The sequence below is a fragment of the Diplotaxodon limnothrissa genome, linkage group LG8 (genome assembly GCF_057381915.1).
Source record: "Diplotaxodon limnothrissa isolate DT_005_m linkage group LG8, D_limnothrissa_male_GT1.1, whole genome shotgun sequence".
NCBI classification, from domain to species: Eukaryota; Metazoa; Chordata; class Actinopteri; order Cichliformes; family Cichlidae; genus Diplotaxodon; species Diplotaxodon limnothrissa.
In genome coordinates, this window is record NC_140603.1 from 15,928,647 (window position 1) to 16,069,866 (window position 141,220).

The 141,220-nt window shown below is 38.0% G+C and overlaps 4 protein-coding genes across 5 annotated transcripts; all 4 read right to left on the reverse strand.

The window, feature by feature from the left end:
• Nucleotides 1–9,536: 9,536 nt before the first annotated feature.
• Nucleotides 9,537–26,496, reverse strand: LOC146626603 (integrin alpha-M-like). The gene is made up of 30 exons (XM_085361818.1): nt 26,460–26,496; nt 24,911–25,013; nt 24,616–24,719; nt 24,115–24,185; nt 23,453–23,567; nt 20,718–20,845; nt 20,478–20,623; nt 20,020–20,170; nt 19,401–19,548; nt 19,102–19,175; nt 18,818–18,938; nt 17,784–17,923; nt 17,195–17,341; nt 16,887–17,099; nt 16,655–16,788; nt 15,119–15,261; nt 14,859–15,022; nt 14,641–14,766; nt 12,664–12,737; nt 11,960–12,101; nt 11,774–11,872; nt 11,577–11,656; nt 11,399–11,485; nt 10,849–10,918; nt 10,651–10,749; nt 10,456–10,536; nt 10,235–10,345; nt 9,956–10,069; nt 9,770–9,880; nt 9,537–9,635 (listed from the first exon to the last, which is right to left on the reverse strand). Exons 1-30 carry the CDS (start codon nt 26,494–26,496, stop codon nt 9,537–9,539), a joined length of 3,432 nt encoding a protein of 1,143 aa, XP_085217944.1.
• Nucleotides 26,497–35,810: 9,314 nt separating this feature from the next.
• On the reverse strand, nt 35,811–78,327 carry LOC146626604 (integrin alpha-M-like). Of its 2 annotated transcripts, none has more exons than XM_085361377.1 (30): nt 78,291–78,327; nt 76,243–76,345; nt 76,015–76,118; nt 75,793–75,863; nt 75,594–75,708; nt 74,212–74,339; nt 73,917–74,062; nt 73,463–73,613; nt 72,717–72,864; nt 71,972–72,045; nt 71,733–71,850; nt 70,834–71,000; nt 70,579–70,725; nt 70,261–70,470; nt 70,019–70,152; nt 69,642–69,784; nt 69,377–69,531; nt 69,127–69,252; nt 68,698–68,771; nt 68,481–68,622; nt 68,293–68,391; nt 68,119–68,198; nt 67,953–68,039; nt 67,711–67,780; nt 67,513–67,611; nt 67,323–67,403; nt 67,096–67,206; nt 64,263–64,373; nt 36,671–36,781; nt 35,811–35,903 (listed from the first exon to the last, which is right to left on the reverse strand). In XM_085361377.1, the coding sequence occupies exons 1-30, from the start codon at nt 78,325–78,327 to the stop codon at nt 35,811–35,813; spliced, it is 3,435 nt and encodes a 1,144-aa protein (XP_085217503.1). The 2 variants fall into 2 exon arrangements, with proteins under 2 accessions (XP_085217503.1, XP_085217502.1); XM_085361376.1 differs by lacking the exon at nt 36,671–36,781 and adding an exon at nt 64,079–64,189.
• Nucleotides 78,328–82,944: 4,617 nt separating this feature from the next.
• On the reverse strand, nt 82,945–104,955 carry LOC146626605 (integrin alpha-M-like). The gene is made up of 30 exons (XM_085361375.1): nt 104,917–104,955; nt 101,433–101,535; nt 101,167–101,270; nt 100,740–100,810; nt 100,222–100,336; nt 96,666–96,793; nt 96,399–96,544; nt 95,833–95,983; nt 94,915–95,059; nt 94,261–94,334; nt 93,971–94,091; nt 93,068–93,207; nt 92,808–92,948; nt 92,487–92,699; nt 92,229–92,362; nt 91,442–91,584; nt 91,186–91,340; nt 90,979–91,104; nt 86,315–86,388; nt 86,005–86,146; nt 85,817–85,915; nt 85,635–85,714; nt 85,477–85,563; nt 85,291–85,360; nt 84,093–84,191; nt 83,880–83,960; nt 83,662–83,772; nt 83,411–83,524; nt 83,225–83,335; nt 82,945–83,046 (listed from the first exon to the last, which is right to left on the reverse strand). The coding sequence occupies exons 1-30, from the start codon at nt 104,951–104,953 to the stop codon at nt 82,945–82,947; spliced, it is 3,417 nt and encodes a 1,138-aa protein (XP_085217501.1). The 5' UTR covers nt 104,954–104,955.
• A 4,928-nt stretch (nt 104,956–109,883) lies between these two features.
• Nucleotides 109,884–124,914, reverse strand: LOC146626606 (integrin alpha-X-like). The gene is made up of 29 exons (XM_085360680.1): nt 124,833–124,914; nt 124,551–124,654; nt 124,084–124,154; nt 123,754–123,868; nt 123,294–123,421; nt 123,051–123,196; nt 122,471–122,621; nt 121,511–121,661; nt 120,687–120,760; nt 120,396–120,516; nt 120,168–120,307; nt 119,929–120,075; nt 119,626–119,838; nt 119,399–119,532; nt 118,601–118,743; nt 118,344–118,498; nt 118,105–118,230; nt 116,996–117,069; nt 112,657–112,798; nt 112,470–112,568; nt 112,284–112,363; nt 112,113–112,199; nt 111,949–112,018; nt 111,014–111,112; nt 110,821–110,901; nt 110,590–110,700; nt 110,399–110,512; nt 110,213–110,323; nt 109,884–110,045 (listed from the first exon to the last, which is right to left on the reverse strand). The coding sequence occupies exons 3-29, from the start codon at nt 124,132–124,134 to the stop codon at nt 109,947–109,949; spliced, it is 3,162 nt and encodes a 1,053-aa protein (XP_085216806.1). The 5' UTR covers nt 124,135–124,154; nt 124,551–124,654; nt 124,833–124,914; the 3' UTR covers nt 109,884–109,946.
• Nucleotides 124,915–141,220: the final 16,306 nt, after the last annotated feature.

Below are 141,220 nucleotides of genomic sequence, written 5' to 3' on the forward strand. Positions count from 1 at the left end.
CTGCTCCCAACAAACATAGATGTTCACATCAGCGCTGTAACTTGGCACTATTTTATCAACCGATTCACACTATAACCTGGGTTTGCCTCTTATCTGTATTTAATTTTATTTAATTTTAATAACTGTACAGTACTCTATTTTTGGTAACCATCGTCCTTGATGTAAATATGTAAAAATTGCGTATTTCTGTTTTGTGTCTTGTGTACTGTTTGTTTGTATATGTGTCTTTCTTGCTGCTGTTACAACCAAATTTCCCCTTGTGGGACAATTAAAGGATTATTCTATTCTATTAAAACTACTGAATTAAGTGCAAACTGTATGTCACATTGTCATTATTATTTTACTATTTTATTTTGTGTTATGTACAGATTTTTAATAACCACATTATCATCATCATATGACCTGAGTGTATGGAGATAGTGTGGTGTCAATTTAGACAAGAACAGCTTCAGTAAGAGGAAGAGAGCTGTCACTGGTAGGTCAGTGAGCTGGGACAGAGGGGTGCCACCTTGTGTCTGTTAGCTTAAAAGTACAAGAGTACAAGAGAACACACAGAAACTCAGCCCTAGAGGCATTTGAAAGGAAAAAGTTAGCAGAATTTATAAGTGTTAACAAAATTACAGTGGACATGTTGTTGTGTCTGACTGGAGTATGTGGCACTCATAGGGATCACTTTTTGCAGAAGAAGAGTCATAAGACCCATTAACTGTGAGTGTGCACAGAGCCTGAAGCAAAAAGCCAACAGAGAAAGTTGTAAACCACTACAATGATATCCTATTATCTCCAACTGAGATAATAAAAAAAAACTGGCTGTGTTGAACTTCATTCATTGAAGAGGAAAAAATGCAAATGAGGAAATTACATCAAAAGTATTTTAGATTATATGGGTTGACCTACTAATCACTGATCCCTACTGATTTTGTACTGTATTTTTTTTTAATCAAAAATGTCTGTGTGCTCTGTGTATTTAGAAGACAGGTTTCAGGTCATACCAGACATTCATCAGATTGATCAGAAAGCACAAATTTATTTTGCTTTACAAGAATGATGAAGCACTAATGATGGATTTCATTGTGTTACATCCATTAAAACTACAAGTTTTTTTTTAATTGGGCAGAAGAGTGAGGTATTTCTTCTGCAGAAAGAAGAAGAAGTCAGAGGAGGTGCACAGGGTTACAGCTCAAAGCTAAGACAGTCATTTAGAGAGCTCTTGTGTAGGAGGAGTTATAATGCTGAAATTGGATTTACTCAAAAACATTTAATCACTTTAAATTGAAAAATAAATGTTTCCCTTAACAGTTTATATACAAACAAAGACGCCAATTTAAAAAATGTCAGCTTTTCTATTCCTACTGATACAAGAAAAATGTCAAAAACACTTTTGTTATCTTTCAGATAAGCCTCTTGATGAAAGCGAAAGCTGAAAATTACATTTTTATTTTTTCCCCTCACTCTGCACTCACCCAATCCCTGCTAGAACATTTAATAAAAAAAATTAAAAGATTAAAAAATTTATTGTACTTTTAACATTTAAAAATACATTGCTTGTCGATGACTAACTAGTTGACTATATGTGTTTTTCCCTGTCACATCTGTGCATACTTATTTTTTCACACTACAACATCTTGTCAGGAAGTCACCCTCTATTTCACAACCACTGACAAAGTGCATTTTTGCCACCACAACCTTACACCTGATGCTGTGAGCGTATCAGAGGCGCGAAGTTTCACTTTTTTTTAAAGTCTTTTTTATGCTATGAGCCATCTGAGTGAGAGAAACAGATGCAAAGTGTAGTTCAACCTGACTATGTGAATGTGAAGTCTTTTGCTAAAGGCTTAGTAGCTGACCCCATTTGAGTAACACAGAAATAAATTCTGGGTGTTGTCATTCGGTGCCTGCATGAGATTTAAGTGTTTGATAAAAGTTGCATCCTGCTGAGACAATTTAATTTGAAGAGTTTTCAGGTCCTGAAGATTAGAATCTGAGGGAGAGAAACTGAAAAATAACAGAGCTCAGGACTAACTGAAACATACTTAATACATGACGTAAAAATAACCATGAACCTAAGAATCACAGAGTATTCAAAAACAATCAGCATAATGTCAAACTTTCACTTGGTCACAGATCACTACCATGGCAAAGACACACTATATCATGAAAGCATTACTTAATTTTCAACCAGTATTTCAAGAACTTATTACTTATTAATTAACAATAATAACACTTATAGTAAACAGACTGTATGTTCTATTAGTTTCTGGGCAACCAGATTAAATTGTTTTACTCATAAGTATTAATACAAATAAAAATAACCAAATAAAAGTTTCTAATATTTTCTTGTTAGCAGCTGTGAAACTAAATTCTTTAAGCTTTACTAAGATAAAGATGTTTATCACTTTCACGGGTAATTAGGAAAAATGTTTACTGAGGACACAGATTACAGAGAGTAACTGCATCCTTGTGGCACTGATTCAGGATGGTCAGGATTGCCCAGGATGGATGATGGTATTTATTTGTTGTGTTGGTGTCAGCAGCTCTAATACTGCTCCACCAGCAAGCCGCACAATCTACGCTGTGCTTGCCACGGTGACAGAAAATCTCCATCATTTTGCTGCGTGTATTGGAGGATCTAAGCTTTCTCAGTAAATACAGCTTGCTCGTCCCCAGCTTCTTTGTTGAGGCGGCTAGACGTGAAAGCTTTCTTATACAGAAACTTGACACTTGGAATACAACAACATGAACAATAAACTATATCAGGTGCTTTCAACTATGAACAGGAAATGGGCAAAGGAGTCGTGGTTTGGGGCCGGTGAATAGAATCACTAAAACGGAGAGAAGGAAACGTCAGTAGGTTCACTGGGGAGATGGCCAGCAAGAGTTTTATCTTGTCTTGTCCGCAGGCAGGTTGTGACATGGGGGCAAGGCAGATGGTGAGTTCTGGGTGAGTGCTCATTGATGGTAAATGGCCTGTATTTGTATAGCGCTTTACTAGGACCCCAAAGCGCTTTACACATCCAGTCATCCACCCATTCACACACTGGTGATGGCAGCTACATTGTAGCCACAACCACGCTGGGGCGCACTGACAGAGGCAGGGCTGCCGGACACTGGCACCACCGGGCCCTCTGACCACCACCAGTAGGCAACGGGTGAAGTGTCACAACAAGGACACAACAACCGAGACTGTCCAAGGCGGGGCTCGAACTGGCAACCTTCCGATTACAAGGCGAACTCTCAATTCTTGAGCCACGATCGCCCCATGTGGGTTGATGTGAGTCCAAAAAGAGTACAATGGGTGAATGCAGGGAGGCAGGCAATCGAAGCAGAGGACCAGAATACCGGGGATGGTGGCTGTACACGGTGTGAGAGACCAGCCTCCAGGTGAGTGGGGTGGAAGGATGATCCAAGAGTACGAAATCACAGACACACAGTCAATAAAACAAGAATACTATCGCTCAGCAAGAACTGCACTTAGCGGCCTGGCACTAAAGAGGGTTAATAGATATTCTGGCAAAGAGTCAATGAGAGCACTGGACTTAAATACAGCAACGGGGATTAGCAACAGGTGTGTATATTCAGACGGGTTGCTGAGGCACACACCCACTCACCTGGACCATGAGATTCTTCTTTCAATCTTCTTCCAATTCTGTTGTCAATGTGGATTTTCAGGCTACCTGTACAGTACATGCGACCATTTCAGAACAGTCAGAATGTTTCTGCAGGTGGCATGACTGAATGTACTGAAGAGATTAAGAGATGCACTGAATGTCTGACGTGCACAAAGTGAACATGAATGCAAACAGAGCAGTCACCTGTACTGCACATCATTAAATCAGACAGAGCCCTGTCCCAAACTACTGTGTAGCTGTTTTTATTGAGTTTAAAAACATGGTATCCAGTATTACTTTGTACATCTAAAAATAATTTCTGGGAAAAAACACAGTGTTTCTTACTTCATTTCATATTGATCTTTGAATTTTGAGGTTTTGGATTTTCCTTGTTAATTGGAAAATGAGTTTGGGCCCTCGCAACATTGCTGAGACCTGAATATCTTATTTCTTGTAATAAATTGTTGCTATTTTTTTATCCTGTTATTTCTCACTGTTTGGTTCATGTTTCCATTACTACTGTGTTAAACGCGTTCTATTTCCAGTCTAGTTTTATGAAGTTTTAGATGCCTATATCTGGCATAGGTTATTTTTGTTCTTTTTTTAGTAAAAAAAAAAAAAATCTTGATTTGTATTTAGTTTCAGTTCCTTCTTTGATTTATTTGTGTTTGATTCCCACAGTGTTTGTCTAATTGTTCCTTCTTCTGTTTCATCCTTCAGGTCTTTGCGTATTGTCTTCATGTTACTGCAATGTCTTCTCTTCCTCTAGAGTGTTAAAACAGAGTTTACCTATATGTGATTTTGAAAATAATCCTTAATTCTAATCAGAATATAATATACAAGTCTAATCAATATGATGAATAAGAAAATACAACCTGATGAATGAAATTATTCTAACATTTGATCTCTCATTGAGATTCTGTGTGGAGTGGCATGTTTATGTTATTGGCGTCGAATACAGCCCACGGTCGCCTGTGTTACTGGTCATAGTAAACAGCCAGTAAACAGAATACTTCTGTCGGATGAACGAAACAATAATTATATTCAGAAATATTCCCATGAAAAATGGTGATAAAAATCGAACACAACATCAAAAATTCTGACATAACATTTAAAAAAAAAAAAAAGAAAACTGTAAACAGCAAAATGCTACACTGTTGCAAATCAAACAACAAATCACAATTTATGCTAGTTTGTGATACTACAAATTCTGGCATTAGTATGTTACCAAGTAAATACAGGTTTACTTCTATTTATATATATTAAAAGAGCTGCTGATACTCAGGTCAAACCGAGGAAAAACTTCATATCAGCATTTTTTTATAGGGAATTTAAAGCAATAAGACTATAATGTGAATATACAGATTTGCAACACAAAGCTGAATAATTACATGTGCTGTTATTTATTCCTTAATAAAGCAAGTCACATTTCACAGTTTTTTTCTTTGTTATTTTAGGCAAGTGCTTGTAGTATATATTGAATTCCATACATGTTGCAGTACATAATGGTAAAAAAAAAGAAGCTTCTTTTCACCATACAACAAATTCTTTAAAAAATATGTTTGCAGAAATTTAAACACAAAAAAGGGTCTCATTGTACAGAAGCAGTCTTCAAATGATAAAAAACTCATTTTACAAAGACAAAGTTTCTACCATAATGCTTCAAAGAACATCTGCTCAAGTAGTTCACTATATTTAATTTTGTGTGATTTATTTAAGTATACAGACGTTTTGTCTGCTTGTAATCAGAATCAGAATCAGAATCAGAATGGGGTTTATTGCCAAATGTTGAGCAGGTTTACAACATTAGGAAATTGCTGCGGTGCTTCAGTGCAAACATGGTGTCATAAATAACACTTAAATAGACATGGAAAAAATAAAAGTAGGGATAAGAATTAAAAGTGCTACGTGGAAAGATATGTGCATGAGATATACATGAGATATATACATGAGAGTAAGAATTAAGAGTGCTACGTTGAAAGATATATACATGAGTGCAGGTGGTGATCAGTGCCAAACATGGAATGATACAGTGAACACAGCGTAGGGTCATGTGTTAGTGGCGGGGACAGTCATATGGTTATTGTTCATGTGTCCAACAGCAGAGGGGAAGAAACTGTTCTTATGGCGAGAGGTTCTGGTGCGGATGGACCGGAGCCTCCTGCCTGAGGGGAGCAGGTCAAACAGACTGTGTCCAGGGTGAGAAGGGTCAGCTGAGATCCGAGCTGCACGCCGCAATGTCCTGGAGGTGTACAGGTCCTGCAAAGATGGGAGTCTGCAGCCAATCACCTTCTCAGCAGAGCGCACAACACGCTGCAGTCTCTGTTTGTCCCTGATAGTGGCTCCAGCGTACCACACGGTGATGGAGGAGGTGAGGATGGACTCAATGATTGCAGTGTAGAACTGCATCATCGTCCGTGTTGGCAGGTTGAATTTCTTCAGCTGCCTCAGGAAGTACATCCTCTGCTGGGCTTTCTTGATGACGGAGGTGATGGTGGGCTCCCACTTCAGGTCCTGGGTGATGGTGGTACCCAGGAAGCGGAATGAGTCCACAGAGGTGATGGGGGTGTCAGTCAGGATGATGGGGGGGAGTGGGGCTGTGTGCTTCCTGAAGTCCACAATAATCTCCACTGTCTTCTGGGCATTCAGCACCAGGTTGTTGTGGCTGCACCAGGTCACCAGACGTTCAACCTCCCTCCTGTAGGCAGACTCGTCCCCGTCCGAGATGAGTCCAATAATGGTGGTGTCATCTGCAAACTTGATTAGCTTGACAGACTGGTGGGTGGAGGTGCAGCAGTTGGTGTACAGGGAGAAGAGCAGAGGAGAAAGAACACAGCCCTGAGGGGAGCCGGTGCTGATGGTCCGGGAGTCCGAGACATTCTTTCCCAGCCTCACATGCTGCTTCCTGTCCGTCAGGAAGTCAGTGATCCACCGGCAGATGGGATCAGGCACATTCATCTGGGAAAGCTTGTCTCGGAGATGGTCTGGAAGGATGGTGTTGAAGGCAGAGCTGAAGTCCACAAACAGGATCCTGGCGTAGGTTCCTGGGGAGTCCAGATGCTGCAGGATGAAGTGTAGGGCCATGTTGATGGCGTCGTCTACAGACCTGTTGGCTCTATATGCAAACTGCAGGGGGTCCAGGAGGGGGGCCGTGAGGGTCCTGAGATGGGAGAGAACTAGGCGCTCAAAGGACTTCATGACCACAGATGTCAGAGCCACGGGTCTGTAGTCATTTAGTCCAGTGATCCTAGGTTTCTTGGGGACAGGGATTATGGTGGAGGACTTGAAGCAGGCAGGCACATGACATGCCTGCAGTGAGGAGTTGAAAATGCCAGAAAACACTGGGGCCAGCTCGTTTGCACAGTGTCTGAGGGTGGCAGGAGACACGCCGTCTGGGCCGGGAGCTTTCCGAGCATTCAGGTTCTTAAACTGCTTCCTCACATCTGCTTCATGAATATGAAGAGTTGTGGTGGGAGGAGGTGGTGTGAAATCCTCTTTTGTGTGGGGTGAGGAGGGGGGTGTTGTAGGTGAACGGTTTGAAGGTGGTGATGGCTCTATGGAGGGGGGAGAGGTGGGGGAATTAGTGTCCAAAGTGTCTCTATTGTTGGGGCCGTTGGAGGTGTGAAGGCTGCCTGATGGCTCGTCAAAACGACAGTAGAAGTTGTTAAGGGTGTTGGCCAAGAGCAAGTCATCAGTGGAGTGGGGGGTTTTAGGCTTGTAGTTTGTGATATTCCTAAAACCTTTCCACACAGAGGCCGAGTCATTCTCTGAGATCTGCTGCTGCATCTTCTCAGAGTGCTGATGTTTAGCAATGTCCACTTCTTTAGTGAACCTGTACTTGGCCTCTCTGTAGCAGTCCCTGTCTCCGCTTCTGAACGCCTTTCTCTTTTCCAGCCACAGCTTTTTGAGTTTAGGAGTAAACCAGGGTTTGTCATTGTTATAACTCACCCTGGTGCGTGATGGCACAATGCTGTCCTCACAGAAGTGGATATAGGAGGTGACAGTGTCCGTAAACTCGTCCAAGCTGTTAGAAGCAGCCTTCATTGTGTCCCAGTCTGTAGACTCCAAACACGTGCGAAGCTCCTCCACAGCCTCGTTGCTCCACAGTTTTTTAGTCCTCACAACAGGTTTGGAGAGCTTCAGCCTCTGTCTGTACGCGGGGATTAGGTGGATCATGACGTGGTCAGAAAGTCCGAGTGAAGCGCGGGGCACCGCGCGATAGGCCCCGCTGATCGTGCTGTAACAGTGGTCCAATGTCCTCTCCTCTCTGGTCGGGCATTTAATATACTGCTTGTATTTTGGAAGCTCATGGCTCAGATTGGCTTTGTTAAAGTCCCCAAGAGCAATGATGAGAGAGTCCGGGAATGTCCGCTCCGTGTGGAGAATCTGCTCCGCGAGTGCGCACTGAGCTGCCTGCGCATCTGCGTCTGGCGGGATGTAAACAGCGGCCAGGATGAATGAAGCAAACTCCCGCGGAGAATAAAACGGTTTGCAGTGGATAAAAAGATATTCCAGAGAGGAAGAGCAGTGCTGAGCAATCACTGTCACATCTGTGCACCAGCCACTATTGATGTAGAAGCAGAGACCTCCACCTTTGGACTTACCGGAGAGAGCGGCCTGCCGGTCCGCGCGCAGAAGATGGAAGCCCTCCAGTTTGAGCGCGCAGTCTGGGATGTTCTCACTGAGCCACGACTCCGTAAAACATAAGACACAGGAGGAGGCAAAGTCTCTGTTCATGCTTCTCATCAGGGCCAGTTCGTCAATCTTATTTCCGAGTGAGCGTACATTAGAAAGGAAGATCCCAGGAAGAGCGGTTCGCAGTCCGCGTCTCCTCAAACACACGAGTGCGCCGGCTCGCTTCCCTCTCTTTCGGCGTCTCGCTTTCCTGGTCAGAGTCAGCAGTAAATCTGCCGCAGATAATAATAATAATAATGGATACTTTATTGATCCCCATGGGGAAATTACTTGTTTTTCTCTGCATTTGACCCATTCACTCAGTGAAGCAGTGGGCAGCCCACTAAGCAGGCGCCCGGGGAGCAGTGTGTAGGGACGGTACCTTGCTCAGGGGTACCTCAGGGTAGCCGTTAAGTGGATTCGAACCGCCGACCTTCCGATCATGGGGCGACCACTTTACCTACTGAGCTATCCCTGCCCCTGCGACACATATTGGAAATAAATCCACAGGCGTTGTAGTCCTGTAGTTAAGGAGCTCTTCTCTGGTGTACGAATATCCAGAGGAGTGCCCAGACACAGAAGAAATGCACAAAAACAAAACAAAAGTAACGCACTGAAGCACCAGGGCGACCATCCGCGGCGCCATCTTGGATGCTTTGCCTTCATGTGCATGTCTGGGATTTAAGCAGTGGATTGACAATTGCATATTTCTGTTTAGTTTTACATTGCCAAGTGCAATGTAAAGCATCAGATCCAATGGTATACAGCAAACCACCACTGAATTCTAAAGCAATGGAGATGTGTGCTCTGGAGTGACAAGTCATGATTGTCCATCCGGTAACCTGATGGATTGGCGGTCACCAGGTGAATAGTATTTGTCTGACTGCATTGGGCCAAGTTTAAAGTTTGAATGGTCAAAAAAATTCCCCTAACACACTTCTAAACCTTCAAAGTCTTCCCAAAAGAGTTAAAGCCGTTACAGCTGCAGAGGGTTGATCAACATCATATAAAACTCAATGGATTAAGAATGGGATTTTACTCAAGTTCATATGTGTGTGAAGGCAGATCAGTGAATACTTTTGGCAATAGTGTGATAATACATAATTGAGGGGGTAATTTTAGACACAGCCAGCTGGTTTTTCTTTCATGAATCAAATGTTCTAGCATCAACATCTCTACACACCATGTTCACTCCTAAAAATATCAGGAGGGTCTATAGCTTTCATATAGATGCAACTACCAGTGTGATCTTTATTATTCTGTTAGGAGTGCTCCTGCATCCATCTCTGGAACTGGTACCTCTTGTGGATTTTCACTTATCATCTGTTTGTATTTACTCTTGAAAAATCCACCCTGGGAATGGAAGGAAAAACAAAATCAGTATTGGATATAGTAATCTCTAAAAAATTTTTTTTAACTGGACATGGTCACCAAAAACATTTTAAAGCTGTGTAATTAATTGAAAAAGCGTAAAAAGACTCTTTCACCTTATACAGGCCAGCAGTGATTAAAGCCAGAAAAGCCAGCCCTCCCAGGGCTCCTCCAACGATCGCTTTCGTGAAATCTGGCTGAGGATACACTTCTACTTCTGCCTCAATCTGAGAGATGAGGTGACAGAATGTGGATAAAATGTAAGATCCTAAATAACTGAAACAAGTTAAATATGTACTCACCTTGCGTACAGGAGAATTGTTATCAGACCCCGTTGAAAAGTAGATGTACTGGTTTTTGTCATACACCAGACTGGCTGTGCTGATCAAAAGGAATCTGGCAGACTGAAGTCCAATCTAAGAAAAAGCATTTAAAAATGGAATGTGTTGAGCCTAAATTAGGCATCGTTTGATATAAGAGGAACATTCTGTCTAAAGATTTAACCACATTACTAGTGCATATTCAGAAAAAGTTGCAAAATATATTGATAAAGCATTTAACCCAGACTTCCCATCAATTACCTGCTCTATCCATCCTGAACTGAGGTTGGCAGAAATTTCATATGTCCTACTCTGCAGTCTTCCCATAAATGTGTTGCACTTAAACACCCTGCACATGGCTACAGAGCAGTCCTGTGGGTGATTTGAAGAAAAACAAATGCAGCATAAGCTGTGATCCAGTGTAATGTGAATTTTTAATCTACAGTTAGGTTGAACGTAGACAGCTTAAATGCAAAGCTTACCACAGCTTTATTTTTTTGTATGTTTTCAACAAAATTTCTGACACTTGGTTCTTCATCATCTCCTCTCTGACAGTCTGAAATCTGAAACATATTTGATTTATTTTAGCTTCCATGGTCCCAATTTTGTCATACGGGTCCGTCCATACCAAAGCCATTTTTGGAGTTGGTAGAAAAATCTTCTGACATATATATTACCTGCAGGCCGCTCAAATTCACCCAAATGTCTTTTTCACCAAGCTTCACTGGAACCTTAATCACCACAGTGAAATTAAGGGTTCTGATATCATTTGTAACCTAAACGAGAAAGCAAAAGTATAACCAAGTATCATAGTTACGTCTAAATAATATAGTTAGCTTTTAAAAATACCAGTATATGCAGAAATTATAGCTGACCTTGACTGATTGTTGGACTGGTTTCTGCAAATCATTCATCCCAAATGTGAAATTGTTGTAACTGTGGGAGCTAAATATTAAATAAATATAAGTAAACATTTTGTCCATTTCTAAATGATCTATACACCACACACACACACACACACACACACACATATATATATATATATATATATATCAGGGGTGCTAGGATACTCGTATCGATATTGAACCGTTCTATACAGTGCTTTCGGTTCAGTACGCATATGTATTGAACAATACAATTTTTTTTTATTCCTTTGTTGTTTCAGCAACATTAAATTTAAAAACTGTACATTTGAGTTAAAATATATATTTATAATTTTAATAAATGACAAATTAAAAAAGCATGAACATTTTTTTGTATCGAAAAAACATCGAACCGTGACACCAAAGTATCGAACCGAACCGAACCGTGAATTTTGTGTATCGTTGCACCCCTAATATACATATATATATATATATATATATATATATATATATATATATATATATATATATATATATATATGTATATTGGAAGAACACGTACCTTTCAAATGTCATAAAAATGCTGTATTTCACATCAATTGATTTCTTTTTGTAGAGGTCACTTGTAGGGGCATGATCCTGATTTCCGCTAAAAAGAATAACTGTTATTATTTATAATGTATTTGTAGGCTATTGCATAAATGAGGGGTACCTGGGCCAAAGGAACCGTACAACAGTACCTGGTGGCATTTGCAGTTACAAAGATCTCCCTCTCAAGTTGACTGTTGGTGTCAATCCCATAGGAGACCGTGAAGAAAGCCTTAATTGAATGAAAGAGATTAGAATGAATCCTCTTTGTCTTTAAGCTGTGCAAAACTGAGGGGGAAAAAGACATGAAAAAGATCTTCTGCACAAAAAAATAAAACAGAAATGAAACCTTAGTTTTGCTTTTGAAAATTGGCTTGTCAATAGTGCAGTCTGTCCTTCCTTGTGATAAACCATCTTCACTGTCCAAGGAGTTGCACTCAATTCTTCCCTTTATTAAGAACAAAATAACTGGTAGATACAATGGGAGAGCAGCAGATCAGTGGTGACTAACACAGACTTGTTGCTGATGCTTTACCTGCTGAATCGTAAACTTCCTGTAGGAGAGTCCAGCTGGGTACGTGAGAATAACACGACTGTTGTAGGAGTTTTCTCCTCTGTTCTCCACTGTGACTGTGACATTCAAAAGCTCATCAATGCCCACTTTAACCTCTGAGGATCTGTAAGAGGATGAGGAAGCAGAAGAATAAAAAGGGAAGAAATTAAGGCAACTCCATCCATCCATCCATCCATCTTCTTCTGCTTATCTGGGGCCGGGTAGCGGGGGCAGCAGCAGCCCAAGCAGAGAAGCCCAGACCTCCCTCTCCCCAGCCACCTCCTCCAACTTGTCCGGGGGAACACCACGGCGTTCCCAGACCAGCCGAAAGACATGATCTCTCCAGTGTGAGATATAATCAATATAGATAGATAGATCAGATATACTTAAGGCTACTATCATTATAATATGCCTAATTAATATGTTAACATTTGCAGATGAGCACAAAATTTCAAACCACAACTGACCTATTAAGGAAACAAATTTGAAGATGTTTTTTAAGATTCATTTTTATTATCAGGATTTATTGCAAAGAATTGAAATTTGAAAGACTAGTTAATATAGAATAAATAATAAGCATTTTTTCCTCTGTAGTCAGTTTTAGCATGCTTTTCTTTTTTAGACATGGGACGTGATGATGATACCAGACATACAAGCAAAGCATACATGTTGTAACTGGGCCTCACCTGGTAAAGTTGAAATCCACTTTCAGGTGATCAACACATTTGTTGTCAGAGCCACAGCTGATCTCAAACTCTAACTGTGGAATAGGGCAAACTTTATATTATACATTATTTACAGACTAAATGAAACTTGTTATAGGTTGAAAGAAATGATGTACAGAGATGGCTCATAATTCCATTACATGATAAAAGTGCTGGTAAATAGTGCGTGACAATGCGTGGCAAATATATTTGTTTTGACAGATGATCAAAATACTTCCTAAAAATGCAATAATGACCAGAGATGACAACATCTACAAGATTTGTAACTGTGATAGCAAGTCCTATGGAAAAAATGAGATCACGCATTTGGCCTTTTGTATGGATGGGTCCAACTACATGTTTAAAATGAAAACATTTGAATAAACTGATGAACTATTTCATATCAAAAATTACAGCTGTTGTCAGTGTGAAATTGAATATTGACATGAGTAGAAATTATTATAACGTTCACAAGTTTCTTCCACAAAACTGTGTCTCAGTTTTCAACTCAGTTTTCAATCCTTTTCATCAAAAGGATGATGTATGATAAGGATTAATATAGCAGGAGAGGTAGAATTAATTATCAAACCTAAACATTCAAACCTCCTGCCAAGAGACACAAATTTGATATTCAAAACTATACTTAGTAGGTGATGTTTCAATCAGCTCTGTGTTACCAGTATTATCAAGCCAGGTTGCAATTAGAAGCATAAAACCCAGTTTTGTTGTTAATTAAATCGTTATTAGCACCAAACTCCTATTTGACAAAGATAGTGATTTATTGAGTCAAGTAGAGAGACATTCATCAGGAAGCAGAAGCAGAGAGATGTCCTTTTCATTATGAGCAACATACGGGACAGCCGTATTGCATGTTGTTGGAAATAATGGCCTACGCATCGGCTGAATGTCGATTGGTTGAAAAGTGAAATGGGAAGGGAGAAACAGTAAAGCTCACCAGGAAGGGAAGCAGCAGGAAAAAAACCAAACAAAAAAAACAAAACATCAGAAGTCAAAAATACAGCAGGAAAGGTTCAGACGGGGGCTGCTGTGGACACTTCTTTGTTTTTAATACTACATACAATACTATATTTCAGCTCTTTATTTTATAACTAAATTCTTTTGTGCATTTGGCTGATAGACTAAAAAAGTACATGCAAGAATAGACTATTCCCATGTGATCTGGTTTTAAGGCATTTCACAGCAGAGAATTGTCTGTCTTAAGAGTTTTTAATTATCTTTTTTTATTTACCAACTCTGGGGAATTTGTTATTTTAGATTTTAGATCTTTGATACTGTCAATCACAGTATTCTTATTTCTTGTCTCAAGCACTGTGTGGGGGTAAAAGTCGCAGCTTTAGAGTGGTTTAGGTCATACTAACTTCTCAGAAAGATGTTTTAAGGTCCTTTCTGGGGCTCAAATTCTCGTTCTGCACCACTCCTATGTGGAGTTCCACAAGATTCTGTTCTTGAGCCGATTCTTTTCTCTTTGTGTTTACTTCATCTAGGGTGAATTCTGAAAAGATTCGATATGTCTTTCCAGTTCTACGCTGAAGATTCCCAAACCCATTTGCCCCTGAAAGCAAATTACTGCTTCTCATTAAAATTTGTTTGAACATTTTGATGGCATCAAAACCTGATGGCCTCACTTTTTTTTTTAGTTTAATGAGAACACGATTAAGGTCCAGTTGTTCTGGTGTGGGAAAATGGACAGCAACTTAAAACTGGACAAACAGATTAATTCTATTTTAATACGTTTTTTTTTTTTTCAACTGAGGCTTGTTTCTATGGTCAAGACCTTCTTTGTTTTATGTGCAGCACTTTATAATTAATTTGGATTTGGAGGCACAACTGCAGTACAACGCTCTCCAGAGGTACTGGTTACTGGTTGTGTGTGCATTTCACAAAGACTAGGCTCAGCTGCCCAGTTAAAAAGTTAGCGTTCTTTTCAGGATTACTTACAGGATAAGTGGTTGTTGTTCGAGCCTGTGGTGCGAGACTTGGTCTGAGTTGTGTGTTTGAGGGTAAACCATCAAATGTAAATTTCAGCTCATTGGAAAGTGCATTGAGTGCATCTTCTGGACAGGCCTGCAAGAAGAGGGCAATAGTAGGATCTATGTTAGAGGATTCTTAAGTTGTAGTAGTTTTTTTTTTTTTTTACTGCTGGTATTTGGTTTTACCTCAATGACAAATGTGACAGTTGAGCACTGTTTGCCATTTAATTCAACAGTAAGTGAGCTGGACTCCTCTCGTTGTTTCCCATTGACGAAAGCTCGGTTGTTTGGAGGTTTACGAGTGGCATCCGGTGTTAAAGTATAATTAATCCTTGCTTGAGCATCAAAGTCTGGAAATCAAAGTTTGATATTAGAAATGTATACAACTAAAAAAATATCTGATAGCTTTGGCTTTCTGGTTTAGAAAACTGAAGAAAATGATGAACCTGTGTTGACTGTAGATATTGTACTCATAGTAAAGCAGATGTTAGCTGTGTTCTTCAATGGTTTTGAGCAGTCTACATTCTGTGTAGGGATCTGGATTGGGCTGAATGACACCTCAGCTTTCACCATTACTATGGGTCTTGATCTGGAATTTAGGAAAACAAAGAAGAACCACATTTAGGTTTTTAAAATTTGGTGTTCTGACCTGAATTAAGAAAAGACTTCCCCACAGTGTAAACTAGTTCTACCAACAACATTAGCTCTCAAAAGTCAGATATGATCAGATATGTTGTTATTGACAATTAATGATTTATGGAATGAGTCTTGGTAAATCATTCAATAGAATGCTTTTTTTAAATGGAATATCTATGTAGTTTTGCAGACACCCAATTTCCGTCAAAGGAAGGTGTTAACATATTTTTCGGACCATAAGGCACACCAGATTATAAGGCGCAAAAAAAATAAAACAGTCAGATAAGTCAAACTTTACTCAACTCATTCTTCTTGCTTCCCCCACCTCCGTACAATTGATTCATTAATGCTGTATTCTCTCGCAGCTGCTCTTGTTGTGGTCCTGGGTCAGTGACCCAGTGTTTTTGGAGTTTTGTACTTTTGGTTTTTGGTTTTTTCTCTTGGTGTCAAGTTCTTTAGTTTTTTAGTGTTTCTTGAGTTCTAGTTTTAGGGTTTGTTATGTGGCTTCCCTGTGTTCTGTGCTTTCTGTTTTATTGTGAAGGTCTATGTCTTATGCCAGTGTGTTCAGCTTGCATTTCCCCCATCTTGTCTTGTATTTATAGTGTGTGTTCTCTTGTGTTTGTCACTGGTTCGTCTGTGTCGTCTCCCCTGCATCTTCCTGCATCCCCGTCTAAGGCTTTTAGGTTTCAGGTTAGTTTTGTTAGTCATTCCCAGTTTAGGTTATATTTAGGTTTTGTTTTTGATTGCCGTGTTTCTGTTTGTGCCACCAATGTTTAAGCTCGCTCACATCCAAGCCTGTGCCAGCATTTGGGTCCTTTCTCACACACACCATACGACTGCTGGCACAGCCATGACAGCTCTGTTCCCTTGTTCTGGACCTGAAAACAGGGTTTGATCTTTGCTTTCATTCTATAATACTGGACTTATTTTTCTACAAAGATTTGAGCTTTGAGAGTGTTTAAACAAGAGAGAAAAGTGTGAAAATGTTCGTGCCTGCCTGAGAAAAGTGTATAAAGTGTGTAGTGAGGGGTTTTACAGCCTTAAAGCATCTATAATAATAGTAAAAAATAAAGCTGGCTTCTTCGTGGATTTCACCTATTTTTATTTTTAGAAAGTGTCTCCCGCGATAAACGAAGGACCACTGTATATGTATTCAATTGAACATCCTAAATCTCTTATCATGAATACTTCGATGGTTATATAAAACAAATGCGCTATTCATATAATAAGGAGTTTTCAACCAGTCCAAAACTTTTGCACACAAATACGATCATCAGGGTTGCACATTAAAAAAAACGGTAGAAATATGATGGACAACAATACTGACTAGACTATCTTGGACTTACCTCAGTAAAACAACTCTACCCTTTGAACCCACCGCTAAGTCAGGAAGTTTATCACCGCTCTGATCAAAAGACGACTGACTGATTGATAAACCAAAGAACTTCAGTCCTGACTGGACCTCAGAGCCAGTAATTCTCTGTGTACATGGAAATATTTTATTAATCACTCTGCATAGTGTGGCTTTGCATAATAGATGCATTTAATAATCTTTGTGAGTTCTTTGATGCTGTGTACCTGTGAGTAAGTAGGACTGATTCTTTCGCCCCCTTCACTGTGGAATATGTAGATGCTGCCTTCACCGTCATTCTCCAAAGGTGCTCCAACTGCCAAATCCCTGAATCCATCTGAGTTTAGATCAGGCAGCACAGCAAGAGAAGAGCCGAACCTTCCTTTGACAGCTGCATGTCCTCTTAGTATCAACGGATCATTAAAATTACACTCCACAAACTAAAAGGAGGAGAGTGAACATTTTAAGATCAGATGATTAAAACCTGGCAAATAAACTGATAAATTTAATTACAGTGAATAAAACTGTGACTTACCAAACCAATTAGTCTGCAAACATAAACTCTTCCCTCTCTATCAGGCTCCATGTACATTGGGGCTGATATGAAGATTAGATCAGTGATGTCATCGTTGTTTATGTCCATGGCACACACCTCTGCCCCGAAATATTCACCAGTCTGATACTGTGTAAGGAACAAATTATTAAATAAAAAAAATCACAAAGGAAATCTAAGGAGCTTGGAAAGAATGTTACTGAACTTTGTGAAGTTTTGTGAAGACTTTTCACCTCTCATCCAAGAGGTCTCTTCAGTTCTCAAACTAAAATGTGGAGAGCCCCAGGTATTTAAACCTTAATTGGGGTTGTCCTCTAAGAGGGTCATTGACTCATCACCTTTTGGTTTTAGAACTTAAGATGCCTCTTGAATGAGATGTGAAATGTTTTCACAAAACTAAAATAAGCCCTTTTTTCTTCCCAGGCCCCTAGTCTACCATGACCTGGATGAATGACAATCTAAACAGATATAAAGAAAAATGACAACAGTTTTAATTTCAGAAAATAATTTATATATAGTTCACTATTTTAATTTTCAAAACATTCAGATATGACAAGCTTTAGATACATACTTGTGATAACAAGGGCTCAATCTTTTGGTTTTCAAAGCTTTGTCTGTTAACAGCGACCACAACTCCTCTGTGTTTATATCTTGGAGCACCAACAACTGTCAGTGAACCAGTTTGGGTTTTAGCAGTGGCCATGGAGTAACCTAGAATTTAGGTAGTCAAAGAGAAAGACAGACTAAGAGACTTAGACTTAGAGCTTTTTATTGTCATTGTGCAGTTTCTTGCACAGCAAAATTGGGCAGCTGAACCACAAAGGTGCTAAAGTAAGAAGAAGAGAAACCAATATACAACGAAGGCGGAAAATAAATAAATAATTAAATAAATAGAATAAAATAAAAAACTGTATATGTATACATATGTGAGTGGAACTATATACATGGTGTATGTGTAGGAAACACTGAAACAGACTGGGACCAAAATAATTGCACATGAGCCAAAAATATTGCATTGAGATTCATTCAGATTCATCATCCGATTAAATTTTTGTCCATTTTGCAAAAGTATGCCTGAACAGATGTGTATGAGTTAGATTGATAATAATAATAATAATAATAATAATAATAATACATTTTATTTGAAAATGCCTTTCAAAACACTCAAGGACGCTGTACACAGCAGAATAATAAAAGCAACATAAAAGCAAGCAGTTTACACAATAACAAAAGCATAAGACATAAAGCAAATTTAAAATAGCAGAGTGGAGAGGTTATGTGGGATAAGCTATTTTGAATAAGTGAGCTTTGAGTCGGGACTTAAAGTGAGAGAAGGAAGTGATATTTCTTAAATCAGGAGGTAGGGAATTCCAGAGTCGAGGAGCAGAGCAGCTGAATGCCCTGCACCCCATGGCAAGACGGGGAGACGGGACAGAGAGAGAAAGAGAAGAAGATCTGAGATGGTGATCTGAACCAGATCAGAGAGATATAGAGGAGAGAGATGAATAGCCTTAAATGTATACAAGAGTATTTTGAAATTGATGCGATATTTGACCGGGAGCCAATGAAGCTGCTGCAGGACAGATAAAACTGTAATATTCTTACCAAGATAACTGTCAGGCTCCAAATACACGTCCTCGTATGTTTTCAGCTTCTGGCCTCCTGTTGTGTATTGCACGTAGCCTCCCTTCCACTGGTTTGCACCAACAATAGACATCTGAATTCCCTACAGTGCAGACAGGAAATACATTTTATATACAATTTATTAAACTGATTTAACTATATAATTGTATATTTGCTTTTAGATCATAAAAAGTGGCACAAAGGCACATGTGAGACTTTTTTTCAATGACTACACTGTCTGGTGAGTTTCAGGTAGTTTTAATTACCTCAGGCACATAAACTGCACTGAATCCTTCTTGAGACATTTCCATTTTCAGTGACTGTCCACTGGTTTGAGATCCTGTCAAAATAAGTGAGATGATAAAATATACAAGATACATCAAACTCCATTTCACTTCAAAAGTTATTCTTTGATTATACTTCAAGTAATAATAATAATAATCATCATAATAATTAAATTAATGAGGGAGCAGCTCAAAGGAGCATTTAATATAATGTAACCAATTTTAATTGTTGTAGCAATTACAGGAATTTTTCCAAATCATAATAATAAATATGTTTGTACCTTCAACTGAAATTTTGTCCTGCAGATTCTGTCTTATTATTTCAAGTGCATTAAAGTTCTTCACTTGAAACACATGTTTGTCTGAGGGAGACGATGCAATGGTGTCCAGTTCTCGTTTTGCTTTTTGCTCAGTAAATGCGTTCCCCACCTAGGGGTTGTTGGGAAAACATATGCTTGAGTTAATAATTTACATTTAACTTTTTCACCCCCTTATAATGAAATGTAGAAAGCGGTATCATATTCTGAACTTTGATTAGAACCCAAATCCATGTTAACATTTATGTCATGCTCTAAAAAGAACTTCCAGAACTGGCAATATTTGCATTTTCCACAGTATTTAAAATAATTTGTGAAAGAATGGGTCACTTTCTTCCTTTCTATATATTCCATGATTGACTGTATTATTTCAAAGTGGAGCATTTAGGAAGCAAAGTGGAGTAGTAGGAAGCTACTTCATTTAGCAATGAAGTAGCAGACCACATAAAATTACAGAGTGGGGTCACTGAGCTATTACTTTTCTCCAATTTGCATAGCATCATGTAACTTTAGACTGGCAACTGACCAAAACACATTATCAGTGTGCAACTCCACATTCTGCAAGTTGAAATAATGGACTTACCCCAATAGCAAATCGAACAATGTTTTTATTCTTTGCAAGCTGTACTGAACCTCCCAGATCACTCCTATCATTAGATTCTCCATCAGTAATTACTATCAAGACCTTCTTCACATCTGGTCTGGACCTTCTGTGTGATGTGAAAACATTTTCCCTGGAGAAGAAAAGAAGAAAAAGAAAAAACAAACAAAATAAATTTCAACACAAACCATCTTGCACTCAGGGGGTAAATTGCATGTGCTATTAGTATTTCACCATGTTTTTTTCTTGATGCAGCTCTGCTGGTATTGTAATTTAGCCTTCAAAGGATACATCTATGTACATTATCTCTTTTGAAGATCTTGCATTAGTCCACACAGTACTTAGTGTGTTCAGATTCACAGAAAGAAATCATCTGAACAGGAAGTCTTGACAATGAGTTAATTTTCATGTAATTTCAGTAATATCAGGACACCCCTTACACAAGATGTCTGATGGCCTTAGCAGTAAAAGTGGCTCCCCTGTGCTGAGATATTCCATCAATGTCAGTCGCAACTGATCCAGATGAGGAAAATTTCTTAAAATAAAAATGAACCTGTGGTGAACGTGAGAACTGGGAAACAGAAAACTGCAAAAAAGGGAAGAAATAATATTTAAAACATATGAAATTGTCATGAATTGTGAAGCCAAATTCAAATAAGAATGCAAATATTCTGTATCACCTGTGCATCAATTGAGAGAAATGACTGGATTAGACCTTTCACAAACTTCTTCATTGTTTGAAAGTCTCCACTAGAAACACTTCCTGAACCATCCAACAGAAAGGCAATGTCTACTTGCGGCGGGCACACTACCAAAGACATGGATTTAAAATGAAATTATTTTTATGGGTTTAATTTTTTATCATTTTTCCCCTCACACTTTAATCATGAAAACAAAATGATTTGGAGCCTTTCAGTAAATCTACTATGAATACTACATACTTAGACAAACCTCTCTTTGATGTCCTCTTGAAAAAATTGAGAGGGAATAAATATAATCATATTTAAAATCATAACACTCAGTCACTTTCAGATTAAATGATTAATTAAATGAGTTTGATCAAAAAAATGCTTATAGGGATTTTACTAAAGCCTTAATTTTTTTAAATGTATTTTTAGGTACTTGAGAGTGATTTTGTACATTTGCACATTTTGTACATGTAGTGTATATGAAATTGCTTCGTATTGCAGAAATATAACATGCTAAATTTTGTAACTCATCTGATTACTATATTAAATATATAATAATCACACTACAGTTACAGTTATGTTGTTACATGTGTCACAAAGGTTCTTAAAATATCTGCAAGATATGGGATTAGAAAAACAAAGCATCAGGTGGGATTTTTTCTTCCTGTACATTTGTGTTACAATCATAGGCAGCATTGAATCAGCTGATTTCAGTTGATTTGCAGGGAGGTGAAAAATGGTAGAGATGGCTACAAATTTCAATGTTGATGACATAAGGGGAGAGGTGGAAAGTAACAAAGTACAAATATTTCATAAATAAATATTCACAAATATTCATAACTTTATTTTCAGGTATCTTACCAACTTTAATTGAGCATTTATTTTTCTGACAAATTTTTAATCTTACAGCTGTTGGGATTAAATAATTTGCAGTGCCTCAATAATGTTATTCTTTTTTATTAATAATACGTGTTATAAAGTTATATAGTGTAGTACAAAGTGGACACAGCCCTGAAAAATAAAGGCATTAGTCCATGTGTCCTTGGGGAGTAGAAAGCTGCAGACTCTCACTCATGCTTGACTGGGAAAATGCAGATAAGAAGGGACCATCTTTAGTGGAAAGTTAGACACTGTTGTTTAGACTAGAATGAGAGAGCTTCTGTAATAAAACTGTTAGGGGCACATCACCATTTTGTCTGATCTTCTTTTCTGTGCATCTTTGCTGACTTTATAAATGCCCAATTAGGATAACCACATGTTTTAAGTGCTTCCTTTACATGTGTGTGTTCCTTCTTTTTCCCTTCAGGCTTAGAGGGAACATATTCTGCTCGGTGGTGTAGGGTCCTGATTAGGACCCTGATTCAATGTTGATTCTGTTCTTTGCAACAGAATCAACTTTTGGATTTACTTACCTGGATGATTGAGCATCAGAGATGGGCAGTAAAGCGTTACTGTAATCCGATTACTTTTTTCAAGTAACGAGTAAAGTAAGGGATTACTGTTGCAAAAACGGTAATTAGATTACATTCCCGTAGGAACGCTGCATTACTGCGTTACTAAAACCATGATTTTTTTTTGCGAGAATGTCTCATGACAGTGACGTAAGCAAGTGCGACGTTCTTGACAACAGCTGTGTGCAGATCAACAATGGGTAATATATCGAGTGCGGGAGAGAGTATGAGCATGCAGCGTTTAAGTACTAAGTGGAAGTACTGACCTTACTTTAAGTTTGATTCCATAAAAAGTGACAAAAACATTAGTGTCCGTTGAAAGAAAACTTCTTTTTACAGCGAAAAAACCCCCCTAAACTTCCAAGCAAGCACCGAGTGCGCTACGACGTAATGGGAAACTCACAGAGAAACTCACGGATTCTTCCACTGACCGCTGCGGCACACCTGCACCAGGGTCAACCTCCGCCTACCCTACTCCTGCTTTACAGGTGAAAATAGAGCAAAAGGACCGCTGAGTCTTTGACTTTATTTATTTTCTGCTGTGTTTTACTTGCATCTATTTGAAAGACTGAGTGTAAACACAAAAAATATATATATATTTTTTATGTGTTGGAATGTGCAGAAAATAGGTTTAAATGTTAAACAAATTTCTTCCAGTCAGAGAATGTTGCAGATAATTAAATTTTTGCTTGATGCATAAAGTTAAAAGATTAAAACTAATAAAACAAGTTTTAAAAAGGGACTTTTCCATTTGATTACATTTTGTATGATGGATTATGCAGAAAAAGTAGAATTGGGCTGAAAGATCTATCGCTTTATCACCTATTCAGGTTGTAAATCGTGTTTTTAAAAAGGAACTAAGTAACTAGGTAATTAATTACTTTTGAAAATAAGTAATCAGTAAAGTAACGGGATTACTTTTTGGGGAAGTAATCAGTAATTAGTTACTGATTACTTTTTTCAAGTAACTTGACCAACACACTGTTGAGCATGCATCGAGACTTATGAGGGGAAAAGAACCTTTACATCAAAGCTTTATTTTGCTGTGGCTTTGAATTATGTTAATATCACAATTATGTGATAATTATGTAATTATTGTAAATTATTTCTAATTAAGATTGAGAGATCATACAAGCACAGAGATTGTTATAACACTGCATTCAGGTATAAAATACACATGTTTTTTGGAGCTTGTTTTTTTTTTTTTTTTTATGAGGCACTAGGACTAACGATTATATGTACATAAAAATACATACAAATTAAATTTACCATTACCTTGAAGAGAAGAAGGTACAGGTGGTCCAAATCTATTAGAAGGGTCTATCTCAAAGCACACACCATTGTACATGGTGATACTTTTGCAGTCCTTTGGAATGGTTGGACCACACACCTGAAAGGAGACAAAGTCAAGTTATCATTCATGTCAGTGGTTCTTTCCATATATGATTAAACATCACAAAAAAATGTAAATAAAAAAAAAAACTGTTGTCAGAATCTGCTGATTTTTTTTTTAAACTTAATCTGTTTAAAGAAACCATGCCAATCTTACCGCATTACCATAAAATGTTCCATGTTAAAGGTCCTCAAAGTATAGAAAGTACAGAAATGTGTCCTTTTAATCCTTTTTTTTAAACTTAATTATTTTTCCAGCATTGAAGAGCCCCCTTAATTTCCTCAATACATTATACATCCATGTATTTGTCCTGTGTCTTATGTGAGTAGTTATAATTTAGGGGGAAAATTCAAAAGTATAAAGAATAAACATTTTCATGATTTAAATATGGCAAAGTTATTGTACCCAAAACATCAACTGAGTCTGTGGGGGGCAGCTGGGAGGCACACAGATTTGTCATGGAATGACTATGAATTTTCTCATTATAAGAAGATCTCTGAGACAAAAAGGAGACAGGATTATGATCCGCAGTTTGTAAACTCACCACAGTGTTTTGTGCTGTGGGATCACTTTTCATTGTCAAACCAAGAGACATGTTGACTGCAAAACCTGGTGCTGCATTGAAAGCATTCAATATTTGTTAAAATGATCATAAAAGAAGAAAGGAATAAAACAAGTGAAACTAATGACTGAAAAGCATCATAAGATAAAAATAAATAATTAATCAAACACTTCCCTATTTGCCATGATAACTATCAAAAGCTCCCTTAACTTTATATTGTAAACAAGAGATAAACACGATGGTGTTAACATTCCTTTGTCTGGCACATTTTCAACAAGAAGGGATGAAAAACAGAATTCAATTTCAGTATTACTTCATTTTAAAACTTTGAAAATTAGATTTTTTTTTTATTGGTTTAGTGAATATAAAATTTTAAGGCTGTGCCAGGACCTGTAGAAAACATTATTAATCACAAAATACTTACTGCAAGAGTTATACAGTAGGACATCCCATGAAAATGTTTAGAAATTAGTGGTTACCTACCTTGCAATTGTATATTTTGGCAGTTTTGGGCAGAGGTATTGCACCTAAATATTTCTCCTCTTCCATTTTGTGAATACTGTTCCAGTGGAGCACTGATGAGCAAACTAGGAAAATAAATACAAACAATGATGTTAGTCTAGAGAGCAAACTTTGGTTGCATAAACTACAAGTATTGTATGTTTACTTATTGCTATGTGGCATAACAGAGGTGGTAGTTCAAATAACAGCAGTAATCTTAAACAATCTTGTTGGTTAACATTCAATATTCAACACAACAGTGCAAGTTTTAGCTTACTCTGATTGGCTCTGCACCACCTGGTAGCCAAAACCAGCAGCAGAGTTACTCAGGGTCTTCCAAGCCACGGGATCAATATTGAAACAAAGTGCAGCTTTTAACACTGAGAATCAAAGAAGGAAGAGCATCAATAACATTTTTAGAGCCACTGTAAAGGATGATAATGCCATTATAGCATCTCTAATTATAATTGTTTATATGCAGTATAAGAGTAAGAAGCAACTAATTCAGTCGATGAGTTGGTTTAATTCTTTTCTTAACTGCAGATTTCTTTCATTAACACTAGGAAGCGCCAAAGTCACATATCAACACAGAAACTTAAACATTTTCTGATATGATTACTGTACAGTGAAAATCTCATACCACTGCAACCATGCATAACAAAGTCTTTGTTCAGTATAAGTTCTGTTAAACAAAGTCTTCCTTTTTTTAGATGTTAAAAGCAGTCAGTATGACACTGTATAATGCTAACTTTTTTTAATTTCCCGTTTTTCTGCATGCAGCAGTATTCAACAACAACAGCAGCAGCTTCATGATTTTGTAGTTTCCAGAATCTAAAAATATTTAATATTTATACCTCATCAGCATGAGACTCAACTTCTGTTTCTTGTTATGGCCTTAGAAGAGTTAAATAAAAGACTCTCATAGATTCCCCTCAGCATTTATTCTCTCTTGCATATGCTATTTACATTAAATATAAAATATAACCACAGTAGGAAAGTTGGGTGCAGTGTCAGAATACCATACAGTAAGTAAGCCTCACATTTTCTGTAGACCTCAACAAAACAGACAGGTCTATATAATGACTTCATAACTTCATACAATGATTATTTTGGATTATTTCAGCTTGTTTTAATCAAGTTTTACCATTTATTAATAATCAAGAATTTATTTTTTTATAATGATGACTTATGAAATACTTTTTCACTCAGTACACTTCTATAACAGAGAAACATCTTAGTAATGAACCAATTTTTACAGTCAGAAGTTACACATACAGTCACTGAGCTTATCACACATTTCAGAGGGTTTGGTTCACAGGGGATAAAATATAAGGAAATGGGCATTACAAACATATTTTGAGATGATATAGGTTCACTAACTAACAATCAATGTTAGATCTTAACCCTTTCACGCATAGTGAATTTCACTACAGTGGACAGCTATTCCAAGGCTGTTTTCTTGTATTTGTGTCAGTGTTGATGGTTTACTTGCGCATAAACCACTCTACTGGACACTGATGTGTCACTCCATACACATCAGTTGCTCATCTTAGTGAACATGTAAAAACCTCTTTGAAAAGTACATGTTTAAAAAATGAAGTTCAAAAATCTTTTTTTTTTCATGCCTAAAGATAAATTGACTGGACGATTGAAGTTGTCATGATTCATGCATGAAAAGGTTAATACTACTCATTGTACTTTTTTTAAATTTAAAATGTGTCTGTATTGTATTTACCAGAAACATGATTTTCATTCATTTCCACTGTTTGCAGACATTGATAATTAGAAAACGATAGAATAAATCTGAAGGCACCAGTTTGTCTTACCTGACAAGAATAATGTAGCACTTATTATCCAGTCCATTTTGTCACTGCCAAGGAACGAGGGTAATGATAGATGAACGTGAACCTACTTCTGCTGATAGTGTGAGCTGCAATCAAAAATGCAGAACTCATAAAGCAACCTCTCAAAGCTAAGACAGTCAGTTAGAGGAACTCTTACGTAGGAGTTGCTACAGTATTAATAACACTGTGTCTTTGATGCTACACAACACTGTGGTGGTGTCATTTACATTTTATTTAAAAAAATCATCAACTTGGTTTTAATCAAACAATAGAAACAGATATAATAAACAACATTGGAAGTTTATTACTTTTGGAGCCACAAGATGAAATTACTGTAATCATGAATAATAATTAAAATAATTAACAGCCAAAAAAACACAAGAGGAAACAAGGCACAAGAACTCGCAATTAAATAAACACAGAGACACAGAGGGAGACGGGGCAAAGACACAATGGGGAATCTAATAAACTTAATCTAACAACCTAGGAATCTTAGAATAAATCCTTTAAATAACAAATGAACTTTTAACAAATGAATCTTAAAATAAATTCTCGAACGTACTGGAAGCCAGTGTAAACGAGCCAAGACTGGAGAAATAGAGTCGCGTTTACATCTGCCTGTCAAGAGTTGGGCTGGAGCATGCTAAAAAAGCTGAAGACGAGAGTGCAGAGCCTGGCTGATACCAAAATAAAGACTGTTACAGTGGTCAACCTTGGATGAAATAAATGCATGAATATCTTTCTCGAATTCAGAAGATGACAAAATGTTCTTAATTTTTGCAAGGGCCCTGAGTGAAGCGAGTTAAGTGAGTGTAACCGAGCACAAGTGTGTCAAATAAAATGGCAAAGAAATAAATTTATAATGTATTTGTTACATCAATTAAACATACATTTTCCCGTTTATTTCCAGACAGGACTTACAACACATCCTACTAATACCCCCAGCTGCACATGAGACCTACCAAACCAAAGGTGTGAACAAATAACACTACACTGCAAACCGTCACACCCCGTTTAGAGACACTGCAATCACTTTACCTGCACGCAGCAGTTCGGGTCTCAGCACAGCTGAGAATCAGTGCTATGCATGACCTGGAATCTGGGTTGTAAAGGGAAGTGGCATAAACAAATAAAGAAACAAAAAAAAAAAGGGGGGGGGGGGGGGGGGGTTGCGGTTAGTCCGCCCTTACAAGACTCACACCAAATCATTAACAGCCTCTACGGCTGGACAAAATTACAAATCAACCAAAAGGACATAATAGGACAACAGAGACAGCACAAGTGTCATGGTCCTGGGTCGTTGACCCAGCGTTTTATGTTTATTCTGATTTGTATTAGTTTAGGGTTGAACCTGAAGTTGGTGTATATTCAGCCCTACCTGTGTCTGTCCTTGGTGCTCTGTTCATGTCCCCGTGTTGTGTTGTAAATCAGTCTGTGTTCCCTGCTTTACTTTGAAGGCTCGTGCCCTAGATTTCCTGTTCTATTCTGAAGGTCTGTGTCTGTTGTCATTGTGTTCAGCTTGTGTCCTCCAGTCATCATGTGTATTCAGATCAGCTGTTCTTCCCTCCTGTGTGCGATTACCCGATTACCTTGTGTGTGTGTATATATAGTGGGTGTCGGTCTGTGTTCGTTGTCGGCTCGTCTGTGTTTCTTGGTATCCTGTTCCTTAGTCTGCGTCTCTCTGCGCCGCTCTCCGTTTTGTAGATCTCAGGTTTGCTTTTTAGTTTCTCCCAGTTTAGGTTTCCGTTTGTAATTGCTCATGCTGCGTTGATTGTTTTTGCCACCACCACCTCTGTGAATAAACGTCACTCGTATCATCAGTTTGCTGCATCTTGGGTCCTCCTTTTCCTCCACACCACACGGCTCCCTCCGCCAGCTGTGACAACAAGAACAGGTGCAAAGCACAAAATTATCGAGGAAAATGTTACCCAATAAAATATCAGTTTCATTAAACCATTCAAAATCACAGATCTAAAACAAACAATATTGATCATTTTCCTTAGAGTCAATCTAGAGCTTGATCAATTTCCCCATTAAAACTCCTGGTCACACTAAAAAAAAAAGTCCAACAACACGCATTAAAAATGGGCAACCAAAATAATAATATATCCAAAGAAAATGGCAAAAGTCTCTTACCAAACAATGTACCCACTCGCACCATAGTGAGTTAACCTCCTCCGGAATTTCCCCCAGAAGACCGGACCTCACCCCACACATCCACTACCTTTTCAGAGCTCCACCGCCAATCACCTGGCAGTAGGCAGGGAACTGCCAGGTGACACTTATTACACAAGTCTGATTCTATATTTGTTACACATTCATTACGTTTGTAGAATTCTTTTTAATTCTTGCTCTCACATACAGCACGCTAAACAGCCAGGCTCCAGACTATTTATCCCAGCGTTTTACCAAGCACACTGCTACTCATAGACTTGGCTATGAGTCACAGGCTTAGAATCTGTTGATTGTTCCATGTATGAAATTAAAGACGAAGGGGGGCAAAGCTTTTCAGTCTGTGGCACCACAACTTTGGAACATTCTCACACTACAATTACATTTAGCTGACTCTGTGGACTACTGTAAAACCCAGCTGGAAATCTTATTGTTTAACCAGGCTTTTTGTTGATACTTTCATTAATTTAATTTATTTGTCTTTGTTATGACATTTACAGTGGTTTGCAAAAGTATTCAGCTCCCTTGAACTTTTCCACATTTTGCATTACAGCCACGAACATGAATCAATTTTATTGGAATTCCACGTGAAAGACCAATACAAAGTTGTGTACAGGTGAGAAGTGGAACGAAAATCATACATGATTCCAAACATTTTTTTACAAATAAATAACTGAAAAGTGGGGTGTGCGTAATTATTCAGCCCCCTGAGTCAATACTTTGTAGAACCACCTTTTGCTGCAATTACAGCTGCCAGTCTTTTAGGGTATGTCTCTACCAGCTTTGCACATCTAGAGACTGAAATCTTGCACATTCTTCTTTGCAAAACAGCTCCAGCTCAGTCAGATTAGATGGACAGCGTTTGTGAACAGCAGGTTTCAGATCTTGCCACAGATTCTCAATTGGATTTAGCTCTGGACTTTGACTGGGCCATTCTAACACATGGATATGTTTTGTGTTAAACCACGCCATTGTTGCCCTGGCTTTATGTTTAGGGTCGTTGTGAACCTCCGCCCCAGTCTCAAGTCTTTTGCAGACTCCAAGAGGTTTTCTTCCAAGATTGCCTCTATTTGGCTCCATCCATCTTCCCATCAACTCTGACCAGCTTCCCTGTCCCTGCTGAAGACAAGCACCCCCAGAGCATGATGCTGCCACCACCATACTTGACAGTGGGGATGGTGTGTTCAGAGTGATGTGCAGTGTTAGTTTTCCGCCACACATAACGTTTTGCATTTTGGCCAAAAAGTTCCTCTTGCCACTCTTCCATAAAGGCCAACTTTGTGCAGTGCACCACTAATAGTTGTCCTATGGACAGATTCCCCCACCTGAGCTGTAGATCTCTGGAGCTTGCCCAGAGTCACCATGGGCCTATTGGCTGTATTTCTGATCAGCGCTCTCCTTGTTCGGCCTGTGAGTTCAGGAGGACAGCCTTGTCTTGGTAGGTTTACAGTTGTGCCATACTCCTTCCATTTCTGAATGATCGCTTGAACAGTGCTCCATGGGATGTTCAAGGCTTGGGAAATCTTTTTGTAGTAAGTTTATCCCTGACCTGTCTGGTGTGTTCTTTGGACTTCATGGTGTTGTTGCTCCCAATATTCTCTTAGACAACCTCTGAGGCCGTCACAGAGCAGCTGCATTTGTACTGACATTAGATTACACGCAGTTGCACTCTATTTAGTCATTAGCACTCATCAGGGCAACTGACTGCACTCAGACCAAAGGGGGCTGAATAATTACGCACACCCCCACTTTTCAGTTATTTATTTGTAAAAAATGTTTGGAATCATGTATGATTTTCGTTCCACTAAAATTGATTCATGTTCGTGGCTTTAATGTGACAAACTGTGGGAAAGTTCAAGGGGGCCGAATACTTTTGCAAGCCACTGTACTTTGCTGATTTATTTTGTTTTGTGTACAACGCTTTGTGACTAGTTGTCTGTGAAAATAAATGTTAACTTATCGAACTGCTGGTTTGAATGGGGAGGAGGCCATTTTTGTGAAAAGAAGAAGAAGAAGCCTTGAAGTATATTTTTTCACATCTTACAATGCTGAGATTGCACCAAACTATCCAGTCAATTTTATTTGACAAACGAAGTGAGGTAATAATTCTGCTGACATAGAATAAAAATGCAGAAGTTATACAGTGACTTCTCAAAGCTAATTAAATGTTTCAATTAATGAACCATCTGACAGATGGCTGCCCCTCACTGAGCCTGTGTGAAGAGAGTGAGACTGGAAGAAAGCCAATCTGTGGAAGAGGGTCAAAGATTTATAACAACTACTGCTTATCTGTGGTGTATAAATGCATATAGTAAAAATAGGTGCATGAATAAAAACAATTCCATCGTGGGAAGCCCAGGCTATCCGATTTATCATTGAGAGCATCCTGTGCAACAACATCATGGTGTGGTACGGGAACTGCACAGTACAGCAACAGAAAGCCCTGCAGAGGGTTGTGCGCACAGCTGAACGCACTATGGGAACATCTTTACCAGCACTGCAGGACATCTATGCTGAAAGGTGCAGATCCAGGGCCATCAGGATCATTAGGGACTCCAGCCATCCCGCCCACAAACTGTTCAGGCTACTGAGGTCAGGAAAGCGCCTCTGTAGCCTGAAAACAAGAACAGAAAGGTTCAGGAGGAGTTTTTACCCACAAACAGTGAGACTCCTCAACCAAAACACAAACCGGATGACATGATGGACAATCTCACACACAGTACATAATTTGCATTTTACTTTTCTCTCTGAACCTTATCCGTACCTTATTATATATATATCTGTACTATGTAAATAATGTATATTTTTATAGTTTTTTCATTTAAATTATTACAGTACAATATCCTGCACGTCATGGATATATACTTATAAGCACAAACATATGGACTTTTACATTGTTTTTTATATTATTTTTTACTTTTTAACTTTTGTTTCTTTCCCCCCCCCTTTTTTTTAGTTTATGTAAAATCCTTTTTAGCATGTCTGCACAGTCGGGGGGAGTACTTTTTTAGCCAGGAAAAACATTTCACTGTATGTTGTACCAGCTATAACTACATGTGACAAATAAATAAAGAATTGAATTGAATTTATCTCTAAAACTATGTTGGATCAAAAAATAAAGTGTTATGCCTAGTCTTAAAAGTAGAGAGAGTGTCTGTCTTACAAATCCAAACTGGGAGGTGCAGAGCCTGGAAGCTGAAGATCATGGAGCTGCTTGTACTGTATTTCTGTACTTCCATCAATTGAATAAAGCAAATAAACCACTCCCCTGCAGAAGATCAGTTAGCCGTTTTACAACTACTTTTTGAAAATGTTTTAGACAAAAGGGAATTTGAGATTAACTAGACAGCTGGCTCAAGTGACTGTATTTTCAGTAATAGCACTGCCAGTCCAAGTGGTATGTACCTCATTAACAGTGATAGACTGATCCCATACATTTACACATATACAATCAGAGGAAGTCCTATGTAGGCTGAGAGTATTGACAGGTTTGTGTGTGTGTGTGTGTGTGGGGGGGGGGGGGGGAATCCAGTCCTTTTTTAAAAAAATAAACACTAATAGCACTTACAGCAAGTATTCCGGAGAGTTTTTTTTGCTCCCATATGAAGTTATTTTCAATTATAAATAATAATAATAAAAAAATAACTAACCAAATAACTTCAGTTCTTGTTGACTGTAGTGAAAATAAATTGATAGACGATTTTACTCAGATGATACTCAATTTTTGTCCCTTTCAGTTGTACATAAGAAATATGATTATAGAGAATCAATTTCCAGTTTATAGTATGCATATAAAAGAATTTGCATGGTTTTCATTTCATGCTTGTTTGATGAAATCAGCAGATGATCCTTTAAAGCAACCTCCTTACAAGAAGCCTAAAAATAAAAAGGGTAATTTTGCCTGACTTCCTTTGCACTCTCATCCAGTTCCTGTAAGTCAGAAAATCTGATAATTTGCTTATTCTTTATTATGCATGCAGCATGAGTTGGTCAAATAGGCCTATATTAGATATGTTGCTTTATCATCAACATTCTTTTTCTCAAGTCTAAACTAATTTTGTTAATTTTGGGTATGATATTCTCTGAAGTGGCAATGCATACCATAACTGTGTGTGTGTGTGTGTAAATTGGAAGATGACTCCTAGTCTTAACTTGATTTTATAAGATTTGAGCATTACAAAGCACATCATTGCACATCAGCAGTTTTGACTGAATAAAAATGTCAGTTTTTCAGGGTCCTAATAATAAATTATGATGGGGAATGCTATATTTAAAATCCCTTATGAAAGCAATTGGGAAATTTTTAACAAAACCATTAAAATTCATAGGGGGTGGGGGTAATGATTTTGTTTTCAACTGTATTTAATTTTCTCCTCCCCCCTTTTTTGTCCACCAAATGTGGATGAAAGTAACTGATATGCTAAAACTATATAGAATAAAGCAGTTCTTCCATTTCCCAGTCTTACAAAAATGCTTGCTCATAGGGGGTGATCTAATTGTTGTGGTTTTTTCTGTATTACTGTGGGGTCCTTACCTTACAGTATCATGTGCTTGAGGCAACTGTTGTTTTGAATTCATGATAAATAAATAAAACTGAAATGAAGACCGTGCATCCATTGGTTTATGGATGAACAGTCTGGAAATTAAAAAGCCTCTCATCAGTGGATGGAATACAGAACAAAGAGACACATACTTGGAATCATCAGTGTGCCAAGGTAATTTCCACTTCAGGGACTACCTTATACTTGTCCTTGCTGGATGAATCAATATTTATTTTCAGTGTGCGTGTCAGTACTGACATACTGACTTTACCTGACTCTGAGACATCCATCTAAAGGCCCATGTTCAGTCACTTTTGATTTGATACACAGTCTGAGACATAATTGAGGTGTCATACTTACTTAAATACTTCCTACTTATATCCAAGGATTCACTGACAAGTACGCAGTGAGAATGTTATACACTCACAAAACACAAATGTCTGTGACATACAAGAGAGCATTAGGACAGTCCTTTGTTCTCACAAAACTTGAAAAACTATAGAATAGCTGCTGCAATCGAATACTTACTCTATACCTCCAGAGTCACCAGAATTTAAGCATACTTATGAGGGGCTATGCTTGCCTTCTTCATGGTCTTGGAGCTAGAAACAGCATATATTTATCGACTATTTAAAGAAAGTACTAAAGACTGAGAGGGATAAGCTTGCAACTTTTCTACTATACACAACATTTTACAAAAAAAAAAAAAAGTTGATTTTTTGTTTTAATATATAAAGATGCTTTTAAAATAGATGCTTTTAGATATTATTAGTATTTCAGTTCACCGAATTCCAATCTTGTGGGACCATTGTACACAATATACAATACAATACATTCAAAGGACAAAAATCATATTTAATCAACATCAGAGGGAAAATGAAAGGCATGCAATGTGCAGTTTGACTTGGTGAGCCAAAGGTTATGTTCTGTTTCAATAGAACCAAGCTAATTTCTCTCTTTCTCTCCCTCTCTTTCTTTCATTCTTTCTCCCTGTCCTATCCCCCAGTCATGTCTGTCCCGTTTGTAGCAACTGAAAATAAAATAAATTCATAATTATAATAAAGGTCAATCAAATGGACCAATATGGCAAGGCCATGATGATCCACTTGGTAAAATAAATCCACTTGGCATCTTTCTTGGCCTTAAGACAACAATTCTGATGGCTAAAGATCCAAACGGGACACAAAAAAAAAAAAAAAAAAAAAAAAGAACCAAGCTAATTTACCTACTTGTTATACATGTTGCTAACAAATTCCAGGTATTGCAATATTCCACACACAGAGCTAAATCCTTTGTAAAATAAAAAAAAAAGAAAGAAAGAAAGAAAAGAAAGAGCATTTCTGTGGAAAATACAGCTCAGTGACTTTTGGGTAATAACATACTCTTCTTGGTTATTGTTTGTGATTGGTTTGATGTAGTTATTGGACTGAAATGTAAAACTGACAGCTGTCAACATTCTTCATAAACCTCCATTCATATTATTCAAAAAATTGTTCATACTAAAGTTAAACTGAAGAAAAACCTAATATCAGCACTTGCAAGGGACTGTATGCTTATGCTTATGAATATTCTATTCACATATTGCAAATAATAAAAGGATTTTTAAAATGCAAATTAAAAGCAGAAAGCTTAAAAAATCTATATCTTGTGATTTATTCTTGAATTTAGCAAGTCACATTAAACAAGTTTGGTTTTTTAAGCCAGCTAGGTGCTTTTAAACACATCTATTTAGTTAAGGTACATGAAAATTATTTTCACTATGAAATAAAAAAAGTACAATGTTTGCTGGAATTGCAGAGAAAGTGTAAGACAACTTTTGAAATATAATATAACTTTGCAAAGACAAAGTCACCAATATATTTGGAAGGTACAATGTGAAATTTATCTTGATTGTAAGGGAGAGAGTGATTTCAGATACAATTTGTTTAACCCTATAAAGCCTAACCTGTCACTGGCGTCGGGCAGGTGTTTTGCAATGTTTTTGTTTTTGTTTTTGTTTTTTTTAACATCTGTAACTCCCATAACTCTTGAATCATTTGCTCAATTGAAAGAATTCTAACGCTTCCTGAAAGCAGTGTTTTTCTGTGAGTTAGGGTAATTACAGTATTCAAGGGGGTGGGCAAGTCCAGGCCTCCAGGGTCGGTGTCCTGCAGGTTTTAGATCCCACCCTGGGTCAACACACCTGAATCACATGATTAGTTCATTACCAAGCCTCTGGAGAACTTCAGGACATGTTGAGGAGGTAATTTAGCCATTTGAATCAGCCGTGTTGGATCAAGGACACATTTAAAACCCGCCCTCGAGGCCTGGAGTTGGATGCTCCTGCAGTATTCGGTAAGTAAAGACAAAGGATGGTTGAGAGCAGAGAAAGTGAGTGAGTGTGATGGAGCTCTAGAGACATATAGATGTACAGAAAACAAACATTTTATTGGGTATTTGGGTTCTTGTCACTGTTTTGCTTTTTTCCCCCGCGCTGTTTACTGTCTGTCTTTGCCAAGATTTGCATGTGGCATCTTGTCTGGGTTTACCGTAGTGACGCTAATATCAGTGAAAAGCACCAAGTTGCTGCTTTCACAAACGGTTCCCACAAACACAACTACAACTACAAATATGATCTTTATTATTCTGCTGGGGCTGCACGGGCATCAGTCCCTGGATCATCTTCTGGATTTTCATTTATCATCTGTTTGTATTTACTCTTGAAAAACCCAGCCTAGGAGTGCAAAAAAAAAAAAAAAATACAAAAATTTACCAATTGTTGTCACGGTCGGACGGTCTTCCCGGACGACCTGCTTGTTTGTTTGTGATGTGTGTATGCCCTCCTCTCTTTCTCTCTCCCTCCCTACTCTGCGGGTCTGGCTGCCGAGGAACGGCGTCTCCGAGAGAGTGAGAAAGGCCGATCTCTGACCCGGAAGTGTAATCTTCGGCTCCAGCTGCCGCTAATCTTCCCTCACTAGACGGAGGTATTTAACGATGTGTCCAGACGGCAGTCGACGCTGGATTGTACTCGGAGCTCGGTAGCTAAGTGTGCGCGTGATCTTGTCACCCGCGTGGCCAGGCAAGCCTTCTCATCCATTGTTGTGTTTGCTCGACTTTCAGATTGGAGAAGTACGGGACGGAGGAGTGGAGTAAAGGATTCACTGGTGTTTTCGGGAGGAGGAGCTCACACGGAAGGAGCGCACACAGACCTCACGGGAAAACTCACCTTCACCACTTCTGGGAACTGAGAAAAAAAGGACAATTATTGGAGATATTGATGTTTAAGGACTATCTTTCACGCACTGTAAATAAACGCACTGTCTGCTTCAACCCAGAGCTCCGCGCTTGAGTCCATACCTTCCATCAGCCGTGACAATTGTTGTAACAAACATTACTGAAAATAAGTGACATGAGTGAATGTAATGACTTTTAAACTATTTCTTCACTGGACATGTTCTATAAAAAAAGTTTTAAAACTGTGGAATTCATTAAAAGGTTTACCTTATACAGGCCAGCAGTGAGTAAAGCGAGAAAAGCCAGCCCTCCCAGGGATCCTCCAATGATCACCTTTGTAGAATCTGGCTCAGGATACATTTCTACTTCTGCCTCAATCTGAAAGATGAGGAAGCAGAATGTGGATGACATTCAAGCTCTTTATGACCCAAAAAAGAGAAAGTAATGTGTAATCACCTTGCGAACAGGAGGATTGTTTTTAGACCCTGTTGAAAGGTAGCAGTGCTAGATTTCGTATGTCCTACTCTGCAGTCTTCCCATAAATGTGCTGCACTTGAACACTCTGCACATGGCTACAGAGCAGTCCTGTGGGTGATTTAAGAACTGAATGAAACAAGTTTCTCATCCACTTTAATGTTACTTTAAGAATCTATAACATGGTTCAGTTTAAACAGATAAGTAGCTAAAGTGCAGAAGCATACTTACCACCACTTTATCCTTTTGTATCTTTGGAACAAAATCTTTGACACTTGGTGCTTCATCATTTTCACTTTGACAGTCTGAAATCTGAAATACAGATTTCTGAAGTTTCATTGCTCCTAATTTAACACATATATCCATCCTTAGACATTTTTGAAGTAAATCTTCAGAAATATATTTTACCTGTAGGCTGCTCAAATCCACCCAAATGTCTTTTTCACCAAGCTTCACTGGAAGCCTGATCATGACAGTAAAATGAAGTGCCCTGATATCATTTGTAACCTAAACAGATAAAGAAAAGAGCAACCAAGCATTACAGTTACGTCTAAATCACACAATGAACTTTTAAAGATACAGATGGAAGTTCAATTTTACCTTGATTGATTGTTGGACTGGTTTCTGCAAATTATTTGTTCCAAATGTGAAATTGTTGTAGCTGAGGGAGCTAAACAGACATATTCAAAACATTATATAAATATTATTATTTTTGAAATTAGTTTTATTGTTTATGTAGGGCTATGGCATAAACGAGCAATACCTGGACTAAAGGAAGAGTACCTCGTGGCATTTTCAGTGACAAAGATCTTCCTCTCAAGTTGATTGGTGGTGTCAATCCCATAGGTGACAATGTAGGAAGCCTTAATTGAGAGATATGAGAATTTGTCCTCTTTGTCTTTAAACTATAAAAAAAAATTATAGACCAAAAATGATAAAAGATGTTCTGTACCAATGAGATAAAGAAGCAAACCTTAGTTTTGCTCTTGAAAATTGGCTTGTTAATAGTGCAGTCTGTCCTTCCTCGCGATAAACCATCTTCACTGTCCAAGGGGCTGCACTCAATTCTTCCCTTTATTATAAAATAAAATGACTGCTGGATGCACTGGGAGAGCGGCAGATCAATGATGAACTGATACAGACTTGATCCTGATACCTTACCTGTTGAATGGTGAACTTCCTGTATAAGAGTCCAGCTGGGTACGTGAGAATAACACGGCTGTTGTAGGAGTTTTCCCCGCTGTTCTCCACTGTGACTGTGACATTCAAAAGCTCATCAATGCCCACTTTAACCTCTGAGGATCTGTCAGCATATGAAGAAGGGCGAGAATAAAGTGCGTAACAAAGCAAGACTACTACCATTTAACTTACTACTAAGTGATCTCACAGTAATATAGTGTAGTATAGCTTTGAGCTCATTACTAGAATGGTAACAATGGTTATGTTATGTGGGGTGGCATTTTTATTATAGGAATTTACTAAGTTAATGTGCCAATTTGCTTATTAGCACAAAATCCAAAGAACAACTGAATGTTTCATCAGTTTTACTATTAGTGATGGTGTATTATTTAAATTTAAGTGAGAAGTAAATAAAACATGCCACTTACAACATGTTCTAAGAAAAGCTAGTTTTTTCTTTTTCTGTTCACGTCAAGGTTTATTTATCTTCAGGAATTGAAATTTGAAAGACAAGATAATATAGACTAATAAACTGTGCACACTGTAGTCAATTTTATTGTACTCTTTGACATAACAGCTCTAATTTTGTAACTGTGCCTCACCTGGTGAAGCCAAAATCTACTTTCAGCTTGTCAACACATTTGTTGTCAGTGCCACAGTTGATCTCAAACTCCAACTGTGAAAGAAAGCATGATGTAAAAGGTTTTTATATTATTTTCAGACTAAATAGCACAATATAGATAAAGCCACTGACACTTTTTCTAACTATGGTTTTTCCTCTCCAAAAGGTATTGGTCAATCGCACGGTAAGAATAAAATGGCCTGTATTTGTATAGCGCTTTACTAGTCCCTAAGGACCCCAAAGCGCTTTACACAACCAGTCATCCACCCATTCACACACACATTCACACACTGGTGATGGCAAGCTACATTGTAGCCACAGCCACCCTGGGGCGCACTGACAGAGGTGAGGCTGCCGGACACTGGCGCCACCGGGCCCTCTGACCACCACCAGTAGGCAACGGGTGAAGTGTCTTACCCAAGGACAAAGTAAGTAAGATCAAACTAAAGCCATCTCTTTACTTCAGTTAATAAGGTTACTTATAGGATAAATAGTTGTTGTTTGAGCCTGCGGGGCAAGACTTGGCCTAAGATTTGTGTTTGAGGGCAAACCATCAAGCATGAATTTAACCTCATTGGACAGTGCATTGAGAGCATCTTCTGGACAGGCCTGCGAGAAGAAAGCAATGTTAGGTTTGTAGTAGGACTCTTAAAAACTAAATGGAAATTGAACTTTACTGGTTGTATTATTTTTTTCTGTTGCTGTTATTGGGTTTTACCTCAATAAGGAATTTTACAGTTGAACACTTTTTCTTTCTTAAGTCAACAATGACTGATCCAGACTGTTCTTGTTGTTTCCTGCTGACAACACGGCAAATCTCCGTTAATGAGCAACCGCGGATCGCCCTGTGCGTGGGGCTGGACGGCCAACACGTTAACGAGCAAACTGCGGTAACGCACTAGTTCCCACCAATGTAACTGAGCATTGGGTGACACATCCAACGCACCATTTTACTTTTGTCCATGACGCGCTTACCTTCAGGGTCATACGTCACAAGAATACCAAAATGGTTCCAAACGCCATATCTGAATTAGGGTGGGGGAGGTTCAATTTGCCATGTTGCAAGCTTAACTTCTGTCTCGCTAGCTTGCCTTGCACTCAGTGAATCTGCGTTCGATTACTCCACCTAGGCTGCACTGTCGAGCGCAGATCCACTGAGCGCTCAACACAGACAGCATCGTCAGAAGAAAAGTTGATAAAATAAATTAAAAATTTTGTATTGTTCGATACATATGCGTACCGAACCGAAAGCACTGTATCGAACGGTTCAATATCGTATTGTTTCACCCCTAATATTTACTATACACATTCAGTAATATGCATACACTCTTATATTGTGCATATATTTATTCATATAATTCTCAGATTTAGCCATTCTTATATTTGTCATGGTCCTGGGTCGGTGACCCAGCGCTTTTAGTTTGTTATCATTTTCTAGATGATTGTTTAGGTTCTGTGTTATATTCGGTCTGCCTCTGAGTCTGCGTCTGTATCTGTCTGTCTATGGTGTCACCCCATCTGTTTGTGAATCTGTCTGTTTAGTTCAATGTCTTGTCTGGTTCCATGTGTCTGAGTTTCCTGTTTTATTGTGAAGGTCCGTGTCATATGTGAGTGTGATCAGTTTACGTTTCCCCTGTCCCGTCAGCCCAGATTCCTCCCAGCTGTGTTGCCCTCTTGTCTCTCATCCCCTGATTACTGGTGTGTGTATTTAAGCCCTGTGTGTTTTCCTGCCTGTTGCCGGTTCGTCTGTATTACTCAGTGTCAGTCTGTGTATCCACCGTGTCTTCCCCCTGCTGTTCATCGTCATCCTCCTCTGCTCGTTTTCATTCAGGTTTGTGCTCTGTAGTTTAGTTGTTTCCCAGTTTAGTTTAGTTCGAGCCCCGTTTGCTGTTTGTCCACATTCTTTTTGTGTTCAATAAATCACCTTCACTTCTCTACGACTGCCTGCGATTGGATCCTCATTTATTCCACGCGGCTCGCCTCGGCAGCCGTGACAATATTTTGCTTGTGTTATTGTACTTTGCACACCTCTGTTGCTTGTGAAGCTCGCACTCAAGAATTTCACTCACATGTACTGTACCAGTGTACCTGCACATGTGATGTGACAATAAAAGTGATTTGATTTGATTTGATAACTAGTCCATCATGTTAGCAGTGCTAAATTATACAGTGTGTTATGAAATCTCCAGCATTTGGGGTATTAAATGCATTTCCATTTCTCAATGGAAATTATTTGTTAGAATAAGGCTACTGTTATGCATTTCACATTTCATTTTGAGATCTGAACCAAACCCAGGCTGTTATTCGAGGTGTTTAACCAACTACATTTATTGCTTCTGTAATGAGAAGAGCATTTTAAATCAAGTGGTAAATTAACCAGAAAAAAATATTTTTCTAATGGTCAGCAAGAATTTTAACAAATAAACTATGGGTAATATAATTTGATAAATACCCTTTTTCTCTGTATATGTATTTATTTAAAAAAAACTTGAAACCTCTTATCATGAATTATTCCATAATTTATGATCAACTTGATGTTATGTCATATAAAAACGTGTGGTGTTCATCATGACCAAAGCTTTCACTAAGGTTGCATTTTTTTTTAAATTGTAGAATTGCCATAGACAAAAACAGTGCATGACTGGACAATGTTGGACTTACCTCAATAGGACAATTGTGCCCTTTGAACCCACCGCTAAGTCAGGAAGTTTATCACCGCTCTTTACTTTAAGTTTACATTTGTTCAGAAGCCTATTGAACAGCAGAAAATAGGCTTTCTTTCCGGAAGTAAGTAAAAGGAAAAAAAAACAGCGGCTGACAGCGCTGTAAACCAGCGGTCCCCAACCCCCGGGCCTTGGACCGGTACTGGTCCGTGAGTCGTTTGGTACCGGGCCACGAGAGTTGAGGCTCAAGCGTGAAATGTATATTTTTCAGGGTTTTTATCGGTTTTCAGCGTTATTTTGTTATCGTTTTTATTGTTTACTCGGTTTTCCTTGGTCTTTTCGTGTTATGAATAAATTTTCTTTTTTTCGGTACCGGTACTAGTTTTATTTTGTTGTATTTATCCGCGACACCTTAAAGGCCGGTCCATGAAAATATTGTCGGCCATAAACCAGTCCGTGGCGCAAAAAAGGTTGTTGTAAACAACGGTAGACTTGTGCGTAACAAGCAAGCGAATAATGCAGAAAACAGATTTTTAGACGGGAAACTGTTCTTGAAGTATACACAGAGAGAGCGAGAGCTGTGCATGAAGTGTGATTTTATTGTGGTGGAAGCAAAACAGCAGAAGTAAGAGTGAATTCATGACAATGTTTTTGTGAAGCGTAGTTTGGATCTTCTTTTGTTGCTGGTTCGGTCAATATTGTTTGGGGAGAGATAAAACTAACAGCTTTAGAATCAGCGCAAAAAGGAGGTGAACACAAAGCGCCGACCCGCCGAAACATCGGAATCAGCTGACGGTGCCGTCGTTTCTCACCCGACAGCACGGACACGGTGCCGTCAGGTGAGAAAGGCGACAACTCACTGATTCTGATCTGTCGGCGGGTCGCGCTTTGTGTTTACCTCTTTGTGCAGAATCTGTGTACCTTCTCTCATTTACCGTTTTAGCTGTTTGGTGGTTGTTGAAATTTTGTGAGGTTTAACCTGAGATTCTGGCATTTCGGGCAAGATAAATTAATATAAAAAAATTGACTCAGAATTTTAATGAATGGATATCACGTTATCCAAGTCAGAATTGATTTTAATCGATAAATTGATTATCAAAACCCACCCCTACTCTGCAATGTGCGTTGTGTCGAAACTGTCCATATCTGGCCTTGTAACATGTTTATTTCTTTGCAGAAAAAATGGCTGAGAAAACAAAACATCAAAGTTGAGGTAAGTGGTTACTGTTCACCACACCTAAACAGTATCATGTTTTTGTTTTTGTTTATCTGATATTAGTTTCCAAGGGTCAAATTTCTCTTTGGGTAAAAATTAAGCCAACGTCCAAGTGTCAAAGGCCTCCAAAGGTCGGTTCTAAAAAACACTTCAGTCCCTGAAGCTTATTTGTGCCACAGATGCAAATTCGGTGACAACTCAAGTCTGTGGGAATGTGTAAGGAATGTTTTAGGACTGGACCCCTGTCTGATCTTAAAAAACTAACTTTGTCGTTACATTACAGCAATATTGAGGAAACATTTAAGGGTTGATCATGGAGCAGGATGAAGGTCAAAGGGAAAGTCCCTGCCACGCTTCCGGTCATGCTTCCATCTGGCGTAGTCATCCGACCGGTCCATGCTATATAGCCTCTCCCGACCTGGAGTGGTATAACATGTTGTAGAAAAGTTTGATCGATTCACTCTCTCTTTCTCTCTCTCTTTTAAAAAAATAATAAGTTCTCTGGGGTTTTTCTCATACGCTTTTGGTACCTGACGGAGGAAGTTGAAGCATCCCAAGCTCTCGGAGGTAATTGACCGGGATGAACAGATCTTATTGACCCGCGGTGTGCGTAAAACAAGGCCATTTTCTGTCTATTGAGCATTGTCTGGTAATGAGAAAACCTGTTGTAAAATTACTTCTAAAAAATGAAGAAAAACTCTTTACCTCACAAAACCAAAATAACTCATCTGAGAGAGAAATTGTTTTAATTGTTTAAGTAGGACCGAGTTCTGAATATGATGCTTTTTTCCAGCCTGTATGAAATTCTTTGCTAGGTTACAAGCAATAGAAATACTAATATTGATTAGAGGGGTTGTTGACTCCTCCTTGGTGTGCGTAAAACAAGGCCGTTTTCTTTTAGGGTTTCTGTTTTTCTGTCTATTGAGCTTTTTCTGCTAATGAGAAAACCTGTTGTAAAAGTAGCTCAAAAAATGAAGAAAAACTCACAAAACCAAAATACCTCATCAGGGTGTTTGAATAAAATTATTTGGGACGCTAAATTTTTGAATACGGGCGCGATGCTTTTTTTCACTAAGGGTTATTTTTTTACACATACAAGGAGATGAGTGGGCGGCCTGTATGAAATTCTTTGCTAGGTTACTGTCACGGTCCTGGGTCTCCTGACCCAGCGTTTTTAGTTCTTTGTGATGTTTGTATTATTGTACTTGTGTGAGTTATTCTATGGTTTCTAGTTTCGATCCCTTGCCCTTCATGTTTCTCTGTGTCCCCTCTGTTCTGTGTAAGTCTGTGTCTGCATGTTTGAGTTCCCCTCTGTGTCTTTCGGTTCTTAGAGTCCTCTGCGATATGGTTTATGTCTATGTGTTTCTTAGTTGGTGTCTCCCCTAGTCTAGTTCGCGTCTCTGTGTCATACTTCCTGTTTTACGTTGAAGGTCCGTGTCTTATGCGAATGTGTTCAGTTTACGCTTCCTTGTCTCGTCAGTTCTTATTTCCCCCAGCTGTGCTCTCCTTCTGTGTCTCATTCCCCTCGTTACTTCCCAGTGTATTTAAACCCTGTGTTTCTCTGAGTCAGTGTTGCGTTGTCCCTCATGCTGTGTGGATCTCCCTGTGTCTCTCTGTGAGGTCTTAGTTTGTTGTTTCCCAGTTTAGTATGTATGTTTGTCCTACCAGCAAATAAAGCTGTGATTTTTGAGTTCATCCCCTGAGTCTGAGTCTTGCATTTTGGGTCCAACTCCTGCCTGCCGCACAGCGATTCATGACAGTTACAAGTAAATAGAAAGTCTTTCTTTTCATTACAAGCACTGCACTGTAAACCCCAACAGTCTACCTGACTTATAAAGTTTGTGGATATAACAATTGAAATTCCTCACAAAGTTGAAACAACTTAAAAAAAATTCTTTTCTGTTAACGATTCAAACAGTTATAATTGTACATGGCTTAGAAGTTAAGAGTAAATACTGCTTTCTTAATTATGATTTTTGTGAAAAAAAAATTTTTTTCCGAGCTCCCCATGTGTACGTCAACTACGTCATGACATTTAATCTCTAACCTAAACGACATTGACCGAAAATTTGTTCAATATGGCTGCCCTTCTCGAGCGACTGGAGAGCACATTTGGAGAAACTTGTAAGTAAAACGGAACCTTCGCTATGTTTATTTTTTCCATAAAAAAGCAAGTATATTAATATGTTGCAGCCAATAACTTCTTTTCGAATGCGCTGTTGTGTTAAAAAGCACAGACCCAGGTGGTGAATAGTTGTTTGCTGTTGTTCGCGCTCTTTTTTTCAAACTGTTTTACAGTTTTAACCAATTATAACACAGTTTTACTAAGAATCAAATGAATTTAAATGCCCCTGCTTTGTCACACTGAATCATGTTGAAAAGATATATTTTCATGGCTCCCCCCATTACCATTACCTTGTACAGGGAGTGCAGAATTATTAGGCAAGTTGTATTTTTGAGGAATAATGTTATTATTGAACAACAACCATGTTCTCAATGAACCCAAAAAACTCAATATCAAAGCTGAATGTTTTTGGAAGTAGTTTTTAGTTTGTTTTTAGTTTTAGCTATTTTAGGGGGATATCTGTGTGTGCAGGTGACTATTACTGTGCATAATTATTAGGCAACTTAACAAAAAACAAATATATACCCATTTCAAGTATTTATTTTTACCAGTGAAACCAATATAACATCTCCACATTCACAAATATACATTTCTGACATTCAAAAACAAAACAAAAACAAATCAGCGACCAGTATAGCCACCTTTCTTTGCAAGGTCAAAAGCCTGCCATCCATGGATTCTGTCAGTGTTTTGATCTGTTCACCATCAACATTGCGTGCAGCAGCAACTACAGCCTCCCAGACACTGTTCAGAGAGGTGTACTGTTTTCCCTCCTTGTAAATCTCACATTTGATGATGGACCACAGGTTCTCAATGGGGTTCAGATCAGGTGAACAAGGAGGCCATGTCATTAGTTTTTCTTCTCTTATACCCTTTCTTGCCAGCCACGCTGTGGAGTACTTGGACGCGTGTGATGGAGCATTGTCCTGCATGAAAATCATGTTTTCTTGAAGGATGCAGACTTCTTCCTGTACCACTGCTTGAAGAAGGTGTCTTCCAGAAACTGGCAGTAGGACTGGGAGTTGAGCTTGACTCCATCCTCAACCCGAAAAGGCCCCACAAGCTCATCTTTGATGATACCAGCCCAAACCAGTACTCCACCTCCACCTTGCTGGCGTCTGAGTCGGACTGGAGCTCTCTGCCCTTTACCAATCCAGCCACGGGCCCATCCATCTGGCCCATCAAGACTCACTCTCATTTCATCAGTCCATAAAACCTTAGAAAAACCAGTCTTGAGATATTTCTTGGCCCAGTCTTGACGTTTCAGCTTGTGTGTCTTGTTCAGTGGTGGTCGTCTTTCAGCCTTTCTTACCTTGGCCATGTCTCTGAGTATTGCACACCTTGTGCTTTTGGGCACTCCAGTGATGTTGCAGCTCTGAAATATGGCCAAACTGGTGGCAAGTGGCATCTTGGCAGCTGCACGCTTGACTTTTCTCAGTTCATGGGCAGTTATTTTGCGCCTTGGTTTTTCCACACGCTTCTTGCGACCCTGTTGACTATTTTGAATGAAACGCTTGGTTGTTCGATGATCACGCTTCAGAAGCTTTGCAATTTTGAGACTGCTGCATCCCTCTGCAAGATATCTCACTATTTTTGACTTTTCTGAGCCTGTCAAGTCCTTCTTTTGACCCACTTTGCCAAAGGAAAGGAAGTTGCCTAGTAATTATGCACACCTGATATAGGGTGTTGATGTCATTAGACCACACCCCTTCTCATTACAGAGATGCACATCACCTAATATGCTTAATTGGTAGTAGGCTTTCGAGCCTATACAGCTTGGAGTAAGACAACATGCATGAAGAGGATGATGTGGACAAAATACTCATTTGCCTAATAATTCTGCACTCCCTGTACTTTTTTCTACCAGTTTATTTTGTGACATTAACATCTTAAATGTACCCCACCAGTTTAATTATTAATAGCTGTGTTAGTATTTATAATGCATTTTTTTTTTTTTTTTATCGTGTGCAGATCTACCAAGGGTCAGTGGCACAGTTCACCTTTTGTGGTAAGTTATAACACTTCATATGTGGTCACATAAGTAAGTTGTTTCATCAGTTGTTCAGTTCTTATAAAATAATGTTGTATAATTGTACCAAATCACTGAGGATACATCCAATGTGTAAATTCCAATCAACAATTTTACTGTGATATTCGCTCGTGTTTAGAGAATCTCCATTATCTTGGTTACTGAGTTTCCATTTTTGTAGGGCCAAATTTGTATTAAAAATTAATATTTTCATATGATGTGAAATGACTCAAACATTTTTATTTTTTAGAAGAAACCATTCATTAAGTCCCTTAACTGTGGGACTTAATGTTAAGGTGCAGATTTCATATATTGATAATGATAAAATTAACACAAATTAAAAGTTTCATTGATAAACACTCAATTTTTCCTTGCTTTGAACCCCATTTTCTATATAGATTACAGCTCTATCTGGAGAACACCATTTTAAAATACTGTGTAGGATTTTTGTCAAATGATTAAGAAACAGGCTCTTTGTCAAAAGAGACAGAAAGGTTGTGTCTTAAAAGAAATGACTCCAAAATTTAGTAGAGTCTGATGTCATGCAGTTTCATAAACATGTATTCTCCCCAAAGAATGACACCTGAAAACTTTGTTAAATGAACTTTTCTTTTCCCTTTTTAGGAGGCGCCTGATATCAACGTGAAACGCACTGCAGTGCTTCGTGCCCTTCCTGTATACCTGCGGGAGGAGGACCCAGTATTCTTTAATGTAAGTGTATTTTTGCATCACTTAAATTCTGCCAGTGAGATAAAATGCCATGGATTTTTTTTAAAAATACAATTTATTACCGTAGCAGCTACCAAATTGTACAAGCAAAATACCCTCTCTTTAGAAAACCCTCACACACAAACACACACAGGTCAGGAGCAGGGCACAGGCGTATCACAGCATTATGGCTACGCTGCAGGTGGCCCCAAAACCAGGCTGAAGTCAAGATTTAGTTTCTTTTTGAGATAAAGTCATGAAATAAAAAATTACTTTTTTTAGAAAAATAACAAACATACAAATTATGTAATGCAAGAAGCTAACACGTTAATGTACATTTTTCAAAAAAGTAGAGTACCCTAACTTGTTACAAAGTAACCCACTACACTGCTGAATGTTTTGCTAGATTACAGGTCATGCTTGTCACATTCTCTCAAACCAACCTTACTTATTTAATTGGGGCGATCGTGGCTCAAGAGTTGGCAGTTTGTCTTGTAATCGGAAGGTTACCGGTTCGAGCCCCGGCTCCGACAGTCTCGGTCGTTGTGTCCTTGGGCAAGACACTTCACCCGTTGCCTACTGGTGGTGGTCAGAGGGCCCGGTGGCGCCAGTCTCCGGCAGCCTCGCCTCTGTCAGTGCGCCCCAGGGTGGCTGTGGCTAAAATGTAGCTGCCATCACCAGTGTGTGAATGTGTGTGAATGGGTGGATGACTGAATGTAGTGTAAAGCGCTATACAAATACAGGCCATTTACCATTGATACTGTGTCTATTCCAGGCAGACGCATTGGATGAGTCGACCCTCATTGACACTCCAGTTGTCCTTCTCACAGTGGTTGGTTACCGACAGCGCTTCCCAGTCCAGTCCATTTTACTTCCTCAAGCATGGCTGTTGTGGTGAAAGGCGACTAGGTGATGCGTGATATTCCCAGATTTGCAGATGCATTTGCTGTATTGTTTGGCTTGATCTATGCTCTGCATTAAGACTATCCCAGGATGCTCGTTCACACATTTACCTTTGTCCAAAATATCTTCATGGGGCTTGATGACAGCAAACCCCAAAACCCCTGCCTACATGCTCTTAAGGAATATAAGGCAATGTTTGTTAGGACATGCACTCTGTTACTGAGCACTTTGTTTGAAGCACTTTATTTAAAGCACTTTAAGTTTACTACAGGCTTTGGGTGGATTTAACTCCATCAGTTTATCTAATTTTCCTATACTTGACTGCCTGTTCTGGTTATTTGGAAGCTGATCGTCTTTCTTTGTACCCATTTTAAAAAATTGTTTTTCATTTCTCTTTCAAAAAAAAAGTGATTAGTATTTGACTTTTTGTTTTGCATTTTTGTGTATTTTGAGAAAGATGCAATTAGGACTGATGTCGTCCTTTGTGATTTTATAAAAAGATAAATGTTCTACACTGAATTTATGAAGCTCACTTTATGGTGCCGATGTCCATGTTAGGGGTTTTATAAAAACATTTGTGATGTTTTTAAATTTCCATGAACAAATGTTAAATAAACAAAATGTAAAGTAACTGAATTTCTGTACTTTTTTAGTAGTCTACACTAACACATTGAAACATAAATATCTTTTAATTAATAATCATATAATTTGAGTTTAGGTTGTAATATAATTGCATTGTGTTGCATCAAAATAATAAACTACAAGAAACACAAAAATATTGAAATTAAAGTATACAGTCTTTGAGTAAAGCTCAATTAATAAAATATAAAATATAATTTTAAATTTTTAGGTCAACAATAAAAACAAATTTTGAGTACCCCCATACTTAGAAGAGATGAGTTTGTGTACTTAAATCTTTTGAGGTAATCAGTTTCCACAAAAGTTTTAAGTTCAGTCAATTTATTTGGGTTTACAGTGTGGTGTAGCTTGCCTCCACCAGGTGCAATATAAATGCAATCCATTATTAGTCAGATAATCTTATTTTTATCTTTATTTTATTGCATCTGTAATAAGGTTAATATAAGAAAGTAAAATAAATCCGCTATTGTAAAAAGAAATAGCCCTCAGTCTTTACCAAGAAAATGGTTACATTTGTAGGTGAAAATGGTTATCAACATCTTTGTCATAATATTGATACTAATACTGAAACATTTACTTGGTGTGCTAAACAGAAGTCAAACTATGAGTTCAACTGTTGTCTGTGAAAAACTAACTGCCGCGATCCAGTGTTGGGTGTAACGCGTTTGTCATGGATCGCTGTGTGGCAGGCAGGAGGAGGACCCAAAATGCAAAACTCACAGACACGGGGATGAACTCAAAAATTACAGCTTTAATGCTGGAGAGGCAGAACGTAGGAAATACAAAACTAAACTGGGAAACTAAATACAAAGCTCGCCAAGAAACACAGGGAGGAACACACACAACATGAGGGAGAACGCGACGCCGAACAGAGGGAGACGCAGACAGAAATACACAGAGGGTTAACGAGGAAAGTGGGAACACACGGGGAACACAGCTGACACAGATAACCATAACGAGACAGGGCGGGGTGAACATAACACTGACGGGAGACGGGCAGAGTCAAACAGGAAGTACAGAGGTTCAGACAGGAAGAGAGAGAGCACGGGGAAAACACAGACATAACGGGCTGGGGAAACATGGAATAAACATAAGGAGAGACGAGGGCTCACAGATACACAGAGGGGCACACAGGGGGTAAAAGCCACGAAGGGAAAACACTTAGGGAACAACACAACAGGGCAACTCAGGAAACATGGCCTAAATAGGGAACAAAATACAAATATACAAGAAAACTAAGAACACTGGGCCAACATGGCCCAGGACCATGACAGCGTTACTGTAATTAAATTACTTTTCCACTGAAAAAGTACACTCAAAAAAATCTGTTGTTGGATGAACACAATTTAATCATGGCACCCTTTTTGCACACAATTTAACCAAGTACAATAAGCCCTTTTCGATCATGTCAAACCAACACATTTAGCATTTGGTGGTTTAATGTAATCAGATTACGTTGGATCAACATACTATACTTACATTGATTTGAAGTGATTTATTTAAGTATGTAGAGTGAAATTTGTTTTAATTCATTCTACACAATTTAAAAAGTTTAGGAAAACAGAATTAAATCTTGTTGTTTCAACAACTACTTTGTTAATCAAGGCAATGATTTCACTCATTTCAACCAAATTATTTCAATTAGATTTGTTTACATTTGTTACACATTTAGAAACCCACTACTTTACAAAAAAAAGTCACAATCAGATTATGATAACATTATCTTTATTAACTGGATTTAGTGGACAATATAAAAGCTTACCATTTTTGTACACCTGCAAGCATTATGCCACTTCAAAAGGTAAAACGTTAGAATACTTATTTACATAGGTAATATGTTGGAACCAAAGCTTCCACAACTAAAAACAGATGCAAAATTTGCTCAATATATCGACTGCATTTTAAAAAATTAAACTAAAAGATAAAAATACATCTCCCACTTGGCAAGTTAAAACATGTGACAAAATAGAAATGTGTGAATTTCGAAAAATAAAATAAAATAATTAGAAATAATTTGGGGGCAATACAACAACAACAAAAAATTCCATAGGTGATGAAAATCTATATTTGTTTGGTGTATCTCATTGAAATAATTATTAGTTTGACCAATTTTTATATTTCTGTATTTATTTTTTTAATTTTGGTTGCAGTCCTCCACAGCTAGCAATATAGTTTTGCTGTGTTTTAAAACATGCTAGCAAGCAAAATGGACACAATAATACAGTGAACTTAACAGGTGGCAGTGGTCTTAAACTTTACAGGCCCTTGATACATAAACACAACATAGTACTTCTGTCAGTACTTCTGATCCATTTGAGCCATCTATATAAGGACAAACAAAAATCATCTGCAGTGCTGTATAAAAGGTGAATTGCCCAACAGAGAGAATCCAAAAACTTTAAAAAAAAAAAAAAATTTAAATGAAAGAAAAAAATATAAACAACTCAAATATTAACATTATATATTGGAAATCACCATTGCACCAATGAACCATTCAAGACCTATCAGTCATTTTCAAGTGCTCTCACCCCATGAGCTTGTTTTTCAGAAACTGTACCTTTGAAGACAGCTTTTGTCCATCAAGATGTAAAAGTATCTTCTGGAGGACTTCAAAGGTGCATTTAAGTTCTGGTGGGTAGCTCAGGTTCAAACAGTATATGAGTCCAAACAACAGAGCACATGCTTGTGCAATGTTACCCAAATCAGTGTTAGCCTCCACACGCTCAATCAGGACACCAACGTCCTCTGGGTCATCTTCAGGTTCAGCACCCTCCTTCTGGATGACGTACACCCCCATCACAGTTTGCTCCATGCAGCTTTTTGCCTCACTGTCCGTATCCTACATGAAAAAGTATAAGACAACAAAGTAAAATTTAAGAGATTGTTTAAACAACTGTTTCTATGCTGTTCATAAAATCCAAGTAGTCAAAGTAATAAACAGAAAATTACACCACTAAAGTAGTTGTTAGTAATTACTCCAATACATAAATTATGAAATACACCTCTCATGTCAAAAGAGGTGGCATAATTGACCTCTCACCGGCCCCTCCCCCGAAAGGGCCATTGTCCAATTACACATTATAGCAACCGTTACTGTGTCTGACAAACATTAACCTCAAGCAAGATGGAGAAGCGGTGTGCCCACCGATACGCCGAGAGATTGTGTCTGGAGGAGTTGTGTTCTTTCCATTCACAAAGTCAAAAACAACGTGAATGGATTAAACAGTGTGTATGGCCCCACTCCCAGGTAAATGTACCGAACATTATGAAGCATGTCTGCTTGCACATTTGGGTACCCGTTGGTGCGCAGAGGAAACCATTTGTTTGTCGGACGTAGCAAGAGTAACTTAGGGGGACAGGACTCGAGAAAAGGCTAACTCAGCTGCTAAAATAAAACAGGTATAGAAGTGTTAGTACTAAACAGCTCAAAGTTCATAGACATTTCTATTTACAAATACTGATGACCATAGCAATGAAAAAACAACAGGACTTGTTTTAATCCAAGTACAGATTCAAAAGCAATATTGTCTTGATGCATGTTAAATGCATTGTATGTTTGTGTATCAAGTTTAAGTAGGCATAAATTTCTTTCCTTCCAATACCAAATTCCAGAAATTCTTTATTGCAACGCTTAATACTGTTTGGTATTCAAGACATCCTTTCCCCAATACCAGGTGTCTTGTTGCTAATCTCAAAATTTTAATTTTAATGATTTGCATTTGAGGCAACGTCACAATTTGTATGAGAATGTTACAGACAACAGGCTGTCACAATGACTCACCAAGTACTCCTTTATTAACTTCTCATAGTCTTCGTTTAGGTGGATGCACAAAGACTTCAAGATGCATGCTCGTCTGGTATGGATGTTGTCATGCTGGAGAGGAGGAGGAGATAATATGAGCCAAAACCAGTCTGTTTTTCTTAAAGCTAGGGTAATCAGTTAACTTGCATAATTATTCTTTAGGTTAGAACCTGGCATGTACCACTTGTTAAGCCGAAACAAAATTGACAACTTCATCTCCAAATACACGCTTCTTTTGTGGTTTGGACTCCTTCTGACATTTGTTTGGAGGTGGAGGAAAACCAAAGTAATTGCTTAAAGGAGCTTTCTTCTTCGACATATTTAAGAGTTCTAAACAAATATGTCCTCCTCCAGAAAATCTTATGTATGCAAACACGTGTTGCAACTTCTTATCTTGTGCGCGTTTTTTATTTTGACAGCAAATACGCACCTGCGGACCACTTATGTGCAGCCCTGGTTATTTAGCTTGTCATATTGCAGCCACAGAAATTCTTTTGTCCATGAAACCATAAAGCTGCACTTTCTTTTTGCCTTATAGTCTGATTTGTCATAACTTTTCCGTTTTGTGGTGAGCTTTTCTTTGGCTGTCACTTCTTCACCCTGACCTGTCTTATTTGGCTCAGCAGAACTAAAATATATATCCTGCTGCTTTTACACACGCACTCACATAACGCTCAGCGATTCTCTGCGCGATCAACCTCTCACATGTTTAAGCTGCGGGAGATTTCACTTGTCATGTTTGCATAGTAAGCTAACGATTGATAAGACGATGTCAGAGGAATTGGTGCGCAAATTATCATCACTCACCAATCAGTGCTGTCGCTCTCTATACACAGTTCGCGCGATTGCAAAGTGAAAGCAAAAAACAAGCGCGAATTCAAACGCGATTTCAATATGTCACATATTGACAGTGGCTCACCGATGCCAATGACATAATTACCCAGCTACATTTCCGAAAGAATGCAAAAGCATTGACATATATTTTTCCTTCCTATGACAGCCCGACGGGCAGGGCAGAGATAGATTTTGGTAGCCCGACTGGAAAAATCGCTAGCCCTGGGACGTCGGGCTAGCGATTTTGCAAGCCCTGTACAGTGTTTCAATAATTTGTACCTACTACTCTCCCTGATGGAACAACGCTTGCACTGCCACATATAAGTCACTGAAAGAAAAAAAGAAAAGCAGTTTTAAGGATGGTTTTATTGGCACCTTTTTTTCACTTTGATTAAATCATAAAACTATCATAAAAAAATATATGATGGTAAAAGGCTTACCATGAGGAGGCACAAACAATCAGAAAAAGGGGTCAGCTTTCTTTGTGGTGTTACTATGGTAAAGAAAACAGACAAAATTATTTTATAAAAATTCCACAGTGGATTTTTTTTTACTTTGTTGCAAATGTATAAAAAAAATACAAATACATATAAATACCTCTTGCAATATAAAATTCACAGATAAATATCCAATCTGTTGCCAAATGTAATAGCAGTGTTTAACACTATGCAATAAAGATGCTGGTAGTTGCGGTAAAGGTCCGACAGGCAATTTTCATAACTATCCGCTATTGCCTTTTCCTCTGACCTCGTGTTTATGCTCTTTTTCCCATGCACTAGCGTTCAAGTCAATTCGAAGGATGCAGCCCCTGAATTTGGACACAGCTAATATTTAGCAACTCGCGCATGCTAGTTTAACTTGCATTACTGCGAGAGGCCAAATGCTTAAAATAAAAGGAGAGAGAAAGAAAGAAAGAAAAAATGCAAATGATAATAAAAAAAAGTGAACAAAGACCATGTCTTGCAATAACCATCATTTAAAACCAAAGTGAATGCTAACAGAGCTAGGTAGAAGTTCAATGAGACAACCATACTAGCTTTAGCTAACTTCATTTACTTTGAAAGTGAATTACAAACGTGTTAAATATTGAATTAAACATATCAATAACCGCTAAAAACACTATAAGACTAACTGCAAAAACGGGTAAAAAAAAAAAAAGAAAAACAATGAAGTGGAAATGCTAATAATAGTATAAATATACCCAGAGCGGATTAGAAATCAGGTATTAGACGGTACCGATTGGCACCGTCTAATACCAGATTTTCACTGTATTTGCTCCACTCCCGCTGTCTAATGACAACTTACACATTTGGAATTAAAAACATTGTTAAACAATTAATGGACAGAACAACTTCGTTTGACTAAGAAACGAAGCTGTAGGAGAAACACAAGTTAACTCAGAGACACAGACTGATGTGACAAAACCAGCCCAGGCCCAGGATCCTCCAGCAGCCACCAGGCCCAGGATCCTCCAGCAGCCACCAGGCCCAGGATCCTGCAGCAGCCACCAGGCCCAGGCTCTTCCAGCAGCCACCAGGCCCAGGATCCTCCAGCAGCCGCCAGGCCCAGGATCCTCCAGCAGCCACCAGGCCCAGGATCCTGCAGCAGCCACCAGGCCCAGGATCCTGCAGCAGCCACCAGGCCCAGGCTCTTCCAGCAGCCACCAGGCCCAGGATCCTCCAGCAGCCACCAGGCCCAGGATCCTCCAGCAGCCACCAGGCCCAGGATCCTGCAGCAGCCACCAGGCCCAGGCTCTTCCAGCAGCCACCAGGCCCAGGCTCTTCCAGCAGCCACCAGGCCCAGGATCCTCCAGCAGCCACTAGGCCCAGGATCCTCTAGCAAGGCACCAACAAGTAAATCAACAGTGACTTCAACGGGCCATCACAAGGAAATACCAATCTCATCATTTTCAAAATGCCACCTAAAAAAGCAAACCCAGGAGTTGAAGGCAATTAACCAGTGAGGTTAATTGCCAGGACAGGCCGGGTTTCGGCAACCCTCAAGGGTGCTTCGCAACCAGTGGGCCTTAACGCCGTTAAGATGCCGCCTAAGAGGAGCAACGTTAATGAGGAGGAACTGGAGGACATAAAGAAATCCCTAAACTTTATGTCTGAAGAAATAACAACAATTTCCAAACAACAAAAACTGATACTCAATTTAATGGATGATATTAAAGAACTAAGAAGGCAGAGCGAGGAAAAGGACAAGAAGATTGCTATGCTGGAAGGACGGGTGTCAGATCTGGAACAATATTCAAGAGTAAATGATGTGATAGTGACAGGACTGGAAACCAAGCATCAGACATACGCACGGGTAGCAGCATCAGAGATTGGGGAGCCACCCGAGCAAGAGCTACGCTCTTTGGAAGAGCAGGTAATGGCCTTCTTTAAAAGCAAAGGTATAGAAATGGACAGTAAAAATATTGAGGGATGCCATCCGCTTCCGAGAAAAAATCAAATACCTGCCATTATCATTCGTTTTGTTAATAGAAAACAGAAAAAAGAACTGCTCAAGCAAGGAAGAAAGCTAAAAGGTACAAATGTTTATTTAAATGAACACCTAATCAAAAAAAATGCAGACATTGCAAGACAAGCAAGAGTATTAAGAAAACAGAAGAAAATACAGTCAACTTGGACGTCAGACTGTAAAATATTCATTAAGTTAAATGGAACACCAGAGCAGGCTAAGGTTCTAGTCATCAAAGAGATGACTGAACTAGAAAAATATAACTGATAAATGCAAAGCAGTGCTAAATATGATGGGACCGTCCAAGTGCTCAACCAACGCAGATGTCTGACAATTTTCAACTAACAACTCATATAGATATTGAAAATAAGACATTGATGTATGACAGCAACATAGATCCTGATTGTAATTTCTTTAACAATAAGACAAATGAATGCAATTATTATACAAATGAGCAACTTAAAAAGGAATTCAAGGTAGAACAGGGTATAACAATGGTTCACTTTAATAGTCGAAGCTTATATGCAAACTTTCAATCCATCAAAGACTACATAACACAGTTTGAACAGCCATTCGATGTGATAGCCATATCAGAGACCTGGATAACTCCTGGAAAAGAAGAAGACTTTAAAATAAATGGATATGAATTCCTTCATGTAGACAGGATCAACAAGAAAGGAGGTGGGGTGGCACTTTACATTGATAAAAACCTAAAGTACAAAAGAATGGGAAGAATGGCGACTGTTATTGATGGAGTGATGGAATGTTTATCAGTGGAAATAAGTATAGAAAAAAGGAAAAACCTAATTGTCAGTTGTATATATAGAACACCAGGATCTAAGATTGAGATATTTAAGGATAATATGGAGGACTTATTTACAAATATAAATCAGAAAAGAATGTTCATTTGTGGGGACTTTAATATTGACTTATTGAATCCAAATCATAATAAGAGTACAGAAGAATTTATTGATTCCATGTACAGCATCGGTTTATTTCCACTGATAACAAGACCGACCAGAATAACATCTCATTGTGCAACTCTATTAGATAATATATTTACAAATATAATAGAAGGGAAAAAAAAAGTGGGCTGTTAATCAATGATATAAGTGACCATTTACCAGTCTTTGCATCTTATAATTGCCATTATAAAGTGAACAACGATGGACATAAGATTATTTACAAAAGAATAAGAACAGAGAAGACCTTAAATTGTCTTAGAAATGAACTTTTAAAGCAAGATTGGAATATTGTGTATGAACAAACAGAAGTTAATAAAGCTTACGAAGGATTTTTAAGAACATTTAACACATTACTTGATAAAAACTGCCCAGTAATTGAAATCAATAGGAAACACAATTATGCAGGAAGACCATGGATGACAAAAGGACTACAAAATGCCAGCAAAAAAAAGAATACCCTATATCGAGAATTCATAAAAAAGAGAACAATAGAAACTGAAATGAAGTATAAAACTTACAAAAATAAATTAACTAATATAATGAGATCCTGTAAAAGAGAGTATTACATTAAAAGGTTAGAACACAATAAAGATAACACAAGAGATATATGGAATGTATTAAACAGAATAATCAAAAATGAATCAAGGAATAATGATTATCCTGGGTACTTTATAGAAGGGACAAGAAGTATTAATAACATGGAAGAGATAGTAAATGGCTTTAATGAATTCTTCGTAAACATAGGGCCAAAACTGGCAGAAGAAATAAAGGTTGATGGAATAGAAAGGGACACTGGTGAAAATATTGAAAGGAATAGTAGCTCAATGTTTTTAAGAGCAGTGGAAGAGAAAGAGATTTATGACATAGTTAGAGGACTTAAGAACAAAACCAGTACAGACTGGAATGATATTGATATGGTAACGGTAAAGACAGTTATTGATGGTATCGTAAAACCATTAAAATATATATTCAACTTGTCGTTTCAAAAAGGAGTTTTTCCACAAAAAATGAAAGTTGCTAAAGTTATTCCCATTTACAAAACCGGTGAAAGACATCATTTTACAAACTATAGACCAGTGTCAATACTCTCCCAGTTCTCTAAGATACTGGAAAAACTCTTCATAAAAAGATTTGACAGTTTTGTGGAAAAATATGAATTAATGACAGATAGTCAGTATGGGTTCAGAAACAACAGATCAACAGCTTTGGCACTGATAGATTTAATGGAAAAGATAACGGAATGTATGGATAATAAGAGGTATGCGCTCGGAGTTTTCTTAGATCTAAAGAAGGCGTTTGATACTGTTAATCATGAAATTCTATTAAAAAAACTGGAAAAGTACGGGTTTAGGGGAGTGGTTTTGGAATGGTTAAAAAGCTATGTAGGGAATAGGCAACAATATGTACAAATAAATGAATATAAATCTAATTTGATGGATATAGCTTGTGGAGTACCTCAAGGTTCAGTACTGGGTCCAAAAATGTTTATTATGTACTTAAATGATATCTGCAGAGTATCGGAGATTTTAAAGTTTGTAATATTTGCAGATGACACAAATATACTGTGTTCAGGTGTGGAGTTGCCACAGGTTTTGGAAATGATCACACAGGAATTAACGATATTAAAGAAGTGGTTTGATATAAATAAATTATCATTGAATCTAGATAAAACCAAATTTATGTTGTTTGGAAACCAAAAGAAAAATATCGAAGTAGAAATATGTGTTGACAATGTATATTTAGAAAGAGTAAATGAAATAAAATTTCTTGGGGTGATCATTGACCACAAGCTCTGTTGGAAGCCACACATTACTTATGTTCGGGGGAAATTGGCACGGGGCATTGCCGTCCTGGGGAAAGCAAAGCATATGTTGGATCAGAAAGCACTGCACATTTTATACTGTGCTTTACTACTGCCATATATGAGCTACTGTGTAGAGGTCTGGGGAAACACATACAAAAGTAACACACAAACAATAACTGTAATACAGAAAAGGGCCATTAGATTAATAAATAATGTAGGGTAAAGGGACCATACAAATGCACTCTTTGTCAAAATGCAAGCTATCAAATTCCAAGACTTGGTGAAGCTTAAAACAGCGCAGATAATGTATAAAGTAAGAAATAAACTGCTTCCCAAAGAAATCTGTAAATTGTTCATAGAAAGAGAAGGTGGGTATAACTTAAGAGGGAAATGGAATTTAAAAATACAAAGTGCTAGAACAACTTTAAGAACTATGTCAATCTCAATTGCAGGAGTTAAATTATGGAACAGTCTAATACTTGAAATGTGCAATTCACTTGTATTTTTATTTTTATTCCTATTTATTATATTTATCCCCTTCGTATATTTTATTTATATTGTCTCTGTATTTATATATATGTGTGTCGGTAACTTCTGTCGGTGCTGTGCTTTTTTGGAAATCGAATTTCCCAGAGGAACCCACCCGAGGGATTAATAAAGTTCTATCTAATCTAATCTAATCTAAACAGAAGAAATAAAAGACAGTCAAAACATAAAACAGTTTAAAGTAAAATATAAAAACCTAATTTTAAATAAGTATAAGAATGAAGAAAACGGGGTTAACCCAGGACGGTAATGTTGCTGGAAATGGTGTTGCGGTTCTTTTTTGTTTTTTTGTGTTTTGTTTTGTTTTGTTGTTTTTCCATAACTTGTGTATCTGCAAATATACACATTCTGTATTTTTCATATGAAAGAAACTATACTGTGGTGGGGCTTGCTAATTTCTTGTTTTGATTTATGTATGTTATGTTTTGTTTTACTTCATATGTTTCATATGTTTCATATGTTGTTTGTTTAATTTAAGACAAAAAAAATTAAATGAATGAGAGGTAAAACTTGAGGGGGTAGGGACAAATAAGTAAATACTTCAGCCTACTCCTTTTCAAACAAATAATGGAATGATATTTTGTAATGATTGTGAAGGCACATGTTTGAAATGTTTGAAATAAAAATGAACTGAACTGAACTGAACTAAGATATTTTGAGTTATTTATTACTTACCTGTATTGTGGAAGATTCCGCAGAGGGAAATGGCAGTCCACTGAACACATATAACTTTCTCCGCGTTCCCGCCTCTTCACTTCTGGGAAGTTTGAGCATGCGCACTAGGCATCGGTTTTAGAGTTGTTGATTTAAAATAATTACATTTAATTGAACTGAAGAATGCAAATCTAGTTCATTAAACTTTTTGTTATTTTATGTTAAACCAACAACTGATAATGATTTAAAAACCTAAACTCAATATGTTCATGTTAAATAGACAAATGTCTATTGAATTAATCAAACAACTGCCTTAGTTGACTTTTTTGAGTGTAGAGTAACTGATTACTGTTCATTTTTAGGTATTTTAATAACAGTTACTTACAATGTACTTGCGTTACATTGTAATATAATTAAACTTGCTGAATATCATTATTTAATTTCAATAATTTATCTTCTAAAGGTAAAGGTAAACTCTGCTGCTTTAACATCATTGTGGTGCAGCTGCACGTCATTTCGCGCAAGTTTGCTGCATAGTCGTATTCTAAAACAGAAGATGTCAGACTCGGCTGAAACAAGTGGCTGTTTTATGAAATTGACATATTCCCGTCTCTCCACTTTTCTGAAACAAGCAGACAAGAACATTACAGCAATATTTAAGCTTTTTCCTGGGGAGAAAAAACTATCGGCCGTTGTTAATAGCACGAGTAATCTACTGAAGCGCCTGACACGAGAGCATAGACGAACACTTCTGAGTGATCCTTGTTCATCATCCATGGATAACACCGCAGCAACTCCTGCTAAGCAGGCAAAACTTGATTTTACTTCAGCAGCAGAGAAAGAATCTGAAGGTGAGCTTAAAAAAATGATTGCAGGCTACATTGTGGAAGACATGCTACCGCTGCGTAGAGTCTCTGTCTTTAAAAAAAAAAAAAGTATTTAAAGAGTTTAATTTCTGTTGTTTGTTCACTCAAGGTTTATAAGGATATTAAAAAGTATTTAGTTAACTTAACTTTCAGACACAGTAATTAGATAAGTATTTTAAATACAATATTGATTAAGTAATTAGTAATGAATTACTTTTTAAAAGGAACTTACCCAACACTGCCGCGATCATTCTGTCTCCCTATAGAACATGATCTCCGTTGACTCGACAGAAATCTGCTGTGTTATCCCCCTGAACTTTCCATGCCCCTGGAATTATCTCTGAACTTCCCCCCAGGAACGCCCCCCTCCCTCTCTGGACAAAACATATAATTTTTTTTTTCCCGTCGGATGCGATTAGTCACACATATGGATCATATTACTCACACATCTGGAATCGATTAGTCACTTACGGAGTACTTCCGATAAGGTCAGAAGGTCAAGACTAGGGTCATCAATCAAACTCACATACTTGAGTGACACAAGCTATACTGTTACTTTTTTGACATTCTTAAAAAATACCTCAAAATTCCCCCAAACTCAAAATTGGACTGCAGAAGTAAGATCAAATATTACACATTATTGTACTAAATTCAATAAGAGCATTACAGTTACAGTTCTGTATTTATTTATGTTAAAAAGATTCTACTGTTCTCTGCACACTGGTCACAGTCAGGCAAATTTTTGTACCTATTATTACATATTAATTCCAATCAGTGATACATCCCCCACACTGCACTAAATTCCTTACACACATGCATGCATGCATATGTATGTGCATGCATGTATTTCTGTGTGTGTTTGTGTGCTATTGTTGCATAAACACATTGGCCATGTCATGTGTGCTGTATGTCAAATTTTAAGGAGCTAAATGAACAGAAGTATGTAATAATTTTATATCTGTTCTATGATTTAACTGACAGAGGAAGTACAGCGTCTCATTGGTTAGCGGAGTCTACAAACAGTGGTTCCACAGAAATGTTCCAGAAAATAATTTATAACGTGAGTGGGGCGGTTTACTTAATTTGTCCTCAGAGTATGCTCAATGAGAGGTCACTGCTCTCTTTTGTGTTGGTGGGCAGAGTCATTGGAGGGTGAACAGGCAAGTGAGTTCATGCAGAGAATTCAGGAGTGAAGGATTTCAGGTGGAATTGACCAGCTCAACAGAAACAGAAAAGTTGACTGAGAAGTGAGCCACACTTGAACCACACAGGGAACATTGGGAAGCAGGGGAAAAAACACCATTAGACTTAAAAGTTTGCAGGAACACAGGATTAACTAAACCTCATTTTGCTGTGGAAAATGTAGCTCAATAGGGTAATGATTTATGCATTAATCTGACAAACAAAACGTTACAGGTTCAATTCCAGAAACCTTAGGAGAGGGGCATCTGACATAAAACTTTGTTAAACCTTGTGACAATGGAGTAGCTGATAGTATTTTATTTTATTTTTTTACAAAATAAGAGAGCTACCACAACCAGACAACACTTAGTGGTGCATTTGAACTTAGATACTTGAGGACACTTACAACGCAGACTGAGATCCTTTCCCACTGTATAGCTCAGGATTATAATAAATAAAATTTCACTTTAAACAACATTTCAGAAAATATGTTCATGTGATCATGGCATTATCATGTTTATTAAAGGACAAATGTATTCAGGTCTTTGTTTCTCACTAGTTATCAAGGGTAAATTCACTAAAACACTTCACTACTCAAATCTGAAGAAACAATCACAGCTGAGCAAACCTAAGAACCTGTGCTGATTGGTCCAACAAAATGGATTCAACACCACCAGGGACTCCAGTAGCTGTGTTTCAAAGCAGGGATATCTGGTGGTGACTAACTAGTTAAAATGCTTTAACAACTGATCTAAGAAGCTTTTTAAAACTGCATATGAAGAAGGTACAGGTGAGGTGAGAAGAGACGAACGAGCTCCTTCCTGTTTCTGGACATGAGAGGGCCACTGGCTCAGATACAAACTTAGGTTGGTAAATCAGAATCTCTTAGTCTCTTCTAAAGTGTTTACTGTTACATATTAGTGCTGCTTTTTTCATTTGTATTTTGAACAATTTCCTGGTTCTGAAAAAAGACTATGAAAGATGATAGGAAACTCTGTTATAGGTAATAGTTAGTAAGTGAGGGAGGGAGTGATTTCAGACTGTTAAAAACTCCAAATTCTTTTAATTTTTGGGCTGAAGGAAGGACAATACTCGGTGTATAAATGCTCAATCAACAATTCTTTATTTCCATACAAGCTGTCCATACCAGCTTCTTATAACCTCTAGTGGCCCCCACCTAGTCATAAAAGCCTAAACATTCACATTCTTTCTCTGGTACTAAGTTATGACCTCGGCTCCCTGTCTTTCTGCTCTCTGTAAAGGTGGGGGTATGGAATGTGGTCTGTCTCTTCTATTATCGGCACAAGGTCCTCTGCACACAACATTCTCTTCATGATTCAGCAGTATGAAATGTCAAGAAACGGTGTAACACATTCACAGCAGATCAAGGGTACAGGGTAATGCACACCTGTCTAACAAATCCAAAAATGGTCACATTATTTTAACCCAAAAATATAATGGAAACTAAGCTGCATACACAGCACACAATCTAGACTAAAGGATATTATATGACCTACAGCAGTTAACACAATTCAACTACTTTAACTACAGATATAAGATAACATATGATAACAGAATAATCTCACAAGACATAGCTGTTTGTGTTTAGCGAATCAAACGTGGTAGCACTGACATTTATACGCACAATATTCATTCCTAAAAATATCAGGAGGGTATATTCACAGATATTCATCCTATTAATTTAGTTTACACCTACAACTAAAAAATGTGATCTTTGTTATTCTGCTGTTGCATCAGTCCCTGGACCTGGAACATCTGCTGGATTTTCATTTATCATCTGTTTGTATTTGCTCTTGAAAAATCCAGCCTAGGAATGCAAGGGGAAAAAAAATCAAGCAATCATGAATTTCAGTGGCAGTAAAAATTTAAATAAATAACCAAGCTACATAACCTCTAAATTATTTTTTAACTGGAAATCTTCACTAAAATGTTTTAAACCTTTGTAATTATTGAAAAAATGTAAGAAGTGTCTTTCACCTTGTACAGGCCAGCAGTGAGTAAAGCCAGAAAAGCCAGTCCTCCCAGACATCCTCCAATAATTTCTTTGGTGAAATTTGGCTCAGGATACACTTCTACCACAACTTCAATCTGAGAGAAAACAGGATGTCGATGCCAAAGAAGCTCTTAATAACTCAAACAATAGACAAGAATGTGTACTCACCTTACGAACAGGAGGGTTGTCAGAACCTGTTGAAAAGTAGATGTACTGGTTTTTGTCGTACTCAAGACTGACTGTGCTGGTTAAGAGGAATTTGGCAGATTGAAGTCCAATCTAAGAAAAAAAATAGAATGAGCTGGCCATAAATTAGATTATTTCATTTACCAAGTTACTCATACATATACAGGAACAATGTGTGTTCACCTCTCGCCTCTGTGGACAGTCTTTATCCTTCAAGCTCGGGTCTGCTACCAGAGACCTGGGAGCTTGAGGGTCCTGCTGGTCCCTTTGCTGTTCAGAGAACTGCATTCTTCTGCACAGATATTTCCTGGGATCGGCTGGAGCCATTCACCTAGCTTGGGGGTCACTGTAAAGAGTGCTCCAATTACCACTTGGATCACTGTTACCTTCACCCTCCACATCTTCTCAAGCTCTTCTCTGAGCCCTTGGTACTTCTCCAGGTTCTCAATTTCCTTCTTCCTAATGTTGCTGTCATTTGGTATCACTACGTCTAGCACTACAGCCGTCTTCCTCTGCTTGTTGGTTAGCCATTACCATTTTGTCTGTCTGTACGTGGAAGTCCCACAGGATCTTCGCTCAGTCATTCTTGACCACCCTAGGGGGGTGTCTCCTATTTTGACCTCGGGACTTCCAGGCCATACTTGACACAGATGTTTCTGTATACCAGTGTCCCAAACTTCTTTTGCTAGGCACGCCAAGTCCAGCCTCAGGATGCTGAAACCCTCCATGCATGGTCAGGCGTTTCCTTGTCTTGATATCAGTGGCTTCTCCTCCTTTGGCAAGATTATTACCCCAGTAGGGTAGCCAGTGTTGGGGAGTAACAGAATAGATGTACCGCCGTTACGTATTTTAAAATACAAAATATGAGTAACTGTGACAATTAGAATGCCATTGTTACCATCTGACTACACTACTCAAATCTGAATGAGCTTTGAATTAGGTATGAGTTTAAAAAATAGATTTCCAGATTCAAATCAGTCTTAGTTTTAATAAGCCAATATCGATTCGTTAAATCCTGAATCGATTTTTAAATATAGATGTATTTTGCCAGAAACATCAGAATCTCAGGTTAAAGCTCACGAAACTATTTCAACAACAGCCAAACAGCAAAAAAACAAATGAGAGCAGGTAAACAGATTCCGCAAAAAGATATAAACACAAAGAGCTGATCATTAACCCGACAGCACATACATTTACACGCTGCGGGTGCTGGAAGCCGACACCTCACAAATTCTGAAGCTGCAGGTTTCATCACTCTGTGCCCAACAGTGCATATCCTTGGTAGATCCCCCACTTGATGGTGACTTGTGCGATGGGGTTGAAGTTAGCTTCTAGTGTTGTACGCCACATTCCCATTCAGTTCATGATAAAGGCTCCTAGAGTCATGTTGATCTTTTACAGTTCTGGACATTCCAGGATCCAGGTGTGGGGCATCGAGTCATAGGCCTTCTTGTAGTCAATCCAGGCAGCACACAGGTTGGTCACCCTAGTGTTGCAGTCTTGGCTGACTGCTCTGTCTAACAGTAGCTAGTGTTTTGGGCCTCTGGTATTCTTGCCAATTCCCTTCTGTGCCCTGCTCATATATTGAGCAATGTGCCTGTTCATTTTAGCCAGACAGGAGCTTCCATGTGGTACTGAGGGTGGTTATTGGCTGGTAGTTGGATGTGACTGGAATCTCTGGGAACTCTTTCAGTACTGTTGGAAAACCATTTCAGGTGACTACATCACAAAGCTCATCGAGAGAATGTCAAGAGTATGCAAAGCAGTAATCAAAGCAAAGGATGGCTGTTTTAAAGAATCTAAAATATATGTTTTGAGTTATTTCAAACATTTTTTTCTACATAATTCCATATGTGTTCATTCATAGTTTTGAAGTGTGTCCAAACATAATGCTAGGAAAGTACCTGCAGCGGGTCAGGGAAGTCCAGAGGGGTGAGCTGAACGGTAAGAACAACGGTAAGCTATCAACACCTACACCCTGCCCATGATCAGGTACCCTGCTGGAATAATAAGCTTGCCAAAGGAGGAGATAGAAGTCATTTAGATCAAGATGAGGAAGCTCCTGACCTTGCATGCATCCTGCGGCTGTATGTTAAGTGCAAGAAAGGAGGCCGGGGACTGGTGAGTGTCAGAACCACATTCCAGGATGAGACAAAGAACATCCATGAATGCATAATGAAAGTGGCCCCAACCAACCACTTGCTCAGTGAATACCCCAGGCAGCAGAAACCCAAGAATGAGGAGCAAGAGGAGGAACCATCATGGAAGGACAGGCCCCTGCACGGTATGTACCACTGTCAGATAGAGGAAGTGGCTGACATCCAGAAAGATCCTGTGGGACTTTCACATACAGATGGACAAAATGGTGATGGCTAACCAACCTGATACAGTAGTGGTAGAAAAGCAGAAGAAGATGGCTGTAGTGATAGATGTAGCAATCCTGAATGACAGCAACATCAGAAAGAAGGAACATGAGAAGCTGGAGAAGTACCAAGGGCTCAGAGAAGAGCTTGAGAAGATGCGGAGGGTGAAGGTAACAGTGGTAATCAGAGCACTAGATGCAGTGACTCCCAAGCTAGGCAAGAGGCTCCAGCAGATTCCAGGAACAACATCTGAGATCTCTGTCCAGAAGAGCGCAGTCCTGTGAACAGCAAGGATACTGCACAGGACCCTCAAGCTCCCAGGCCTATGGTAGAGGACAGTCGCTTGAAGGATAGACCGCCCGCAGGGGCGAGAGGGGAATTTTTTTTTTATATACAGTATATATACATATATATATTAATGAAACATGTAACACAAATTTCCCTTCAACTACCTGCTCTATCCATCCTGAACTGAGGTTGGCAGATATTTCATATGTCCTCTTCATCCGTCTTTCCAGGAATGTGTTGCACTTGAACACTCTGCACCTGGCTACAGAGCAGTCCTGTTGGTGATTTAAAGAAGACTGAATGGAACACTTGTCTTGACCCAGTGCAATTTGAATTTTAAAATCTACTGTGAATTTACATTTCAGTAGCTAATGTGCAGAGGTGTACTTACAACTACTTTATTTGTCAGTATTTGAGGAACAACATTTTTGAAAGGTGGTTCTTCATCATTTCCTCTCTGACAGTCTGTGATCTGGAATACATTTAAGTGCCAGTGTGATTGGTCCTCACATACATCTGTCCCACAGCTAAGCTTGAGCCATTTTGGGGTCAGCAGCTAAATCTTCTGGAATATAAATTACCTGTAGATTGCTCAAATCCACCCAAATGTCTTTTTCACCAAGCTTCACTGGAACCCTGATCACCACAGTGAAATTAAGCGCTCTGATATCATTTGTAATCTAAACAAGAAAAGAAAAGAATTACAAGCTTTATAGCTAGGTTTATATCACACAATACATTTAAAAAAAATAAAAATCTATGGAGAAGGTATATTTCACCGTGACTGACTGTTGAACTGGTTTCTGCAAACTATTCATCCCAAATGTGAAATTGTTGTAACTGAGGGAGCTAAACAGATATATTTTTAAGGTTAAACACAAAGAAAAACAATTAGATAGATAGATAGATAGATAGATAGATAGATAGATAGATAGATAGATAGATAGATAGATAGATAGATAGATAGATAGATAGATAGATAGATAGATAGATAGATAGATAGAAATAGAACAGCACATACTTTTCAAATGTCATGAAAATGCTGTATTTCACATCAATCCATTTCTTTTTGTAAAGTTCACTTGTAGTGGCATGCTCCTGATTTCCACTGAAAGAGAGAATTGAAAATATTTGTATTGTGTCTGGGATATTGCTTTAATGAGTACATGTACCAAAATGAACAGTACCTGCTGGCATTCACAGTGACAAAGATCTTCTTCTCAAGTAGACTGTTGTTGTCAATTCCATAGGAAACAATGAAGAAAACCTTAATTGAATGAGAGAGATAAGACTGAGTAATAATTTTTGCTAAATTATGCAGAACGTAGAATATACTTTATGTATAAAGAAAACAAACAAACCTTAGTTTTGCTCTTGAAAATTGGCTTGTCAATAGTGCAGTCTGTCCTTCCCCGGGATAAACCATCTTCACTGTCCAAGGGGCTGCACTCAATTCTTCGCTTTATTATAAAATAAAATGACTGCTAGGTGGATTGGAAGAGCAGCAGATCAGTGATGAATTGATACAGACTTGATCCTGATACCTTACCTGCTGACTCGTGAACTTCCTGTAGGAGAGTCCAGCTGGGTGCGTGAGAATAACACGACTGTTGTAGGAGTTTTCTCCTCTGTTCTCCACTGTGACTGTGACATTCAAAAGCTCATCAATGCCCACTTTAACCTCTGAGGATCTGGCAAAGTATAAAGGAGGATGAGAACAAAGGAAAAGGAAAGCAGCCAAGCAAAGTCTTGTAATTCTGCCACACCTGGTGAAGTTGAAATCCACTTTCAGGTTATCAACACACTTGTTGTCATTGCCACAGTTGATGTCAAACCCTAACTGTGGAAGAGAGCATGATGGAAAAAAGTATTTACATGACGTTTTATTTACGGATTGCAATTTGAACATTGTATAGCCAAATCCAATGACCAATTTTTGTGTGCTGCCATTTAGTGGAGGCTTTGTGTTGTTGTTAGAGGAAACAAAACAACTTGATCCATTTATGGAAGACATCTTGGTCCTCTGGACGCTCAGGGAAACAATTTAAAGTGTATAATCTAAGACAAAAACTATAATTTTAAGGTAAAGAACTATGTAGAGTAGGACTCATTTTTCCAAAAACTGATGCCTATGCGTGTAGACAAAAGAATTAGAAATCAGGGTGTGGAGGAAGTTGTTTTGTTAATAGACTTACAGGATGAATGGTTGTTGTTTTAGTCTGTGGGGACAGACTTGGTTTGGGATCTGTGTTGGAAGATAAACCATCAAATGTGAATTTGAGCTCATTGGAGAGCACATTGAGAGAGTCTTCAGGACAGGCCTGCAAGAAGAGGGATGAATGGTTTAGATTCAGTGTTAAAGGACTCTTTGCATTGAAATCGATTGATTGTATTGTATTGTTTATATTTTGTTTAGTTTTTTTTCCAGATATTGTTAGATTTTACCTTAATATAGAATTTTACAGTTGAACACTGTCTGTTTCTTAAGTCTATAGTAAATGATCCAGACTGCTCTTGTTGTTTCCCACTGATGTATGCTCGGTTGTTTGGAGGTTTCCGAGTGGCATCCACTGTTAAAGTATAATGAATCCTTGCTTGAGCTGGAATAAATCACAAATGGATTTCAATGCTATGAATTTATATAAATAAAAAACATTAAGCTGATGGGCAGTGACTTTGTAGTTTAGAAAGGGAGAGGAGAATGATGAACCTGTGTTGACTGTAGACACTCTGCTCATGGTAAAGCAGAGTTCAGCTGTGTTCTCGAGTGGTTTTGAGCAGTCTACATTCGTAGTAAGGATTTGCTTTGGGCTGAATGAAACATCAGTTTTCACGATTACTATGGGCCTTGATCTGGAAAGTAGTAATATACATGTGAACTACTTTTACCTTCATAATTAATAACATACTAACATATGGTATCATTAGTGGTGTTCTCACCAGAATTAGTAACACGATTTCACAAAAGTAAGCACAACACATTTTATAAACCACTACTGCTTAAAGGTTTTTGGTCACTTAATAATATTTTTAAGATGGCAGAAACATTGCCAACAATAACACATGATTGGACTGTCTTGGACTTACCTCAATAAAACAACTGTGCCCTTTGAACCCACCGCTAAGTCAGGCAGTCCATCACCACTCTGGTCAAAAGATGACTGACTGATTGACACGCCAAAGAACTTCAGTCCTGACTCGACCTCAGAGCCAGTAATTCTCTGTGTACATGGAAATATTTTATCTAATCAAGTTGCAGATTTTGTCAATATTGAGATTACATGATAGATGAGTTTAGACATCATTGTGAGCTCTCTGATGCTGTGCACCTGTGAGTAAGTAGGACTGATTCGTCCTCCTTCACTGTGGAATATGTAGATGCTGCCTTCACCATTATTCTCCAAAGGTGCTCCAACTGCCAAATCCCTGAATCCATCTGAGTTTAGATCAGGCAGCACAGCAAGAGAAGAGCCGAACCTTCCTTTGACAGCTGCACGTCCTCTTAGTACTAATGGATCATCAAAATTACACTCCACAAACTAAAAGGAAGAGAGTTAATATTTTATGATCATTAAGAAAGTTGGCAAATAAACTGATTAATTTAACTGTAGTACATAAAATATTATAAATATTCTAAATATATTTACCGAACCAGTTAATCTGCAAACATAAACTCTTCCCTCTCTATCAGGCTCCGTGTACATTGGGGCTGATATAAAGATTAGATCAGTGATGTCATCATTATTTATGTCCATGGCACACACCTCTGCCCCGAAATATTCACCAGTCTGATACTGTGTAAGGAACAAATTATTAAAGAAAAAAACATCAGATACATAAAAATGATACAGGTTTTGATTATAGTTTATTTTTCATGTCCGCCTTATACTGTAAAGCTGTACCTGCCACGGAAACGGCTCAATCGTTTGTTTCATAAAGCTTTGTCTGTTAGCTGTTGAGAACTGTAAACTCCATGTCACAGCAAGCACTGTTCCTCTGTGTTTGAACCGTGGAGCACCAATAACTGTCAGTGAGCCACGCTGGGTTTTAGCAATTGCCATGGAGTAACCTAGAATTTAACAGTCAAGCAGTCAAAGTCATTAGTTAAAAAAATCAAATGTGGCTAACATAGACAAATTGTATAGATTTTTCTAAAGTACCTCTGCAGGGAGCAAAGTTTGAAATTACATATTTCAACAACTGTCTAACATACCAGATTAAAACAAACAAAAAAACTTACTTGTATCCTATAATTCAGCCATCATTTGCAGTAAGAAGCCTTCTATTTCAACATACCCTTTTCTTGCCTTAAGCCTACTGCATGTTACAGATGTCTGCAGACCAAAAGAAGTCTTCACCTAATTTTATTCTGAATCTATTTGTTAAAGTGATTACAATTTCTATACTCTGAATCACAAAGGAACCCCCAACATACTTACTAGTGAGCATATCCATCCAACCATACATTCATCCATTTGTCTATCATCTTACTATTGAGGGCAGTTTTTGGTCATTTAATAAACCTAAATTTATTTGTTATTGTTGTCTTTTCTTATTCCAGTCTTCTGGGTTTTCCAGGTTTTTTTATTTATTGTTTTTATTATTTTAATTGTAGCCATTTGTTTCATATTTTATGTTAAGTAACAGACAATCAAAACAATGTGACTGATATTAAAATGTTTTTAGCATATACACCTTCAGCATTTTGAATATTTTTTTCAGTTTTTATATTTCATCCAATAATAATAATTACAGCATAGCTATGTTTACACTTAGTTTGTTGTCAGTGTAATATTCTCACCAAGATAACTGTCAGGCTCCAATGGCATCTCGTATGTTTTCACCCTGTCATACCCAGTTGTAAATTGAGTATAGCCTCCCGTCCACTGGTTGGCACCAACAATAGACATTTGAATTCCCTGCAGTGTAGATAGATATATATTGAATTCATAGAAATTAATTTAAAATCTGAAGTTTGTTTGGCTGCCCTTTTTTGTATATCACTTGACTGTCTGGTTAGTTTAAAGTGGTTTTAATTACCTCAGGCACATAAGCTACATTGAATCCCTCTTGAGCCATTTCCATTCTCAGTGACTCCCCACTGGTCTGAGATCCTGAAACACAAAAATAAACACAAATTTAAAAGACTGTAATAAATTCCGATTTGCTCATTCATGCTATTATTATGACTTAATGGTATAATTCTAAATAATGACTTGCTGTTTATTGAAAGCATGTCAGAGTGTATTTTGGTCATTTTACAAATGGACAAAGATAAAATTATCAACTTCAGATGGAAGAATTGCTATAAATTTTAAATACAGTTAGGACCACGAGTTTCTGGACAATGACTCAAGCTGTGCACATTTTCAGCTTTGATTCAAGTTGTTTGAAATAAAGACAATAACCATATTCATAAAAGTAAATAACAACTGAAACAGCAAAAAAAGCACAGACATGCGTAACAGACATGTCTGTAGACATGTAATAGAGGGGGGAAGACACAGCACCGAAACACTGATGAGAATACTACAGAGAGTATTAAAATTTAATCAAAACTGGAGATCTCAAGTACTAGGGATATCTGAGAAGCCAAAAACAAACAATGGAATAATGAAAACACAGGATTCCTAATATTATAAATTAATTTATTAATCAGAAACTTCCAAAAATAAAGTAATTTAGAAACAAATCCCACCAGTCACCAAATTCCTTTTTCTCCATTGTAATGCTCTACCAGGCCTTTACTCCAGAAAATGTCAACAAAGCAAGTTTATGTTTGTACCTTCGATAGAGATTTTTTTCTCTAAGTTCTGTCTTATTATTTCAAGTGCGTTGAAGTCTCTAACTTGAAACACGTGTTTGTCTGAGGGAAAAGATGCAATGGTGTCCAGTTCTTGTTTTGCCTCAGGTTTATTAAACGCATCCCCCACCTAGAGGGGAAATACATACACACACACACATTGAAGTTATTATATTGTGTGGATTTGTTTCCCTATTAAACCAAAGGGATCCAAGTATATTTGCATTTGCAATGAGTACTGAGTTTGTATACTGTACTCTCATAATTTCCCCAAAATAACAAAATGCTCTTATAGATGCTAACATCTAAATACATTATAATAGCCGTTTTTACATGTCTATCACCCATAGCAATCAGTTTCCTATCAATGTTTGTACTTTTTAAATTGCATAAGAAAATTAGTAAGTAAGTAAGTAAAATTTTATTTATATAGCACCTTTCAAGATAAAAGTGCTTCACAGAAGCTAAAACCTAAAAATAAAAGTCAACCAAAAGCAAGTTTTAAAAGATGAGTTTTTAGCTGTCTTTTAAAAGCGACCACGGAGTCCACAGATCTCAGGCTCAAAGGGAGAGAGTTCCACAATCTGGGGGCCACAGTTACAAAAGCTCTGTCGCCTTTTGTTTTCAGCCTTGCATGTTGGACGACCAGCCCTGGTCACGTGACCTCAGGAACTGCTGGGAATGTATAAATTAGGTTAACTTTACAGGCTCAATGAACAGGTACTTACCCCAATAGCAAATCGAACTATTTTTTTACTCTCAGCTAGCTGTGCTGCATATGGTAAGCGATTTGAGTCTTGAGATTCTCCATCAGTTATAACTATCAGCACCTTCTTTGCATTTGATCTGGATCCCCTTTGTGGTGTAAAAACATTTTGGCTGTTGAATGAAGAAAATAGAGTTTCAGTTCATCTTTCATCTTGTTGTCTTAGAGGTTAAGTAAAATAACCTCTTAAATAACAATCATACCCTGCTTTCTAACAGTATTTTCTTCTAACATAACAGGGAATTTAGATTTCAGTTAAATATAGCTCTACAAGTACAGTTTTTATATCTAATATCTGACTTGCTCCATTAACTGTATAGACATCCACAAACACTAGACTCTTTTGAAAAAGGTTACATCAGTGTTTTGGATAAAAAGATCACACAATAAACATGCAAAATCTTGGCAGCACTTACACAGCATGTTCGATGGCCTTAGCTGTGTAAGTTCCTCCACATAGTTGTGTAATTCTATCAATGTTAGATTTCCATGATCCAGATGAGAAAAAATTATTAAAGTAGTAATGGACCTTTGGTGAATGAGAGAACTGGGAAACAGAAAACTGAAGAAAAAACATGCACAGAGAAATAAGTGGAAAGTGGAAATAAGTGGAAAACATAAGAAAAAAAACATATTTTTATGGAAATTTAAAAAAGCTACATGTACTTGTAATGTCTATGTCTAACTGAGAATAGCAGTGCAGTTCCTCACCTTTGTATCACTTGAGAGAAATGACCCAACGAGGTTTTTCACAAAGGTCTTCATTTTTTGAAAATCTTGACTTTTTACACTCCTTGAACCATCCAACAGAAAGGCGATGTCTGTTCCAATCAGGCATTCTGTCAAACAGATGGGCAAGGAATGCTCTTTTAGTGTTTCTGAACTGCTCTCTGTGCCCTTTTTGTGGAAAAGACTGAATTTCTTGGTATTCTGGAAGAATAATATTAACATCATTGTTTTCCCTTTAAATCTCCTTTTCACTTCTTTTTTGGGCCCTATTTAACTTGAAATTGAGTCCTGTGTTTGAATGTTTAACACCACTTAAGACTTAGCACAACTCGCATAACAAAATAAAACAACTTTCTTTGTGGTCTGCAGTGAATTTAAAACAAAAATTTTCACTTCTTAATTTCAAATTTTATTTGTTAAAAAATTACTTTTTTATTAGTTACACTAGTTTTTGAAGTTATTTGTATTTCTTTCTAGAAGCTATAAGAAATCACAAACAAAGAAAAGGAAACATGTCACTCTTAGACTGTCACGGCTGAGCAGCCGGTGCGTTTCAGATGTGAACCCAAATGCAGACACAGGAGAACAGAACCTGAATTCAAACAGAAAGCGAGCCTTTATTTGGTTGATGGAAGGAGGAAACATGAAAACTAAGGAAACGATGAACAAACTGCAAAACAATGAGCAAACTATGACAGACTATGATAAATTAGACAAGACACAAACGCAGAAACCAAGGAGACAATCATAAATAATGGCTGACTTTAACCTCAACTGAAAGCTAAATAGGAATAACACATGATCATGATATAATCACAAATCTAACATGAGATGAATAAAAAAATATACTCAGACCGCTGGTTCAGAGACCCAGCCTGTGACACCAGACCATGGTTGTTTAAGTTGACTAAAACTAAACAAAGAAAAATTAAAAAAAAACAAAAAACTCTTTTTTTAATTAACCCAATCAAATTCAAACTAGTAACATGTAGTTACAATTAATAAAAAAAACTAAAATGTACAAATTTTGTCCTATTTGCCAACTCAATCAGTCTGCTGAATACAAGCACTGTTTCTCTTCTTAAGGGGCGTGGGGGTTCAAATGTACATGTATGGTTTGCAGTTCTTGATGAAGAGACACTGTAATTCTATTATATGTGGCACATGCAATGACAATAAGTATTATACTCTGTTTTATGTTGTCTCAACTAAACTCCTCTTTGTATCAATCAAAGCTTACATTGCAAAAAAAAAAAGAAAGTGATTAGATTTTGTTCATTCTGTGACCCCCACAGCCCATGTTGTATGTGTGGGCATGCATGAAACATAAGTATATTTTCAAATAATATAAGTATGCTAATTACCGTCAATGGAAGAAGGGATTGGAGGTCCAAATCTATTGTACTGGTCTATCTGAAAACACACACCATTGTACATAGTGTAGCTTTTGCAGTCCTTTGGAATAGTTGGACCACATGCCTGAAAAGAAAGAAAAGGTCAAATTCTGATTAGAGTTAACTGATTATTTTCCTGTGCCAGTGTATTTGCAGTTCACCAACTCACCACAGTGTTTTGGGTTCCAGGATCACTTTTCATTGTCAAACCAAGAGACATGTTGATTGCAAAATCTGGCTCTGGATTGGAAGCATTCATTAGATGTTAAAACACTCATAAAATACATTTTGTGATCACTATAAAAAAAAAGTTGAATATGATTTAATGAATACTTGAAAAATGCTGTCAGAGTTTCAGGACATTCTGTTGAGACATTAAGAAACTACCTACCTTGAAATTGTATATTTTGGCAGTTTTCTCCAGAGGTGGTACACCTATATATTTTCCCTTTTCTGTTTTGTGAATACTGTTCTAGTGGGGCACTGATGAGCAAGCTAACGAGAGAAAACCAAACATAAGATACAAGTTTGGTGGATGAGGTGAAGTGAAAAAGCTCCCATTGTTTTAATAAGGATTACATGATTCAATATTTCTTTGACAAAAAAGCAAAAGTATTACTCTGATTGTCTTTGAACCACCTGGTAGCCAAAACCAGCAGCAGAGCTCCTCAGGGTCTTCCAAGCCGCAGGATCGATATTGAAACAAAGCGCTGCATTTAAGACTGAGAATTAAAGAAGAAAGAAAAACATTATTGAAGCTGATTATGGAATAATAATGTGATTTTATCAGCACTATCTATAATCACTTATAGAAACAGTATACAGTCTGTGTTAGTTTCATTGTATTTCTTGAATGCAGCCACAATGTTTATTTTATGACCACTAGAGAGCACCAAAGTCCAACATTTTAAAGGTCTGAATTTTGTTACTCAGAACAGTTATTCAGTTAAAAAACATTTTTAATATTTTAATTTGGAATCAGTTTTGTGTCTTTGATTGTTGTATTTTAATCGATAAGTCCAAGAGTAAGTGCTGAAACATAAACTTTAAAGAAAAGATATTGTAGTACTTTTTAAAGCTCCAGATATTTATCAGGTATACCACAGTATCAAAACATATCATTACTATACTGTATAATTTGCTTATTTATAGTATTGAAAAAAATGCAGCTAAATAGACAATCACACCTGTGTGCACATACATCCTGCTCTCCTGAACTATGTCAGATTCATCAAGTTATGACAAAAACACACACACACACACACTTACAAACAAAAACGCACACAACATAAGGCCTTGGGATTAGTGTTGGCCTGACAAAGACTTTAATCCTGCCCACTGGACACCTTGAAAAAGAGGGCATACATTTTAGACTTTTAACTGTATATATCTATTTTATAAGAGTTAAAGATTTTCCTACAGATAAACACACACACACACACAACCTGCAAATCAGCAAGACCTATTTAGAGACAGGAGTCAAAAAGTTCAAAGCAGTTGGAAGGACCAGTCTCCACAGGGCTTTTGCTTAGACCCAGACTCATGTCAATATTATCCCAGAGTCCACACCAGAGTCACACACCACTCAACAGCTCGCAATTTCCAAATCCTGTGCACATGGACAGACTGGTGAACATAACTTAACATAACTAACATAACATAACTTTACAACAAATCCAAACAATAACCAAAGTAGGAGTAGCACTTCACTAGCTGCTTTCAAGGCACCAAGCCATCAAAAGCTGATGCACTGCTGCATCCTTTCAAAGCTGCCCAAACAAACTCATCAGAGCGAGTGTGTGATTGCCACCAGGTATGTGACCCTGAAGGAACATAGGCCAACACACACACACACACACTTACAAACAAAAACACACACACATAAGTCAGAAAATGTCTGAGATAAGTAAGGTTTGTATAGCATTTCTATAAATCCCAAAAATAAATTGAAATCAGAAAACTGTGATTACTAACTTTGATATTCAAAAAATACAGAGAGGCAAATTTTTTCTCAGATGAAAACCATAAAATTACAATCTAATTTTACATTGCAAATTGAATGTCCTGTAGAGGGCTTCCCCCTGAAATGACCGGCCTTATTTTTGCCTTCATTTTTTGGGCATTAGCTTTACACAGCTGTCTGAAATAACCAGTATATCATATAGTGCTTGTTCTCCATAATGTACATGTATTTGAAAAATATACCTCATCATTATTACATGCACTCATTTTTTTTCTTGTCACCATGACTCAGCCATATTAATATGATCATTATTGTTTCAACAATAGTTAAAAACTATCAATCCGCTTAGAATTTGTTTGATTTTTCATGTTATTTACATTTCTGCTCAATTGTTATACAGACATGAATAAACATGATATTAAACATGTCAGAATAAACTGGACAGATACATATGATGTGACATTAATGTAAAAAGCCTCAGGTTTGGTTTACCCCCATACAGGGCTAAACCAAACCTAACAGTACATAACAGTCAGATATGTATGTATAACGATTGCATGGACTTATTACAGTTTTTGAACCTGTTTTAGTTTTATGATTGAAAAACACAGTTTTCATCAAAATGCCAGTCATAATTTTACTGTTTGCTGACCTTCATAATTAGAAAATAATAGATAAAATCACAACATACAAACTTGTTTTACCTGACAGGAATAGTGTAGCACTAGATATCCAGTCCATTGTGTGAGATGTTACATCTGCTGATAGTGTCAGAGAAGAGTTGAAACCAGAAATACAAAAATGATACAGTGCTTCCTCAAAGATAAGACAGTTATTTAAAGGAATTATTATGTAGGAGGAGTTACATCATTATTTTATGACACTATAGACTGTGGTGGTATTGCTTAAGTCTTATCCAGTGATTCAAGCACTTGATTTTTATAACAACTGAAACGTTTATTAGTTTCTAGGCAACAAAATCAACTCATGTAAATAATAATTAAAGGTTTTATTTGGCTATTTATTATTCTAACTTCAGTTTTTGTTGCCAATAGATTGGTACAGCATCTGGAGTGGTGTGGAGACTGTACTAGTCTGTCATGGTAAACAGAGAGCATGAAAGGAAAGCTCTCGATTTATTGATCTGTGTTTCTAAGATCATCTATGAGCAAATCAATTATTAGTGACTGAAAGATTGTGTTTATGGATGTATACAATGGAAATTCACTTCCTCTGAGATATGGTTGAGGAGATCAGTCATTTGGGAAAGCTGTTGCATCTTCACATCAAAATGGGTGTGAGCAGTGATGAGGGGTCATGGGTGCAAATATACCTCTACTTTAGACAACGCCCTTTCAGTTCCAGTGTGTTGACTAAACATTCATGGATTACCACTAATGCTTCACAGCACGTCACTGTGACTCAATACGGACTCAAGTCATGCAGTGTAAAAACAACAAAATTATTCAAGGTGAAGAAATGTAATATTCTTCAATGGCCAAAAATATGTTAATGTACAAAAACGAACTATTTTTTATAACTAGAACATTTACAGGAATTTGTTTTTAATCTTGAATGGATTAAATGTTATCCTGAAAAGAGTGCTTTATTATTTCAAGTATGTTGAGCGTCCTGACTTGGAACACATTTGTCAGAAGAAGATGTCATGGTGTCCATTTCCTGTTTTGAGCATATTTCAATTGCCGTAGGGCGAGAGGTGGGGTACACATCACCAGTCTGTCATAGGACTAACACAGAGAGACAGACAACCATTTGTACTCACAAGTAACAGTAGTAGTAGTAATATAACAAAAATATAGCTAGATGACATGGTCTCATTCAAAACAATAATCTGTTGAACACAATTTAATCATGGGAAAATTTTCCAGGTAATTAAATCAAGTTACAGTTTTTCTCAGTTGCTTTGGTGCATTTCTCACAACAGAATTGATCTCTGCACCACTACTAAGGCTCTTCTCAAAACAATTAGTGCAAACTGCAAAACATGGTGGATAACTTGCAAAAGTGAGTCACTTCATCAAAAAGAAAAGTCAGTTGTTCAAAATAAGTAGTCAATGCTTCAAAAGCAAGTCCCTTAATCAAAACAGATAATACATTCATCAAAAGCAAGTACTTATATCAATCAAAGTGTCAGGGCTGTCACAATTACAAGTCATTACACCAGCACCTTTGGTCACAAAATCAAATGGTTTGAACATGTTCTCATTGTGACGGATTTCTTTGTAGGTGCTTCCCAATGACATGTCAAGTCTGGACAGCATGCATGGCATGTTGAAAACCATAAATTGTAAAGGAAAATCAAGACACTCCATATGCACTCTTGATAATATTTAATTGAAACTGTTCACAGCATTGTGCAAACTGGGGAAATACAGTAAATCAAACATTTTACAGCAAACATAAACTCACTTAGACAGTAAACCTCACTCCAGTGGTTATGAAACAAAAAAACAAAACTGAAAAACAGACACTGCTGCATATCAATCATTGATATCTAGACGCTCCCGTCTGTCTGCCCACATATTTGCATCAACATCACAGCGAATGTCAGCTCTATCGATGCATCGGGGAAAGTATCTTCTGGAGTGTCAACTCCACCCTCTGCAGGACTCTGCTGTGATGTCATCACAAGCTGCATCCATAGCTGCTAGCAGGGTCATTTGGGTATGTGGATGCCTGTCATATACCTTCCACCTCCAGGAAGAGAAAAACTCCTCAATTGGATTTAGGAATGGAGTGTAAGGAGGAAGAAACTCCATAAGCATCCTGTCGTGTGCTGCAAACCACTGCCCGACTACAGCAGAGTGATGGAAGCTAACATTATCCCAAACCACTACATACATTGTCCGATTGTCACCAGGATCATCCCTTTCATTTTGTGGGATTAGGTCCCTATAAAGAGCGTCCAGAAAAGCCAACCGGTGTTGTGTATTGTATGCACCAATACGAGGAATATGGGTGTGAATGCCATTTTCTGAGATTGCTGCACACATTGTAATATTTCCTCCTCGTTGGCCTGGGACATCAATGGTGGCTATTTCTCCAATGTGATTTCGTTCACGCCTTTTGCAAGATTGAATCCCGCTTCGTCAAGATATACAAACGTTTGCAGGGGTTTCATGGAAACTCCTTAAAAATAGGGTTTTCAAAATGGGTGTACAAAGTGTTTGACAAGATGTTCAACAATTTTGAGTGCACTGACACAAGCAATGAAATGAAGACTATTAGTTGTAAGGACAATGACTATTCAGCCGGTACAAGTATAAATAATTGTGACATTCATGATAAAAGAAAGGAGATAGTGATGAATAGCAAGTCAAAAGTGACCATTCTTTAGATATTTGTACTTACTCAACTGCTTCATGTCCAAAGGCATTTGCCTTTGGACGCAATGAACATGAAACCGCCACAAGGTTGTGCCAAAACGACTACATGTTGTGGAGGTTGAACTAACTGTTGTGCAAAGTTTAATTCTGTTGTGAGAAATGCACCAAAGCAACTGAGAAAAACTGTAACATAGGTTTTGTTAATTCACAGAAAATGTTCACTTTTTGTTCTTACTTTTTTCTCTAGACCCCTTGTATTTGATTACTGTTATTTAGTATGAATAGTTTTTGAATCGTATTAACTCATTGCTGTTTTAATACTGAAAAGTGGGCTTGTTTCTATTCTATTAGTTTTTTTGATTTCCCCGTGTGTGAGTTTTTCTGTTTTCTCTAATATCTTCTTCAGTATATCATATCATGTTTATATTATGTTATGTTGTTTGATGTTTTCTTCTTGTGTCCTTGTCTCTCTGTTTTTGGTTTCAAGTCTGTGCCTCCATTCTCCATTTTCCCTATGTGTGTGTGTGTGTGTGTGTGTGTGTGTGTGTGTGTGTGTGTGTGTGTGTGTGTGTGTGTGTGTGCGCGCGCGTTGGCCTATGTTCCTTCAGGATCACATACCTGGTGGCAATCACACACTCGCTCTGATGAGATCGTTTGGGCAGCTTTGAAAGGATGCAGCAGTGCATCAGCTTATGATGGCTTGGTGCCTTGAAAGCAGCTAGTGAAGTGCTACTCCTACTTTGGTTATTGTTTGGATTTGTTGTAAAGTTATGTTCATCAGTCTGTCCATGTGCACAGGATTTGGAAATTGCGAGCTGTTGAGTGGTGTGTGACTCTGGTGTGGACTCTGGGATAATATTGACATGAGTCTGGGTCTAAGCAAAAGCCCTGTGGAGACTGGTCCTTCCAACTGCTTTGAACTTTTTGAGTCCTGTCTCTAAATAGGTCTTGCTGATATTTGCAGGTTGTGTGTGTGTGTGTGTTTATCTGTAGGAAAATCTTTAACACTTATAAAATAGATATATACAGTTAAAAGTCTAAAATTTATGCCCTCTTTTTCAAGGTGTCCAGTGGGCAGGATTAAAGTCTTTGTCAGGCCAACACTAGTCCCAAGGCCTTATGTTTGACACCCCTAATTTATAAGGTTGTTGAAATCTGCAGACAGCTGAGACTGAAAAACTCACTTAGATGAGTTTATGAATGTTTCTTCCACTAAAAACACTGCAAACAGATGAACAGAATCAACTTTTTAGGATGTTGTTACAAGAATGATTGTGCATGCATCACACTAAACAGTCCATTGTGTTACATCCATGAAAGTAGTTTGAGAAATGAGTGACGTATTGATTCTGCTGACAAAGTCAGAGTTGAAAACCAAAATGCAGAAGTTACAGGGTGACTGTTCAGAGTTACGTCAGTGATTTAGAGGAAGCCCTGTGTACACCGAGCTACAATACTGACAGCACTATGTTTTAAACAGTACATGACACTGTATTGGGATTATTTTTGTTTTTGATCATATAAACAATATACATACAGATGATGCCAGAAAGGTCTAAGGATTAATGGCTGATGCATGTGGATTGGTTGCAGTCATGTGTAGCTTCCTTAAAAATTCCTACTTCTTTCCACTTCCTGCAGTGTCACTATGTGTCAAAACTATTCACAAAATCACCTATTGGTGGTGCTAAAGAGACAGTTGCGCCAAAACTATCAGCACAAAACTACAAAAACTAACAAGAATTTGCATGTATCGCACTGCACTAAGCACAAAAATTCTAATTCACTGTACAATGTTTGCAATTCAAACTCAGAAATATTCATTGTATAGTAAAGTGTAAAGTGTTGAATGAGTGGGTGAAAGAATGATGTCAGATATAGCAAGCTGTTTTTGGTTTAATTAATCCAATGTGGTAGCATTGACATTTTTACACAAAATGTTGACTTCTAAAATTATAAGGAGGATCTATAGCTTTCATATAGTTTAAACATGCAACTACAAATGTGATCTTTATTTTTCTGCCGGGGATGGACTTCCATCAGTCCCTGGATCTGGACCGTCCTCTGCATTGTCATTTATCATCTGCTTGTACTTACTCTCAAAAAATCCAGCCTAGAATTGCAAGGAAAAACATAAAAATGCACCAGTCATCCATTAAAAAGATTAGTGAAAAAAACAAAGCTATATGAGTGAATATACTAACCTTTAAACTATTTTTAACTGAACATGTTATCTAAAAACTTTAAAGCTGTGCAAGTAATTGAAAAAAAGTCTAAAAAGTGTATTTTACCTTATACAGACCAGCAGTGAGTAAAGCCAGAAAAGCCAACCCTCCCAGACATCCTCCAATGATCTCTTTGGTGAAATTTGCCTCAGAATATACTTCAACCACTGCTTCAAGCTGAGACATAATAGAATATGGATTATATTCAAGATCTTTTACAACTCAGACAAGAGAAAAAAAATATGTAATCACCTTGTGAACAGGAGGATTGTTGTTAGACACTGTTGAAAAGTAGATGTATTGGCTTTGGTCATACTCCACAGTGGCTGTACTGGTCAAGAGGAATTTGGTAGATTGCAGTCCAATCTAAGAAAAATGGAACACAATGAGCCAAAATTGGGTGTTTTTTGATTTAATAGGAAACATACTTATCTTAAAAAAAGTTATTAGTACATACTCAGGAACAAATCTTAATGAGACAACACAAACTTCCCTTCAACTACCTGCTCTATCCATTGTGAACTAATGTTGGCAGAGATTTTGTATGTCCTACTCTGCAGTCTTTTCAAGAATGAGTTGCACTTGAACACTCTGCACCTGGCTACAGAGCAGTCCTGAGGGTGAGAAAATGCAACATAAGCTGTGATACCGTGTAATGTGATTTCTTTTTAAATCTACAATTAGGGTAAATATGAACAGTTAAGTACCAAGGCATACTTACCACCACTTTATTCTTTTGTATTTTTGGAACAAAATCTCTGACACTTGGTTCTTCATCATTTCCTCTCTGACAATCTGAAATCTGTGTTTGATTTATCAAATAAAAAACAGTTTGATAGTTTTATTAGTTCTAATTTCACCACATCCATCCATCCATATCAAAATTTAAGCCATTTGTGGAGTCAAAAACTAAGACTTCTGACAAATGTAATACCTGTAGACTGCTCAAATCCACCCAAATGTCTTTTTCACCAAGTTTCACTGGAACTTTGATCACCACAATGAAATTAAGCGCTCTGATATAGTTTGAAACCTAAACAAGTAAAGAAAAGGACAATCAACCATTAAATTTAGGTCTAAATGATACAATGGACCCATACAATGGAAAAATATAGATACAGTGTTGGGAAAAAGTGAATTCCTATTTTTTTTTTTGTATGTTTGTCACACCTAAATGTTTTAGACCATCAAACAACGTTAAATATTAGACAAAAATAACAAGTAAATACAAAAGGCAGTTTCTAAATGAAGGTGTTTATGTTTGAGAGGAAAAAATATCCAAACCTACATTACAACAATTCTGCAACAATGAATGGGCCATTCATTGTTGCAGAATTGTTGTAATTCAGACACAATGGAGGGTTTTTGAGAATTAAAACCACCTTTGTAATGTCATATCACAGCATCTCTTTGGGATTCAGGTCAGGACTTGGACTAGGTGTGCTTGCTGGTGTGTTTTGCACCCTTGTCCTGCTCCAGAACCCAAATGTGCTTCAGCTTCAGGTCATAAACAGATGGCCCAACATTCTCCTTCATGATGTTTTGGTATGTTTGTCTCATCAGTCCACAGAGTATATTCCCCAAAGTCTTGGGGATCGGTAAGATGTTTTCTAGTAAAACTGAAACGATCCTTTATTGTTCCTTTTGCTCAGCAGTTGTTTTAATCTTGGAGCTCTGTCATGCAGGCCATTTTTGCCCAGACTCTTTCTTATGTTGGAGTCATGAACTCTGACCCTAACTGAGGTAAGTGGTGGGAGATCTCAATTGCTTTGTTTCTTGTTGGTTCTGGATTTTCCTTGAAACGCAGCATGATGTCTGACTGTTGAGGATCTTTTAGTTTACTTAATTTGTCAGGCAGGTCCCATTTAAGTGAATTAAGAAACGATATTGCAGTAATCAGGCCTGGGTGTGGCTAGAGGAATTGTACAACTTTCCAAAAATGTGATACACCACAGTTAACTTGTGTTATAAAATTAACATAAATGTTTTTTTCTATTATCTTGGTCTAATAACAACATTTTTTTGGATTATCTGATAAACATTTAAGTGTGACAGACATATACAAAAAAAAAAACAGTAACTCTGGAAAGAGGCAAAAACTTTTTCACACCACTGTAGAAGTTTAAATGTACCTTAACTGATTGTTGGACTGGTTTCTTCAAATCATTCTTCCCAAATGTGAAATTGTTGTAGCTTAGTGAGCTAAACAGATAATGTATATTTAATGTTTAAAATATATATAATACTTGTTATTACATACTTATTTGTTACTTACTACATGTAATTCTTTCTTTAGTTACAAACAAAACAACACATACCTCGCAAATGTCATAAAAATGCTGTATTTTACATTAATTGATTTCCTTTTGTAAAGTTCACTTGTAGGGGCATGCTCCTGATTTCCACTGAAAGAGAGAAGTGAACATATTTGTAATGTATACATGGGGCTGTTACTTAAATGAGGAAGGAACATTACCTGGTGGCATTTGCAGTGATAAAGATCTCCTTCTCAAATTGACTGTTGGTGTCAATCCCATAGGAGACAATGAAGGAAGCCTTAATTGAATGAGAAAGATGAGTGACTTCTCTTTGCCTTTAAATTGTGCAAAATTCAGAAAAAAAAAATTGATAAAAAAAATGTTATTTACAAAAAAACACCTCAGTTTTGCTCTTGAAAATTGGCTTGTCAATAGTGCAGTGTGTCCATCCCCGGGATAAATCATCTTCACTGTCCAAGGAGTTGCACTCAATTCTTCCCTTTATTAAAAAACAAAATGATTCCTGGATGCATTTGAACAACAACAGATCAGTGATGAACCGATACAGACGTGATCCTGGTGCCTTACCTGCTGACTCGTGAACTTCCTGTAGGACAGTCCAGCTGGGTACGTGAGAATAACATGACTGTTGTAGGAGTTTTCTCCTCTGTTCTCCACTGTGACTGTGACATGCAGAAATTCATCAATGCCCACTTTAACCACTGAGGATCTGGTAGCACATGGAGAAAGTTGAGAAAAAGAGAGAGGAAACAAGGCTACAGTCATACTAATGCCACAGTGCATCAAATATAATGTACTTTGAGCTCTGATAAACCATGTTATTTTTCAGTTCAAACAATATGGCAACAATAACTGTGCTCACACAAGCAAGCCTCACCTGGTGAAGCCGAAATCCACTTTAAGGTCATCAACACATCTGTTGTCAGTACCACAGTTGATCTCAAACCCTAACTGTGAAAGAGAGCAATATGGAAACGTAAATAAAGTATATATTATTTGCTTTATGAACTAGTAGATTTTAAACTGAACTGGGAGCCAATTAAGTGACTTCAGTACCAGGTTAATATGTTCAAATTTACATGTACATGTAAGGTCTGTGGCTGATATATTCCGAAAAAGTTGACGTAATAATACGGATTATCTGGAAAATCCTGTAAATAAAATATCATCCCTAGTCTTACCTGCTTAAGCAGAGACTAATTTCTCTGAGTCAGTTTTAGCTGAGAATTATTTAATTTTTGATAAATATCTTTAAGTGATTAAAAAAAGAACTATATGTGTGTCACGGTCCCCGTGCCTCACCGGCTGATTCCGTGTTAGGCAACATGTGTTCTTGTGCTCTCTCTCTCTCTTTCCCTGGTGTCACTGTGGGCTCCACCCCTGGCCCACACACCTGTGCTCATCATCACACCTGGCGCTGGTTACCACAATCAGAAGGGCTTTTTAAGATGGCAGACCTACACTACTCGTCGCTGGAACATTGAGTCACCTGCGTTAGTGCTTCAGCAATCTGCCTAAGTCTGTGAGTTTCCTTGTGATCTAGTGCTAATTGGATTTTCTGTTTGTGTGCGTAGATTCCCCCCGGACCCGTCCCTGTACCCCCGAGTGAGCGAGAAGAGTGACTGGAGTGGGAAAAGAGTGGGATTGTTGGATGAAAGAGCAGAGTGTGGTTTTGGACCCTTCCCCCCTGGAGCCCCGGACCCCTTCCCTGAGCACCTTGTATATATATAATCACCCAGTGACACCACTGTAAATAAACGCACTATCAGTTTCTGCAAAGGTCTCCTGGTCTGCGCCTGAGTCCGTTTACAAAACCGTGTCACTGTGGCCTTATTAATATTCTTATCAAAACTGAGAACACAAAAATTATGCCCAGATTCCAGATGTGTTTCCAAAAAATAGTATTGATATGAACAGAATTTTTTTTCTGACCTTTTGGACCAAAAACAAAATATTTCTGCCATAGTTTCATATTTAGACAAATTTGATCTTTTCTAAAGAGATCTGTTATTTTATGGAAGGTAATAAAATTGTTCACTTAGTGGGTGTCTCTTGAACAACAGTAGCTCTTCAACTAGATAGAGCTAGAGTGAACCAGAGTTTGGATGACTGGGTGGGTGGCATGCAGACCACCCTAACACTGGGAAGAGCATCACTAGGGCAGGGGGTGAATTGAATGCTACTTGGCCACAGTGATGAGGTTGGTCCCAGAAAAGTTGGTCAAGAAGGGAGATGGACACCTGCCAGATGGAGGCAACTACAGAAGGCCACTTACTGTCTTGCACCAACTGTGACCACATCATTTTTTAGTCTGTTTATTAAAGGATTCTGATTCGGCACCCCACAGATGGAGTATGATTGTAGTTATCACCAGCAGCGTGGAAATCATCCTTATTCAGGATAGAGAATTAGGCTCAGATTTTCTGGCAAGACATGGAGCTAGCCTAGGCATTTGGCTTAGTTCCCAGCTTGTTCAAAAGGTGAAATGCCAGGTGGCAGCTACATCCAGGCATGGGAAGGCTGAAGTTAGTTTCTCATCTGCAACGGTGACTATGGAGCCAAGGAGCCGCTCAACACATCTGATCTGATCCTTGGCGGCCGCTTGTCGGGGCCTGGGGCCTGGGGCTCGCTCGGGCCCCTTTGGAGGTGGGGTGCCCCCGGCCTCTCGGCCTGGGGCTCGGTCACTCAGGCACAGCTGGGGGCCGGCGGAGCTCACGGGCGCGTCACTGCAACTCCCCCTGACTTCTGCTCCGCGGCTGCTGGGCGAGCTCTCATCTGGGACTCTCCTCAGCTCTTACTGGAACAGTGGCACGGCTGCCCCTCTGTTGGTCTTCCATGGTCTCTTGTGTTCTGGGGGCCTCTGGATGTCTGGAGTTTTGATCTCCTCCATACCCGCTTCACACCCTGGAGGACGGGGCTGTGGCCCCCCCACACTCCCTAGCAGATCATTACATGGAGAAACCCTTGGAATGCAAGCATGCTGATCCACACAGGTATGCACACATGGGTATTCACAGACGCGGACTAAAGCTTTCTTGGCTGCTACCTCAAAGCACACTGTGCGCTGTCTATCTTGCGTGCTGCACAATATCGTTTATTATTTAGTAAATATTGATATCTATGACTAGCTAGTTTATTGTGATGGTGCTTTGTTTTCTCTATTATTATGTTGCTCTTTGTTGTTTGCTGTCTCCTCTGTTTGTTTTTTTTTGTTTGTTTGTTTTTTTTTCTCCATACAGGTGACCCAGGAGTTCTTTTTTTTTTTTCTCTCTCTTCCCCCCCCCCTTCTCACCGTCTCTTCTCCCCTTTGGTTTTCTTTCTTTCTCTCCCCCTCTTTCTCTCATTCATTCCCCCTGTCCTATTTATTAAAAAATAAATAAATAAACAAATAAATAAATTAAAAAAAAAAAAAAATGACAAAGGATGAACTGAAGCTCTGCCATCACGTAATGTCGCATAGTGCTGTTTCTGATGTCATTTAAAAAAAAAGAAAAAAAAAAAAAAAAAAAACACATCTGATCTGGTACCAAGTAGATATTCTTCCTTCCAACTAGGCAATTTTTGTAAGTCAAACGGAGACAGTTGCCACATCCATTAGGAAGAAATGCTGAGATCTTTAACATGACCAATAAGTGGAAGAGCCCCGTCACCTTTCAACTGAAAAAAAAAAAAAAAGGTCTGGAGGACATAATGCAACCACAAAGAGAGTGAAGCACATGCAAGCAAGTGTCCAAGACATACTTTTAACTCCTTATGCAGACTCCAAAAACAGTATCAGACGTTTTGGCAGTTTGCAAGTCAGTATACCACTTTGCTGGTTTTCAACCACTGCAAATGTGCTCCTGTGCAGCCCTCCACAATCCCAACTGCATATCGCTAGACAAAATCACCTATAGGGCTGCTCGATTATGGCAAAAATGATAATCACGATTATTTTCACTGAAATTGAGATCTCGATTATTTGACGATATTTATTTAACAATAACAATGTATTGAATAATGACTTTAAAGATTGTCATAAAATAGTGTGAAAAAAACTGATAACAGTGCAAATGTTTGCAATATAAAAAGTAAATGAAAAATGTAAACATCTATGTTTAGTGAACTTTGCAGTGTTGCTCTGTGGTGCAGCTACGACACCGTAGCAAAGTTTACACACTATGTCTACTTGATCCACGTCTGACTCCGCGAACCAATAATGCTTCCACACCACTGAAGTTTTTTTTTACCTCTCTTTTCAACCAACGGCAGTCACTCTCCTCTCCAAATAACTTCTGCTTAGCTTTCCGAGCTTCCCTTGGGTCCTCTTAATCAGCAGTTCCCAACCCCCGGGCCTCGGACCAGTACCGGTGTGTGAGTCGTTTGGTACCGGGCCGCGAGAGTTGAAGCTCAGGTGTGAAATGTATAGTTTTCAGGGTTTTTATCGGTTTTCAGCGTTATTTTGTTATCGTTTTTATCGTTTACTCGGTTTTCCTGTGTCTTTTCACGTGTGTTATGAATAAATTTTCTTTTTTTCGGTACCGGTACTAGTTTTATTTTGTTGTATTTATCCGCGACACCTTAAAGGCCGGTCCGTGAAAATATTGTCGGGCACAAACCGGTCCGTGGCGCAAAAATGGTTGGGGACCTCTGCTCTTAATTGTTGTGACACGTGTTCGAAATGCAGAGAGGTGCGCTCGCTTTGCCACACGGAGCAGCGCGAGAGTAAGGCACGAGGGAGGGGCTAATAAACGGCTCAGTCATTTTTAATGATCGTTGAAAGCCCAGATCGTAATCGTGATTAAAATTCGATTAATTGAGCAGCCCTAATCACCTATGCATCAGTCGAATGCTGATTTGTTGACAAGTGGTCCAGAATAGGGAAAGGGGAAACAGTAGAGTTCACCAGGAATAGATCAAATATGCAAAAAAAGAGAAAAAAAAGTCATAAAAGGTCAAAAATAGATTGTGCAAAGTACACACAGTGGCTGCCATGGACACTTGACTTTGTTTTTAACACTTGGTTTCACTTCAGCTCTTTGGATGTCATAACTTCGCTTTTCTCAGTAGTTGACTGATGGACTATCAACAGCACGCAAGATTAGCCTAAAGACTGGATGTATCATGTGTTTCTGACGCTGTCCTCATCTGACAACAAACAATGGCTGCAGGCAGACGGGTAGTCTGTGACATTTTTTATTTTTAAACTTGAAATTTGTCACTACTGTGGAAGCAGCTGAGAACTATATAGGTTCTCTTCTGTGTTAAAAACGTGTTTTAAAAGACTAAAAGAAATTGCACACAGAAAGCTGTTCTTTGCACAACTTGCATGTATTGTAGGGGTACACCACTGGGGTAAATATAACCCATTTACTTCCATTACTTCAGTAGAAGTGTCTCCAATAGGTATAAGTCAATTGCATGCCAATAATACAAGGCATTTGAAAATGAAAGTGCAAAACTAAAACTGTTTCTTAACTTTGACTAGGCTCAGTTATCCAGTCAAATATTCTTTGGGTTTGTTTTTTAGTTGGTTGGTATTTTTTTTCTTGGGTTACTTACAGGAAAAATAGTTGCTGTTTGACTCTGTGGGGCAAGACTTGGCCTGAGGTTTGTGTTTAATGGCAACCCATCAAATATGAATTTGAGCTCATTGGAAAGTACATTAAGAGCATCCTCTGGACAGGCCTGCAAGAAGAGAACAACGTTAAGTTTGTTGACTTGAATCTCTCTTGGTTTTAGTACTTTTTCAGATGTTTTATTTTTTACCTCGATAATGAATTTTACAGTTGAACATTGTCGGTTTCGTAAGTCAAGAGTAACAGATCCAGACTGCTCTTGTTGTTTCCCACTGACGTAAGCCCGGTTGGTTGGAGATTTGCGAGAAGCATCCAGTGTTAAAGTGTAATCAATCCTTGCTTGAGCTGGAACAAATACATTTCCATGTTACAAATGTTTAGACATTAACATTAAAATAATGGACACTGGCTTTTTTGTTTTACAAAAAGTGAGGTGAATGATGAACCTGTGTTGACTGTAGACACTCTGCTCATGGTAAAACAGATTGCAGCTGTGTTCTCCAATGGTTTTGAGCAGTCTACATTCTGAGTAGGAATTTGGTTTGGGCTGAATAACACCTCAGCTTTTACCATTACTATAGGTCTTGATCTGGAAAGTAGGGGGGAAACATGTAAATTACATTTGGGGTTTTAACTTAAAGCTACAGAATTTTGAGTCACCCAAAAATGTCCTTTTTCAAGCTGAAATTATTTATACAACAAATCTTAAATGAACATTTAAGGAAATGCTTTTTGATTGAATTTTCATAACTCTAGAACAATAGTGTTTCAGTTAAGTAACTTTATCATACCAATTGGCTTACTAAATGATAATTATTTCATATTGTTAACATGACTTTACTACACACTATTTTATTAAATCCTCTGTTTTGGGGTAATGCATGCATTTCAATTTCTGAATGGAAATCATTTGTTACAACAAGACTGAACACAGACTATAATTCTAGATGCTTAAGCAACCACATTTATTGCTTCTTTAACCAGTAGAGCATTTTCAATCAAGTGTTAAGATAACTAGAAAAAGGAAATCCATTCATTAGTTACGTTTTGAAAATTATAAACTTTCATTAATATAATTTGACCTTTGAAAAATAAATATGCTTTACCCTGTTCTATATTTCAAACTGATGTAAACTTTTATACATTAGTGAATTCATTAAGGTTCACCATCAACAAAAATGATAGAATTATCATAAACGACAGTAATGTATGATTACACTATCTTTGACTTACCTCAGTAAGACAACTCTACCCTTTGAACCCACCGCTAAGTCAGGCAGTCTATCACCACTATGATCAAAAGATGACTGACTGATTGTGAGGCCAAAGAACTTCAGTCCTGACTGGACCTCAGAGCCAGTTATTCTCTGTGTACATATATATACATAATATTTTAATCAGATTATATATTCCAACTGTAGATTGTATAGATATTGGAATTACGTGGTAGATGATTTTAGTCATCATTGTGAGTTCTTTGATGTCATGTACCTGTGAGTAAGTAGGACTGATTCTTCCTCCTCCTTCGCCATTAAATATGTAGATGCTGCCTTCACCATTATTCTCCAAAGGTGCTCCAACTGCCAAATCCCTGAATCCATCTGAGTTTAGATCAGGCAGCACAGCAAGAGAAGAGCCGAACCTTCCTTTGACAGCTGCACGTCCTCTTAGTACTAACGGATCATCAAAATTACACTCCACAAACTAAAAGGAAGAGAGTGAATATTTTATGAACATTAAGAAAGTTGGCAAATAAACTGATTAATTTAACTGTAGGACATAAAATATTATAAATATTCTAAATATATTTACCGGACCAGTTAATCTGCAAACATAAACTCTTCCCTCTCTATCAGGCTCCATGTACATTGGGGCAGATATGAAGATTAGATCAGTGATGTCATCATTATTTATGTCCATGGTACACACCTCTGCCCCGAAATATGCACCAGTCTGATAATGTTAAAGCAATAAAATTATTAATTAGAAAAACTGTGTAACTGAAACAGCTTTTATTTTCGAGAAAATAATTTTACAATATGATTCAGGTTTGTCTTCCTGCAAAAACATACCTGTGTCGAAAAGGACTCAATCTTTTGGTTTTTCAAGTTTTCTCTGTTAACAGCAAACACAGCTCCTCTGTGTTTATATCTTGGAGCACCAACAACTGTCAGAGAGCCACGTTGGGTTTTAGCAACTGCCATAGAGTAACCTAGAATTTAGGTATTCAAAGGGGGAAGAAAGATTAAGATGCCTCCATTTAAATTTGTCATGGTCCTGGGTCAGTGACCCAGTGTTTTGCATTATTATTGAACTTTGATTCTGTCAGTATTTATCATTTCTAGTCTTTTGGTTTCGGTGTTAGCGCTCTTAGTATTCTGGTTTTTGTCTCTGTGTTCCATGGTTGCTTTGTCTCCCCTGTCAGCTCTATCCCTTTGTTAAGCCTGCGTTTATGTGTTATGTTTCCTGCTTTACTTTGTAAATCTGTGTCTCATGGTAGTGTGTCTAGTTTGGCTTCCCCTTGTCTTGTTGTGTTTGATTACTCCCAGGTGTGTGTCCTCCTGTGTCCTATTCCCTTGTTATCCCTCCATGTATTGTAGCCCTGTGTTTCTCTCAGTCAGCATTGCATCGTCCCCTCATGCTTGTGGGTTTCTCCTGTTGTGCTCCCAGAGATTGCAATCCTGAGTTTCCCAGTGTTTTGTTTTTAGTTGCCAGTTTCTGGGTTTTGGTTTGGTTTTATAAGTGTTTTTTGTATAAGTTTTGCCACTGCAATAAAGCAGCCTCCTTCAGTTCATCCCTGTGTTTTGAGTTCTGCATTTGGGTCCTTTCTCCTGCCTGACACAGCAGTTTCATGACAAAATTGTGTCCGTTTTGCAAACTCATTAGTGTTTCTGGGTGAAAGAACTGGAGCAGAGCTGTGTATATACATGATCACATGTGTATGAGTTAGATTGTTAAAGCTGTAATATTCTTACCAAGATAACTGTCAGGCTCCAAAGACACATCTTCATATGTTTTCACCTTCTGGCCTCCTGTTGTGTATTGCACGTAGCCTCCCTTCCACTGGTTTGCACCAACAATAGACATCTGAATTCCCTACAGTGTAGACAGGAAATACATTTTATACACAATTTATTTTACATTTAAAATCTGGAATGTGTTTAACCTGTATTTGCCATTAGAACTTAAAAACTCCCACAAGGCACATGTGAATCTTTCTTTCTATGACTCGGCTGTCTGGTGAGTTTCAAGTAGTTTTAATTACCTCAGGCACAATAACTGCACTGAATCCCTCTTGAGACATTTCCATTTCCAGTGACTCTCCACTGCTTTGAGATCCTGTGTCAGAAAAATAAATGAGAAGGTAAAAGAGAGACAAAATACAACATATACATTCATACAGGTTCATTCTCTCACTATGCTTCATTATGCTAAGTACAATTTTCAAATAATTTGTTTATTATAAAAGTATCTGAAAATGGATTCTTCCTTTCAAAACGTTATAGTAATAGCATGCTTAGCATCAAATTTAGCATTATTATTACATTCATTAATATAACAAATAATTTCAAATGATTTTTACTGTTTATTATAACCGCATTTGTTGTTCATTTCTCTAATGTAAAGTTACAGGATGTTCAATTTAAAATGTGACTCTAATGAATACAATATAATAAAGTTGATACAATGTGGTGATTTTAGTTGCTTCATAGTGTAGCAGTTTACACAACAAATGAAAGTTCACTGCTTCAATTCCAGTAAAACACACAGATTATCATCATGTTAGGAATGACATCTGATGTGAAAAAACTCTTATGAATAGGTAGGCAGTAAAATAATATTTAACATAATGTAATTATTTGAATTTTTGAAACATTTACAGGAATTTTAAGTTGAAACAATAAATTCATGTTCATACCTTCGATGGAGAAAATTTTGTCCTGCAGATTCTGTCTTATTACTTCAAGTGCGTCGAAGTTCTCCACTTCAAACACATATGAGGGAGTGGATGCAATGGTGCGCAGTTCTTTTCTTGCATCAGGGAGCCTAAAAGCGCTGCCCACCTATGATTTTACAGATATGTTTGAGTCCTCATATTAAGCAAGATTATTTGCTCACTTTAGTAAAATACAGTCCTTATACTTCACCTGATTTACAGTAAAATTTACACACATCACTAAGCCTTAACAAATATTTGAGAAAGAATTAGTCATTTTAAAGACCTTAGCTAATATGAGTGTGATACTGTAATATGATCTCACTGCTGCAACAAGTCAGTTTGTGAAATTTAATCCCTCCTGTATATTCCACGATTGACTATAAATGGTATTATTTCAAAGTGGAAGCCTTTAGAGCAGGGGTCCCCAATCCCAGTCCACGAGGGCCGGTGTCCCTGCAGGTTTTAGATGTGTCCTTGATCCATCACAGCTGATTTAAATGGATAAATTACCTTCTCAACATGTCTTCAGTTCTCCAGAGGCCTAGTAATGAACTAATCATGTGATTCAGGTGTGTTGACCCAGGGTGAGCTCTAAAACCTGCAGGGACACCGGCCCTCGTGGACTGGGATTGGGGACCCCTGCTTTAGAGCCATGCCAACTCAGTGTAAAAGTTGAAAACACTTTTAACCTCCTGTGGCATTAATGCAGCACAAAGATTGTGAGCTTCATAGACTGGGTCTCTATGGCCAAGCAGCTTCTGAAGGTGTAGTGAATGAGTTGCTCAGGACCTGTCTCCCTATAGTGCATTATAATGGGAGTGTAGTGTGACAAGTGAACAAAACCAAGTACTAGTATAAAACACAACATTCTGCAAGTTTAGTAATGAAAGTACTTACCCCAATAGCAAATCGAACAATGTTTTTACTCTCTGCTCGCTTTGTTGCATCTCGTAGATCATACCGGTCAGTAGATTGTCCATCAGTAATTACTATCAAGACCTTCTTCCCATTTGGTCTGGAACCACTTTGTGGTGTGAAAACGTTGTTCCTGTCAAATAAAAAAAAAATCGAATTTCTAAAGATTGTTTTGTTTTACAGTTGATCTTGTAAATGATATACTATCAGGTAAATTGCATGGTTGTTATTTAAGCATACATCATTCTGTTTTGCTTTTTTTTTTTTTTTTACTTTTGTACAAATCAATGTAATACAAGTTTGTTTGTTTGTTTGTTTGTTTTTTTCAAATTTAAATCTGCAAACATTTGAATTTAGCCTTTTTGGGTGCCATGACTCTGGTGAAGATGCTTTAAAACCCAAGTCTGAGTACAGTGTCCCATTTAAAAGGCTTCCTGCAGTCACAGTCAAATTAGTGTGGTCAGATTCAAAGAAAAAAAGTCATCTGGACAGGAAGTCCAAACAATGAGGTAACTGCAGTGCTTCAGTAATATCATTGTATTACTTACACAACATGTGTGATGGCCTTAGCTGTGTAAGTAGATCCCCTCTGCTGTCTGATTCCATTGATGTCAGTCTCCACTGATCCAGATGAGGAAAATTTCTTAAAGTTAAAGTGAACCTCTGGATAAGTGGAGAACTGGGAAACAGAAAACTGAAAAGGCAGAAATTAAAACATGTAAAACATTATTTTTATGGGACTTAATAGAAATAACAATGGAACTATTTTATATATGTGCCATGATTTTACTGACAGAGTGACAACAGCTGCTTACCTGTGTTTCACTTGAGAGAAATGATTGAATTATCTCTTTCACAAATCTCTTCATTGTTTGAAAATCAGGCTGAGACACGCTGCCTGAACCATCCAACAGAAAGGCAATGTCTGTTTGCAGTGGGCACCCTATCAAAGAGATTAATTTCAGAATGAAATACATTTTAAAGGGTTAATTTTAACATTTTCCTCACACTCATATTATATAAACAATAGAATCGAATAGAAAAGAATAACCCTTTGTTGCACATTGTACATGTACAATGAAACTATGGCTGCTCACACCAACTGTGCAGGACATATAAATACTAAGACAACAAAAATAAATAACAAAGAAGAGGAAGGCACACATTAAAAGGAGAAGTTGCTTGAAGTGGTTGAATGCAGTACAAGACTTGGGACTTTGTGGGTGGGGGTTACCATAAATACCTCATTTAGACAAGCTTCTCTTTAATGTAAATTCTTAATAAAGTTGATGTAAAAGATCCAACTTTAACTCTAAATAGACTCTCTAAAGTATGCATTCAAAAAGGAAAATAATTACAAACCTAATTTGTGATGTGGAAATGATTTCTAGTGAACGGATACTAAAAGAATTTAGATGGTGTGCATACGATACAGATTTTAAACCAAATGAAAGTGATAAAAGATTTCAGTCTTGAATAGAGAGTGGGCTAACAACATTCCATTCCTCCACACATAAAGGGACACTACGGAGTTTTCAGTCTTTACAAATAAGAAATGTCCTAAGACAAGTAGATTTCTTCAGGTTTCTTCAAATGCGGGATTATTTTAACAAACATTACAATATCCCAAACCCAAACTCGGTTGAGTCAGGAATTTTTAAGATAGTTAAATTAACAGATGTTGTTTCTCTGAGAAAGGCAATCTCCAAACTATATAATGTGCTTCTTCGGGCAAGGAAGGATACTACTCAAAACATTAAGACCAAATGGGAATTGGAATCAGGGATGGGTATAACAAACGAGAACTGGGAGAGGATTTGTAATTTTCATTGGTACTCAACAAGTTCACTATCTTGTAGAGACCAATGAAAATGAAAGCAAAGTGCTGGAGAAGATGTGGATCAGAAAAGGCACATCAAGGCAATCCATTAAACTCTGTGCGAGGTCTTTAAGATAAAACTTGTCATTTTGTAAATTTGCACATGGGTCTGGGGATGGGACACAAAGCTCTTACAAGCGCTATGAGTGGCCAGCAAAAAAATCAATAACCAAAAATTGGCTAAATCCAACTCCGCCAACACTTGAGGATTGGTTTAATGTGGTTTTTGAAATATTTAACATGGAAAAATTGACATTCTCCTTAAAAATTCAAAAAGATAAATTCTACAAAATATGGAATAAATGGATTAGCTTTGTGTCCCCCATCCGCCCTGAATTTAGGTAACATCAGCCCTGAATTGGTGTATCTCCCATGTATTGTATAATGCCAGGTCGACCCTCTACTTCATAATATGTATTAAATGTACTTTAAGTAAATAAGTTAAATATGTTGCACTTAACACACTGTTTGCTGCTACAGCTACACATGTTTCTTTTCCAAATATTTATTTTTAAGTGACTTATGTATGTATGTATGTATGTACACTGAACAAAAATATAAACGCAACACTTTTGTTTTTGCTCCCATTCCCCATGGGATGGACGTAGAGACCTAAAATTCATTCCAGATACACAATATAACCATCCCTCCCAAACAGTGGTCACAAATCAGTCCAAATGTGTGGTAGTGGGCACATCTGCTATATTGAGATAATCCATCCCACCTCACAGGTGTGCCACATCAGGATGCTGATCTGACATCATGAGTAGTGCACAGGTGTACCTCAGACTGCCCACAACAAAAGGCCACCCTGGAATGTGCAGTTTTGTCTCACAGCAAAATGCCACAGATGCCACAAGCAATGAGGGAGCGTGCAATTGGCATGCTGACAGCAGGAATGTCAACCAGATCTGTCGCCCGTGCATTGAATGTTCATTTCTCAACCATAAGCCGTCTCCACAGGCGTTTCAGAGAATATGGCAGCACATCCAACCGGCCTCACAACCGCAGACCTCGTGTAACCACACCAGCCCAGGACCTCCACATCCAGCAGGTTCACCTCCAAGATCGTCTGAGACCAGCCACCCAGACAGCTGCTGGAACAATTGGTTTGCACAACCAAACAATTTCTGCACAAACTGTCAGAAACCGTCTCAGGGACGCTCAACTGCATGCCCGTCGTCCTCATCGGGGTCTTGACCTGACTCCAGCTCGTCGCCGTAACAGACTTGTGTGGGCAAATGCTCACATTCGATGGCGTCTGGCACGTTGGAGAGGTGTGCGCTTCACGGATGAATCATGGTTCACATTGTTCAGGGCAGATGGCAGCTGAGAATGTCCCAGTTCTTGCATGGCCAGCATACTCACCGGACATGTCACCCATTGAGCATGTTCGGGATGTGCTTGACCGGCGTATACGACAGCGTGTACCAGTTCCCACGAATATCCAACAACCTCGCACAGCCATTGAAGTGGAGCGGACCAACATTCCACAGGCCACAATTGACAATCTGATAGACTCCATGCGATGATGTGTTGCACTGCATGAGGCAAATGGTGGTCACACCAGATACTGACCGGTTCTGGGTCCCCAGACCCCCAATAGCGCAAAAAACTGCACATTCCAGGGTGGCCTTTTGTTGTGGGCAGTCTGAGGTACACCTGTGCACTACTCATGATGTCAGATCAGCATCCTGATGTGGCACACCTGTGACGTGGGATGGATTATCTCAATATAGCAGATGTGCCCACTACCACACATTTGGACTGATTTGTGACCACTGTTTGGGAGGGATGGTTATATTGTGTATCTGGAATGAATTTTAGGTCTCTATGTCCATCCCATGGGGAATGGGAGCAGTAACAAAGGTGTTGCGTTTATATTTTTGTTCAGTGTATGTATATATATGTATATATTGTACTATTCTTAGTTAGCGTATTGTCTGTCTTGTCTTAATGTTGGTTTAAAATGGAGCACTGTAACAAAAAATAATTTCCCCCAGGGATCAATAAAGTATTCTGATTCTGATTCTGATTCTGATTATGTATACACTGTCAAGCCACCGAGTTCACTTTTTGTTATGTGAATGTAAAACAAAAGGACTAAGAAAAAGTGTTTTTTTTTTCGTTTGATTAAATAATATTAATGCACTTTACTTTAACAAGCCCTTTTCAAAAAAATATAATTTTAAAAAAAGAGAAGGAAATGATTTCTAAGCAATATCTAAACTTGATTTAGGTGTTTCTCTTGCAAGTTTTTTAGGGGTGTGGCTTCAGATTTGGCCTTGACTGTCATCTCTTTTTTTACACCAAATCATACAAGTCATACATGTAGCCTGGTGTCCCTTCTACCTTTGCAGCAATCTCATCTTCCAAAAAAGTATTTTTTTATTTGCTCCACTGCTTTTTCTGATCAGCCTTAATTTATGCTGACATGTATAAGAGAGTATGTGTTAAAGAGTGTCTCTTTGCCAAAATCCTTTTACTGTTACCTTGAATAGAAGAAGGTATGGGTGGTCCAAGCCTATTGTAACGGTCCAACTGAAAGCACACCCCGTTGTACATGGTGATGCTTTTGCAGTCCTTTGCAATGGTTGGTCCACACACCTGAGAGGAGACAAAGCCAAGATGTGATTAAACAATGGTTTATTGTTTGAGATCAATCAATTTGACAAAAAACAAATTCTTATATGGCTGTTCAGAAATGGTGATTAAAAAAAAAACAAAAAAAAAACCAACTTTAGTCTTTTAAAGAAGTTGTGCAAATTTTTTACCTTGATATGATTAATCATTTCTATGTTAAGGGACAAATTTGAGCATTTTAAAACATGATTTTCATTTTTTCATTTTTACAGCACTTTAGAGCCTTCACAACTTATTAAGTACATTATGAATTGACCTTCATGCATTTTGAGATTATAACAAAATATCTGACACACAGAGGACAGAAGATTTTGATCCTTAGAGAATTTAACAAAGCACTGGCAATGTCTGCAGTTCAGTAACTCACCACAGTGTTTTGTGCTCTTTGATCGCTTTTCATTGTCAAACCAAGCGACATGTTGACTGCGAAACCTGGTGCTGTAGTGAAAACATTACATTTTTATTCTTTTTTTTTTAAACGAAACATAAAATACACTGTAAAAGTAAGAGCACAAGGGTGAAGGTAACAAATTGAAAGAAAAACAGAATAAAATTTCACTATTATGTCATTTTAAAATGTTGAAAACAATAGAAAAGAAAAACCTTAATGATTTTTTTTTCTTTGCTTATTTAATTTTATTAACTGGTAAATCAATATTGTTTTTGAAGAGTGAAAGGTACCTACTAAGATACCTAGATATATGTACTCTATGAACCGGTTTAACGAGTTCCTGTGCCTGGATTTGTGCAAAATTTCTTTGACAGCAAAATATTTACTGTTACCAGTTACCTACCTTCAAATTGGATATCTTGGCAGGTTTGGGAAGATGTGGTGCACCTATATATTCTCCCTCTTTCATTTTGTGAATACTGTTCAAGTGGAGCACTGACCAGCAGACTGAGGAAATAAATTCAGTCAATGATGTAAGTTAAACTACAAAACTACAAGTGTTTTATATATTTATTTTTTGCTCTGGTGCATAACAGAGATGGTAGTTCAAAATCAATACATAAATAGCAATAATCTTAAACACATAGATGGAAACCAATGTTCACTTACTCTGATTGTCTTTGAACCACCCGGTAACCAAAACCAGCAGCAGAGCTCCTCAGGGCTCTCCAAGCCACGGGCTCAATATTGAAACAAAGTGTGGCACTAAACACTGAAAATTTAAGAAGAAAGAAGAATATCAGAAGTTTTATTTAAAGCCTTCATAAGAATGAAAATGTGGTTATAGCGCCTCTAATTACAAATCACATTGAGAAAAGTAGGCTGTGTTTTTTTTTTTTTAACCTTTCATTAGCACTAGTGACTAAAAAGTTCAGAATATTGTGCTCAAAGCAGTTACTTGCTTGGAAGTTATTAGATTTCATTGTGGAAGCTTAAATGTTTTTTGATTTGATTACCATACAGTGAAAATTTCATACCACAACATCCATACGTAACAAAGTCAAAGGGCTATGCTGTAGTCATGCAAGTCCCAACAAGAATCTCAGCAGCACTGAGCGTGTGCAGCTGAGCTAAATTGCTAATTGCAAACGTCCCACTAATTTTCTATGCCAGTTTACACCTAGAAAGTATAGCTATATTTTAATCAACTTCAGCACTCTGGAAGACTGCAAATTACATCATTTATGAGTGTTTCAGTGCATTGTTATTAGGAACCCAAACGCACTGACTTGCTCAAGCAGCAAACCGGCATCATCCATGAAGAGAATTCACTCTGAAGATTCCCTGCAGCCGGCCTCTCCACAGACCGGTGACATGGTGGGCATTTTGAAGTCAATAAGCACAAAACTCTGCAGCTGTGACTTACGCCTGGCCCTTTTGGCAATCCTTCAAAAAGACTTTCAAGTGCTGCATGAGTCAGTGGAATTCAGACAGCAGCTGCTGGCTGCAAACACTTGCTGCTGTAAACACCATCCTCAGAGAGTCGGTGAAATCCATCGAGAAGGAATGACCCGAGAAAACTGAAAGATCAAAGACACTATTATTGAGCTCCAGGCTCACAGCATGATGGATAGCTTGGTGTTTTCAGGAATACCAGAGATGGCAGAAGAGGATCCAGAAACAATGGTGAGTCATGATATCCAGACTTATCTGAAACTCTGGGTGGATGTAGTTAAAAACATCAGGATACACCGTGCTCATTGTTTTGAAGGTAAATGAGCAGATGGATGTAGATCCCGATCTTTTGTGGACAAATTCAATCGCTGGTGCAAGACTGCAGCCGGGAGCTGAGAGGAACAGACTTGAATGTTTGCAGTTTCCAAAGGAAATGCTGGAGTGATGCAAGTTCCTGTTCTCTGTCCAAAAAAGGCTCATTCAAGGAGGCTCCCAGGCTGTCATCGTGGTCAATAAGCTGTATGTCAAAGGGCAGCTTTCTCATGACTAAAACACCACACAATGGCTGTACTGATCCTAGTTAGTACTAGGATAGGTTATACATGACCACAGTGAGATTTGTCGCATGGCATGTATGGGAAGTTGGTTTGAAGTAAAAGAGGCTTAAGCTTTCTAACCCGTTAAATGGCAAACATTGTCTTTCTACATTGTGGACTCATTGGTCCGAAACATCTGTGCACACACTTATCCACATTTTCCTCACACATTTTCATTTTGTTACAACTCAAAAACAGAGGTGTAGCCATACTAATAAGCAGAAGAATAAACTTACTGTTAGCAACTGTTATTACAGATCCAGAAGGTAGATTTGTAAAACTTAGATCCACTTAGATCCAGGCTCAGTATTTATGTATTGCCAGTATCTAGGAATCAAATGTTTCTAGCAATTAAAGGCTCAGTACAGCAGTGAGTCAAAGGAATGGGCAGTCCACAGACATTCTTAAACAATAGATGAGTGATTTTGGTCTTTGCAATGCTTGGCATTAACATCACCCCACTCTCAGGGGTTAGACCTTCTTATAACCAGTACACTACTCCAGTACTCACACTCTTGCTTGGACTAGTTTTTAGTTAGCAGCTTCATTATATCACCATCAGATTATGCACCAGTGCCAGTCTCTCTGATACAGCCACAAATCCTGATGGGTTTCCAGCTGAGGGTTACAAAGAACTTTGGCCTATGATAGCACCTACTTTTTTTTTGGTAAAGGGTAACTCAAATTCAGAGTGATCTCCAAACATACCGCCCAATTCCAGTCATAAATGTTGACCTTAAAATACTCTGCAAAGTCCTTGTCAGAAGATTAGAATAAAATCACTTGATTCATAATACATCCTGATCAAACAGGGTAAACACTCCACCACTAAAAAACACACATACTAATAAATATAATATAAATATAATAGATTATTGCTCCATCAATAAATTAGAAACCGCAGTTGTCTTTTTAGCTACAAAGAAAGTCTTTGACCGGGTAAACTCGAAATTTTTTTTAGCCGCTCTATACAAATTTGGATTTTTGGTACATTCTTCATCGATTGGATCTATACAGCTCTCCGAATGCATGTGTTAGGACTAAGTACTTCCCAAAACAGATCACGAGCTCGCATCTGGTTTACTGCTTGTGTTGTTAATGGGTGGATATGTGTGAGCGAGTAAGTGAATGCCTTGGGTGTGTGTGCAAGTGTGTGTGTGTGTGTGGGTGTGTGCCTACACAGAGCGTTCTCACTCCTGAGGCGTAACATGTCGACGTTTTGTCACGTCCCGCGGCGTTCCTGAGGAACGCGAAAGGAGACCTTCGGCGTTCTTATGGTACGCGGCGGGTTATGGCTGGAATCCAGTGCAATGACGCTCCCGCGGTAATAGACGTTCCAGCCCTGTATTCCAGCCCTAAACCTAACCTTATCCCTAGCCCTGACCATAACCTTATTCCTGACCTTAACCAGGACTTTAATGATGTTAAATAGCGTGTTTCTAAGCGATTTGAAGAAAAAGAGCGAACATGTGTAGGTTCAGTCCAGACGGTTCTCATATTTCCTCTTTTTCCGAGGTCGTCATTTAGGAACGTGGTGGGTAGCCGAAAACGTAATATGGTGACGATTTGTCACCTAGCGTAAAATGTTACGCTTTGGGAGTGAGAACGGGTTGGCCTACATGGCTGGATCTGTGTCTGGGGCTCGCTGAGCTTTGCCACTGAGGGACATGGTCATGGAAAATGGATATATACACAAGAAGTGATATATATTGAATTTTATGTCCAGTTCTACAGTTGGTTTTGGGTTGTAAGTAAGAATTTACTTTTGTTATGTTTGACTATTCAGGAAATAAACTCATAAATATTTTAGTAATTAAACTATTTATACAGTCAGAAATTAACTGAGTTGATTGCAGAGATAGAGGAGAAAAATGCAAATAAGGAAACAGCCATTACAAAAGTATTTATAAATGATTTGCTTTCCCTTGCTAATCTGTAGTGTCTACTTGTTTTTAATTCCACAAAAAATATATTTTTTAAAGACACTTTGTCACTGTGCTGTGTGTATTTAGTAGAAAAACTTACTTACATATTTTTACTGTTTGCAGACATTTATTATTAATGAATAAAAGACAAACACAGAATGTGCACACTTGTCTTACCTGACAAGAATAGCTGGGCACTAATTATCCAGTCCATTCTGTCACTCACATGGAAAACGTAAACAACACAGGAGTTCAGTATTACTTCTCTTGAAAGTTTCAGAGGAGGAGATGAAATCAAAATGCAGAAATCATAAGAGAGTTCCTCAAAGGTAAGAGTTTTATTTAGAGGAACGGTTGGTTATGTAGGAGGAGCTACAATAGTGACAGCACTGTCTGTTTGATGCCAAACTACACTGTGATGTTGTTCTTTAATGTGAATTAAACACTTATTTTTAAGTAAACAATACTGACACTTACAGTAAACACATTGGATAGTTTATTAGTTTCTGAGCCACAAGATAAAATCCCTGTGATTATGAATATGAAGATAAGAAATAGTAAAACAAAAATCTTCAATTTAAGGTTCTATCAGTTTGTTATTTGCTGGTGTGAAAATATTTTTTTGGGTAAAAAGTTGGTCTTAATCAAATCTAAAAGCAAAAAGAAATCTAAAAATACAAATTTAGTTTCTGCTTTTCATGTGACTTCCTCTGAACATCTATGAGTGAGAAAATTTGGTATTGTGGCAGTTTTGCAAGCGACGAAGTGGCCTGGATTTATTATGTTCCTACTTCATGTGTGTGGTTGACTGTTCATACCCTGACAACCCTAATCTTGAACAGTGTAGATCTTTTGTGAGCACATTATCCTGATATGCACATAAAGTGAATACATTTTTAGTATTTGGCATCACTTTGAACATCTAATAATAGTTCATTTTAGAGCCTCGCCTCACTGGTAGATAACTAACCAGCTGATTCTTGCTGTATGCGGAAGTCTAGAAGAAGTCACTCTCCCCTAACCCATACCACACCAGTGTTAAAGTATATTTTTGACACCACAAACTTACACGTGATGCTCTGAGCATATCCAAGGTGCAACATTTCACATGTTTTCAAATGTGTGTTTTGTTTCATAAGCTATTTGGATGAGAGAAACTGAAAGCGATGTGATGTGTAGTAAAACCTGACGATATGAATGTGTAACCTGATCCTGAAAAACACAGACTGATTAACCCTCTTAGGCTAAAATTTAACTTTTTGTTGCTAATGCACAACCAAGTCCTGCAGTGGTACTTCTGAGTAAAAAAACTCATAAAATATGTATGTGGGGTAATCAGGTTGTTAGTTTTTAACTGTTGCAAATCGGCAGATGGTAGATGGTCTGTAGTGACTTCAGTGGAGAGTGTGTACTTCAAAGAGATGCTTAATCCTACTGACACACCTTACATAGAGGAAGTAGAGCCTGGTGTTTAACTGGATAATGTCGATGAGGGAAATAACTTTCTTGTGTTGTGGTGGGGTGAATGAGGTATGATTTTCCTCCTGGTAATGGAACATTGCACCAGCTCAAGTTTTGCAATATCTAACTAAATCATCAATGATTATAGCACACTAAGAGATAAGAAGCAAAAAAATGAAAACATGATTTATGCATGATATAGACCACTACACTTGGGGTAAAGGCGTCAGAAAGTTGTGGTTGTGGTTATTTAATATCTAGCTAAAGCAAAAGAAGTCGAGTGAGAATGAAGGACAATCGTTAACTAACTTTTAAATACACTTTTTTTAAGCAATTGTAATGGGAAGAAGCCCTGGTCACCTCCCACCAAACTACTAAGACCAGTTCCCACTCCTGGCAGACCGTGGTCCCATATTGCTTTACCTTCTTAGGTAATATTACCATTCTCACCATTGTTGACTGTTTCTTCAAGGCTGCCCAGTTTGTTCCTCTCCCAAAATTCCCCACAGCCCTTGAAACAGCACAGTTACTTACCAACCATGGCTTCACGACATCCCCAAGGACACTGTATCGGACCAAGGTCCTCAGGTCACTTCCCGAGTTTGGAAGTGTCGGTCCATTTAAACCTGCCTCGAAACTTGAAAATTCATAACTTTTTACATGACTCTCATTTGAAACCTTTTTTTTTAAAGTCCTACATTTGGGTTCTGGTTTTATGACAGACCTGAGACATGTCCTAAATGCAAACAAAACTAGCACCATGATCATAGCTCCTCCTGATTTATAGTCTAAAATTAGGCTCTTAGTTTATTCAAATGCTAAACTCTTATACTCATGTAGCATCTACTTTTTGTTCCTGTTTTTTAATTTAAGGGACATTTCTAAATTGCGACATATTGTCTCTTTAGGAGAAATGGAGAAAATTATTCATGCTTTTTTGTCATTATTAGATTAAACTAATGCCTTGTTTAATGGCTTAGATTATTAAAGAAAAAAAAATCTAGATTATCATACAAAATGCTACGGCAAGAATATTAACATGATCCAGCAAGCGAGATCACAAGGGTCCCATTCTATATTCTTTACCATGGTTTCCAGTACATTTAAAACTTTCTTTTAAATTGTTGTTCTCACAAACAGAGCACTAAACACACAGGCTCCAGACTATTTATCCCAGCTTTTTACCAAGATCTCTGCTGCTCATAGAATTGGTTCAGAGGCTGAGAATCAGCTGCTTGTTCACATATTAGATTCAAGGCTAAGGTGGGACTAAGCTTTTCAGTCTGTGGCAGCGTGACTTTGGAACAGTCATTCACTGCATTTAGATTTAGCTCAGGGTTTTTTTTTTTAGTTTATTATTACATTTTACTATAGATCCCTTCTTAAAAACAAAACAAAACAAACAACAACAAAAATCCCTGCAAGTTCTGTAGTGGTGATTGTAATTTACATATAGATAGATAGATAGATAGATAGATAGATAGATAGATAGATAGATAGATAGATAGATATTGATATAGATGCGCTTGACTTTTTTCTTTTTTGCTTGACTCATTTTTTTTTAATGACGCATACAGCGTGAGTTATTCAGATTAGTCAGAATTGGATGAGAGTCGGTGACACTAGCTGGCAGGCTGGGGGAGGAAGCAGATGGATCCTCCCTTCCTCTGTAAGACTATATATAAACAAAGAAAAGTAAAACGGAAGTTAGTTAAAACCAGCAAAACTAAGACTGACATCGTGTAAGTGAGAAGGGCAAATTCTATTCCTAAATAACATGTATATTTTAAACCAAAGAGAAATAGCAAAATTAAGGTATGATGTGAAAATATTTTTGGCAGCCTTATACTTGACAGTCGTGTTCACCTGGCACAGAGTTGTTATAAAGCTTTATAGATAAAAAGTATAAAAGTATAGCATTTCCACACCTTCGCCATAAAAAAGTATGGAGAAGGCGTGGAACAGCTCATGATCCAAAGCATACCACATCATCTGTATAATACAATGTATAAATCATGGCAATCCTCCTATATTACTCTACTTTGTGCTGGAGGACCAGATCCTAGGGGTAGACCCTATTTTGGCGCTGCATGTTTTAGGGTTTAAAATCCACAGAGATGCAGTGTTTAGAGAAAATGCATCTCAACTGTTGTATTATTGTAGGGTCTACTTTACAATATAAAGCTCCCTGAGGCGACTGTGTTGTGATTTAGCGCTGTATAAATAAAATTGAACTGAATCGATATTCCTGACACTAAGGGTTTTCACTTAAACAGCAGTTGTCCTTCATCTCTCCTGGATCACCTGGAGCTTTCTTTAGGTGCTTTCCAAGCTTTGACAAATGTACTGCTGGGATAAGCACATTTACTCAGGGCCTTCTTGATATGATGTTCTTCTGCTTCCCTGGCCACTGTGTCTGTGGACATCTGTGTTTGCTCTGTGTTGTGGCATCCTAATGACACCCATTTTGTGCTCCAGTTGATGATGAGAGTCAAACTTTAAAAACACTGATCACTATGCATTGCTTTATGGTACACATCAACCTTTAAAAGTCCCTCATACTGACAGTTCAAAGAGCAATCACACTTGGTCGCTGCAGAGAGTGGTCCTGTTGCTGAATTTGGGGTCATCCTGTAATCTCTTTCGAACGCTTCTGTGAAAAGAGATGTAACATCATACGAGACCATTCTTTCATCTGCCTCCATAATGACCTCTCTCATCTTCTCAACAAAATCCAAGGTGAGTGCCTTCCTCTCTTCCATGCTGATGTTGGATGCTGGATGCTTGGATTGCTAAGACAGGCCGAAACATTCGTCCACAGTTGCTCTGCTTCCACGTCTGCAATGTTGTTGTTTCGAATTGCTGTTTCTATGTATCAGGGGCTGGGTCTGTGACACAGTATTTTGAGTTCATTTTGTATTTTTGATTTCTTATATTATATTGAAAATATGTTAGTCTTGTGTCAGTATTATCAGTTAGGATATAGCTGAGTGCTATTCTGGTTTAGGTTTTCATCTATGTCCCTTTGTGTGAGTCTGCTCTTGTTCTCTGTGTCAGTATGACTTGTATTTCTTGTCTGTGTGTTTCATGTTATCAAGCCCGTGTTGTCATGTCTACAAGTATTTTCTTATCTGGATGATTGACCATGCATCAAAGACAACATGACAATATGTTGTATAAAAATGATTTTTTTAATAAACTTATGATAAACTGCTGTTATCTTTCTAATTATAACTTCATCATATGAAACCAAAAACAATTTTTTTTTTACATATTGCAAATGACAAACACTGTCGTATGAGAAATACTTTTTATGCAAAGTCACATCACAGAGCTAAAACATTGCATACCCTGTCCATTATTTCTCAACAAAGCAAGTCACATTTCACAAGTTCAGTTTTTTAAAGCAAGCAAAGTGTTTTTTAACTATATCTATTGAATTTGAAAAGTTTTACAGTACATGATGGCATGACAATTAGTTTCACTGTACAATGTTTGCAGTAATTTAAATTGAAAGGTGAGCAGAAGGATTCCTCACAAAATACAGTATTGTGACCCTGTTTTCAATGTCTTGACCACAAGTGAGGAAACTGTATGAGTGATATTAGACACAGCAAGCTGTTTTTATTCGATCAATCAAATGTAGTAGAATGGACATTTGTACCTACAATGTTCACTCCTAAAACTATCCAGAGGATCTATAGATTTCATATAAATTAAATGTACAACTACATATGTGATCTTTTTTACTCTGGTAGGGTTGCGCCTGCATCAGTCCCAGGACTCGGACCATCTGCAGCATTTTCATTTATCATCTGTTTGTATTTGCTCTTGAAGAATCCAGCCTAGGAGTGCAAAGAAAGCCAAAATGTAACAATCATGCATTAAAAATGAATGAAAATAATCAAGGTATATGAGTAAATATAATAACCTTTAAACTATTTTCAACAGGATATGTTCTCTAAAACCTTTATAACTGATTAGTTGAAAAAGTGTAAGAGGAGTCTTTCACCTTATACAGGCCAGCTGTGAGTAAGGCCAGAAAAGCCAACCCTCCCAGACATCCTCCAACGATCTCTTTGGTGAAATCTGGCTCAGGGTAAACTTCTACCTCTGCCTCAATCTGAGAGATGAAGTGACAGGATGTTGATACCAATGAAACTCTTAATAAGTAAAATGAGAGAAAATAATAACACACCTTGCGAACAGGAGGACTGTTGTCAGACCCTGTTGAAAAGTAGATGTACTGGGTTTTGTCGTACTCCAGACTGGCTGTGCTGGTCAAAAGGTATTTAGCAGATTGAAGTCCAATCTAAGAAAAAATGTAAAGCTTAACAGTTGTAACAAAAAAAAAAATCTTTCATTTAACCCCAAAATCCCTCCAGTTACCTGCTGTATCCATCGTGAACTAATGTTGGCAGAGATTTTGTACGTCGTACTCTGCAGTCTTTCCAGGAACGTGTTGCACTTGAACACTCTGCATGTGGCTACAGAGCAGTCCTGTGATTTAAAGAGAAGATGCAACACAAGCTGTGAGCCAGTGTAATGTGATTTTTGTTTGTTTGTTTAAATCTACAATCAGGTTAAATTTGAACAGGTAAAGTGCAGATGCATACTTACCACCACTTTATCCTTTTGTATCTTTGTAACAAAATCTCTGACACTTGGTTCTTCCTCATCTCCTTTCTGACAGTCTGGAATCTGACATATGTTTGATTTAAGTTTTATTGGTCTTAATTTTACCATATGCATCCATCCACAATAAAGTTATTTGTAGTTTCAGCAGCTAAAACATATATTACATAAATATTACCTGTAGATTGCTCAAATCCACCCAAATGTCTTTTTCACCAAGCCTCACTGGAACCCTGATCACCACAGTGAAATTAAGCGCTCTGATATCATTTGTGACCTAAATGAATGAAGAAAAGGACCAAATGAATTAGAGTTAGGTCTAAATCATACAATAAACTTTTAAAGAGGATAGAAGTTATAGTCTAAGGAGCTTGGAAAGAAAAGCATCTGGACTTCTTTGAGTTGCTTGAAGACGTTTCACCTCTCATCCGAGAAGCTTCTTCAGTTCTGAACCGAACTGAAGAAGCTTCTTCAGTTCTAAGGTCAAATGGTGGAGAGTCCCAGATTTAAACCCAGTGGGAGTTTCCCCCCAAAGAGGGACAAATGACCCCTGATGATCCTCTACCTAATCACATGAGCCAAGGTGTGAAAGCTGGTACTGGGTACTCTCCCTTTAAAAGAGCCAAAAGCCTTGCTTTTCACTTCCTCCATGTAAAGGTTGGCTACAATAAGTGACACGGGGGTTTACGACACCAACTGTCTGCCATCTATAATCCAGTTTTGAGATCCCTTCCCAGACGCCTTAACGCCCACTCACATCCTGGGCCATCTGACCTCAGGAAATCACATGATAAGGTGGGGCCAGGTTTCACAATGAGCTCACCTGAAACCCTGGCTGATTGTGACCCACACCCGCTTTCACACCTTGGCTCATGTGATTAGGTAGAGGATCATCAGGGGGTCCTTTGTCCCTCTGTGGGGGGAAACTCCCACTGGGTTTAAATCTGGGACTCTCCACCATTTGACCTTAGAACTGAAGAAGCTTCTCGGATGAGAGGTGAAATGTCTTCAAGCAACTCAAAGAAGTCCAGACGCTTTTCTTTGCAAGCTCCTTAGACTACGATGACCTGGATGACTGAGAACCTTCACAGACAGATAGAAGTTATATTTTACCTTAACTGACTTTTGGACTGGTTTCTTCAAATCGTTCTTCCCAAATGTGAAATTGTTATAGCTGAGTGAGCTAAACAGACATAATTTGAGGTTTAAATATACATTATGTAATAGAACATTTGTTACTGTGTGATTTCTTTTGTTACAAACATAACAACACACACCTTTCAAATGTCATAAAAATGCTGTATTTTACATCAATCGATTTCTTTTTGTAGAGTTCACTTGTAGGGGCATGCTCCTGATTTCCACTGAAAGAGAAAAGAAAAAAAATCTGTTCTGTATCTGTGGTGCTGTTGCATAAATTAAGAGTATCTATACCAAAGCAACAGTACCTGGTGGCATTTGCAGTGACAAAGATCTTCCTCTCAAGTTGACTATTGGTTTCAATCCCATAGGAGACAATTAAGGAAGCCTTAAATGAATGAGAGAAATGAGTGACTTCCCTTTGTCTTTAAATTGTGCAAAAGTCACAAAAGAAAGATGTTCTGTACAAATACAATAAAAAAAAAGAAACAAACCCCAGTTTTGCTCTTGAAAATTGGCTTGTCAATAGTGCAGTCTGTCCTTCCTTGTGACAAACCATCTTCACTGTCCAAGGAGTTGCACTCAATCCGTCCCTTTATTAGGAATAAAATGACTGCTGAATGGATTGGGAGAGCAGCAGATCAGTGATGAACTAAAACAGACTAGATCCTGATGCCTTACCTGCTGACCCGTGAACTTCCTGTAGGAGAGTCCAGCTGGGTACGTGAGAATAACACGGCTGTTGTAGGAGTTTTCTCCTCTGTTCTCCACTGTGACTGTGACATTCAAAAGCTCTTCAATACCCACTTTAACCTCTGAGGATCTGACAGAGTACAAAGCCCGATGAGAACAAGGCAAAACAAGACAAGACTAGAAGCATACTAATGTCACAGTATTCCAAATGTAATGCACTTTGAGCTTTGATAAACCATGTTATTTTCCAGCTCAAACAGTAAGGTAAATTGCTTTGCTAAGATACTGATGCTAAAAGTGAAAAAAAAAAACATTCGTAACTTCTTAGTGAGTTAACATTCTAATACTTGCTGGTTCCCCATATGGAAAAGAAATAGAAAAAAACTTATAAAAGACTTTCATCAGATGTGGCCTACTTCATATAGTGAATCATAAAAGGCTTATATGATTTACTCATGAAAGTGGACACTTTCATATATTGTTTTAGTAAGTATCCAAAACATACAAGTTTCATTTATATAATTATTCCAGGGATCTTATATCTGTTTTCACTCTTGTATGCTTTTCATACAAGTTTCACACAAGACAGATACAAATTGTATAAGATTTATATACATCCTCAGTGACCGCCTTATTGCTGTCCGTCCTCCCGAATCCACCCCATATGGAAAAGATATATATAAATCTTATAAATTTGTATCTGTCTTGTGTGAAACTTGTATGAAAAGAATACAAGAGTGAAAACAGATATAAGATCCCTTGAAAAATCATATAAATGAAACTTGTATGTTTTGGATACTTACTAAAACAATATATGAAAGTAATGAGAAAGTGGCCACTTTCATTAGTAAATCATATAAGCCTTATATGATGCACTATATGAAGTAGGCCACATCTTATGCAAGTCTTTTATAAGTTTTTTCTATTTCTTTTCCATATGGGTAGCACAAAAACAACAGTGTCATCAGTTTCAAAAATATTAATAATGGTTGTATAAGGACAAGTTAAGTGACATTAAGTACAACTTGCAAATAACAACACATTTGAAGAAAACAAGACGCACAAGCAAAGCTTAAGTTTTGTACAGTGGGATGCAAAAGTTTGGGCAACCTTGATAATAGTCATTATTTTCCTGTATAAATCGTTGGTTGTTACAATAAAAAATGTCAGTTAAATATATCATATAGGAGACAAACAGTGATATTTGAGAAATGAAATGAAGTTTATTGGATTTACAGAAAGTGTGCAATATTTGTTTAAACAAAATCAGGCAGGTGCATAAATTTGTGCACTGTTTTCACTTTATTGATTCCAAAACCTTTAGAACTAATTATTGGAACTCAACTTGCCTCGGTAAGCTCAGTGACCCCTGACCTACATACACAGGTGAATCCAATAAGGAGAAAGAGTATTTAAGGGGGTCAATTGTAAGTTTCCCTCCTCTTTTAATTTTCTCTGAAGAGTAGCAACATGGGGGTCTCAAAACAACTCTCAAATGACCTGAAGACAAAGATTGTTCACCATCATGGTTTAGGGGAAGGACACAGAAAGTTGTCTCAGAGATTTAAGCTGTCGGTTTCCACAGTTAGGAACATATTGAGAAAATTGAAGACCACAGGCTCAGTTCAAGTTAAGGCTCGAAGTGGCAGACCAAGAAAAATCTAAGGTAGACAGAAGCGACGAATGGTGAGAACAGTCAGAGTCAACCCACAGACCAGCACCAAAGACCTACAACATCATCTTGCAGCAGATGGAGTCACTGTGCGTCGTTCAACCATTCGGCACACTTTACACAAGGAGATGCTGTATGCGAGAGTGATGCAGAGGAAGCCTTTTCTCTGCCCACAGCACAAACAGAGCCGCTTGAGGTTTGCTAAAGCACAGTTGGACAAGCCAGCTTCATTCTGGAATAAGGTGCTGTGGACTGATGACACTAAAATTGAGCTATTTGGGCATAACAAGGGGCATTATACATGGAGGAAAAAGAACACAGCATCCCAAGAAAAACACCTGCTACCTACAGTAAAATATGGTGGTGGTTCCATCATGCTGTGGGGCTCTGTGGCCAGTGCAGGGACTGGGAATCTTGTCAAAGTTGAGGGACACATGGATTCTACTCAGTATCAGCAGATTCTGGAGACCAATGTCCAGGAATCAGTGACAAAGCTGAAGCGGCGCCGGGGCTGGATCTTTCAACAAGACAACGACCTGAAACACTGCTCAAAATCCACTAAGGCATTCATGCAGAGGAACAAGTACATCGTTCTGGAACGGCCATCTCAGTCCCCAGACCTGAATATTATTGAAAATCTGTGGTGTGAGTTAAAGAGAGCTGTCCATGCCTGGAAGCCATCAAACCTGAATGAACTAGAGATGTTTTGTAAAGAGGAATGGTCCAAAATACAGTGGGGCAAAAAAGTATTTAGTCAGCCACCGATTGTGCAAGTTCCCCCACTTAAAATGATGACAGAGGTCAGTAATTTGCACCAGAGGTACACTTCAACTGTGAGAGACAGAATGTGAAGAAAAAATCCATGAATTCACATGGTAGGATTTGTAAAGAATTTATTCGTAAATTAGGGTGGAAAATAAGTATTTGGTCACCTCAAACAAGGAAAATCTCTGGCTCTCACAGACCTGTAACGTCTTCTGTAAGAAGCTTTTCTGTCCCCCACTCGTTACCTGTATGAATGGCACCTGTTTGAACTCATCATCTGTATAAAAGACACCTGTCCACAGCCTCAAACAGTCAGACTCCAAACTCCGCCATGGCCAAGACCAAAGAGCTTTCGAAGGACACCAGGAAAAGTATTGTAGACCTGCACCAGACTGGGAAGAGTGAATCTACAATAGGCAAGCAGCTTGGTGTGAAAAAATCAACTGTGGGAGCAATCATCAGAAAATGGAAGACATACACGACCACTGATAATCTCCCTCGATCTGGGGCTCCACGCAAGATCTCATCCTGCGGGGTCAAAATGATCATGAGAACGGTGAGCAAAGATCCCAGAACCACACGGGGGGACCTGGTGAATGACCTGCAGAGAGCTGGGACCAAAGTAACAAAGGTCACCATCAGTAACACACTACAACGGCAGGGAATCAAATCCCGCAGTGCCAGACGTGTTCCGCTGCTGAAGCCAGTGCATGTCCAGGTCCGTCTGAAGTTTGCCAGAGAGCACATGGATGATACAGCAGAGGATTGGGAGAATGTCATGTGGTCAGATGAAACCAAAGTAGAACTTTTTGGTATAAACTCAACTCGTCGTGTTTGGAGGAAGAAGAATACTGAGTTACATCCCAAGAACACCATACCTACTGTGAAGCATGGGGGTGGAAACATCATGCTATGGGGCTGTTTTTCTGCCAAGGGGACAGGACGACTGATCCGTGTTAAGGACAGAATGAATGGGGCCATGCATCGTGAGATTTTGAGCCAAAACCTCCTTCCATCAGTGAGAACTTTGAAGATGAAACGAGGCTGGGTCTTCCAACATGACAATGATCCAAAACACACCGCCCGGGCAACAAAGGAGTGGCTCCGTAAGAAGCATTTGAAAGTCCTGGAGTGGCCTAGCCAGTCTCCAGACCTCAACCCCATAGAAAATCTGTGGCGGGAGTTGAAAGTCCGTGTTGCTCGGCGACAGCCCCAAAACATCACTGCTCTCGAGAAGATCTGCATGGAGGAATGGGCCAAAATACCAGCTACTGTGTGTGCAAACCTGGTAAAGACCTATAGTAAACGTTTGACCTCTGTTATTGCCAACAAAGGTTATGTTACAAAGTATTGAGTTGTATTTTTGTTATTGACCAAATACTTATTTTCCACCCTGATTTACGAATAAATTCTTTACAAATCCTACCATGTGGATTCATGGATTTTTTTTTCACATTCTGTCTCTCACAGTTGAAGTGTACCTCTGGTGCAAATTACTGACCTCTGTCATCATTTTAGGTGGGGGAACTTGCACAATCGGTGGCTGACTAAATACTTTTTGCCCCACTGTACCTTCAACCACAATCCAGACTCTCATTGGAACCTACACGAAGCGTTTAGAGGCTGTAATTTCTGCAAGAGGCGGATCTACTAAATATTGATTTCATTTCTTTTTTTGTGGTGCCCAAATTTATGCAGCTGCCTGATTTTGTTTAAACAATTATTGCACACTTTCTGTAAATCCAATAAACTTCATTTCACTTCTCAAATATCACTGTGTGATATATTTAACTGACATTTTTATTGTAACAACCAACGATTTATACAGGAAAATAATGACTATTAACAGGGTTGCCCAAACTTTTGCATCCCACTGTAACTGTGCCTCACCTGGTGAAGTTGAAATCCACTTTCAGGTTATCAACGCATTTGTTATCAGTGCCGCAGTTGATCTCAAACCCTAACTGTGGAAGAGAGCATGATGGAAAAGTACACATTATAAATTATTTAAAGACTAAATAAGTGGTTTTATGGTGATCCAATGTGCTACCACATGTAGGTCTACAGGCAATAAAATCAACAAAATAAAACTTTACAAAGACAGAAAATAGAAGTTAATATATACACACAAAAAACACAGTTAATAACTGCAACCCTGCACAAATTAAAAGGACTTTGAGTCTGTTTTGAATGTAAACACAAAGCCACAGTAACAGAAACCCTTTAGCACACTTCTAATCTAATTGTGGGAACAGTTCAAAAAGCTGCACTTGATCTGATGTGAGGTTTTTTGAGAGACTGGGGAAGCAGTTGTTCTAGAGTTTTATGAACCAAAAGAAGGATTTTTATTTTAATTTTTATTTATAAAGAATGAGAGCATGATGGTAAAGTGTAAAATGCATCATGGACAGAAACAACTGCATTATGCTGCTAACACAACTTCAGCTCTTTGCAATCACCTGCACAGACAACATGCTGATACAAGTACTCAGGGTTATGTTAGCTGAGTGAATGTCGACCTCAGGTCAGCAGCAAGACCCTGAAGTTCAACATGTAACAAACTGATAAGGTGTCAGGCTGTATCCCCTGCTTCTACCTGTTCATGTTTCTAAAGTAGAATCACCGTGGCGATAGCTTGAAAGTCTCTTTTTGCAGGGTTTCATATTTGCTTTTTGCTGTCAGCTTTGTATTCATACATAAATACTAAGAGGAAGGTCATATGTGTGACTTAAAAACACATTTTTTTTTCTATTTGATATTTATTTCTGAACAGGCAGAAGGCCTTCATGGGCTCAGCTTAAAACATGCCGTCACTGCATTAATGATGACTCATTTACTTCAAGTACTTGCGCAGAAGTCGCTCAAAGAAGTATCAGTCAGTTGCATGCCTACAATAAAATTGATTCAGTAAAGTTAAGGGCAAACCTAAAAGTTTCTCATAACTTCATAAAGACTAGCCTCAGTTGGTCAGCTAATAGGGTTTTTAAAGGTTTACTTACAGGATGAATGGTTGTTGTTTGGGCCTGCGGGGCAAGACTTGGTCTGAGGTTGGTGTTTGAGGGCAAACCATTAAACGTGAATTTGAGCTCATTGGAAAGTTGGTTGAGAGCGTCTTCGGGGCAAGCCTGCAAGAAGAGGTTTAGATTCAATGTTGGAGGAGTCTTAAAAGTAAAATTAATTAAACAAAATCTTAAGTTTAATGACTTTGAAGGATTTTAAGATTGCTATTAGATCTTACCTCAATGACGAATTTTACAGGTGAACATTTTTTTATTCCTAAGTCAACAGTAACTGATCCAGACTGCTCTCGTTGTTTCCCACTGGTGTAAGCTCGGTTGTTTGGAGGCTTGCGAGTGGCATCCAGTGTTATAGTGTAATCAATCCTTGCTCGAGCTAAAATAGAGAAATAGAATTTGATTTTAATGTTGCAAGTTTAAATACAATAAAAATAAAATGATATGCAGTGATTGAGAAAAAGAGAGAAGGATGATTAACCTGTGTCGACTGTAGACACTCTGCTCATAGTAAAGCAGATTTCTGCTGTATTCTCTAATGGTTTTGAGCAGTCTACATTCTGTGTAGGGATTTTGTTTGGGCTAAACGATACCTCAGCTCTCACCATTGCTATGGGTTTTGATCTGGAAAGTAAAAAGAACACGTGTGAAGGACATGGCAGATGGCTGCCCCTGCCTGAGCCGTGTTCAGACAGAGGTTTCTTCCTGTTAAAGGGGAGAATTTCCTTTGGGAAAGAGAACTTTTGATTTTATCTAATTGTCTGGGTTAAGCTGTGTGAAAGGGAAAATATGGACCTGAGGAATGATATCTAAACTGAAAAGGCAGCTTTAATGCTGAATACTTTCAAAAAAAAAGCAAAAAAAAAGCAAGGGATTCAAACCAGAAATCACAGGACTTATTTAGAGGGAATATGCAACAAGGAACAGAGGGAGACTCAGACAGTATAAAACATCAGATAATGATGGAGATTGGAAACAATGAAACAAAACACAACTGAAAATAATAAACAAATAATTCACAGAGGGAAGTTTGAGTATAAAGGGAAACACTGGGGCGCACTAGAAAGTCAGGAACTAAAAACTTAATAAAAATTGAAGTAGATCTAAATCATACCCCAAACCCCAAAAAACAGAAATGCTGTAAATTATTGTTAATGATTTGTGTAATAATTTAACATAAATCATTAAAGCTTTTAATAAAATATATTTGTAAATGTGCCATTCTTATAATAATGAACTTTAGAATGTACCTAAATATTTGACCATTACCTGGACTTACCTCAGTAAGGCAACTCTACCCTTTGAGCCCACCGCTAAGTCAGGCAGTTTATCACCACTCTGGTCAAAAGACGACTGACTGATTGTCAGGCCAAAGAACTTCAGTCCTGACTGGACCTCAGAGCCAGTAATTCTCTGAAATAATTTAATTAATCAGATTTCGTAAAATATTGACTTTACTTGATAGATGAGTTTAGACATCTTTGTGAGTACTTTGATGTTGTGTACCTGTGAGTAAGTAGGACTGATTCTTCCTCTTCCTTCGCCATTAAATATGTAGATGCTGCCTTCACCATTATTCTCCAAAGGTGCTCCAACTGCCAAATCCCTGAATCCATCTGAGTTTAGATCAGGCAGCACAGCAAGAGAAGAGCCGAACCTTCCTTTGACAGCTGCACGTCCTCTTAGTACTAACGGATCATCAAAATTACACTCCACAAACTGAAAGGAAGAGAGTTAATATTTTATAAACATTAAGAAAGTTGACAAATAAACCGATTAATTTAACTGCAGTAAATAAAACTGATTTACCAAACCAGTTAATGTGCAAACATAAACTCTTCCCTCTCTATCAGGCTCCATGTACATTGGGGCTGATATGAAGATCAGATCAGTGATGTCATCATTATTTATGTCCATGGTACACACCTCTGCCCCGAAATATGCACCAGTCTGATACTGTGTAAGGAAGATATTATTATTTTTGTATCTGAGATCATTTCTATGGAAATTATAATTTAATTCATATCTGTCTTAATACAAATGCATACCTGTGATGCCAATGGCTCAATCTTTTGGTTTTTCAAGTTTTCTCTGTTAACAGCAAACACAGCTCCTCTGTGTTTATATCTTGGAGCACCAACAACTGTCAGAGAGCCATGCCAGGATTTAGCAATCGCCATGGAGTAACCTAGAATTTTGGTTTTCAAAAGGAGAAGGCAGATTAAGATTCCTGATTAATCCTTTTAAATTATGTCTGTTTTGCAAACTATTCTTACCAAGATAGCTGTCAGGCTCCAAAGACACATCCTCATATGTTTTCACCTTCTGGCCTCCTGTTGTGTATTGCACGTAGCCACCCTTCCACTGGTTTGCACCAACAATAGACATCTGAATTCCCTACAGTGTAGAAAGAAAATACATTTTATAGACAATTTATTTTACATTTAAAATCTGGACTGTGTTTAACCTGTATTTGCCATTAGAACTTAAAAACTGCCACAAAGGCACATGTGAATCTTTCTTTCTATGACTAGACTGTCTGGTGAGTTTCAGGTAGTTTTAATTACCTCGGGCACATAAACTGCACTGAATCCCTCTTGAGACATTTCCATTTCCAGTGACTCTCCACTGCTTTGAGATCCTGTAACAGAAAAATAAATGAGAAGGTAAAAGAGAGACACGATGAGTCAAATTCAATTTGAAGATTAATCTTTTTTAGTATGCTTCAAGTAATTATTTAACCTCTTAGGACCTGGCGTCCACATATGTGGACATCACATTTTGGGTTATTTAGACCAAAATGCTCAATTTTGCTCTACATGGGCCTGATATCCACTGACGAGGACATTATACTGCTACTGTTCTATCAAAATTTTAAACAAATATCCTCATATGTGGCTCTTATTTTTCTTAAAAACAAAAATAAGGTTAAAAAAAAAAAAATCTGGCAATCCTTTGTTTTTGCATTCATCGGGCCCCAATCAGCCCAAATATCAAAGAGAAATTAAAAATGCATGTCGTGGAAGAGTTCGGGTCTTAGGAGGTTACAATTATTTTTTACAGTTTATTTTAAAACTACTGAGCATTTATTGCTCATTTTACAAAATGTAAAGTTACATTTGCTTTTACATGTGACTTTACTGAATACAGTACAATAAAGTTAATACAATGTACTAATTTTAGTTGCTTCTTATTGTAGCATTTTACACAACAAATGAAAGTTAACTGCTTCAATTCCAGAAGGACACAGATCCTCATAATGAATGTGAAAAAAATCCCTTGTGAAAAAGTGAGCGGCTGAAAGTAGCATTTATTACACTGCAATCATTTTAATTTTTGAAACATTTACAGGAATTTTAACAAAGTTGTAACAATAAATTTATGTTTGTACCTTCGATTGAGAAAATTTTGTCCTGCAGATTCTGTCTTATTACTTCAAGTGCGTCGAAGTTCTCCACTTGAAAGACGTGTTTGTTTGAGGGAGATGATGCAATGGTGTCCAGTTCTCTTCTGGCATCAGGGTTAGCAAATGCATTCCCCACCTTGTTGACAAATATTTTTGAGTCCTCATACTACAAAAATTTTTTGCTCACTTTATTAAAATACATTCGTTAAACTTCACTTGATTTACAAACAGGTTTTAAACTCTCTAACACTGAATAGAACCTAAATCCATGATAACATTTATGTCATGCTGTAAAATAGTTTGTACACATATTTTTTCCTCTACTAGCTGTATTTGTATTACACACATATCTCATGTTTCCATTAGTAATTCAGCCTTTTCATTTAAGAGACTTCATTTAAATTTTACATGGTCAGTGAGTTTGGCTTTGATTTAAATAAATGCACTACATGTACATTATATGGTGCATATACAAATGTGTGGCCAGCATGTAACCAAAACTCCTAATCTTTGAATTCGGGTGTTTTCGGTCATATCACTACAGGCAAAAAAACATTCAATCCCTTAGCCATGCAGTCTGAATTTACAAATATTTGTGAATGAGTGAGTCATTCTAAAGAGCTCACTGAATTTAAGTGTAGTACTGTAATATGATCGCACTGCTGCAACAAGTCACCAAATTTTATTTGGTCTGCCTGTATATTTCATGATTGACTTTAAGTGGTATTATTCCAAAGTGGAAACATTTAGACAAAAACTGTGCGACAGTAATTTCATAACATTGGTTTCTACGGCCAAGCAACTTAAGGAGCTGTAGTGAGTGAGTGGTTCAGGACTTTTCTCCCTATAGTGCAGCATAATGTGACTGTAGTGTGACAACTGAATAAAACTCATTATTACTCTAAAAGTCAACATACTGCAGGTTTAAATAATGGAAGTACTTACCCCAATAGCAAATCGAACAATGTTTTTACTCTCTGCTAGCTGTGCTGCACCTCCCAGATAAATCCGATCATGAGATTGTCCATCAGTAATTACTATCAAGACCTTCTTGACATTTTGTCTGGAACCTCTTTGTGGTGTGAAAACATTGTTCCTGTCAAATAAAAAAACAAATCTCATTTCAAAATATCGTTTTACAGTTGATCTTGTAAATTATACACAATCAGGTAAACCGCATTATTATTATTATTTCTGCATGTCATTCTCTTTGGAAATATTTTAAACTTTTGTACAAATCAACATTATACAAGTTTGTTTGTTTGCTTGTTTGCTTGTTTGAGTTTTTTTGTTTGTTTTTTCAAATTAAACTCAGCAAATATTTGAATTTAGCCAGTTGGGGCCATATCATCTTCTCAGTAGAAGATGACACTCTGAAGCACAAGTTTGTGTACAGTGTGTCTTTTAAAAGGCTTCCCTCAGTCATACAGTCCACACAGTACTTAATGTGATCAGATTTATGGAAAAAAATCAACTGGACAATAATGTATCTGCACTTCTTCACTATTATAACTGCATTATTTACACAACATGTCTGATGGCCTTGGCTGTGTAAGTAGTTCCTCCCTGTTGACTGATGTCATTGATGTCAGTCTCCACTGATCCAGATGAGGAAAGTTTCTTAAAGTAAAAGTGAACCTGCGGTGAAGTAGAGAACTGGGAAACAGAAAACTGAAAAAGAGAGAAAAAAATACTTAATAGAAATAAAAATGTAGCTATTTTATGTCTTTGCCATGATTTTACTGACAGAGGGACAGCAGCTGCTCACCTGTGTGTCACTTAAGAGAAATGATGCGATTAGATCTTTCACAAATTTCTTCATTGTTTGAAAATCAGCATTATCTACACTGCCTGAACCATCCAACAGAAAGGCAATGTCTGCTTGTGTTCTACACTCTGTCAAAGAGATGGATTCAGAATTATATTTTTTTAAACTCATACCTTGCATGTATTCACTGACCCTTGGTAAAGGGTCAGTGAATACCACACATTTAAACATAGTCCCTTTAAAGTGTCCCCTTAGAACATTTTAGAGGGCATCACTAAATGTAATCAGGCACCAGGAGTAATGATATACATGGTGTGTGTGTGTGTGTGTGTGTGTGTGTGTGTGTGTGTGTGTGTGTGTGTGTGTGTGTGTGTGTGTGTGTGTGTGTGTGTGTGTGTGTGTGTGTTTGTTTAAGAGAGAGAGAGACAGAGACAGAGAGGCAAAGACCATTTACTGTTACCTGGAGGAGAAGAAGGTAAGGGTGGTCTGATCCTTTTGAAACTTTCCATCTGAAAGCACACACCGTTGTACATGGTGATACTTCTGCAGTCCTTCGGAATGGTTGGACCACACACCTGAGAGGAGACAAAGCCAAGATGCCATAATTCAGCAGGTTGAGTATTTTTTGTCACTTAAACAATTATTAATTAGAAATTCCGACACAAATCTTTAAAATCTGCTGACTTTTAGTCTATTTAAAGAAGAGAGGGAGAGACAGAGAAATATACAGATATAGGGATAGATATAGAGAGATACAATCACTGGCAATGTCTGCAGTTAAGTAACTCACCACAGTGTTTTGTGCTGTCGGATCACTTTTCATTGTCAAACCAAGCGACATGTTGACTGCAAACTCTGGTGCTGTATTGAAAGCATTACAAATGTGTTAAAACACTCCTAAAATACACTTTGTGTAAGGAAGAAAACAATATTCAAATTGAGAACTACAAAGTGCCACAATTCATGATTTGGCATGATAAATATTTTCAAAATGAAGGAATGCAAAACAAAACTCAGTTTTACTTTTCTTCGTCACTATTGTCAAAATTTAAGAAATTTTTTCTTGTTTTTATCATCAGTTGGAAAGTTTATTTCATTTTTAAGGCTGAACGTTACATACTAAGATATCTAATATGGAAATCTACTGTAACTGTGATTTGATTTAAACAAATGTATGCGACAGGATCTATGGATATCTATTTTTATGGCAAAATACTATCCGAGTTTTAGCACATTTAGAAATGAATGGTTACCTACCTTGAAACTGTATATTTTGGCAGTTTTGGGAAGAGGTTTTGCAGCTGTATATTTTCCCTCTTCCATTTTGTGAATGCTGTTCCAGTGGAGCACTGACGAGCAAACTAACAAAATAAATCCAGTCAATCATGTAAGTCTAGAAAGCAAACTCTAATTAAATTAACTCCATATGTCCATATAGCACAACAGAGATGGTAAATAAATAAATAAAAGAAATAGCAGTAATGTTAAACATGCAGCTGTAAACCCGCTTTCAACATAACTATGCATGTCCGGACTTACTCTGATCGTCTTTGCACCACCTGGTAGCCAAAACCAGCAGCAGAGTCACTCAGGGTCTTCCAAGCCACGGGATCAATATTGAAACAAATTGCAGCTTTTAACACTGAGAATTAAAGAATTAAGAAGGACATCAGTAATTTTATTTAAAGCCACTGTAAAGGATGATAATGTGGTTACAGGCCTCTAATTATTATCACACATAGGAAACTGTAAATAGTATATGAGTATACATGTATAATATATCAGTTGCTATTAAATTCCTTTCTTTTGAATTCTTTTGGTGACAGAGAAAGACTGGACTCAGTCATGATCACTCAAAAAATGATCTTTATTTTTACATTTCCGGAAAGCACTCAGTTGGCCCTTTTTAGACTGGAAGCAAACTATATTAAAAACAAGTAACGATAAACACTAAATAAGCACTAACAATATATTAATTTCATGACATTGCATTCATTTTTATCTTTTTTTATAACCATAAGTTTATGTTGTTACCACTAGAGCGCACCAAAGCCAGACATTTTAAAGTTCTGCACACTGTGGCTCAGAACAAATTTCCCCATAAAAATTTTAATTTAAATTTCGCTGTAGTTAAGTATTTTCTGACATAATCATTCTATAGTGAAAATCTACAACCACACATAACAAAATCTTTGTTTAAAAAAACGGAACACCTAAACTGTCCTGTTGTTTATATTTGTTAAAAAACAAAGCCTTCCTTTTTTGGGCATGATAAGAACAGTCAGTATGACATCATGTAGCACTGTTGCTTGTTCAACAATGACAGCTTCATGATGTCTTAGTTTCCAGAAATATAAGGTTATCTAATATTCTTCCTCATCAGCATGACAGACTCAACTTGTTTTTTGTGGCTTTCAAAGGAATAAAGAAAAAAAACTTGTGATATACACTACCAGTCAAAAGTCTGGACACACCTTGTCATTCAGTGGTTTGTCTTTATTTTTTGGTCCTTTCTACACTGTATATACATACTGAAGACATCAAATACAGTAAGTAAGGCATATGGAATTATGTAGCAAAGAAAAAAAAATATAACTCTAAATATGTCTTATATTTTAGATTCCTGAAAGCAGCCACTCTTTGCTTTGTTGACAGCGCTGCAAACACTTGGCCTTCCCTTAACCCTTGTATGGTGTTCGGGTCTGTGAGACCCGTTTTCAATTTTTCTCAAAAGAAAAATTTAACAATTAATTATTTTTTCAACCTGAAATTCATTGGCTTTGGCTTATTTTCTGTGAAGAACATAAATCCGAACTAATTTTCAATGACCTCATACTGTACCTCCCCCCACGCATTTACATTACATACAAGGTGTTCGGGTCCACTGGACCCAGGTCTAATAAAAGTGTTGAAAGTGCAGGTCCTGTGTTCCCACACTCTGTCTTCCTCCTTTCTGGTGCTGCTGATAGTGTTTTCTTCCCCTCCTGCTCGCGCACAAAGTTGCCACATTGTTGAAAATTCAACTACCAACACCGTCTGCTCTTACATTCCCGCACATTTTACCCTCTTTCTTGAGGGATCCAAATTTTATTTTCTCATACCCTGTCCCTCCTGCAAATTAGGGGCATAATACTATAAATAAGACTTTGCCAGTGTGGTTCTTTATCACAACTGATCAAGATGGCAAAAGATTATCTGCTGCGAGGGCCATCCAAATGATTTTGGAAGAGAGAGGGGCTTCGGATGATGATGTTGACAAAGAGGTTTCAGAATATTTCACATATCTGAAAATTCAGAGTCTGACAGTGACTTTGAAGAAGAGGATGAGGTTGAGCACCATTTAGTAACAAAACGAAGACGAGTACCCCATCTGCAGCCAGCTCCAGGACCAGAACAAGCCCACCAGACAGCAAGTGAAGAAATATGGATGTCAATAACTGGTGAAATTGAATGGTCTTCTTGCCCAAGAAATGAGCCACCCTGCAGAGCTGTTACTGTGATAAGCCAGGGCCAACACGGCTGACAGTTACTCATGTGCAGGACATCAAGTCTTCATTTGAGCTTTTCATCCCAGATTCCATCCAGAAAATTATTCTGGATTGCAGTAATCTAGAAGGACGGTGTGTTTTTGGAGAGAGGTGGAAGGAGATGGACCAAATTCATCTAAGAACCCCAAAGGCCTACTTTGGGGTTCTTATCCTTGCAGGAGTTTTCAGGTCCAAAGGGGAATCCACAGAATCCCTGTGGGATGCAGAAACCGGCAAGAACCTTTCCGTGCATCAGTGTCTCTGGAAAACTTCCACAAAATTTCCAGGATTATCCGTTTTGATAACCGAGACGACAGACCAGCTCGACGGCAGAGAGACAAGCTAGCTGCCATCAGGACAGTGTGGGATAAGTGTGTGCACCACCTCCCCCTGTTTTACAACCCTGGGCCTAATGTCACCATTGATGAGCAGCTGATCTCATTTAGTTGTGAAACATATTGCTTCACGTGTAAATGTGTTGTGTCTTTCCACGCACTCTACTTAATTATAACTGATTTATTTTTTTATAACATTTTATAAAAAATAAAAAAAAACGAGAAGCACATTAATTCATAAATGTGATCTAACAAAGGTAAAGGGAAAAAATTAACCATGTTTGCTGTTCATATGGTTTGTAATTGGGATGAAGTAAACATCTGTTGAGTAATTTAACATAAAATTGTTTGATAGTGTTAATTTGGAAAGCCAAAACTCTAGCGGGTCCACCAGACCCATGAACACTGGCTGAGTAACAAAAATATGAACACCACACAAGGGTTAATGAGCTTCATGATGTAGTCACCTGAAATGGTTTTCACTTCACAGCTGTGCCTTTTCAGGGTTCACTTGTTGAATTTCTTGCATGCTTAATGGGGTTGGGACCATCAGTTGTGTTGTGCAGAAGTCAGGTTAGCACAGAGCTGACAGCTCTATCTGACAACTGTTAAAATTCATATTATTGCAAGAACCAATGAGCTAAGTAAAGAGAAGCGGCAGTCCATCATTACTTTAAGAACTGAAGGTCAGACAATCTGGAAAATTGCTAAAACTTTTAAGGTGTCCCCAAGTCACCTCTGCTGCTGAGGATATGTCACACAGTGGAAATTTATATTTATCTTGTATATTGTTTTTATTCTGATTTTTAGTGTTTATTTATGAGTGTCATTTTATTTGCATGGTTTTATTTTGTTTCTATTGCATGGTTTTTAGTGTTTTATGTAACGTAGTTTTTAAATCCACTGTGGACTGGCTACACATGAGTCAAATTAGCTGATAGGGACCACCTGCTGAGGCATGGGTGTGTCCAGAGGTGGCCTATCTGCTGTGTAAAGACCTTTTAAAAGCAGGCTAGATGAGCACTGAAGGAGAGAGGCCCCAGACTGGAAGGTTAATGCTAGATGGCCAGCGTGACGCGGCGATCCAGTCCTGACCTCATGGAACGGCAACAGTAGGAGACAACGCATGTGGTTGGCAGCAGGGCAGAGGTTTACCTCTGCCTCCATTTGTGAGTAGTCTCTATTGTTGTTTACTGGGTGCAGCTGGGTTGGGAGAGGGTCGCCATGGCCATGAGCCAGGGCCGCTTCTGGGACCATTGTTCTGGCCCCTATTTGTTATTTTACAGGACACCGACGCAAGGGGAGCTGTGGCGGTGATCACATGATGGATTCGGGTGCAGAACGCAAGCTGGGCTGGGATGGGCCAGTGGAAGGACAAGAAGATGGAAGGCTCTTCCTTGTCTGCCGAAGACGAGGCTGGCGTGGACTCTGCTCTAAAGAAGGAATTCCTGGCCTGCTGATGGACCCATAATGAACATGTGGCATAATTATAGCAGGGGGTTTTTAGTGAATGTAGAAAATGGTAGTTTTACGGGTTTTAGAATTGTTTTATTTAGTTTTAGTAGACTGACAACGTTTAATTACGTACATTTTAAGGGTGTTTTTATTTGTGCTCCCTGGCCTAGTAATAAACTGTTTCTGATCAGACCTGCTTCATCTCTGTGCCCGTGGTATCTGACTTGCTTGCTCCCCCTTGTATTTTAAAGAATCTTCCTTTTTAGCACGACATTCTGGCACGACCGCTTTAGTGCCCCCATTTGTTACAGATACAGACATCCAAATCACCAGCCTCAGAAATTGCAAGTGAACAGCACATCAGATTAGAGCCCAGATAAATGTCACAGAGTTCCAGTAGCAGAAACATCTCTACATCAATTGTTCAGAGGAGACCGTGTGAATCAGGCCTTTATGGTCAAATATCTGCTAAGAAACCACGACTAAGGAAAAGCAACAAGCAGAAGAGAGTTGTTTGAGCCAAGAAACACAAGGAATGTGGAAATCTGTGCTTTGGTCAGAGTCCAAATTTGCGATCTTTGGTTTCATCTGCTGTGTCTTTGTGCAACACAGAAAAGGTAAACGGATGGTCTCTACATGCATGGTTCTCACCATGAAGTGTGGAGGAGGAGGTTTGATGGTATGGGGATGTTTTGCTGTGATATTGTTGGGGATTTATTCGAAATTGAAGGCACATTGAACTAGCATGGCTACCAAAGCATCCTGCAGCAACATGCCATCCCATTTGGTTTGCATTTAGTTGGATCATCATTTTTTTTTTTTTTTTTTTTTTCCCCAACAGGTCAATGACCCCAAACACACCTCCAGGCTGTATAATGTCTATTCGACCAAGAAGAGTGATGGAGTGCTCCACCCGATAGCCTGGCCTCCACAGTAACCTAAAAACCAGTCGAGATGGTTTGGGATGAGATGGACCGCAGAGTGAAGGCAAAAGAACCGACAAGTGCTCAGCATATCTGGGAACTCTTTCAAGACTGTTGGAAAACCATTTCAGGTGACGACCTCATGAAGCTCATCAAGAGAATGCCAAGAGTGTGCAAAGCAGTAATGAACGCAAAGTGTGGTTGTTTTGAACAATCTAAACTATAAAACATGTTTTGAGTTATTTCACACTTTTTTGTTAACCACATAATTCCATTTGTGTTCATTCATAGTTTTGATGACTTCATTGAGAATCTACAATGCAAACAGTCATTAATATAAAGTAAAACCATTAAATGAGAAGGTGTGTCCACACTTTTGACTCAGTGTTTTTCCCTCAGCCTTTGCTCTTTTTTTTTCTTTTATTATTAACATTTCTTAATTTACACAGATTAATTTATATTCTGTCATAAAATAAACAGTAGCCAAAAGTAACAAAGGTGGATGCAGTGACAGAATATAAAGATATAAGAACATAAATCAAAGTATGATGTGACACTTATATGAAAAGCTTCCAATTCTGTGTAGCACTGAATAAAACATTCAGATATGTCAAATGAACACATGAAATCATGTCCAGTTCTACTGTTTGCTTTTGATAAATAAGGAAGAAGTTACTTTCTTCAGTATGACTATTTAGGAAACACTTTTTTCACTCAGTAAACATCAACAACAGAAAAACAAAACATTTTAGTTTTGAAGGTATTTTTATAGTCAAACTAAGCTGATTGTAGAGTTCAGCAGGTAGTTTGATTCAGCAGTAATGAAATGTAAGTAAGGACATGACCATTGCCAATGTAATTCTAAATGATATCTTTTCCCTTCTAATATGTCGTACCTGCTTTTTAATACCAGAAGAAATATATAGTGTTTTCACTGAAAAATGTCACTGTGCTTTATTTAGTACAAACACTAAAGTCATATTTTCACTTTTTGCATAAACTTATAATTGGAGAACAAAAGACAAATTCAGAATGCACAAAGTTGTCTTACCTGACGAGAATAGTGTAGCACTAATTATCCAGTTCATTGTGTTACTCCCATGAAAAACATAAATGACACATGAGTTCAGTATTACTTCTGCTGATAGTGTCAGAGAAGGAGATGAAACCAACATGCAGAAATCATGAGACAGTTGCTCCAATGTAAGAGGTTCATTTAGAGGAACTCTTAAGTAGGAGGAGCAACACTGACTGTCTGTTTGATGCTACACCACACTGTGGTGGAATGGTTTAATGTGAATTAACCTCTTAATTTCAAATAAATAATAATAAAACTCACAGTAAACAGACTAGAAAGTTTATTAGTTTCAGGGTAACAAGATCAAATTAGTGTAATTTTGAATATTATTTAAAATAAGAAATAGCAAAATAAAAACTCTCATATCTGTTCCTCTTTGCTGATGTGAAACTAAAAGTGTTGGTTAAAAAAATGTTTATTGAGATTACAGTGTCAACTTCTTTTCATAGTACTGTGGTGAAAATGTAAAAAAACATTTAAATTGAAGTGTCTGTCCAACTCACCAAAGCATGGTTTAGAAAACCTTCTTCTTGAAAAAAAAGAATCTAAAAATAAAAAGTCCATTTCTCCTTTTCATCTGACTTCCTCTGAACTGTTTCATACTATCTGTGAGAAAATTTGCTAATGTGCCACTTTTGCAAGAAGCATGAGCTGGTCTCCAGGCCTGGATTAAATATGTACTCTGGCAGTTGGCAGTTTGTCTTGTAGTTCGAAGGTTGCCGGTTTGAGTCCCGGCTCCGACAGTCTCGGTCGTTGTGTCCTTGGGCAAGACACTTCACCCGTTGCCTACTGGTGGTGGTCAGAGGGCCAGAGTCCGGCAGCCTTGCCTCTGTCAGTGCGCCCCAGGGCAGCTGTGGCTACAATGTAGCTGCCATCACCAGTGTGTGAATGACTGAATGTAGTGTAAAGCACTTTGGGGTCCTTAGGGACTAAGTAAAGTGCTATACAAATACAGGCCATTTACCATTTACCCCCATCTCACTGATGTGCACACATAACCAAAAGTGAAGCAATTTTAAATTACAATTTTATGTTCAGCACCAGTGTCAGGTAAGTTACTTTAAAAAAGTATTTAATTACTAATTACTAATTACTTAATCAATATTGTATTTAAAATACTTATCTAATTACTGTGTCTGAAAAGTAACTTAATTACTCAATAAGTAATTTAACTAAATACTTCTTAAAATCCCTATAAACCTTGAGTGGACAAACAATAGAAATTAAACTCTTTAAATAATAAATACATTTTTTTACAGACGGAGACTCTACAGCAGTGGTCCCCAACCTTTTTTGCGCCACGGACCGGTTTGTGTCCGACAATATTTTCACGGACCGGCCTTTAAGGTGTCGCGGATAAATACAACAAAATAAAACTAGTACTGGTACCGAAAAAAAGAAGATTTATTCATAACACACGTGAAAAGACCCAGGAAAACCGAGTTAACGAAAAAAAAAACGATAACAATATAACGCTAAAAACCGATAAAAACCCTGAAAACCATACATTTCACACCCGAGTGTCACTCTCTGGTTCCAAATGACTCACGGACCGGTTACCGGGCCGTGGCCCGGGGGTTGGGGACCACTGCTCTACAGTACGCAGCGGTAGCATCTCTTCCACAATGTAGCCTGCAATCATTTTTTTAAGCTCACCTTCAGATGCTTTCTGTGCTGCTGAAGTAAAATCACGTTTTGCCTGCTTAGCAGGAGTTGCCGCGGTGTTATCCATGGATGATGAACAAGGATCACTCAGAAGTCATCGTCTATGCTCTCATGTCAGGCGCTTCAGTAAATTATTCGTGCTATTAACAGCGGCCGATAGTTTTTACATATTACTGTAATATTCTTGTCTGCTTGTTTCAGAAACGTGAAGAGACGGGAATATGTCCATTTCATAAAACAGCCACACGCTTCAGCCGAGTCCGATATCTTCCACTTTAGAATACGACTATGCAGTAAACTGGCGCGAAATGACGTGCAGCTGCACCACAGCGATGTTAAAGCGGCAGAGTTTACTTCTACGTTTAGAAGACAAATTATTGAAATTAAATAATGATATTCAGCGAGTTTAATTATTTTACAGTGTAACCCAAGTACATTGAAAGTAACTGTAATTAAAATCCCTAAAAATGAACAGTAATCAGTTACTCTACTTTTTCAGTGGAAAAGTAATTTAATTACAGTAACGCGTTACTTAGTAACGCATTACACCAACACTTTTCAGCACTACTTTGAGTATCTAAAAATAATGAATTTCTAAAACCTCACCTAAATGGTAGAGGAATAACCAGCTGTCTCTGGTTCTACATGAAGTCATCCTCATTTGCGCCAACTTCCCACCAGTGTTAACATATCCAAGGTGCAACATTTCACATCTTTTCAAATGTTTGTTTTCTTTCATAAGCTATTTGAATGAGAGAAACTGAAACGAACGCCGTGTGCACTAAAGCCCGACTCTGTGAATGTGCAACCTTTGCTAAGCCTGATGGTTAACCTGATTTTGATAAACAGAGACTGACTGATACAAGATGGTCTCCTGTTCACACTGTATACAGTGGGCATGTAGTGACGTGAAGGGCATTATCACCCCCTTAAACCCACTCACACACCTCCGATACAGGAAGTGAGGTGAATGACCAATCACTGTGGGCGAAGTAAGTCGAGGTAAGTGAGGTATGTCTTCATGTGGTGGATGATTTTTGCCCTGAGTTTCTCAAGGTTGTAGATGTTGTGGGGTTGCCTTGGTTAACAACCCTCTACACCAGCGGACTGAAGATGTTGACTCCCTCTGTGAGACAAACCTCGGGTCTATGAGATACAGTGTGATTATCCTCCTGGTGCACTGGGCCAGCTCTTTATCCTGTCAAGGATATTAAAGTGTACATGGGATTCTGCCAGGTGCTACTGGATTTGCAGCCTCAGGGTCACCTCTCTGCTTTTTATGGACGATGTGATTCATCAGGTTTCTTCAGGCAGAGCCCTCCTGGATAGCTTTCAGCTCAATGTGAAGCACAGTGAGATTTAACAGCTCCAAAGTACGAGGCTGTAGTTCTCAGTCAGAAACAAGTGGAGTGCCCACTCCGAGTCAGGAAGGAATTGCTGCACCTGCTGCAGTTCTATAAGAATCTTGTCATCTTTGCTAGAAACTGACAGACTGGTTGGTACAACATTTGCAATAATGCGGATGCTGTACCAGTTTGTTAGATGAAGAGAGAGCCGACCACAAAAGCATCTGCATTTTTGATATCAACTATGGCCACAAGCAGTGGGTAGTGACTGAAAGTTTGAGATCCCCGATACATACAGAGAAAAAGAGCTTCCTCTACAGGGTGTCTAGACTCTCCCTTAGAGATATGGTCTCCATATTGAAAGGAGGCCTGAGAATGAGGTTGCATTCTGAATGCCTCCTTGGCAATGTGTTCTGGGCATCTCCTATCAGGAGGATGCCTCAGGATCATGTCCTGTGTCTGATTTCAGTCGTTTAACTACAGTGAACTCGTTTTCATGTTCCAGGAGTAATTTTAAAATTTTATGGACTTGGTGATATGGTGCGTCATCCTGCTGGAAGCAGCCATCAGAAGACAGGTACATTGTCATCATAAACAAATGGACTCAGGTAGATTGCAGCATCAATCAATCAAAGTAACAAAGTGCGAATCCTTCATTACTGTACTCAAGCAGAATTTTCAGGTATCTGTAGTTTCAGTTACTTTTACTCCCTATATTTTAACACAAATGTAGTTTCTACTTCTTACTTTTTCAATCTTGTTGCTTTTGGTTTACCACTCTTTATGGCAGATATTGTTGCTCAAAACTGATTTGAAAATCATTTCAGTTTCAAAAATCAAACTTATTTTTAGGAATGAAGCACTGATGATGGATACACTAATGATGTATTCATCATTAATTATTATTATAGAGAAAAAAGAAGCCAAAAACATTTACGCATTATTTACAACATTGGTTATTAACACAGCTCTACAGGGTAAAAGCGTCAGGAAGTTGTGGTTGTGGTGCTTTTATATCTAGCTGGCATATCTAGGGCTTAGCTTTTGTTTAAGTGGCAGATGTAACTTTGAAAACAGCCCAATAAACATCAGTAATCACACAAACTTTCTGTGCGGTTTCCTGAACAGTGACACTGCTCAGCTGGCTAAAGCTACAGCTGCTGCATTTAACGGGAAGAGAAAAACATGTGAGATAACTTCAGTCAGAGATGGAGAAAGATGTTAGAAAGGAGAGAAATAAGAGGTGTCAGCAGCAGACTATATGATTTGGGCGGGCAACCAACTTTGACGATTAAATTCTGTTCTGTTCAATTCTTTCCATTAAATTTTTTTTAATTGCTTGTATTGCTGTGCTTCTGCTCAGTGTGTTAGTGCACACGTTCATACATGCTATACATAATTACAAATATACTATCTTGGTTCTGGGTCGGTCACCCAGTGTTGCCTTTATTATTATTTAGAATTTCTAATCTCTTGGTTTCTGTGCTCTTCCGGTGAGCCGTGTTCCCTCTTTCTCCCCTGTCAGCCATGTCTCCTTGTTTCAGTGTGAAGTCTATGTCTCTGCGCCTGTCTTACGTTTCCTGTTTTACTTTGATAGCCCCCTGTTCTTTGTTAATGTTTTCAGTTTTGCTTCCCCTTGGTCTCGTCATGTTTGATATCTCCAGACCCTACTTTCCTCCTATGTCTTATTCCCATGTTATCCCTCTGTTTAATATTTAAGTTCTGTCTTCCTCTGTGTGTTCGTCTGCATTTCATCTATGTCATTTCTCCATGTTCCTTGTCTCAGGCTTTTCTGTCCCCTGGTCAACACTCCACTGAGGTTTTTGGTTCCTTTGTATTAGTTTCTGTAATTGCCTCCCAGTTTAGGTCTTTGTTTAGTTTAGTTTTGCCATATTCTGCTTCTCTTTGTATCTCACCCACTGTAAATAAAGCTCACTCGCAGTAAAGTCAGTGCCTGCACTTGGGTCCTTCTCTCACCACCCCACACGTCCTTCACCACAGCCGTGACACATACACACATAGTAGACTCTCAGATAAATGTAGCCACATTTATAAATATACAAAAATATAATATCTGTATTAAACTGCAGAAACAAAGCATGAAATGTATAGGAGAGATATTTTCTGTAGCCGGAGATGTCGATCGGTGAACTCACCACACGCGAAGACCTCAACATATTTCTATTTATTTTACAATGTTCGAGTAGGGTCATGCTTTAAAATAAACTGTGCAAACTGATGAATGACCCCTTATTAGTTTCAAAGAGAGATGAGGGGTACAGTACTTCTCAAAGTCGGCAAAATCTTCTCTGTGATATGTTTACTTACCTTTTTCATTACCAAAATGACTAAGTTCATGTAACCTACACTTCTATAGAATTCAGGCTGTTAAAGAGCAGCTGAGGTGAAGAAGGTCAGTGTAACAAGTAACAGACACACATTTAAATTTAGCTGATGATTCACTCACTTCCACCTTCATGCAAGCTTTATACCGTGTAGGAGTTGAAATATAACATCTGCTTTTATCTTTTTGAATTCATTTGGCTAAATCTACAAAGAGCAGCAGCACAATCAGCTAATCATAGCCTGTAAATACAAGCAAAGAAAATTAATAAACAGAGTAATAAATAAATAAATCTACTGGAGTTCACAAGAGAAATTATCTTGACTTGTTTCTAAGACTATTCTTTTCCCCACACTGCACCACAACGACCAGTCTTAGTGTTCACACCCCTGCTGACCTCAACTCATTTTTCTGTGTTGGTGTGCAGACTACTACTGCAGTGGATAACGAACCACCAAACAGTTCACAGGAGGGAAGTGAAGTCATTTAAAACTTGTTTTGGTAAAAAAAACTGTGATTCTCCAATACTTTGAACACGTTGTCATCTAGATTTTCAAAACTGCGAAAGATGAGTAAACAACTGAATGATAAAAACACAATTCATCCACAAAGTGACCTCTGGTAACAAAAACTACAAAAAAAATAAAATTGTTTGGCTTTCTACTCGCTCTAATTCCATGAATTTCTGACCCTGGTTCACAAGTGACACTGCTGCATGCACCTTTTTCACAGCTTACCAGATGACACACATCAAATTTAGCTCCAACAGTAACCCATCTGTAATGTAGGCAACAGCAAATAGATTTATTTTTAAATTATTGTTATTTTTCTCTGCTTGTGTACACTTATTAGAATTTATCATGAAGAAGAGTCTGTAATTTTATTATTGTAATAAGAGATTCCATTAGAATTGCACAAAAATTGCAAAATGTCCAAGCAATATCCATAGAGTTACTTTATAATTTGTGCTTTGAGTACATTTCATAGTTACTTACTTGTTTTACTTTTGATTGAATAAAAAAACTTTTACGAGAGTTTTTAAACACAAGTATCTGTTCTACGATGACCTGGATGACTGAGAACCTTCACAGACACAAGTATCTGTTGTGTTGCTGAAGTGATGTGTGTACTGATGTGACACCTCTTCTTTAGTATGTAGCATCAGTGTGCATATCAATACTCAGCAACACCAAGGAGCTTGAAAGACCACAGAGTACAACAATTTGTTGTACATGTACAGTGTGACAATAAAGGGTTATTCTATTCTATTCTACTCTATATAGGTGACTGCAAATTTGTTCCTTTATTAACCCTTACGAGACCCTCGTGAAAAAAGGGACCCAAACGGGTCTCGTAAGGGTTAAGAAAAACGTCTTCAGCAGGATGGGTTCAGTATAACAGGCCTTATATGGCTTCTTCATGTCTGTGGTTTAAAAAGAGAACTCAAAGTAGATGTTCTGTTGTGGTACATAATGTGCAAACGCAGCCAAAAGGAAAATCGTGTACTTTACAAATGTTGCCATAGCTCACTCAATGTATTATCCAGTTAAGGATTACAAAACAAGTTATTCAGTAATTCTTTGTGCACCTTAAAATAATTTCTGAACCCTGCCTGGCTGCCACATGACTAACCAGCTAACTCTAGTTTATTTGAAGCTTCATCACATCTTTGCAAACTACAACTGGTTTTCAGGAAGTCACTCCTTTTGCAAGTGTCCACCACTGATAAAAATGTAGCACTTTTGTCAACCCACATCCGAGGTGAAGGTTTCATGTCAGTTTTTTTTTTTAAGTATTCCTCTTTCACTCTGTGTGTGTGTGTGTGTGTGTGTGTGTGTGTGTGTGTTTGTGTTCTTAATGTGATATCTAAGAGATAGAAATGTAATAAAATGCTACGCTCTGTGGTTGATCGAGTTTTAACAATGCAAAGACTCATCATTTAAAAAAAAAGTAAAACAAGGCATAATATAAATTACCCTGAACATTTTAAGCCTGAAGTACGAGGATGATGACTAAAACCTAACATTACAGACAATGCCCGGATTTGAAAGATTTGAAAAAAGATTTGAAAAAAGAAATCATCTGAATCAAAATTCGATTTTTGGCCTTAATCATCTTCCGTAGATACAGACACATGTAGACATGGTAATTTTCCCCTAACTACCCTGACAGTCTCATAGTGAAGGATGGTAGACCTGACTGTTTCCAGTCAGTCAGCTGCAGGGGCTTCTCTGCTTAGTTTGTGCTGAGGATGTTAAGTGAAAAGTGACTGAAGAGAATTCATGTGTTTAAACATATTTGTAAGTTTCTATCATAATATTCAGGAAAAGAGGAGACAAAAAAGTGGGTCTTTATTATGGCAGGTAAAAAGATCTTGAATGCAAATAAATAAAATAGGAAAGGCACTAGAGGAAAAGCAAACTAGGAGGAATGCAGGAATACAGTATGACCCAATAAAAAAACACACGCAAACTGAGGCTTTGAGTACACACAAGAGGTGAGGAGGAACAGTGGAAACAAGACAAGAACTGGGAGGAAGTAAAACTCTACTAAGTATAACAAAACTTCCTGTTTTATTTTGTGAGACAGGGTACTCAGAAAATAAAACAGGAAGTAACAACAGGAAAACACTGAACACGGAGACAAGGACTGAATAAATAAACTATTATGCAAGAAACACTTAAGAGCTAAACTCAAATAGCAACCTACAAAAAGCCTGACAGGAACTTACATACTGAAGTAAACAATCGGTCTAAAGATCATCAAAACAGAAAAAGAAACTGACCACATTTAGAAGTTATACACCACTACAACAAACCCCACAAAACTCAACAAGCCACCAGAGCTTCAGTGTGTGTGGTATGCCAAAAGTAGACAGTAAACATGTCCCTGGAATTATAACCACTTTGTGATTCACAAAACACCATAATTTTATTTAAGTTCCTTTATGTTATAACAGCTAAAAGGGTTCCCTTGCTGTCGTGGTGCCATGGGTCATACCCACCACAACTCAGGACCTTGTTTAGATATTCGCAAGTAGTAGCCAACCTTCTCCAATCTTAACCCAGACTGAAAAACTTAAATCCAATCTCACCTTACCACTACAATGCTTTGGAGGTGACAGTTACTCCTTATTCACATTTACTCATATGCAACAAATTTGCTGTGCGTCTTCTGTTTTACAGACATTCATCAACTCCATTCATCATTTATGGATAATTTATTTTTCTATTATTTACAACTCAGTCCCTAACTTGTATCGGATGCATAGCCACCTTTAAGTTATCTTCTCTCACACATTAACTTTAATTAGATCACAAAGTGAAGAACCGGGCTGCGAGAGTTGAGTCTCGAGTGTGAAATTTATGGGGTTTTTTTGGGTTTTTGATCTGCTTTGTCATCTTTTAAAATCTTTTTTATTGTTAACTTGGTTTCCCTGGGTCTTTTCCCGTGTTTTATTAATAAATTGGTACTGGTTTTATTTTGTTGTATTTATTCGAGACACTTTAAAGGCCGGTCCATGAAAATATTGTCAGAAATAAACCGGTCCATGGTGCAAAAAAGGTTGGGGACCGCTGCTCTACAATATTTTAAGAGTTTATGCTTAATTAATGCTTTATTTCAACATCATTTCAATACTGCGCTGAATTCCTTACACACATGCATGTGTACGTGTGTGTATGCATGCATGTGTGTGTTTAAACATGTGTGCTATTATTGTAGATAACACATACTTATCTACCTCCACAAACTATTTTTATTTCATAATTCTTGCTCTTCTTAGTCAGTAATTGTTATTGTGGGCATTTGATGTAATTCATCATTGCACTGAAATGTGAAAGTGACTGAGATATTAACACTCTTAATAAGCCTCCACATTGATGTATTAATAGAGCTGTTTATAATCCGTTAAAACTGAAGAAACTATATTAGCAATTTCGAAGCACTTTACATTTATAATAATAAAGCTGCATTATTTTTCCTATATATAATATATATAATCTTTATTCTAAAAAGCTAATTATACAAGAATGTGTATGTTCAATACATTATACTGCTGTCATCTTATCATTGTGTTTTTATTCTTTTTAAAAGTGAAATAATATCATATGCAAAAAAATGGCATATAATTCTGCTCACATACAGTACTGCAAATAATAAACACTGAAGAAAAAAAAATCTTTTTTTGTTACAAATTCACAACAGTAAGCTGAAAAATTGCACATCTTTTCACCAGTCTGTCATGTGAAGGTGTGTGGCAGGCAGAGAGAGGCTCCAAAATGCAGACACTGAACTCAAACAGCTTCACTGCTGAAGCTGGAGAACAAACTCAAAACAACAAGAAAAGCTAACACAACCAAGACAAGAGATTATCACGATAAAACAGGAAACAGACAGAGAGCGAGGGACAGAGAGGGCGAGAGAAACCTGACAGACACACGGAGATATGACTGAGGAAACGGACAGCTAAACATAGAGACAAGACAGGCACAAATAACTAACACAGGAGATGCTGGGGAGGACACACAGTGACAGACACAAAAAGGGAACAGACTAAATAAACAAGTAACTAAGAACTAGAAATTCACAAACTAGAAAGCACAAGGAAACTAAATAATATGAAATAAAGACTAAGAAAAATAAATCACCACAATAAAAAGCAAGGTCCAAGAGTCAAAAAACACAAAGACAATGGGCAAAAAACCCAGGTAGCATGACCTAAAGCAGCATGAATGAATCAAGTCACCTTCTTCAGTTTAACAAAAATAGCTTTTTTTTTAGTACTTTTCAGCATATATGTTGATTTTCATACATTTTGCAGTAGTCTACATGATGGCATGGAAGGTTTTTTATTAAGTTTACAATATAGAGCACCCTGATCTAAATTGACTGTTGTTGTGACTTGGTGCTACATAAATAAAATTGAATTGAATGGAACCATTAAATACAGTTTACATGATTAACATATAGTGTTTGCATACATTCAAACATGGAAACTTTCATTGAGCCGTAAGATTCTTCAAAAAACATAGGGTCACTTGGAAAAGACACTTCCTACCATAATGCATGGCAGGACTTTGCCAAAAATTCACTCCATCTGCTCAGGTAGGTCACTACATTTAATTATTGTCCATTTTATTTGAGTATCCAAACTTTTTGTCTGCTCAGATGGTTTAATTTCAACAATTATTCGGTCTTGAAGAAGTTATAGGTTATAGGGAATGAGTGATCTTTTGTTTGCTTAAAGCACAGG

What these genes read in the sequence shown, in the direction of transcription:
- LOC146626603 (XM_085361818.1), bottom strand. Translation starts at nt 26,496, where the DNA reads ATGGACTGGATAATAAGTGCTACATTATTCTTGTCAG. An exon ending in AATATCTACAGTCAACACAG is followed by an intron (nt 15,023 to 15,118) that starts GTTCATCATTTT and finishes TTTGATTTCCAG; the next exon opens with ACTTTGATGCTCAAGCAAGG. An exon ending in TCACTGCTGGCCTGTATAAG is followed by an intron (nt 9,636 to 9,769) that starts GTGAAAGAGTCT and finishes TTCCATTCCCAG; the next exon opens with GGTGGATTTTTCAAGAGTAA.
- LOC146626604 (XM_085361377.1), bottom strand. Translation starts at nt 78,327, where the DNA reads ATGGACTGGATATCTAGTGCTACACTATTCCTGTCAG. An exon ending in TTGAGCCGTTTCCGTGGCAG is followed by an intron (nt 70,726 to 70,833) that starts GTACAGCTTTAC and finishes TTCCTTACACAG; the next exon opens with TATCAGACTGGTGAATATTT. An exon ending in GGCACAGTTGTTTTATTGAG is followed by an intron (nt 69,785 to 70,018) that starts GTAAGTCCAAGA and finishes ACTACTTTCCAG; the next exon opens with ATCAAGGCCCATAGTAATCG.
- LOC146626605 (XM_085361375.1), bottom strand. Translation starts at nt 104,953, where the DNA reads ATGGACTGGATAATTAGTGCCCAGCTATTCTTGTCAG. An exon ending in CCAAGATATCCAATTTGAAG is followed by an intron (nt 100,811 to 101,166) that starts GTAGGTAACTGG and finishes TTTTCACTACAG; the next exon opens with CACCAGGTTTCGCAGTCAAC. An exon ending in ATTTTTATGACATTTGCGAG is followed by an intron (nt 85,361 to 85,476) that starts GTATGTGTTGTT and finishes TTATCTGTTTAG; the next exon opens with CTCACTAAGCTACAACAATT.
- LOC146626606 (XM_085360680.1), bottom strand. Translation starts at nt 124,134, where the DNA reads ATGTCGCTTGGTTTGACAATGAAAAGTGATCCGACAGCACAAAACACT. An exon ending in CTTACCTTCTTCTCCTCCAG is followed by an intron (nt 123,422 to 123,753) that starts GTAACAGTAAAT and finishes TCTCTTTGACAG; the next exon opens with AGTGTAGAACACAAGCAGAC. An exon ending in AGTGTCTACAGTCGACACAG is followed by an intron (nt 118,499 to 118,600) that starts GTTAATCATCCT and finishes TCTCTATTTTAG; the next exon opens with CTCGAGCAAGGATTGATTAC.